Source organism: Polypterus senegalus, chromosome 13, assembly GCF_016835505.1.
Source record: "Polypterus senegalus isolate Bchr_013 chromosome 13, ASM1683550v1, whole genome shotgun sequence".
In the NCBI taxonomy this organism is placed as follows: domain Eukaryota; kingdom Metazoa; phylum Chordata; class Cladistia; order Polypteriformes; family Polypteridae; genus Polypterus; species Polypterus senegalus.
In genome coordinates, this window is record NC_053166.1 from 120,103,683 (window position 1) to 120,247,861 (window position 144,179).

Sequence of the window (144,179 nt, forward strand, 5' to 3'; positions counted from 1 at the left end):
AAAGGATAGTAAAATTCTATCTAAAAACAATTAACCAATTACATTTATATAGCAGTTTCCTAACCTTCTCAAAGTGCTTTAAAAAGACAGTGGGGAACCACTTCAACCACCACCAACATGTACCATCCACCTGGTTGATGTGACAGAAGGCATTGTTGCAACAGTATGCTCACCACACATTAGCTATTAGGTGCTGAATGGAGGAGAGAGAAAGTTAGTCAGTTACAGACAAGAGATGAATAGGGGGCCAGAATGACCAGTCAATGGTGGGCTGTTAATCAAGGACATCGGGAATCTCCCTACTCTTTTTTGAAGATGCCTAGGAATCTTTAATGACCACTGAAAGTCAGGGCCATGGTTTTACGTCACATACAGACAGCGGTAATTTTTATAGCACTGTGTCCCTGACACTGTACTTGGGCATTGGGGTCTATAAACAGACCACAGTGTAAGCACCCTCTGATGACCTCACTAACACTTCTTCCAGCAGTAACCCAAGTTTTTCCTAGATGGTCTCCCATCAAAGGCTCAAACATGCTTAGCTTAAGGTGTTTAGCTCTTTCCTCTGGTTTCTATTTCTTTCATATGTGACAGTCCACAGAAGTAGGTGGAGGGGTAGGTATACTACTGTATAAGATGTGAGGTTTCTCAGCACTGGGTAATGTATTCAATTACACTTCTTTTGAGTGCCACTCAATCACTGTCTCTTACCCTATTAACATTATATTGCTGTTTTTTACCACTATTTACATTCACTATAGACCTTCCACAATGAGCTGGATGGGATTATCTTCTCTCTTCCAGATCATGGCTGTCTACTTCTTGTCCTCACTGACCTGAAAGTCCACCTAGACAATCCTTCCTCTACATACTTTCCTTCTTTTCTTCCCTGTTTCAACATGACACATCTCCACCACATACTCGCAAAGCTGGTAAACGTCTGGATTTCATTCTCTCAAGGAACTGCACACCTATAAAAATAACTCCATTCACTACATACATGTGGTCACTTTTTCATTCAGTTCTCTCCTCTTCCCCTCTCTTTCCACTGTTTTCCTTCCACTGTATCCTTCTTTCATCACCTCTATTCCCACTCCCCCCCTCAGTTCTCTTCTCAAGTCTCCTCTGCTGTCCCTCCTCCTGACCACATCACCTCTCTTGACACCAATGCTACCACTGACTCTCTATGCTCAACTTTATCTTCTTGCCTTGATACTGTTTGTCTTTTATCCACTAGGCCTGCATGTTAAAGACCCTCATGCCCTTGACCTTCGGAAGCTATATGGAGTCTACAGACAAAGCTTAGAATAGCCTAAAAGAAACGGAGGAACTCAAAGTCCTAGGTTGATCTGGATAAGTATGAGTCTCTTCTGTCTTCCTTCTCTGTTGCTACTACCATTATAAAATATGATTAGTAACTCTTCTGTCAATTGTGGCTTATTCTCTGCTTTCACCTCCTCCACCACCTCCTCCCTCAACCTACTTGACCATATATGACTTTGCAACCATTTTTCAAGAAAAAGTAGCTACCACCAACAGTCAATTCTCATCACTGTAGAAGAAGAACTCCCTTTAGATCACTTGGATAAGCTACTCTTGTTGTGTGTGAGGCAATGTGCTCATGGACAGCCTCTCCATGTAAGGACCTGAAATGGGGAATAGCAGGTCGTGAGTGATTTCTCACTTGTAACAGCTGCTATGATAGACTCTATCTCTGTGTAACCAAATAAAGAATATAGCCTTTTAAGCTGTTGAGTTAAGAAATACAGCCCAAACTGAGTATGTTATATTATTTTATTTATGTCTGCTTCCAACCTTTTCAAGAAGGAGAAACATTTCCTGCTTCTTTGCAGAGTTTAATTCAGTTGACAGAGCCAAAATAACTGCAGTTACACTACAGAATTATCTGCTATTGCTTGGTTTGAAAAGCTAGGAGCATTTGCCTTTTTTGTGGATTATTTAAGAATATTTGCAAATGTGCCACAACACTGAGAAGAAGCTTTTTAAGATCAGAAAAAACAATAACACTAATGTCAGTAATGAACTAGTAGGATATATGTGGTATTATCTTAGCCCAATGCACATTTAGAAAATGTAACCTATCCATACAAAATAAAGTTGCAAACAAGATTCAATGTTTTTGTTTATTCTTATTTACAAAAGAAAACATGAAATTTGCCTTCATAGTTGCATCCAATAACAGACACAAACAAAAAGAAAAAAGAAAAGAGAAAAGATGGGATAAAACTTAAGTATAGATTGTAATATACAGTCATGTGAAAAAGTAAGCACACCCCATGGAGAAAGTTGACATATTTGAATAGGCAAACAGTAGATCTTCATTCAAACTGTACCTGCAGATACAGGTGACATGCTTGAATAAAAACACGAGTAATATTTGTCTTTTAAATCATTTCTTCAACAAAAAATCCAACAGAATTTGTGGTCTATTGAGGGAAAAGCAAGAACACCCTTGGCTTCAGAAGCTGGTCTTTCTCCTCTTTAGCAGAAATGACTTCTTGTAGACATTTTGCATAACTGCTCTCTAGTCTTTGGCATCAACTTGGTGAAATTATTAACCATTCCATGCAGAATTCCTTCTTTTGCAAGATGTTTGTGTTTTTCTTGCATGTACTGCCCATTTCAAACACCCCACAACTTTTCAATAGCAGTTAAATCAGGGCTTTGACTAGGCCAGTTCATAACCCTCCATTTTTTTCTTTTTAAGCAATTCCTTGGTGGATTTGTTAGTGTGCTTCAGCTTATTTTAATGTTCAAAAGTAAATTTCAGGCTCAACTTCAACTTTTGGACAGCTGCCTCACATTCTCCTCAGTCTTGATTTGATACAAAGTTCATAGTTTATTTGATAACTACGAGCTGCCCAGGACCCGAGGCAGCAAAGCAACTACAAACTATAACATTTCCATGCTTCACAGTTGGTATGATGTTCTTCTCCTGAAATACTGTATGTGATTAACACTAAACAAGTCTACTGTTACTGTGGCCACCCAACTCTATCTTTGATTCATTTGTCCAGAGCAGATTATTGTAGAAGGTCTGGTCTTTGCCTATATGTTTAATGACAAACTGTAGTATTGCTCTAATGTTCTTTTTTTTTTTTTGGCACACCTCACATGAAGGTCAAATTTGTGCAATCTCTTTCTGAATGTAGATGCATGCACTTTCACACCAGCTATTGCAAGGTTTACCTGCAGATACAGAGATTAAAGTTTAGGATTCTTGGTGACTTCTGTTAGTATCAAATGGTCAGCTCTTGGGCTGAATTTGCTGGGCTGGCAGCCATGAACAAATTAGCAGTTCTTTGAAATGTATGCCAATGTCTGAATTAAGCCCTAATGTTTGAATGTTCAAATATCTTGAAAAAGTCAACAATTTCCATTGGGGGTGCTTATGTATTTATATCATTTGAAAACAAATTATTTTTTAACTACAGTACTTCTAGCAGTTAGATAGTGTGTTTTTTACTTAAAATGGTTACATGATAAATATGAAAAACTCTACACTTCTGGAAATTTTTATATCTGTGATATTTCTTAATGCAAAGATGTATGGCACTGAGGAAAAAGGAACTTCTGGAGAGATCTGTGTGGGTCCTTAAAGCGTTAATCTTTTCCGATTTAGTTAAGTTCTGTGTGTAATGGGTGTCTGTAATCATTGAGTTGATTTCCAGTTTTTTCAACATTGTCTTCTGACAGACACAAACCAAATCATTTACTTCAGCCACTGTAACTTTAGGTACATGTTTGGTAATCTGCAAGAGCTTTAAACTAGGCTATGAAGATAAAAGTAATGGCAGACTGGATTACACAACAAAAAAATGTCAACATAAAGCCCTTGTCTACTTTAAATAGTCTAAGTTTGTGGAATTCAATTTTGAGTATACACCAATCAGTCACAACATTAAAACCACCAGCCCAGTATTGTGTAGATCCTCCTCACGCCACCAAAATAGCTTTGACCCATCGAGGCATGGGCTCCACAAGACCTCTGAAGGTTTCCTGCAGTATCTGGCACCAACATATTAGCAGATCTTTTAATTCCATTAAGTTGCAAGGTGTGGCCTCCATTGATCAAACTTGTTTTTCCAGCACATGCCACAGATGCTCAATTGGATAGAGATCTTGGAATTTGGAAGCTTTTTCTCCTTTTCCACAAACAATTCCTGAAGAATTTTTACATGTAGCAGGGCGCATTATCCTCCTGAAAGAGGCAACTGCCATCAGAACATACTGTTGCCATTAGGAAGTGCATGTTTTCTGAAACTTTAGGTAAGTGGTACTTGTCAAAGTAACATCCACATGAATGCCAGGTCCCAAGGTTTCCCAGCAGAACATTGCCCAGAGCATCACATTACCTCTGCCGACTTGTTTACTTTCCATAGTGCATCCTGCCGCCATCTCTTCCCCAGGTAAACAACACATATACACCCAGTCATCCACATGATTTAAGAGAAAACATGATTCATCAGACCAGGCCACATTCTTTATAGTTCCAGGGTACAGTTAGGATGTTCATTTGCTCATTATTATGTTTTTTTTATTAGCAGTGATGCACTGTGTGTTCTGACAACTTTCTTGTATGGCCAGCATTATGTTTCACAGCAATTTGTGCTACAGTGGCTCTTCTGTGAGATTGGACCAGATGGGCTAGTGAGTGTTTTGGGGGAAAGTATTTCACTCTGCAGATTTTAGAGATATAATGAACATGAAAATTCTACTGTAAGTACAGAACTCAGAGCAGCCTCTGGGCCACGAGGCACACATCTGAAAATTAACTGACTCACTATATTGGCATGAAGCTCATTTTAATGGCATTGACCTTCCAGCTATAAAATGTTTATGCCTTCACTTTCCTGGAAATGACTCACAAACTTATACTGTATATGGGCAAAGCCTATTCAGTTGCTACCTGTACTGTCAGAGCTAGAAATGACCGCAAGGGAAAACATTGAAAACAGAACCGGAAAATAACAGAGTAGAATCATAAAATATCCTAAATCCTAAAAAGATTTTTAACAGACTAAAAAAGGCTTTGCAAAAGATTAGTATTTTATTCAGCAACTTGGACACTGCTAATAGTATATTGCCATTGTTCATAGAATGAGTATGGTGACATCACAAGTTACGTGACTAGCAGTTGTGCTATAAACAATATAAAGGCAGATCTCTCAAAATGGAAACAGACATAACCCAAAGCAAATCACAAAAAGGTGGCGCAATGAAATCACAACATTAAAAATATGAAAGCTATTAGAAACAATATTAATTCAGAACTTAAAATCTGGTGGTACAAAGTTAACATTTTTCAGTTTTGTTCTGCTCCACTGACATAGTCAATCGCTATATAGGGTATACTTTAACCTTTTCAGCCGGTAGATGTCAGGTGACAGACCTTAAGGCTGAAAATCTTATCAAGGTGATCAGGAGTTCAGTGAATTTTGGGAAAGCTGAATGGTAAAACAGGATTCAGAATGTTTTTGCATAGCTACAATGTGCAGCTTTGATTCCTATGAAGAAAAAATTACCTTGAGCTTGTGATATGTTTCAATAGCATTTGCTGTGTGTTCTTTGAAACTGAAAAAATGTTATGGTGCTCTACCAGCAGAAATGACAACAAGTATGTCGGAAGTTTCATGTATGTGCAAGAAGGAAGGAGGAGAGCATATGCATTTTACTAAACTTTTTTTTCAAAAGGGGTTCTCTCAGTTCAGTTCTGATATGCTAAGCAGACTAGTAAGGAGTATTTTATGATGGAAACCAATAAAAAGACCCAGTCAAAAGTTGAAATAAAAATCTATATTGGGAGATCAATGAAAAAACAAAGACAAAAATCGTAGTCAAATCCTAAGCACAAATATATGCCAGAAACACCTACTGAAAAAGTGTGTAGAAATTGTCAAAAGGATGTTCAAAAAAGGGTTTTGCTATCCGCAAATTCATTTGAGAAGGTGCTCTGAAAGATGACATTTTAATCTGTCACACTGTTACTGGGAAGTTGTGATCTCTGGTGACACTAGACACTGCAGGTTGACGTTCTATCAACCTGAGACTCAAAATGGTGCGGTCCATTAATAATAAAAAATTGCATCAAAATAGTCCAAAAATATTACAACTATTAAAGTAAGTTTTATATCAAAAAAACAATTGTGGAACCAGATTCCTCCCACAGAAAAAAGTGTAAGAATGCCTGATTTGTGCAAATTAAAAAGAGGATTTTTCTAAAATGTACATTTTGCAATTAATTTGCAACTAAAGAAAAGACAAAATCTAAATTTGACCCATCCAAGTTAAATTACTGGTAATACTTGCTTATCCCAAATGTGGGTACACATGGTATATTAATTGGCTAACTCACTGCATAGCCCAAACATTGGTACATGTGGCAGATTAATTGGCTAACTCATTGCAATTTAACTTAGGGATCCATCTTGTCAAAAACGTGACAATAAAAATCCCCCGCAACACGATTTAGCTCTCTGCTGTGCCTTTAAATATCACAGTTTGTTTTGCACAGTGCAACGGATGACCCAGTGTGCCAAGTTTGCCAATGGATTTGACTAGGATATTCAACTTTTGTTTTGACAACGGTGGGAATTAAAGTGGCCAGATTTGGATTTAACTCTTTAGATGCACGTTAAATCCCACAGTTCATTGGTGTAGATAAGTGATCGAGTGTGCCAGGTTTACCATTGAATTAAATTAGCAAGCCTGCATTGGACTGGGTAAACTTCACATGCACTAAATATGTGAAATATGAATTTCTTTCGTAACTTGTGTGAATAAGAAGCTGCAGGATAGTAAGTAGATGGCTAACTATTGTCATTTCCTTTTACTATAAATTTACTATAAATGTAACTAACTGTGTGAGGAAAACATCAAACTGTTTAGTGATATGTCCTATTTCCAGAAAATGATATACAGTAGCATGCAATGGTATTTGGTGCTCATCTGAATGTATGAGGCGCACACGCGGTATTAAACGGTGTGACCTTAAAGTACCTGGTTATATGGTAAGTGGTGGGCATGAGATAGTAAGTTGTATGCACCAAATAGTTTCCCATGAAGGAAACAAAAAAAAAATCTCCTCAGGGGCTCCGTACGAGTGTGCAGACAAATACCTGTAAACATAAAGAATGTACCTAAACCTTTACCCTCCCACAAGCTTAATCTTAACCATAGTGTAACAGGGTTTGCGATGGGCATTTCATGACTGACGTTGTGGGCATTACCTGACGTATGTTATAGGTATTGCAGGCTGCAGTTAAACTCATTTCCAACCATCCCACACTCCTTTAATAAATAAAAGCCCACTCGTCTGCTTTTTATATCACCGTGTTACAAGAGCTGGAAGTGACGCCAAAGTGAAGCGTCATGGCATTGGTAAGGTCGTAATTAGGCAGCCCCGAAGCACACGTTTGTAATATTTTAGTCTAAGATTATCTTGTATGTACATGAAAACATTTTGTACGTATGTAAAACTATCTTGTATGTATGTGAAAATATTTCATACATACGTGAAAGAATCTTGTATGTACGTGAAAACATCTCGTACGTACATGAAAGTATCTCGTGCATACAGATATTTTCACGTACGTATGAGATAAGGGTTATCCCATAATTTTTTTCACTGTGCGGTTCAGAGCTTCCGTAATAAACAGAGTTGAAGTAAATATTTAAAAATAAACACAGCCATTAGAGTTCCATAGGGTTGAATGCAATATGGACAATGAGACAGCTAAATGGTTTCAGATAACAGTTGTGTATCTGCTTTTGACATTTTTTCTAGGTGTATGATACCGGTGTTCTGGTAACATGATAAAATGCTCCAAATTCAAATTATTCCATTATTTCTTCATCAATCAAACGTTTACTATTTATTTGTTCTTTGCAAAAAAAAAAATATTTTCTTTTGTGTAGATTATTATTTTATGGCAACCAGCCTTTTTGATAAGCAATAAATTGATACTAGTGACAAATGTCTTTACAATTAATTTGAAATAATAATAATAATAATAATAAAGTGTATCAGCAACAAAAACTTGAAGTTGATCAATAATTGCAATGCATTAAATTCACAGTTTGCAATTACTATGTTCTGTTGGAAACAATAAAGTCCCTAAGAATATATTTGTAAATAAGCAGTAGAGATTTCAGAAGTCTTTCGTGTTGGGCTGAGCAGAGAAAAGTCAAGGGCACCAGCAGGATTCGATACACAGGAGTCATTTTATCTTTTCAACATGCTACAAGGACTAAAATAATCTCAAAGTCAAAACAACATTAATTAAAGAACAAAGACAGAATGCTTTCCCTAAGTGATTTTGTTTTTTCTTTTGATCGCCTGAGAGCTAAGTCTCATGTGAGGGTGCTTCCCTTGTTAGTCAAAGTTTGGATATTTTTCTGTGCTAACCATATTGCCTGACAAGATGCATCATCTGTACACATGAAAAGGTGGTACCCATTTAAAAACATGGAAAATGATAAAAAAAAAAATGTAAACAACATATAAAAAATAATAACATGTCATAACCCAACAAGAATGTCAATAAATTAAAAACTAATGCCTTCCTAACCAAAATGTTACCAGAATATTGATAAAACGCAAGAATAAACTCCCAATAATACCTGCTCTTTGGCACATATGGATTGACATGGACAGAAAAATGGATCACTGTGTGATTTGTATTTGGGCTCAAAGTAGCAAATTTAAAGTCAATAGTCCTAAGTGATATAAGAGTTAATGATCATAGCGGCTACCATGAGACTCTTATATTTTAGGCACATGTGTTATCTCTGGCTTATGTAAATTTGTATTTTATGAGTTACTTTAACATTATGTAGAATATTTTTAATATTATGTTATCACTCTTGTTGTTTGTCTTGGTGCATTTGTTTTGCTAATAATATGTTTAGTTATGTGCCCTGTTCCATTAAGATGGAGTCTCTGGAGGATAGGCCACCATGTTGTTCAGCTGGATGACTGCCTTTCAGTTAGATGGTCAGGCTGTCCAGATCAGCATTGGGTTTTGTAGTGAATCACTGTGAGCACATGTTTTGTGGATTTTTTTTTTTGTTTGTTTTTTTCTGGATTTTTTTTTTTTTTTTTGGATTACTGTTTTTTGGATTGTGGAATTAGCTTTGTATTCTCTGTATTGTCTTTTTAGGCACACTTGTATTTTTTTTTTATATTTTGTTATGCTACATATAATATAAATATTCATTGTTGTGTCAATCAGCACAAGGTTTTACAGAGTTTCTCTCTCTATTAACTAATATTTGGATTTTGAAAATATAAAAGAGTGTTTTGTTGCTAGTCTCATTTTCTTTAATGATATTTTGTGGCTGTATATTACAGCAGAAACACCACCCACTGAACTTCTCCAAAGCAAACAAAATGAGATGCATCATTTATATCTTGTCATGTGAAAGTTATCTCTTCATGGTAAAAATACATGTCTTTCTGCCGTGATGTGGTAGTTGTAAGTGTTAGATGTGCTTTCTGTTCTTTAAACATATGTAACATACATTTTATCACACTTCCAGGCACAGCTGAGTAGAATAGATACAATAGTACTTAAATAATACAATAGTCAACAAATTGTTAATATTCTAGTTCAGGGGGGTGGGCAGTGTCAGTCCTGGAGGGCATCAGTAACTGCATGTTTTTGTTCCAACCCAATTGCTTAAGAAACCAATCCTTGCCAGTCTCAGACCTTATTTAATGTTATGGCTTGTTAGTTTGCAATTGTATGTTCTTATATCGTAGATTTTTTTTCTTTCCAAGGAAATCATCCAAATGGTTTGAAGCTTAAAACGAATAATTTTCTGTTACATTTTACTCTTAAGTGTTTTATTAAACCAAATAGTGCATGATGAATCCACACATGTCTAAATGGAAACAAGTTAGATTGGGAACTGCTGGCTCCTTTGTCATTTGCATCTTATTGCTAACAAGGAGCCATTAAAACAGTGAATACAGCTGTTTAAGACTGAAATAAGCAATGTAGAGCGGGGAACCTTAATAAGTCAGACAACTAAAATGAAGCATCAAAATGTCAGTTGAGCAAGAAGTGCTTTGTTAGCAGCCATTGATGTCTCATTAAGAAACTGAGTTGGGACAAAAACCTGTAGCCACTGTGGCCCTTCAGGACAGACATTTATCTCTACCAATGCTTTCTTCACAAATCTTATAACATGAAAACTTATTATAGGCATTTTATACACTTTTGTATTTAAACTTAGGAGAAACAATGAATTTCATTTAATTGCAATTTAACTAGGATTTTTGGGGAAAAAAATCAGCCAAATGTCTTTTCTAGATTATAATATGACATCTTGTTAATCATTGCTGAGGTACAGGGTAATAAGGTGATGATGCGTTTGAATTAAGATGAGCTGTTAGCCACTTTCATTAGGGACCACAACTGGTCCCCCAAGACATCTAAAGCTAATATCATCACCATCTCCTTTAATTATCTAAGAAAATAGTTCAATCTGTTTACCTTGGGCTTTGTCCTTATGGTACTTTGTCGCTCTTGCTGTTGTATTCTCAAAATAGTCATGGTGGATTATCCCTGAGGAGCAAATGAGACCACAGAGGCAAAAGAACATAGTAATAAAGGGTTTTTTTTTAAGACAATAATGTATATATAAATTATGGTTATTATACAACAGCAAAAGGAGAGTGTAAAGTACAAAATAAACAAAATAACTGACAGTAGGCCTACTATTCCCTGTGTCCAATTACAGAGGATAGTCCTCCGTTATCGTACTCCACCTCCCCTGTTGTTTAATGCACTAATATGTCCTGTACTTCCTATTGAACCACTAGCCTTCTCTTCATTTTACCTGATGCCAACAAATGTCCCCCAACCATAACTTCACCAGGTTCTGAGTCTAAAATGTTTTTATTTTGCCTTCTGGAGTCACATTTAGTTCTACCAATAATTACTTCTGAGTCAAGGACAGGACTACTTTAAGACCAGTGCCTGAAAGCAGCTTTCCTGTTAATGATATGACATCCTGACTTCATTTGTACCAGAACACTTTATATTAGAAAATGAGATCATATATAACAGTTAACTTTGTGTTTCTTTTCTGTGATTACAGTTTACATATAAGATTACTTAGATGTTTAAACATGACTTTTAATGATTTAACTATTTTGGGACCTTTGGATGTTATTTAATTACAGAGGGGTATTGCTAGAATTTACCTTTGATCTGAATGCTCTTTGGTGGAATTGAAATGTTTACCCGCTAGTATATGTAAATGAACCTAAGTGATAACAGGAGATGTCATCTTAAGACTAATCAGACTTGCTATGGAGAGCCTTGCTGCTCACGTAGTGAGCCTCCAGCAGTTTGGTATAAATAAATGATGTTCTTAGATTTCATTTATAGCGATGACTAAAGATTTTTTATTTATTTTATTTAAGTATTTTCCGCAACACCAGGATCACCAGAGGGTGTCCTTGATGTACTCGTCCCACTGCTTTGCTTAAATGGAGACACACAGGATACATCAATCTCCTGTACAGTTTTATATATTATACAGACAAGACACTAACATAGTTCTTTTCAGGTCATGATTCCTTTGGCTTGACTGAGCCCTGAATGGCATTGTCCCTTACCCTGCAGCATCCCCTGAAGCCTGTAACACTGATTTCATTCTGTCAACCCACTTCAACAGTTTAGCCTTCATTATACAATCTGTGTGCGGCACTGTTTTATAGCCACTGCTATATTAAATGTGGTATTAAATGAGTACAGTGAATTGAAGTGTGATGTTTTAGTCAGTATAGCTGTGTTGTCAAATAACCAGAATGTAACATGACTACAAGGGGTGCTGCACTCTTCCTTTATCCATCCATTGTTAAAACGAGTCTTTAAAATTTTTTCTTTGCATAGCATAGCCCCACTTCTCAGTGGAAAAACAATACCCAGCTTTGACTGCAATGGTTCCATTCTTGTTAATAGAAGGAGACTGACATTACATTACTGTATGCGCCCCTTTTACTTGCATTACTGTTCTCTTGCAACTTTATATGTTTTCTGTGTAAAGGTAATTACTTTAAATGTGGAAAGAAAGGTGCTTCTCACTCTTTTGCTCTCCCAGAAAGTTCATGTCTGATCACATTTACAATTTTAAATATTTATTCAATGGTTTTGGGGTGTTGTCTCACAGCTCCATAATCTTAGGTTCAAATCCCATCTAAGTTGCTGTTTGTGTGGGTGTACCACATTATACCATTGCCTATATGTCAACTTTCTTTTTTCTGCCAACCCTAAATTGTGAGTCTGTTACCTAGCAATGGCTTGGCATCTCTATCTCCATTAGAATATGTCATGTGTTCTGTGATGCAAGGGTAGGCTTTGTCTCTCTGTTATCCTAAACAGGAAACTGTAGTTCAAAAATGGATGGATGTAACTTTAAAATTCTTCACACATTAAAGGCAAAGGAGTGTTGCGGTACATGTGATATTTGGACATCTGGGTCAGGTCGCCTTGTAAGTGGAGCTCTCATCATTCTCTATTCAAGTTTGAAGGCCTGCTGTCAAGTCAGCTGAACAAATTTTTCACCTCTTTCTATGCAGTTCAACATTTTGTTCAAGGTAAATTGTTATTTTAACTATTATAATCCTGGTTTGAAAGTTATAATTGCAAATTATCTATGGAAATAAAATGAAATTTTTTATGAACTTATAGTTCCAAGCATCCATATATAAGGTCTGTTTTATGCATATAATAAAGGGTCTGGAAGCTACAAAATGTTGCTTTTCGTTTTTGTTATTTGAAGGCAGCAAGGCCCTCTTTTGTAGCTTGCAATCATTTTAAAGGCAGTGCTAATAAATGATGAGCCTTATTTGTTCAAAATTACAGGCAAACTTTCATTTCCTCAATTTTCCTGTTATTATGATTCTAGGTGTCTATTATGGGATTGGTTCTGCTTTGTTGCTGCAGAATCAATGAAGAGAGAAATGCTGTGGTTCACAATTTGCTAATCTTTACAAATAACACATCATTACCAAATAAATAAAGCATTAATTTCCTTCCTTCACTGAACTATCTTTTTCTGAGCTCATTTTGACTCTGTGATAATAATTATTCAATTTTGATAGCTGTAATCACTAAGCCACGTGGGAGTTGGCAGGAAGGTTAAATGTAGAATGCTAGTAGTGAAGCCGGGTTGATGAATCATTATCTTCTTCTTTTCCATTTTCGCAAACTTGTATTTCTAACTTTCACAAGTTATCTGTCACACTGACATGTCATAAGTGGCACAACCCCATCTTCCAATCATATTTTGCAGGAAATACATTGGTTGTTGTAGCCACTTGGATATTCCAGATGGAAGGCAAGTTCATTTCTCAGTGTTTCAGCGGCTTCAGGTTTCAGTGTAGCCAGTCTATTAATGTCTAAGCTGATCCAGAGAAAACAGGTAGAGCCATCCCTGTAGTGTATATCCACACCCTAAGTAATGCAAGAGGCCAACATATCCATAAAAGCATGTGTGTTAAAAAAGAAAGTAACTAAAACTGCAGTCTATCTCAGTAGGTCTTCAGACTCGTCTTGTAAATCATATGACTAGAATGAAGCACTCCCTTCACCTCCTGCCTAGTTGTATGTCCTAGTCTCTCTTTCAGTTGAGAGTTGAGTCCTTGCCCCATCCTGTTCTATGACTCTAGACTCCGAGGGCCACTGCCAGTGAATGGCGACTAAAGCCCATCTAGGAGTTAACCCAGTTAACCAATAGGCACCTTTCCTGGTTTTCTGCCAAATTATCCTTATGCTTATGTGCACAAAGAGATATTACCTTAAATAAACATATCATACCACCACACAGCGGTGCCCTTTCTTACACATGCCAGCACATACCTTTCTTCCTTTCCTCGAACTAACCTCTTTCCTAGAACTATGTTAGATATCATCCTTTTACATCACCTATGCATGTTCAGATTTGTAAATATGATGGTCATTGAAAATCTGAGCCTTTAACTGGAGCACTGGATACAAGGCATTAACCAGTGGCAAACAGGGCCTGGTTATATTGCAGGGTATATTCAAGCACCAACCCCCAATCAAACCCACTTCTGAGCTGACAGTCAACATAATGTGCACTACTTTGGGATGCAGGAAAAGTGCATCAAGAATATACTGTGCAGACACGGGGAAAACATTTTTTACTTACTTAACTTTATGGGGTAAAAATTGTCTAGAAAAAGGCAATAACAGTTTAATTATGAAAACACTTACAATTTAGGTTTAACAAAAATACATAATTAAAGCAAAAGACAGAGGTATGTTAGAGGAACATATGGAGAAAAGCAGAGCTAAGGAGTGAAAATATAACGGAAAATGTACTTGAAAATGCCTGCCTGTTTGACTAGGACATCCTGACATTATTTGAACCAGCACATTTACATTAGTAAGATTATATATAACATTTGTCACACATGGGCATCAGTGGATATCCTCATGGACTTGATCAAGATATGTGATAACCGGCCAGGGCAAGAGTGAGCACTGTTGCTCACATTCTCTTCTGCTTCTCCCCCTGCAGCACCCAGACACCACCCAGTGAAGACACTTAACCCTGCTCCTTCTGGTGTATGCACTATTAGAAGCTCGACTGCCTGAACGGAGGTGTCATTTTCCACTAAGAACAACCCACTGGACGGCGCTCCAGGGAACAACCCTTATTTTGACAAGCCTAGAGTCTGTTGCTTTGTAATTGTGCCAGAAAGGCTATTTACTTTATTGCCTGAAGGCTTGTCTTTTTGTTTTTTGGATTAATGTATTAAACGGGGCGACATGGTTGGTGTCCTAACTTTTCCTTTTTGCTTGATCTGTCATTTCTGCACTTGGGACCTTATGTATAAACTGTGCGTACACACATAAATGTTGCATACGCCCATTTCCATGCTCTCTTTGAGATGTATAAAAACTAAACTTGGTGTAAAGCCATGCACATTTCTACAGCAGCCCCAGATCTTGCGTACACATGTTTTTGCTCGGTTTTGCAAATGGGCAGCCCCCAGTGTCAAAGCAGTGCTACTGTTTCTGTGGTCTTTCTTTTTTAAATTCACATCCATGATGCGGGCTGTATCAAATACACCAAAATTAATTGCATATTGTTTACAAATTTAATTTACTTGATTGTAATAATTTTGTAACAATATAATAGTTCATGGAATGGCCAAGCTATTCCAACTACCATGACTGCTTTAACGTTGTTAGAAGACATGGCACATGGAAGAACTGGAAGAGATTGGGTATTTACAGATCACACTGAATTCCTGTCCCTTGATGATGACTGGCTCCTAAGTTGATTTAGATTTCCAAGCACTATTCTCTTGGAGCTGTGTGCTGTTGGATTACTAGGATGTATACTTGATATCATTTTTATAATGAAATGCAGTATAAAAGTATGTATATTACATTTTACTGATATATTGTTAACTTCATTTAAATAATGTATACTGTTAATAATTAAACATGCGGGGGCGCTGTGGTGCAGCGGAAGCACTGATGCCTCACAGTAACAGGGTCACGTCCCAGGTGTCCCCTGCCTGAACTTTGTATGTTTTCCAGGTGGGTTTTCCTCCTCCTTCTTTGGTTTCCTTCCAAAAGTATGCAGGTTAGGTGCTAAATTGATGCTACTAGTGTATGTGTGTGCTCTTAATTACCCTATGATAAGCTGACGCCCCATCCAGGGAATGTTCCTGCTTCATGCTCAATGCATACCGGGACTGGAGCAACCCTGGTTGGATGAATCAATGGAATAATTAAACATGTATAACAAATATTTTTCGATGTTTCTTAAAAGTTTTGGAGAATCAGTGTTTTAAGCTTATAGCTAGTTTTACATTTATTACTGACACTTATTGTGTAGCAATTGGTTACGTGGAGAAAGGAAATGGATGAACAGGAATTGGGGGTTGGTACATTTGACAGAGACAGTACTGCTGCAATACATTATTCCATCAAGGGTCAGGAATAATCCCTGAACAATCCCAGCTCATTACTACCATTGTGCCACCCTGCCCCCACATATTTAATACATGCTTTAATACATTTCATCATGAACATGATATCAAGCATACACCTTAGTATTCTAAAATGTTCAGAGACCTGTTATATCATTAATGTAATGTGTGCTGTGTGGTGTAAGAAAAAGCCTGTTTAAAAAGCATGTAGCGATTAACGAACACTTAGAATACAAAGCACTTAACATGCTACTTTAAGTACTCTTGTAAATTAAACATCAGTTTTAAAATGAAGTTTATGATATGTTATACTTTAATTACAAAATAAACTAAGAGATTAAAGTGGAAATTTCAAGATTAAAGTCGACATTTTGACTTTAATCTCGACATACTTTTTTTCAGACAGTATGACTCACCTTTTCATGTCGACTTTGATATGTGACCACTTCTTTGTTATTTTGGGCATTGTGTGACTTTCTGAACTTGAACTTTAGAGTGCCTCCACCATGCTGTATTATTCCATCAATTCCTTTTTGTTGCTTATACCACTGCTTAAGCCAGAAAATAGTTTGTTTTTCCTAGCTTACACTTCACTTTCTTTTTTACATATGCTTTTGCCATTGTCTTTTAACAAAACACAGAAAGGAAGGGGCTATGTATATTGATTTGCATATTCAAATAGGTGTATTTCTGGGAGGAGTCAGGGTGAGGCTGTGGGCATGTCCATTTATGTTAACATTAATACTGATTGAAATTTATAATTTGCATACCCACATTTCTAATTTTCTTCATATGTCATGTTTTAGTATGAATTCTATTCAAGGCATTATACATGAGGTCACAACATTTAACTTTATCTTTTGTCCCCTGGTAACAGTTTACATATAAGAAGTAATTATTTCTTTGAAGCAGATATTTCTACCCAAGACCTATAATGATTAACTATTTTGGGACTTTTAAATTATATTTAATCACAGTGGCATGTTACTAGAATGTACCATTTATCGGTATACTTATTAGTGTAAGTTAAAATATATTTAAATGAGTTATGTAAATGCACCTAAACATTAAGACACTACTCTGTTAGTTTTAGCCAGTCTGCCATGTTACATTGAGTTTATGTAATAAAAGGATGTCTGTCTTGGATTTAATTCATAATGATGGCTGAAGACTTTTCTTTATCTATTATTTTCCACAACACAGCCTAAGTCAATTGCTGATTTCCTGACTTGGGCTCCAGGAAATAGATGGATGGACTTTTGTCACTATATTTTGAAGTAGATAGCCTCATTATGATTCAAAATAATGATCATAATTCACATTCATATGTGTTTCTGGTGCTAGCGCCAGTCCATGCACAAAAGTAGTTTTATTTTTGTCTAACTAAATCAGGAATAACAGCGCCAAAAAACAGGAAAATTTGGGGCACCAACCGGTTGTCCTGTTTAATGTTCAACACTTCAACAAAAATTAAGTCTCTCTCTGGTGTACTTGCCCTCTGAATATCGGGGCTGAAAGCAAATAACATCAATCAATTGGGTAGCCATGAGTTTGGGTCTGTTTTGTGGTAGAAATTTAACATCTCATTAAAGAAAGAAACATCCTCTAACAGGACAAATCAGGCAGGAGAAAAGCTGTTCATTATATCTTTTAATCACTCCTTGGCAAAATGCCTTAGAGGGAGCATTCTTCAAAAGTAGTATATTACAGCATGGTCAGAATGATCAGAGAAACAAAGAATATAGGTTAATTTTATAAACTGCTAAATTTACATGCTGTGTCAATCAATGCATATATTTTACTCTGGTTTGTTCATTAGTTTACAACCAAATGACTTGTATAAAATAAGTCTATTATATTATACTGTATTCTGCTTCTTCTTTATACCCTTGAGTTGAGCCACCACCAACATGCGTGTGCATGTGTGTCATTTTGTCAGTTTTACTATAAAAACAGTTAAACACCCGTTATTTGTGAAGCAGGGATATTGTGATCATTCTGATCCCTGATAAACATTCAGAAGAAACAGTGCTATTCCAGTGTTTTCCTCCATAACAGCCTTTCAGCAAACATGACTAATGTCCTTGCTGAAACAGATCGCTCTTTAATGAAATGCTGCCAAAACGGAATAACAGAAATCACCGGGCAGCTTTCGGTCAATGATAAATCAACGTCTGTTGAGGTGAAAAAATGGGAGGTACTGCGGTTGCTATCAATGCTCCTGGTAACTCTGCTTTTCAGAAGAATCTGTCATGGGAGATGGAGCGAGGCGAGGAGGCGGGTATCTATGTGAAAGGTAAGGAGGGTTGGGAAATGGCTAGTCGGAATGTCGATAAATTAAATAAGATAGACCACAGTCCCCCGAAGGAGGTGACCCGGCCCTCAAAGAACACCAAATCCCAGCAGCCTCCGCAAAACCCGTCAGAGCACGTGCCAGAAGCAGGCTTGCACATTGGCTCCCGGCCGGCAGGTAAGACAAACGAGGAAGTGAGTCTTCTGCCGGCCGAAGTAAATAAAGTTATTGATTTGCAGGAACTCAAAAGATTTTTTCGAGCCCGTAGTAAGTTTCTTACAGATCCTGACGACCATAGAAAAGATCGTCGGAGAATTGGGAGCCCGCAGCCAAAGCGCCGTTGGAGAAGGTGAGGAGTAACATGCGGTGATTTTGGGAAGAGCCTCCCGTATTTCATGATGTGACAGTACAGGTAAGCGAAACCCTCCTAGGTTCGCACGGGAGTGTCAACTGCATCGCTGAGGTCCGGCCTTTTGATCACCTTGGGGGACAAAACGTGCAAAACCATGGTTTTCCGCAAAGGGAGGAGCCCTCCCTGCAGTATGGAAGTGCCCCGAAGACCAGCAGGGAGTCATGGACTTTGTAGTTTTTATCCTCAGCCCTGTCAGGTACAACAGGGGCCGCAAGAGGGAGCTGCAGGGAGGACCGAAGACTTCTTTGTGCCCTATGACCCGGAAGTGCGTCGGAAGAAGAGCGACGTGCTTCTGGGGTGAAGAAAAAGGACTTGTGCCTGACCCAGAAGTGATAGTCAATCACGTGGACTGGGGATTGGAAGTGGCAACGCGTCTGGGAGTTGGAGGATTGTTATTGTATTATTATTATTGATTTATGATTATAGTGGTGGAGAGGGAGGTTTGTGCACTGTGGCAATTTAATAAAGTCATTGTTTGGACTTTTACCTGGTGTCTGGAGTCGTGGACAGGAGTTCAAAGGGGCGATACAGCCCTAATCTGTCACAGTATATATCCAAACCAATGTATCTCAACCAATGTATATATATATCAGAACGAATCTATGCAAACCCATTTATATATATCTCAACCAATTTATCTGAACCAATGTATATAGTATCTGAACGGATGTATTGAAACCAATGTATATATCTGAACCAATTTATATATTTACGAACCAATCTTTTTTCCTTGAACAGCCTCTCATAATATATATATATATATCAATATATACCATATATATATGGTGTGTATATATATATATATATATATATATATATATATATATATATATATATATATGCCAAAGGAAAAACATTCAATTGTCTCAAAATATTCAAACTATTGGCATATACCCTTTGCTGTAATGCAAATAACTTTGCAAACTAAAGTTTCACAGGAGCTCCATCTAGAGGGTAACTTTTGCCCAAAACAACGCCTCTTTCTAGGAAACCTAAAGTTTTATGGAGAGAGAATTGGACGGGGAGTAGTCAGTACCACTTACTGGGCAGTTTCTTTGCACCGTGGAGATAGAAGGTTATGATAATATTAGCAATAGTACCCATTTTCCTCCTAGACTGTTATTACGTACATACCTCGATAGAGCCTGGAAAGAGATCCTCCAAAGTGCATGCGTGACAATATATAAAATGCAAAGTTTACTGACTCACTCACTGACTCACATATTCATCAACAAACAGTTTAGTTAAAAAGCTAACATTTTCCAGGACAGTATACTGTATCTAGGTCAGCACGTATCCACTAAAAAAGAAGATTTAGGTGTATTAATATTCAGGGGTAAACCCACCTCAATAGCAAAAACTAAATACCCCAAATTCCCATAAGTGTTTTGTCTGATTTGATTGAAATTTGGTAAAAAAAAGAACATTATTAGACACTTTTTATTCCTCAATATTTGCCAATTATAATGTTGTAGCCTGGGTGCTATTCTAATGCAAATTGTTCTAAGAGCTGAGAAGTGATTGCCCAAACCTATGGGGCTTGCCATGTATGCAAATGAAGGCCACCAGCTGAACTGCAGCACAAGCAATGGGATGGAAGGAGTGAAGAAGAAGATGATTTTCAGCAAAAGAAAAAGAGAGGAGATCTGGGCTTAAAGGGCTTTTTGATTTTGTATACTAATCATCAACATGCTGTGATCTCAATCCCCCTCACTCCATCATATACTAAAATAAATGCACTGTGATCTCCAAAGGGGACATCTAAACTAAAATGTCATGTAAAAGTTATAACACATTACAAGGTGAAACAAGATGTTGACAAGACAGAGTATCTCCTGTATGGTTTTACTTAAAGCACTGGATGGGATAATATGTAGCATGATTTGTGAAGTTGAAGGAGGATGGTGGTTCAGTGAAGCTCAAGTAATATTGTTAAATTCTTGTCCACAAGTTCGGATAAAATAAAAATTATTAGATCTTTTTTGGCTGTGGCCTTGGATAAACTAGCAATACTGGTTTGACCCAGCTGAATATAAGCCTTCAAGTTGAGTTGATAATCTGTCATAGATGCAGCAGCTTTACAATTTTGTTCCTAAATTTGTACTTGTAGTACAGCTGTTTATTCATACTACATCAATGTCTTCCCTTCAGTGATTTCATAACAAGAAGCAGGCTCACAGAATAATCTGTCATCATTTCTTTCTTCTTCTTTTTTGGGTGAATTGTGTAAAGCAATGGAAAGGTTTTTTTTTTTTTGTTCCTGGGTAGAGTTATTTAAGACATCTCATGATTGATAGTCTTTTTTCAAGTATAATTCAATTCATTTCAAACTTTACTGTCCCACTGGGAATATTGACTTGCCGGCAGAACTATTAAAAAAAGACATCACACATAATTTACCAATCATAATAAAATCATCATAAATAAACCCCACACAATGATGAATATGTGTACATGTGAAACAGTAACACATTGTAATGATTTTAAATAATAGCAAAAGCAACTTAAAAGATTACCCAAAATAAAATCCATAGGGGACATAAGCTAAACCTGCAGAAGCATATTAACACAAATCTTATTCAGAAGGTAATAATAGGGTAAAATGAAAACATTCAACCAGTTATTTTTTTTTAGCTTTTGAATTCTACACCTCAGAGCAGACATTTCAAATATAAGGGAGAGATGATTTGGAATTCCTTGGGTCACAATTTAGTTTTGTTATTTTTGTTGTTACTATGCAAATTCCGAAATGAAATCAATATTACATATATTACAATTAACTCAATAATGTTCTTTTTAAAGTGTCATAATATTAAAAAATTGGGAATGAAGAAACCAGAACGACGGACGTCCTTATTTAAACAGGCAGCCAATTAAGTGGGAGGCCTAGGGATGAGGGACGCAACACTGCCTCACACAGTGACCGAGCTGCAGGCTATGGACGTATATATGTACGTAAGCAGGATTCAGTTATGACCGTTACGTGTAGAATTTTGAAATGAAACCTGCTTAACTTTTGTAAGTAACCTGTAAGGAATGAGCCTGCCAAATTTCAGTCTTCTACCTACACAGGAAGTTGGAGAATTAGTGATGAATGAGCAGTACTGCCACTCCCTATACGCAGAGTACGCAGACTGCGTAGGGCACCAACTCCCAGGGGGGCACCATCCCAGCTGCTCAAAAAAAATAATTTTAATATATTATAATAATAAATTAATATTAATAATATACATATACAAATAAACAAAAATATAAACATATATATTGCATTTTACGGTGAACGCAGACGCGCCCTCATGTATTTACTTTTATTTGAATATAGTTCTATTTTGGCCCCTATAGTAAGTGTTTTTTTTATTATTTTATTTTTACTTCCGTAATATTTGGGGGAGGGGGCACAAAAGTAAATTTCTGCTTAGGGCACCCATTTGGCCAGCAGCGGCCCTGTGAGTGAGTCAGTGAGGGCTTTGCCTTTTATTAGTATAGACTAGCAAAATAAATAGCAAATACCCGCGAAGTAGTGTGTTAAAGAAGTAATGAAAAAGAAAAGGAAACATTTTGAAAATAAAGTAACATGATATTCAATGTAATTGTTTTGTCACTGTTATGAGTGTTGCTGTCATATATATATATATATATATATTGGGAGCTGGAGGGCTGATCGCACCCCAAATAGAGACAGACGCCCCTGGGAAAACCACAAACCCTGAAACACTGACTACACATTGCTCCTTATCCTTGCACTATAACGCGTAATACAAGTCTCTGAGGTACTCCGCCGACTTATAAGCCTTAGCAGCCTGTCAGTTGGGAATTGATTGTTTGCTTTTATCTCTCTCTGCTCCTAGCGGAACTGTTATATCTGACTTGTCATGGAGCACGTTTAAGCTCATGTGTTTGCGGTGTCTGAATAAAAATCCTTCTTTTTTTCTACGACCTTCTGTGTCTCTGTGCAAATCTGTGACCCAAGCGTGACAAGTGGTACCAGAAGTGGTTGCACAGATGGATGCCGCCGAAGACTTATTTCAGAAGTCTAAAACATTTGCACTTAAAGACTGGAAACTAAACATGGATGACCCAATCCGTGCGCAAATTCAAGATTTGATACATAAAGTGCACTGTTGGTTTGAAGGAGACGTGATGGAAACAGTTGTCGTGAATATATTACTGGCCGGCATACCTGAAGTTCTTCGAGATGAATTTCTACATCATGATATTAAATCATTAACGATTATGTCCAGACGATTAGAGGGTTCACAGTCCACTTGGAGAAAGAGCGGTGGATTTCGTGCTGCTTCGCAACCTGTGAACGAACGTCCAGGACATTCTCGTCGCTTCGATCGACAAGCTGCAGGAGCTGAAAATCTAATGGGGTCAGGTAGGACCCCGGGAAATCCAGTCGTAGATGGGACGCCTGTTTCTGGGGAGACAGCGGCAACAGCGGGTCGACGAGACCGTGGAGGCTACTCCACTATGTGGAGTCCACTAATGAACTTGTTGGGGGAGAAGAAGAAGAAATCCAAGACGAAGAACTGGTAGCGGCCGGGGAAAATCTAGAGCCCAACTTAGATATTGAACCCGATCTCTCCAGCGAGACGGAGGAGGTCACCCCCGACAATCTTCCAGAATGGGCTGCTCCTTCTACATCTTCCCAGATTGCAAACGCCTCCGAACACAAACCGAGTGTTAACGAACAATCAGATTTTGTGCGTTTGCAGCATACTGATAGCTCATTAGAATATGCATTTAAACAGGCTCGCCCTGCTAATGACTCTTATTACCAAGAGCGTAATTCCGGGGGTGTGAAAACCCCACACTTTATAGAAAAGGACGGTTGCCTTTTCAGAGTGATCTCAGATCATTTGGAGGGGGAATTTATTGAACAACTGGTGGTACCTGGAGCACATAGGGAAACTGTTTTGCATCTGGCACATTCACACATCTTGGGGGGGCACCTCGGTGCCGACAAAACTAGAGACCGGTTATCAAAACGATTTTATTGGCTTAATATGGGAAAAGATGTTGAACGATTTTGTACTTCATGTCCAGACTGCCAGATCGTCTCTGCTTATAAGCCTCCTCGGGCTCCCCTTTGTCCTATGCCCATATTGGAAGTTCCCTTTCAGCGTGTGGGATTAGATATTGTGGGACCATTACCTAAGACTAAGGATGGGTACCAATATTTGCTGGTGTTGGTTGATTATGCGACACGATATCCAGAAATGATCACGCTGAAAAGGCCAACTCTTCGGCTGTAGCCAAAGCACTATGTGAAACTTTTACTCGTATTGGTATCCCTAGAGAAATCTTAACTGATCAGGGCACACCTTTCACTTCTCGCGTGATGAAACAATTGTGTGACAGCTTTGCTATTAAGAAATTGAGTACTACTGTTTACCATCCTCAAACGAATGGTTTAACCGAGCGATTTAACAAAACATTGAAACAGATGATCAGGCGAGTTGCTCATAATGATCCCACAACATGGAACACTGTCCTACCGTTTGTTTTGTACGCGTGCGAGAATCACCACAGGCGTCCACTGGCTTGAGTCCCTTCGAGTTGTTATTGGCAGGCGCGCGAGGCATCCTGGATGTGGTGCGTGAGGAATGGATAGGAAACGAGAGAGCAGCTAAGGGTCCAAGCTTTGCAGATCGACTAATTTCGTTGCAAGACAGAATTTCTATGCTTTCCTCTATTGCTGTGGAACACCAACAACGAGAACAGGAAACTCAGAAGCGTCTTTACGATAGGCGCAGCAAGCTCCGTGAGTTCAAACCTGGCGATCGTGTTTTGGTACTGGTTCCCTCGGATCCACACAAATTCTTAGCTAAATGGCAGGGCCCGCCATTATTGAGGAGCGTATGAGTCCGTAAATTACAAGGTTAGAATACCGGCGGCGCAAACCATTCCAGATTTTACACATTAACCTCTTGAAGGAATGGCACGACCGACAAGAGGTTAACACTTCCTTGGCTGCTGTTTCTCAGTCCGATGTTACCATTGGTAACGATCTTACTGACACGCAAAAGACAGAACTGTTATCTTTGATAGAACGGAACACTGATGTCTTTTCAGATTTACCAGGCAAGACTAACATTACAAAACATAAAATTACCACTGCACCTGATGTTCGTACAGATGCGGCCGTTCGGATACCGGAGCGCGAAATATTGTCGAAGAGGTAAAAAAGATGCTGACACTGGGTGTAATTCGTGAAAGTAAAAGTGACTGGTGCAGCCCAGTCGTATTAGTCCCAAAGCAAGACGGTTCGGTTCGGTTCTGTATCGATTTCAGACGCTTGAATAAGGTCTCTAAATTCGATGCTTATCCCATGCCCCGTGTCGATGAACTGTTGGAAAAACTGGGTCAGGCGAGCTATATCTCCACGCTAGATCTCACGAAGTCTATTGGCAGGTGCCTTTAGAGGCTAGCAGTTGTGAGAAAACGGCATTTGCGACTCCTGACGGACTCTATGAATTTACAAGACTCCCGTTTGGTCTTCACGGGGCACCTCTAACTTTTCAGCGTATGATGGATCAGATCCTACGTCCTCACTCTGAATATGCTGGGGCATACCTTGACGATGTCGTGATTTTTAGCAATGATTGGAAAACACACTTAGAGCGGCTTCAAGCCGTTCTTGAAAGCTTGAGACAGGCTGGCCTTACTGCTAACCCTAAGAAATGTAAACTAGGCATGTCCGAGACTCATTACTTAGGCTATTCTATGGGCAAGGGTTTACTTAGGCCACAATTAAGGAAAATAGAAGAAATGCTTGTTTACCCGAGACCTGAGACACAGAAACAAGTACGCGCCTTTCTGGGACTTGCTGGTTACTACAGAAAATTAATTCCAAATTTTGCACATAGAGCTGCTCCTCTTACAGAACTTACTAGAGGCAGAAAAACCAGAAAATTGCGAACGTTCTTTCAACGATTTAAAAAAAGCATTGTCTTCTTACCCGGTTCTAAGGAACCCGGATTTCACAAAAGATTTTATCTTGCAAACAGACGCAAGTGCATTTGGTGTGGGCGCAGTCCTGTCACAAATTATGATGGAGAAGAACATCCAATCACATATTTGAGTAGGAAATTACTTCCTAGGGAACGCAATTATTCTACAATTGAGAAAGAATGCTTGGCAATTAAGTGGGCTGTGGAAGCGCTTCGCTATTACTTGTGGGGACGAAACTTCACTTTGGTAACTGATCATGCTCCACTCCAGTGGTTGTACCGACAGAAAGATACAAACTCTCGTCTAATGAGATGGTTTCTGGGTTTACAACCTTACAGTTTCACAGTAAAGCACCGACCAGGTTCTGAACACGTCAACGCAGACGTGTTATCACGACTAAATGAACCTAGTACAGAGAGTCGCTTGATTCACAGGAATGTGAATAAAGCTGAGGGGGAGGGTGTGAGCTGGAGGGCTGATCGCACCCCAAATAGAGACAGACGCCCCTGGGAAAACCACAAACCCTGAAACACTGACTACACATTGCTCCTTATCCTTGCACTATAACGCGTAATACAAGCCTCACGCGGTACTCCGCCGACTTATAAGCCTTGCGCAGCGCCTGTCAGTTTGGGAATTGATTGTTTGCTTTTATCTCTCTCTGCTCCTAGCGGAACTGTTATATCTGACTTGTCATGGAGCACGTTTAAGCTCATGTGTTTGCGGTGTCTGAATAAAAATCCTTCTTTTTTTCTACGACCTTCTGTGTCTCTGTGCAAATCTGTGACCCAAGCGTGACAAGATATATATATACACACACACACATATATCCAGATATATACGAGGGGAAGTCAAAAAGTAAAGGGATTTTTTTAATTTCTCTTTTTCAGAGTTTGGTAACACTGCTCGTATCCAGCGCTGAATGAGTGTAGTCACCAACACTTCTATACAACGTGTAACTCTTATTCCTGCGTTATTCGTTGGAGTGTAGCAGACCATTAAACATGACAGTTTCATTGTCGATCTGCACCAAGGAGGAAATGAGGGCAGTGATTTGCTTTTTGTTTGCGGAAGGTGTTAAACCTGCGGTCCGTTATCATGGCGAGGGAGATGGATTTTTACAGCAAATCTTTACTGTAGATGAAACTTGGGTTCATGATCACGAACTGGAAAGTAAAGCTGCGAGCATGGTTTATAAACTAAAGGAAGCGCTAAGGGGAAGAAGATTTGCAAGTGATGAAGAAGTCATTGATGCGGTGCAAAATTGGTTGCAGATGCAACCGAAAAACTTTTTTTCCGATGGAATCAAAAAACTTGTGAAACGTTGGGAAAAGTGCATTGAAGTCCAGGGAGGTTATGTAGAAAAATAAGGTATGTTTCACATTTCTATCATTAGAATAAATGCCCCTTTTCTCAAATGTCCCTTTACTTTTTGACTTCCTCTAGTATATATATATATATATATATATATATATATATCTTTCTTTGGGTGCGAGCAGCTGTTGCTGGGGGTGCCAGAATCCATTGAGGAAGAAAAATGAAAAACATTATTTGTACAAAATCTTAATTTATCTATCCATTCCTAAATAATTAAATGGGCAGGCTATTTCGTATCAGTGTAATACACTGCTTGTTAAAACGGATGACTCCCGCTGTTACATGCACTTAGTGCTGCGTGGGTATTATGAACTATCGTATCTGTTCAAGTTCTATTTAAATTTTAAATATAAATAATTTTTATTTAGTCAACAGAAATATGTTTGGTAGGAATGTAAGTTAAATTTAGTCATCATTGCATAAATTTTTCTTCAACATAGAAATTTAAAGACTGAATTCAACTTACATTTCTATCAAAAATATTTCTGTCGACTAAATAGAACCTACTTATGTGCAAATAGAACTTGAAATGATATTTTTTCTAATCTGATCGCGCATTTTAGATCGACTTGACGCGCACCACATCGAGCCCGCCTGCTATTGTGCTGTCGCCTGCTGCCTCAATAAGTCACCGTCGCTTCGCTCTTACGTTTTTACCATTCATTTAATCATGGCTAGTCGTGAAAAAATGAGAAAATGGAAGGAGGATTACACTGAGGATGGCTTAACCAAAACAATTATTGCTGCCGAATAAAGTATCCATTACTCATAAAGCTTCAATTGGTGATCTGTTTTTCTGCGTTAACCTCATATTTTTTCATACTTCTTCTCAAACCAAGAGGGTGCGAAATCAGGATCGGGGGCGTGCGAGTGTAAAATGAATCGGGAAGGAATGATATATATGTATGTGTATGTATATATATATATATATATATATATATACACACATATATATATATATATACAGTATATTGAAATAGTTTTACTGTCAAATAATGCAAAGAGTACGTGGCACGTGTTTCGCCCTAATTCTGGGCTCATCAGGCATACACACTCACTGCACCCACTCTCGGGAATCAAACCTCGGAAGCCAGCACTAGAGGTGAAGTGGTTCATTTATTTGACAGTATGTAGATCGGGGTATATATATATACAAGATAACTCCTGTAGCCTTTATTGAATAGGCAAACCAGGGGTGAGCAAGTTCCTTTCTGCTGCAGCCGCGACACACATAAAAAACATCAATAATAACTCATAAACTTGCAATATTATTTAGGAAAATCGCAGCATTTTACTCACCAAAAATTTGGATTATTTGTAAACAAAATCCATCCTCCTCTCTTTCCTCAAAAACAGTTGAATTACTCTGTCGTATGGATTATCCGTGCGCTTCAGTTCCATCAAAAAGTCCCTTTCTATCGCCATCGAAGCTAATGCTGAAAGTCGAACCTGCCCTGTCATATTTCTGGCAAGTTTTAACTCGCTTTAGGGCTGAAAATGTCCGCTCGACAGAAGCAGTGTACACGAGAATGGTCACCGCCAAATATACCAATCTGAACAGCTGCCCCATGCTCTCATTCAGATTTTTCTGATGAAGGAAGTCAAGGAGATCAGTGGGAGATTTTCCTGCAAAATCATCCATGGCATACATTACAGTCAGTTCTGTTTTAGCCGAGACAGATCAAAAACTGCTCCGTGGCTCTTGTGTTAAACTGGAGAAGGCTGCATGCGTGAAATTTTTCTTTTATTCCCAAAACTTCTGGGGCTCGAGGAGCATGACAAACATCAGGTTTTCGTGGTCTTGAAATCTGGTCTGTGTCTGGCAAATAATATTGTCCAGAATCCTGCCATGGAATTGGCCGTAGTGCGCGCGAGGATGCGAGGAGCTCTTGCGTTGTGTTCAGTGGCCTCGTAGAGTTCCTCATATTGGCTTCTATCCAATCAATTGTTCTGAATACGGTGACGTTGCCGTACGCCTGCTAGAGGGCCCTACTGACACCAACTCAAAATCTGATTGGTTGAAGCAACAGGTTAATCGACATTTATTCTGTATTAGAGTGCATGCACAATGGATTGTGAAGGCCTCTCTGCCTGGCAACAAATAAACTCTAAGTTCTCTTAATTATTTTTCTAATGTAAGTATGCATTATTTATTTATCATTTGTATATTATGTGGCGTACGGCTGGGGCCCTTGTCCGGTCAGGACGCCTCTATATTGGAAGGACTGGGGGAGGGAGCATATCCTGAGCATTACCTACCCCGGAGCGCTAGGTAGCAGCTCCCCTGAGTTGCAGCGGTTCCTCTGGCTCTCATAAGGCTCCATGGGAGTTGGAGTTTAATACAGTCCTGTTGGGATCTGTGGGCGCAACCAGAGGGTGCTGCAACTGCTGCTGAGCCCTTATGGGCAGCTTTTCTGCCACACCAATAAGTGCTGCCAGAAGTGGGTCAACAAGCACGTGGTGCACTTCTGGGTGCCTTATAAAAGGAGGCAGCAGCCACTACTCTGGGATCCAGAGTCGGGTGGGAGAAGACAATGCTTTCCAGGAGGAGTGGAGGAAGAGAAAAAGATAAAAGAGAGAAAGAAGAAGAGTTTTGTGCTGTGCTTTTGTAACTGTGCTGTACTTGTGGGAAACGGGGAAGGTGGTTCCCACTAGTGAAAATAAAAATAAAAATCCTGTGAGCTCATACTTGTGCCTCTGCATCTGTCTGTGTCAGGTGTGGGCAGCAGAAGCTCCTTCTACAGGCCACAATTATTTATTTGTTATTATTCTTATCTAAATTCAATTTGTTTTTCTTTGGATGTAACTACTTCTTTGACATGTTGCAACGCATTTAGAGCTACATCCTTTGTATGAAAATGTGCTATAGAAATGAAAGTTGTTGTTATTGTTGATTACTGTGGAAGAATAGTTTTAGGGTAACATAGCGTTCATCCTTAAGAAATAGCATAAAGAGTTAATAAATGTGGGAAACCAAATAAAGGTCAAGTAAACAACAAAATTTCCACTGAAAAATAAGATATGTTTTAGGAAAAATACTGAGATGGTCAAGTAAATAAAGAATGTACCAGAAGAAAGGTTGATATAATATACAAAATGTACCGAAGAATGACTAAGAAATCAGCAGATGTCCTATAAGCAATGAGAATGGACAATTGTTTTAAGCACAGAAATTTCAAGAATTTCAATTTCTTCATGTCTCTGCCGCTCGCATTGTGAAGTGGGGGGCTGAACACACCCCAAGGAGACGCGATCACTCATATGACACCCCCTATTAAACAGTGATACAATGGCAAACACATACAATTTTTTTTTACCTTCTGTTTGCTCGATCAGCTGCTGGTTGCTGCTGCTGCTGTGCCGCGTGATCTGCATTTTGTGCAGCGTACTTCTGTTATATCATGTATGTCCATATATTCAATCTCTTCACTTTTACCTTTTCATTAATATCGCAATGAATTTTGATTCCGTGTTTGGAATTACATCGTGAAAAAGGAACGTATAACTGCCCGTGAGTGAGTATTGTTTCTTTCTTTCTACAAGAAATGTGTCTGACATAACCACACAGGACTTTTCCAAATCTCTTTACATAAGCTCAGGGCTTCCGGCCCCGGGTGTGGTTACATCGCTTGGCACAAAGACTCATCTCGTGGGATGTGAAAGTGTCTCTGAGACAATCACATCTTGTTTCTTTCCAAGATTTTTTTTTATAATTGAGATATGTTAAATTTCTACCACATCACCTCATCAGGGGCCTCGTGTATAAACGATGCATATGCACAGAAATGTTGCGTAACAATGCTTCCACGTTCAAATCGCGATGTATAAAACCTAAACTTGGTGTAAAGCCACGCACATTTCCACAGTACCTCATACTCTGCCGTACGCAAGTTCTCCGCTCAGTTTGGCAGACTGGCGGCACCCAGTGTCAAAGCAGTCCTTCTGTTTCTGTGTGGTTATCCTTTCTTTTCCTGACGTGGCTTTATAAATACACTGAAATTAACTGCATATTGTTTATTAGTTTAATGCATCTGATTGAAATTAACCAGTAACAATATAATGGTACACAGAATGGTCAAACTATTCTAAACACAATAGCTGCTTTAGCGTTGTTACTCTCACTGCACCTTCTTCTTCTTTCAGCTGCTCCCGTTAGGAGTTGCCACAGCGGATCATCTTTCTCCATATTACTCTCACTGCACCACTCGGAGCAGCTGATCGTAAAGAGAATTATCGGTATACAGCATCAAGCATACGCTGCCTCAGCCATGCTTCCTATTTGAACTGCTCTCATACGACAAACGCTTCAAATCTTTCCTGTACAGACCTCGCTGTTCAGAAAGAGTTTCATCCCAAGAGCTCTATCAGTCCATCAACTGCTCCTTGTAGAACTGTCTGTACCTATGATACAATCACCTCACTGTTAACTTGCGATAGTTATAATATTGCACAACCTGAGCCACTTTATAAAGCGTGTATTTACATATGATGACGATATCATTTTTAAGATGAAATGCAGCAAAATATGTTTATTATATTATACAGATAAAACTTTAAATTCATTTAAATAATCTATATTGTTAATAATTAAAGGACACGGTGTTGCTACGCTAGCAAGGATCTAGCGCTCAGCTCACGATCGTTTAAGCCTCGCATTGAATGCTTCACTGGGACTGGTGTGAACTGTAGAATAATTAAACATGTACTACAAAGATATTTTAATGTTCCTTAAAAGTTTTGAAGAATTGGTGTTATAAGCTTACAGATGGCTTAACATCCATTTCAGAGCTGATTGTGTGGTGATCGGTTACTTGGAGAAAGAAAAGGAAGGACAGTAATTGGAGGTTAGTACGTTTGAAAGAGACAGTACTGCAGGGGTGGTCTTAGGCATGTGCAAACTGTGCACCTGCACAGGGCCGCCAAAACCCAGGGGCTGCCACGCCAATATATATTGAATATTAAATAGAAAGAGAAAACGCAGCGGCTTTCTCTGCCCAGGGCCGCTACGAGCCTAGAGCCGCCCCGAGTACTTCCGCAAAAAATTATTTCATCGAAGGTTGCACACAATCACTGCGCCACCGTGTTCACATGTTTAATAATGTGCTTTAACTCCTATCATCATGAAAATGATATCACGTATACATTTCAGTATTTTAGTTATTCAGAGAGCTGTAATATCATGAATGTAATGGATTCTGTGTCCTGTCAGAGGTACAGAAAGCCAGTTTAAGAAGCACGTAGTGATTCACACACATAGAGCACATAGAAGAACACATACAAAACAAAGCATTTAACGTGCTACTTTAATTACGATGTGATTTGAGAAACTGGTTAATTAAACGATTTTAAGATGAAGTTTATGATGTTCTACTTTAATGACAAAATAAACTATGTGATTAAAGTGGAAATTTCCAGACTGAAGTTGACATTTCGTGCTTTTCCTCCACTGTGTGCCTTTTTTTTCTCTGTACCCTAATAAGCGTTCATATGACACTCAGATGGTGGGCTACGACTCGCCGTTTCACTGCGACTTTGATATCTGACAACTTCTTTTTTTTTATTTTGGGCACTGTGCGACTTTGTGAACTTGAGCTTTCGAGTTTCTCCCACACGCTATGTCACTTGATCAACTTCCTTTTCTTGTTTATACCACTGTTTAAGCCAACAAATAGTACGTTTTTCCTTGCCTTCTCTTGGTATTCGCTGAAATTCTTCCATTTTCCCTCTTGCTTTTCCCATTGTCTTTTCACAAAATGTTGAGCTTAAGGGCTATTTATATTGATTTCCATATTCAAAGAAGCGAAATTCTGGGAGGAGACGTGGCGGGAAAGCAGGCGCATGCACAAGCTTTAGTTTTCACGCTGACCGGGATTTTATGTAATGGAAGAACGCGGAAGTCGGCGAACACACAGATTCCTGCATCTGGATTTTTCTGTGCGTAAGCACATTTCGGCTTTTGTGCTTATGTCATGTTATAGTGCGAATTCTACGCACAGTGTTATGCATGAGGCCCCAGGTTATGATAAGTAAAGGGACCGTTACCATATTTACATTACCAACCGATGGGAATATTTTACAATCAGAACTTAATCCAGACTGCTCTCAGAATTAAGGAAATCGCTGAGAAGTGGAAGGGACACTTCAAGGAAATTTTAAACAGAGTGGATACCTCTTACTACTGAGATTTGGTGTTTATTAGCTAAACTTGTCACTTTAATGTTGCATTTAATTCGGACACAGTGCCTAGCATTGTGGTCCCCATTTTTAAAAATGGTAACTAGAAGGTTTATTCAAATTACCTAGGAATCTCTCTCCTCAGTCTTTACTTAGATACTGAAATCAACAAAACATTGGGAGAGCTCTGTGACCTTGCATAGATATTTGAGGGGTCATGGACATTTCCCAAATTGTGGTTTGTTAGGGTGAAGTAAGCTTATGACGGTGTATTCCAAGGTATGACAAGAGTAGGGTGTGTGCATTCCATGTCTGTACCTGCAGAGGCTACAGTTGTGTATGTTAGTTTTAAATGCAATCTGTTTACCGGGGGGGCTGGAACTCTGCTAATGGTTTATTTGTCTATACTTGAGTCCTTGATTTTCACCCAGTTTGGAAGCCTAGGGGTTGCATGTCTAATTTTAGCAGACTTCCTCTATTAAACAGTTCAAGGCTTTATAAAGCATCACATAGTGATTATTGCCGGCGTCGTTTTTCTCCTAATACCATGCTTTAAGAATGGTGCAGTGTTTACGATAACTTCTTCTTTGATCCAGTGACCAGGATTCAAAAACTTCTGCCCAGTTTTCCTTTGTCTAGACTTCACACAGTTCCCAATGTCAATGTTTTAACAATGTTATTTGATGTTACTTTGTTTTATGTTATTGTACATTTGAAAGCTGCACAGTCAAACCCACCCCTCTCTACTTTCTGGCTTGAGTAGTTGCTATGTTATACTGTTACCAGGGCTTCTGCTAATTTAGGTAATTCATTATGGCACTGTATAGAGTTCTAAAATATTTAATTTTTAATGTACCGATACATGTTTTATAATTCCTGTGCTTCTAAGTTGTTATCTTGACAAATAAAACACAGCTACAAGGTTCTTCAAAGTGCTCACTATTTGGGGGAGGAAAGCGCAAGGAACATTTTGAACTGCTTTAAATGCAATAATTTGCCACTTAAGATAGATGATACAAGAGTCTCAACCTTCAGCTTCCCCACACAGCAAAATACCTATACTGAGCACAGTGAATCATTATCATATTGTGCAAATTGCGGGTCATTAGCATAAGCACACTCACAGAGTCACAGACCAAACTACCCATGATATGCCAACATGCACGGAGCCAAAAAACCAACAGAATTATCCGATGATTTATGAGATGAAACTGCAGTGCTGCAGGCCCATCCAGGGGATTGTAGCATTTGCCTTTCACTAAGCTCCATTGCTGGATCCAGAAGCGTAGACACATCCAGTAATTAGCAGTGCTCTCTGACCTGCAACGCTGACTAGAGACTTTTTTTTAGACTTGCTCAAAATTTTAAATGTATTCAGCCTCTTGACTACTCTCATTTCACAATGGCAACATGTCATATCACATTAGAAATCCTTGCTCTTAAATGTTCGACAGATAGCAAAAGGAATATATGCTTGTAGTCAGCTTTCACATATTAATAAGTTCATTTTAATAAAAAAAAAAAAAGATACACAGCGTTTACGATAATTAAATTGGTCTTAGACTGTATAATGTAAAAGGCCACACTAGCTTGTCATGGACTGTGATTAGCGTTCCTAGTGCACTATTTTCCAATTTGCAATTTCAATTTTTTTGTATGTTTTAAAGTGTTTTTGTAGGTCAAAAGGAAACCTTTTGATATTCAAAAGAGACAAATAATTATATGCAAAGACTAAATCTGATACTGGGAAATAAAACAATAAATATGTGCTAATCTAATTGTAATAATTATTCAATGTTATACAGATTTGACAACATTTTCATGTTTTCTGTCAGCATTTTTGAACAATTTATTTGTCAGTCCATTTTCTAGAATGGATCATTTTTAAAGCTTTAATGATATTTAAAAATAGTTGCAGGGTCAATTATGACACAAATATGCATACATAAAGATTCTTCTGTAATAGCTGAACTAACATTATTGTCAAATAATACAAAATGAGTAACAACTAAAGACATGCTGCCAATTTCTAGATACCTCTGCTGACTGCCAATCACACACTCACACACTAAACTGCGTAGCCTATGCCCTTCTTATTTGTTTTGTAAGTAAGTGAAAGCTTGGTGGTGCGGTGGTTAGCATCCTGGCTTGCTGTTCATGTGGTGTCTGCATTCTTTGCTATGCACTCCAGCTTTCCAGCCACATCCTCAAAGACATTTTTTGATACCTTGTGCCTTTTCACCACGTGGCACAACCTTGAACACAGGGTGCGTTGCTGGCTTTAGCACTTATATGTTAGATGGTTGCACGAGGGTTCCCCTATGGCATTTTAGTCATCTATGAGTGTCAGAGCAGTACACAGAATCGGAGGAAGCGGGGCTGGGAACTGAAAGATCAGGAGTTGGACATATGAGATCAGGGGCTAAAGCCACGGAAGCCCCCATTTCACAATGCCCTGGGTGGGCTAGTTCATGACTGGGATGATCAGTGATAGAATGAGACAAAAATGTTAAATGGATAAATTGGTGAGGCTTGTCACACACGTATGCATAGGAGGCAGTCTAAGGGCTTAACCGGGGCAAGATGCAGAGTGTGGGGGTGACTAATCGTACTAATGTCCTTTCTCTCTTTTCCGTAGACCTCAAGAAGGAAAGCTTGCCTAGGACTCCTCCCACTTCTGGCAGCAACTGACACCCTCCTTCTGTGTCCTTTTCCACCTGAAGACCCGCCTCTTCCTGTCCTACAGCTATAAATCTCGAGCATTCCTCTCTTTTAACTAGTCTTGTATTAAGGCTCAGTCTTGAATGATTACTTGGTTTTTGATTTCTTTGTGTTTGAACCCTACAGTATATGGGGTGGGCCCCCCAAATCTTTATCTTGTTTCTGCCTACCTTTACAGGCTTTATTTATAGTTTCCACAACAAAACGACAAAAACAAGGACATATATCTTTACCAAAATAAATTCTTCTTTCTTTTCACAATCAAAATCAAGAAAAAGACAAAGGTCTTTAAATAATTACAAAAAGACAGCCAGCTTCTTACAAGTCCCTCTCCTTTCCTTTATTCTAGGGCTTTCCCTCTATACATATTACTCTGGGGTTCCTTACTCTCAGATTAATGCTTTTTTAAAGACATCCTCGCTCGCTGCTTACCCTGGGTTTACACAGCTGTAGGGATAGCTGTGGCCATTCCCATCTGTCGCCATCTCTCATCCCCTCCAATGAAGATCTATACCATGGCACTATCCGCTCACCATGCTCCGAAAATGAGGCTTTGCATACATACACACGTGCCCATCTGCCACTGATGGACACACTGCTCTTGTTCTCACCATCTGGTAAGTTTTCCAGTTTTTCCCAGTACCTCTATCTCTTGCAGCTCTCTCACAGTTCAACTCTTCAGCTTCCAATGCCTCATGTTCTTTTCTACCTACAGCTGAGTGCCCTTTCATAAGTATTTACAATAGAACAACACCCAAGCTATAAAAAGTTATTTTTAGCTCCATCACCCAGTCCAGGGATGTGACCCATCACAGACATACTGTTCATGTTAGGTTAATTGGTAGGTCCAAAATGGTCCCATGCAAGAGTACCTGTGTGTGTGAGTGGGCGCTTGGATAGATTTGCAAAATGCTGCGGGAACAGGCTCTGGTACACCAACCCCTGCTTTGAGAATGTAATGTTACATATGTATGGAAACCAAAAAGTCAGAGGCACCTATAAAGGGCAAAGAGAAGATAAATCCACTGTAATTTAAGGAAAACTAGTAGAAAACCGAAAAACAAAGCTTTCCTAGGGAAATCTGTTCTTAATCATTAGGTTTTGCTTGGTCTTCATCACAAAGACTGATAGTGATTCAGGTATATCTGTTATGTTTCAGCAAAGGTTTGTACAAGCAAGGAAATGGGTGGAACATGACAAACACAAAGAGAAGACCAGAGACCAAAAGGAAACACAAATCACTAATTTAAACATAATGAAAGCAAAGTCAAGGAAATAGGGAAAATGACAGATTCAAAGGATCAAAGCACATAGATTTTCGTTTCTGAAATATTTTACTGTTATTGTAGGAACAGTTTTCCTCTGCCACTTTATGTCTTAATGGTTGTTTAACGCTCATTTCCTGTCACGTTTTCATCAATGGTATCATGTAGCCTCTGTTATAAAAGATTGCTACAGTTACCATATGGATTCTGAATTTTAAAACCTCTTGAGGAGGCGACATGTGAGAATCTTGTGCTAGTTTGAATCACACTGGCTTTGATTTTCATTTAGTTTTGACATAAAATGTGGATTAGTGATTAGGTTTTTGTGAAAAGACATGATTCTCAGTGTTTCGTACCTTAGAAATTACTTGTTAATCCTTTAGTACTAGGTTGTTGTACCGTGTTACTCATTATGAATGCAGTGAAAAGTCAAGCAAAATGACAACTTTTATTGGCTAACTAAAAAGATTACAATATGCAAGCTTTCGAGGCAACTCAGGCCCCTTCTTCAGATAAGATTAGCCAATAAAAGGTGTCATTTTCTTAATCCTTTGAAAGAAATATTCATACAAATCTGCCACTCTCGTTTTAAAACCAATCCATTTGTACTGCCATTTTGTTTAAAGGGAGCATGACAAAGCAAGCTAAGTCTAAGAGTAAAATATGTAAGAATAGCTAAAATTACATATATTTCTGTATATCCATTTAAAGTGTAAATTACAGGGTAATAGTAATTGTTGATTATAATAACTACACCCTCAAGATGTAGTGTGTTTAATCGGCATTGCTGTATTATAATGACCTCTAAATAATGTGTGCATGTGACTTTAAGGTTCTCAACTGCTGACCTTCTTTGTAGTAAAAGTTACATTTTTTGATAAGGGAATTTTTTATTCACAGATGAATTAGCACTGTTTATATTAAAATGATTAAGGTGCAATACATATTGAAGTATGTATTAGAAAATACATAGCTGTGCATGTAAGCAGAAAAAAGCAGATTTATAAGATATATTTGGACAGAGCACAGTGATATATTAAACATATGCTAACAATATATCTAATAATAAATGCCATGTCTCTCTCCTAATCTATTTTATAGATCTGTCTATCTCATAGTACTTTTCATGTCTATTTAATAGTCTATTTATAGTGCCTTTTAGATCTATCTGTCTCTCTATCTATGTAAAATGGGTTGGTGTGAAATTTCATAAATATCAATGCAATTCAGTTCTCACTTTGGCTGTTTAGTTTAGTTGTATTGACTTTTTTTTTTACTTGCTTTAAATCACAGATACAGCATTCATCTTTCTTTTTGAAGCATTCATATGAGGCACTTATATGTTCAAGTGCATACTAACGTAAAATCAACAATTAAAATAAATTTGTTCTGGTGGTCCCAAAACACATACATCCCAATAAGTTTGAAAGCACTTCCCAAAAATCCCCGGCTAGTAATAAAGGCAAGCACTGAATCTTTATTTAATAAAAGATGTATTCTTCACAATAAATATTATAATCTCTATGAAGCTCAGTGGAGCAAAAAGGCAAAATGGGTTTATCTGAGGAACAAGGCAATTCAAAGCAAACAAATCCCAATACAGTAAGTCAAAGAATCATTAAAAAAACAGAGCAAAAAAGTGAAAAATCTAGAAATCCAATTAATCACAAAAATAAGCTCAGGTACACCTTGGTGTGTTCAAAATGAACCAACAAGAGATGCACAAGACCCTCCCGATTTATAGGGTGGAGGGACGTTTCTGGTGGTGATTGGCAGGTGGCCCCACCTCTTGAGGAATCACCCACAAAACACATGGAACATAACACAGGCATAGTGTACAAAGCACATAATATATCAAAGTAACATTAACCTAGCATAATGACCTAGAATTGAACAAAAAATACATAAAAAAAGAACATGAACCCCAGCCTGGCGAAAGAACCTTGGCTGAAATATAACAATATTTACTTTCTGTTTTTTATTTTCATGTTAATTTGGATTTTTATAACATAGTACCCTTGTTAACTAAACAAAAACAGTTGAACTGCAGTGTGCCTTAATCTTTAGTCTTTTGGAAAGCAAAACTATATGCAACACTTTAAATACCTCTACCAAGTTCCAGAGCAATGTTTCAGGCTTGAGTAGCTGGGATAAATTTTAAATCAGATGTAGTTAGAAACACAGCATTGATTTGGAAGAAAGTAATAAAATGGTAGCATACCTCTTATGAACTGACTGCACAAAGCTTTGACAAGTGCAGCAGTGAAGAAAGATGGGATTTTGCTCAGCTGGAAAATATTAGCAATTAGGAGGAGTGATTGCGGAATATATCACAGGAGGAGGAAAAACATATTTTGATTTTTTTTTTCCAAAATCCTGTGGTGGCTTGGGAATCAGAACAACACACATTTCAAAAGATTTTCTTTAGTGTTTTCTGCACTCATTCATCTGTAGCCTTTTGTTTGCACCAAACTGATTAAAATGGGTGTGGACGCTATACTGTACATAGGAAGTGTAAAATGTGGATTTTTATTTACCTGACTGTATCAAGTCTGTTGTTATCCACAAGAAGTTGTGCCTTCAAGCAAATGGATTCACACATTAAAAAAAGTGTGCTACTCATGTAGGAGTAGCGGTCTCCAATAAGCGAATAATAATAGTAATAATAAAATTCCACAAGCCACTGCAGGGCAGGATACAGTAGTGTACCAGCAGCCATACCACATGCATTTCAGAACAGGTAATCCACCTGAAGCTAAGCATTTTTGGACGTGACCAATGCTTGAATGGGAGACCATCTAGCAAAAGTTTGGGTTGCTGCTGGAAGAGGCATTGGTGAGGCCAGTAGGGGTCGCTTACCTTGGGGTCGGAATGTGGATCCCAATGGCCCAGTGCATTGACAGGAACACCATAAGGTAAATATAGTGCTGTCCTTCGGATGAAAAGTAAAACTGAGGGCCTCACTCTCTGTGGTCATAAAAGATCCTCGGGTATCCTTCATAAGGAGTAGGGTGTATCCAGATGGTCTGGCTAAATTGTCCACCATAGCCTAGTTGGCTATCGTTCTCACCACTTCACCACATAACAGCAAATTGTGATGAGTGTACTTGCGCAAAAATGTCTGCTACGCATTAGTGGTGCTTTGCAGCACTTTGAGTAGTGAGAAAAGCACTATATAAATGTAAATAATAATTATTATTAATAATAATAGTAATAATAATATTGCCCCAGGTTTAAAAATCTTACATATTGAGCTTGGAGATAGAGGGGAAGCTGTTGAGTAATAGTACAACTGATAGAAGTGAGGAAGGCCAAAGAACTAAAAAGACTGCAACTGCTAGTAATAATTTAAATGAAAAGGGAATCAGGAGAAGTTGCAAAGTCAAAATAATACTCCATGGGTCTTAACTGTGAAGATGTGAATTGATATGAAATAAATCAACAAAGCTCAGATTGGTAACCAAGAACTGAAGTCAGAAAGCAGAGCAGGATTTTGTAAGGAAAAGAGGACAAGTAACCAAAGCCTAACTGAGGACATGTTAATCATATTCAAGCAACATGAACATGAAACTTTTTGTACGCTAAAAATACTAACAAGAGTGATCGCCAAAGATTATCTTATGGTGAATCTGAAATCTCTAATGATCAGGAAACATCACTCGTTGATGATAGGTGCTTATAGCGCGACCGCAATCGGCTCATAGTTGTTTCTGTGTCGCTCTGCTGCTGCGCTACAAACCTGCAGTTGCCTCGGCAATGGACAAGCATCCCTCCACAGATGCGACAATCGTGCTTCGGTGTGCACTTGATGGACTGATTGAGTGCATTTATAGTTCTTGGGATAAAACTATTTCTGAACTGTGAGGAAAGGCTCTGAAGTGTTTGTTTTTTGAGAGCAGTTCAATAAACAGCATTGCTGAGGCAGCGTGTGCTTGATGCTGTATACCGATAATTCTCTTTCTGATCAGCTGCTGTACAGCTGTGATTCCCAACTCAGATACAGTAATATAAATACTCAAAGTGGTACATTGGAAAAAGGTGATCTGCTGTGGCAACCCCTAAAGGGAGCAGCTGAAAGAAGAAGAAGACGCAGTGAGAGTAACAACGCTAAAGCAACTATTGTATTTAGAATAGTTGGACCATTCTGTGGTCCATTATATTGTTACAGGTTAATTACGCCAGGGTATGAGCTACCATGGAAATGTGAGTGGCTTTGCTCCAAGTTTAGGTTTTATACATCACGATCTGAGCATGGAAACATTCATACGTAACATTTTTATGCGTATGCACCATTTATACATGAGGCCCCTGGTAATGAAATAGCAGAAATATCTATAAAAAAAATTGCAGAGAAGTGGAAGAAGTTAATTCACTTTCAACATTGTTAAAAACAAGGTGCTATAAAAAATTAAATGTAATCAATTTATTCTTTAGTCTTCGGAAGAAATGGAAACAATGTTCAAAAAATTTAGAAGACCAAGGATCAATCAAAAAAAAATTAAAGTTGCTAGCCAAATCATGACAGAGAGGAGAGTGGTTGTGGTGAAGGTGAGCCGAGGAAGTGGTAGGCAGTGGGTAGTAGACCAGCCACCTGCTGGATAATGTGACAGATAAGGGGCTACCACCAAACCCTAAACACAACCAACACAAATGCAGTCACAGCTTCAAAACAGAGGTTTATATTACAAAAATACCCTTCTAAGGTTTTTAGAATCGACTGAGCAATTACAATTCTGAACAAATTCTTCTTTCCTTCACTTCTCTTTTCATCCACCTCCCTCCAGTGAGTGATGCCATCTTTCTTCCTGACTCATCTTGTTGAGGTTAGACGGCTTCCTTTTATATAGATGGAAGCACTTCTGGGTTCAGAGGAAGTCACAAACAACAAGGATTATTAATACCTTCAGCACCCACTAATGGTACCAATGGGACCGAGCAGGGCCAGTTCATGGCACTGCAACTGCCATTCTGCCCTGCAGATGTTCATATGGTTACCAAGGTCCTGGGATGCTACCATCTAGTAAATTGGGGACAAACCTATTCTGGAAAAGAAGCCTTCCCCCATTGCTCCTTTGTTTTTTCCACCCGTCCAGGTATAGTTCCCATACCCATACTCTGACAGGATGCCAGTCCATTGTTGTCGTTCCATTCTGGTTTCCTTTCATTGTAAGAGTCCCCCTTTTATCCTGCCTGGCACTTACAATAGATAGGCACATTTTTTGTTTATTTAAGCCTTAAGGCATACATTTTGTTGATTCAATCCTTTTATGTGGTGTACCTGTTTCCTGTAATCCCATTATTACTTCATTTGTCAGTAAATGTCCTTTTTATACATTGGTCTCCTAATTCATGACTTGGGTTTGAGTTTGACACTGGAACATCCCCTAAAGTCCACAATATGCCAATATGAAATGTTTTTGCCATGTTTTCATTATTTGTTTGTTCATGTATTTATTTGTTTGTTTCCTCTACCATGATAACATTGTGCATATTGCAGATGTTATTTGAACAATAAAGGGATTATTCTGAAACTGGAGATCAGCCATTGAGAGCTCTGCCAATGAATAAGAAAGCATATTCAGCTGCTGCTTTGGAAAACCTATAAGCAAGTCCTGCATCTGTTTAAACACAGCCTTATTAAACCTTTTGGGACTGAACTGCTTGTATCTGGTTGCCTGCTACTGTAAATATGTTTTCGTAAGTTAGAGAAGCAGTGATGTTTGGGAGAAAAAAAAAACTGCTTTTCAGTTCAGTAGTATTGGGATATTCTGTAAAGTGTGACACCAAACCTGAGTGACTTTCCATGCCCATTACTAATCACGAACCTAAAAAGACATTGTAGCTGCTGGTGAGTAAGGCAGGATGAAGCACAGGTCAAACGCATGCCAAAAGAAATGTCTTAGTCCAAAAGTTCATTTTAAAAGATTTAGTGAAAATTCAAAGTAAACAGTCCACACTGTTAACAATAATAAAGAAAATGGTTGTACATATGCAGAATAAAAAGCAAAAAACAATTGAAAAAATGTATCTTCTGTAAACTTAGCTTTTGTTGTCAAACTTCAGTTTGACAACATGTCTAAATCCTTGGCCTTTTGTACCATCTACACCCTACCAATAATTAAAGTGCACTGATGTCCAGACAGTCCAAGTTTTTAGCCAGTATACTGAACTTTTGAACAGTATATTTTGAAATCACTAGAGATGGAACTGGTAATATCTATCTAGTTGAAAAATCCAGGATTACTTGAAACAGCAACCCAGGGTGTTCTTCCTTGGCTCCATTCCCCACAGCATGGGCTAAATAGCTTTTTTTCTCTTCAGTTCCTCACTGCAGGATTACTGGCAAACCTCAGAGAACTTATTTAATTTCTTCTCCCTGTAAAACTGCTTATTGCTTGCTACACGTTTAATTAAAATAAGATTCTAAGTGTTTGCTGTATATCGTTTTAAATGCTTTTTTAACCCTATGCCCTTTCTGTTGTTTTTTTATTTGAGAAGTGCTCTCGACCGCACCATGATCGTAAAGGATGCTTGTAATGTTACTTTTTTTGTTAGCTGCCATCCTGTCTTTTCTCTCCCTCTTGCAGCACACCATTTCAATTATGAGGTCAACTGGGAAAATTAGGTAAAATGATAGCATGGCATCAGGGCAGGGATACCTCAGTGCAGCAAAAGTAATTTCCATGAGTTAAGAATTAGGATGTGAAAATGTCAAGGTGGGACCGAGAGGTGTAAGACAAGGACAGTGGAGGCTTCCATTTGCTGCCTGTTTGGCACTAAGGTATTACAGGCAAATATTACATATTCTTTTGCTTCAGCACCACACGTGACAAACTTACACAGATGTTCAAAGATATAGTTGTTTCAGAAAGTATTCAGACACCCTCACTTTCTAATCACTTTATTGTGTTGTAGAATTAATTTTTAATGGATAAATGTGACATTTTTGTTCATCAATCTACACTTAATTGTGCATAATGACAAAGAGAAAAAATGTTTTCAGAAAGGTTTGCAAATTTATTACAAATCAAGAACTGAAATCTCACATTCATATAGATATTCATACCGTTAATGAAGTGCTTTTTGAAGCCCATTTGGCAGCAATTACAACTTCAGGTCTTCTCGGGTAAGTCTTTACAAGCTTTGCACGCTGGGATTAGGGAAGTTTATCCCATTCTTCCTAGCAGATCCTCTCAGGCTCTATTAGATTGGATGGGAAGCATCTTTAAACTGCCATCTTCATAGATGTTCTATGGAGTTTAAGTCTGGGCTTTGGCTTGCTGTCTCAAGTACAATCAGTGATTTGCTTTAAAGAAACGACAGTACTGGGTCATTATCATACTAAAAGGTCAAACAATCACCATAGTTTGAAAATGTATGCACTCTGGGGCATGTTTTCTACAAGGTCCTCTCTGTATTTGGCTACATTCCTCCTTATCTCAATTCTGACCATTCTCCCTGTCCCCGCCACTGAGAAGAAACACAATAGCATGATACTGCCATTACCATCATTCACCATGGGGAAGGTATTAGACAGGTATTGAGCATTGCTTGGCTGCTTGGGGTTCTGCCAAAAGAGTTCAGCTGTTTTTCTCATCAGAACAGAGAAACTTTTTCCTTATGCTCTTAGAGTCCTTTAAATGCAGTTTGTCAGATTCCAAGTGGGAGTTACCCACTCTTCCATAAAAACCTAATTGAAAGAGGTCTGCTGAGATGGTCATCCTTCCGTCTGGTTCTCCCATCTCAGCAGGCCACTTCTGAAATTCTTTTAGAGTGACCATAGGGTTCTTGGTCACTTTTTTGACCAAGGCCCTTATTGGTCAGTTACTTTCTTGGCCAGACACCCATCTCTAGGAAGAATCCTGATTGTTCCAAACATCTTGAGCTCTCAATCCCCAGAGCCGTCTTAACAACATTATTGGCCCCTAGGCAAAGCAGTGCACTAAATCCCCCTACCTACACAACCACCCAGCAAGTCACAACATACGTAGATTAGCATGGGCCCCTATCCTCATGGTGCACCCAGGCAAAGACCATCGTGCCCATGCATTAGGACGGCCCTGTCAATCCCGTCACCCAATGCCAGGGTCACACAATTTTTTAATTTTCTAAAGGTGTATTTACACTTTAATTGGTATGAGTTAGTGTCAGTGAGTTTACTTACTCATGCATGTTGTCTTCAATTCTTTTATTGGCATTTTCTCTGGAAGAGTGACTCATATTGAATTAAAAAAAAAGTCGGTACTTGGTTTGTGGCACTTCAATCTTTTCTACCGCACACTCTACCTTTTTAAGAGAAAGGGTGGCTCGAAAAAAGTACAATTTAGCGTAGTCAGTTCGCTTCAGATTTACAGTATTGTTATTTGTACAAAGTACATTGAAACTCTATCATGCTATTTTCATTATACTATCACTCAGTGCGAATCTTGCATTGTGAGCTATCTTATATATAAACTTTTACGTGTGAAAGTGTGTGTGTGTGTGTGTCTGTCTGTCTGTCGGTGTAAGAGCTCCACCTCTGAGAAAACAGAAACTTGCTTAAGCAAATACACAAGCGAGGCGAGCATGTCAGCAAAATGAAACCTCGGAAGGAATAGACACTTGCTTAGCCACTTAATGCACAAGAGAGGCAAGCACATCGGCAAAATGGTATCCCTTTAACTTTTCCTCTCGCCGATAATACACAAGCAAGGTGAGCACGTTGGTAAAATGAAACCTCTTTCGAAAGAGATGCCCAGAGTAGTTCCTTTCAATTACCTGACATCGCTACATTTTAGTTGTTTTTCTGATGATTTCAATAGTTTCTAGGACCCTGGGTCCTTTTTACAGCATGGTCTTACACATCTAGTGTAAAATAACAACAAATTATAAAGGGCAAAATATCAGTGCCATTTAGGAAACAAATTAATCGTATGATGTTAGCGTGCATCTGTCTGCTGTTACAAGGCATAGCAGAACATAACTTTTGAAGAAACATAAATACAGAAAAAAATAATTGGAAGAAGGGGGTGGAGGGTTTGTCATAACTCCACTCACAATAGTGGCTATGAACAGACAAGTAAACAGGAAATGTATTCTCACCTTAAGAAAAGTTGGACTAAATGTGGAGGATAACCCAGATGAAAACATCCTGAATTAGATTTAGGCTGATCTAAGATTTTAATTATATGAAAAAGCTTATTTAATTACACGATATCTTTAATTTAAGATTCCACTGTCCTTGGAAAACTACATTCTATAATGGATCATAGCACTGGCCAAAAATGACAAGGAATACCATAAAAGCGTGATAAATAAAGCCATCAATGTTGACAAGACAGACACTCCATTGTACACCAAATGCCAGTGCAGATCATTAAGAAATAAATAGCAAATACTTAACAATTAATTTAATCAATTGGCACGAATATGAAGAAGCAATTTGAATAGACAGTACAGCAGATTTTAAAAGTTTATACTCTGCTAAAATATTGATTAAGATCTATGGAGTTTCTCTAATTTTGGTAGGATGTGTTTGACTCTGCTTCCAGCATCAGTTGTATTCATCCCAGGGAATTTTGGGAATGCCTGTATCTTGAAATTACAGGGTATGCTCAGGAGCATATGTCAAAAGGAGGATTTTATTACTGGTTCTAACATTAACTGGAAGCCAGAGTAGTCATATAAAAACTGGGGTTATATGGTATGCATTACCTGGCTTATGTTAATTATGCATTTTCTTGTTATTTTTGTCATTTTGGCATTATTATTCTTCATGGTTTTGTTATTATGCAATTTTTGTCAAAGTTGTTTTATTTATAAATTGTGTTTTTAGGTTGTTTGAATTAACTCCTTGTGTTTTGTGGGTGGAACTCCAAGAAGCAGAGCCACCATGATGTTACTGCTGTGGGACCTCTATCAGCCTTTATATTTCGACTGAAGAGATGCTTCTGTTTGAAGGTCACTGGGGTTGATGGAGTTATAAAAATTATTCTGAATATGATTTTGATATTTAGTCTGGTTTTTGGGTCTAGGTTAATTGGATCCTGCGCTTGCTTTGTTTATTTTTGTGTTACTTTCTTGACTGATGAATTTCTATTTATTAGCCTTTAGGTTTTTGTAACCTAGGAGTTTTAACTTGCTTGTGATGATCATTTTTGTAACCTTGTCCAGTATTGCTTGCACCCAAACAGTCCACCTGACAGATTATGATTTATGATTATGATGATCACTTTGTAAGTCATATCAAATAAAAATGCTACGCAAATAAAAGAAAATGTAAATATAAATGCATCTCCTTTTTCCTTCCTATTGTTTCCTTCATTTTTTGATTTTAGTGTATACATTTTTTTATTTATATAAAAATTGCTTCTTGATCTTGTCTTTTAAGCCAGAGGTTTCATGTTTTCCTCTCCTTTTAAGATTATTTTTAGTGTTTTTTGGACATTTCTAAGTGTTTTTGATGTTTAAAAGCCTTTTGCGTTTGGGGTCTGGGTGTTTGAGGTGAGACATGTTTCTGAGCTCTGTGTAGGTTTTCATTTATTTGAATCCTGTTGACCCTTTTAAGTGATTTTGTATTGCTGCATCGGTGGCGATTGTGGGTTGCTATTATACACATAAGGGAAAAAAATGTGTGTGAATAGAAAAGTTTTAAGAGCCACTGCTTTTAATAATCAATTCTGCTTCAGTTAGATGAAATGGTAGCATTTCATTTTCCTGCAAATCAAGAAACAGTTAGTTTCACAATATTTCTATACTGGGAAAGTAGGATTTACAAAGTATGAATTTGTAATGTGACTGTAGGTTAAGTCTATGTCCAAAATATCACCTAATCTATGGGAGGATTAAGACAAGCAAAAAATTGGAGTTAAGAGTGTTTCCCACTTACAGAATTATCACCCACTATGTTCTTCTCCATATTGGCTCTGCAGGCTGATGTTCTGGGTTCCCCTCTTGTCACTCTTAAAAGCAGGCATTTCAAAACATAAGCACTCACAGCCAGTTAAACTGACCAGCACATGCTGTAAACTGTCTCCTAAATCCCAACTAAATTGCCAGTACTGAAGCTCTGATTAATTTATATTTTTCAGCAGTTCATTATGTATTTCTCTTTTTGTAGCAGAACAGCATCTTTCCTAGAGTGGTTTGGCTACTCAAGAACTTGGCATTTAAAAGAACCTTTTTTGAGCTTTTTAGTTGTTTAAAGGTCCGAAAAAAAGGGAAAAAGCTGTCTTTTTAAATGTGCTATTAAAGAAAGTGCACTGCTGCACTACATTCAACTTAAAAAGAAATCACTTTGTAAGCTTTAATTTAAGAAATATATTTGCACACAAAGCCCACCAAATCAAACTACTGTATAGGCATGCAATGGCTGGCCAAATTTTTATTTTCTGTTGTGAGCCTCACTTATGCGTCCAGTAATAAAATCTATGATGGTGACATTCAGCAGGAATTATCCACCTGGCCATCCCTGTTCTCAGATTGATTTCTTCATTGATGGTATTTGGAAGCCAAAGCCTTTGTCAGCATCATCAGGCACAAAACAAATCATGAATGTGAAGCAACAGCACACTCATTGATGCATGTACTCATTCATATCAGGCCAGTTCAAAGACACCAAATAACCTAACAAAATATTCTTTGCATTTTGTGGAAATTTTAGGATTGTGAGGAAACCCACATGGACAGTGGAAGAACATGCTCCTCACATATAATGATCCAGTGAGGAAATGAAGCCAGGCCCCTGAAGGTGTTAGGAAGCAGCATTAAACATTCAGTCATCATGATGCCCAAGGTTTAGTCATGTATTTGGAAATTTTAGGCACATTTTAAACATCTTAAAATCAATAGACCAGGCATGCAATAATCTAAACATATCTGAAATTTCACAGGGGGTATGTCAAATTTTAATTATACAGGATTCCTGTGTTAATCTCTCTGTTTTACTGGCTTTAGCATATTTCATGTTAAACACCATTGTAAAGTGCCCTACATGAGACTCCCATGTTCTGGTCACAAGGTCACACTAGTGACTCAAATAGGGCTGACAGCCTTGGGACATCAAGTCCTCATCATTAATAACTGGAATTGCTGACACCAGGCAAGAATAAATGGAAATATTATGAAATGGCAAAGATCATGGGAGTTACATACACGAGAGAATAAGATGACTGATAGCCATACTAAAGATTTCACCTCAAGAAATCACATTAAGGACTGCTGCTGTTGTTATTGATATTTGTTAGGAGTTCATGAACCCCTTTTGTAATTGCTACATTTTGTCTCGATTAGACCATCCATTTTATTCTATCTCTGAGTAGAGTTTTTGGAGATGAAGACATTAAGCTCTTTCATTCATTCAGTTTATTGGTTTGCTTCTTTCGGTTTCATTTCAAATTAATCGATTGATTGTGTTGCCTAATGTTCTCATTGGTCATTCGTTTTGAAGTATCCTTTGCCTTTTTGTCAATACATTCATATGGAATAGTGCAGCTTGAAATCTTGGTAGCTTCATTATGATGGGTTACTTTTGTAAAAATTCGATTGATTTCATTTTTTCTCATCAATGAGTGTCACCTGTCAATAGAGCTGTTTTTCAACCAAGTTAAAATGTAAACATACTCTTTTATTTAGCACTTTGTAAAAATTTAGCAGTATCACTACAGTAGTAAGCCTTATGATATATGATAAAGTAAAGATCAGCAAAACTGCTACTCTTTGTGTGCAGACCTTAGTCGGAGTTTAGGTGTTAATTTCAATTTGAGGCTTATCACCTTTTGGAGTTTCTTTGTGGCAACAAAATCACAAAACACGTGACCTTGGATGAATGTTGTTTATATGGTCATCTGAAAAAACAAACAAAGCAGTAGCACTTGCAAACTAAACATTTTACAAAATAGAGCATTGATGGCGTCACTACTTGTCACTTTGAGTTTGATTCCAGAATTAACCTTTGTTTGTTTCAACAGTGATACATGGGAAATCATGACACAGACTCATTTAAAAATTGGTCCCACCCAGATTTCCAAATCTAACCTTTGGAACCTCTCAATTTAAAGAGCTTGTTTTTACTATTAGTGGAAACTAATGTGAACTTCTAAGAGGGCCTCAGCAAAAGAATGTTTTTGTCTTTGTTTAGGTCAACTATAAATTCTATATTTAATTCTGCTGGTGTAATCAGCCCGGTAAACCAGATCCCCACCTCCCTTTAGACTAAACAACCTGACCTCTAATATTTGTAATTTCCTGGATGGGCAAGCTCAGTATTTTACCTTCTGATGTATGATTCCTCTTATCATGATCACAACAGTCTCTAGCATAATACCAAAATATTACGAATGAGTCCATGCAAAGTACAAGTACACAAAAAGTAAATAGATCACTGAAATTAATTCTACATAGGGTGGCAGTTCATACCTGGACATATTCATGCACTGTAAGCATAAACTTAGTATGTCACTGTGCTCTGTGAAAAAATATAACTTATAAAACCTGATTTTTACTCACATAGCCAGATTAAGTACAGAAGCTGACACACAGAACTGCCAAGCAAGCGATATGACAAAGATGGATTGGGACAAATGGACAGTGTGCAGTCAGACTGTGAGATGCAGTAACTGTGTGCTATTTCTGTCTATTAAGTCAGCATGTAATTGTATCCTTGATTTAGCATCATTGCCTTGTTTGGAATTGCATGCTCATCTTAAGGGGTCCCTGCACGTGAAGAAAGAGTATAAAGCCTTGGAACATTTTTCGGCACACCTTTGAAGCCAGCGAACAGATGGAAGACGTTGACATCTGTTCCTGAAAATGCTTTCTGTATTTGCAATGACGACACTGACAGACTCCATTCCTCGGGCCCCAACACCTGACTGGGTCTTGTCACTGGCTTTATTCGTCTTTGTACTATCTGCAGTGTAAGCCGACATTAAACAAATGTTATTTTAATTAATTGATTAATTAAATTCATTTATCATCTTTTATGTTATATCTGTATAGATTCAGGTTAAGTAACATGCTGCAATCACAAAAAAAGTATTCCCAGGGAACAAGCGTCCCTGCTGGATATATGCACACACCCACATTCACAGACACTGGGCCAGTTTAGATTCTCCTTACCTACAGTATTGTAAACCCCTTTGGAATATGGAAGGAATAATGTTCAAACTGCACTCAGAGACTGACTGAAATGAAATGAGGACAAGCAGCCAGGAGACTACAGCACCACTATACTTTAGAAAGGATACAAATAATATTTTGGGAAAACATAGATATTAGCTAATCAAATGAGTTTGAAGGACCGTGTGATATTTTCTCAGGTGTCAAATGTCTTATATTCTTATGTTCTTATTCCACTCAATTAATGAATATTTTAAAATAAGAAAAGAAACACTGGAATAAATCAGTGTCATAGAAACATGACATATCAAAGATTTGGGGCCACTAAACATTGGTCATTTTTTTACTGTTCACTTATTTATACCTTTTACGTGTGTAGTAGTTATGTATATATTTTAGATATTGCATGTGCCATAGGTATGATAACTTTGATGTCATTTTGTATTAAAATGTTGACAAAAAGTGCACTCCTGGACCATTTAATTAGAAACCCGCAAAATGAACAGAACTCACCCTTTAACAAAATACACTTGTTTACCAATTTCTGTATAGCATGGTGCAACTTAAAAATTCTACATTACATACACTTATCTCTAAGGTCATTCAAAATACATCAGGAACAATACAGGGACTGTGAATAATGTGATTAAGAGCCTTCATGGCTAAGTCATATATTTTGAGAGTATCATACATTCTGAATATATTGGGAAAAATTCATTGCATATTTGTTTGACAGTTCTAGATTCAGAGTTCCTTGAAATTCCCCAACCGTATTATTCATCTAATGGGATAACATTCTGCCATGAAATGTCTGCTGTAATAACACTGAACTGCTTTATTGTATCTTATTCAATTAGAATAACACTTACCCACTTTCTGTAACACAATATATCCATTATATTTAAAATTAAAAAAAAAATTATCTCTATTTAGAAGACTGAAGTTTTTTTTCTTTTATTAGAATTTGGAAAAAATAATAATACAGGGTAGTACAGTACTACCTCACAGATCTAGGCTTTACATTTTTTTGCATGGACGTTGACTGTATGAACTTTGCACCTTCTTCCTGTGTTTGTTTATCTACTACACTCCCAAAGATGCAATGTTTATGTTAATTATTCATTCTAAATGGGCCCTGTGACAGAGTGAGTGTGAGTGGACTCTGGGATGGGCTGGGTCCCTATACATGTGTGTCTCATGCCTTGCTACCAGCACTGCAGATATAGCCTCCACCCCTTCACCCTCAGTTGATTAAGTAGGTTTCACAATGTTGTGTTACAGTACTCAGTGTAAATGAGTACACCCCAAACGATTTATCAGAAAATCATCTGTCTCTTTTTAGTACTAGTACTTTCTATGGAATTCTATACCATAAACAGTCCAGCAAATCTGGTTTATTGATTGTAAATGAGATTTGTCAATACAAAAAGCAAAACTGGAATTTTTTAAACAAAATGCTTTAAAATCAAAATGAGGACATCCCAATGAAGGCCTTAAAACTTTAAAAAATACTAATAAACAAGAATTCAACAACAGATGAGTATAATCATTCATCACAGAATTGACCACCGGATAACTGATAATTAAGGGTGGTATTTACCAAGTAAAAATCCCATCCCATTAAAGAGAAATTTAAGAGAAATGTCACAAGACCTGAGAAATAAAGTAATTTCTTTACACAAAAATGTCATGGTTACAAATAAATTAGTTAGACATTGGTTATCAGTTCAATACAGTAGGAAAAGTGACTCAGAAATTGAAATTTTCCAGGCCATCCACAGAAGCTAACACCTCAATATGTGCATTTTGATGAAAATTGTCAGGTAAGTTCATTGTAGATAGCTAAAGCAACAGAAGGCTAAACTGGGGTAACTGTTTCCCATTGCAGTATATGACATATGCTGCAGAAGAGTGACATGCAAGGGTATCACCCATGAAGGAAGCCACTGCTATAACCAATGCACAAAAAAACTGTTTACTATTTCCCAGGGCCAGTGAACACTACTGGGACTCTAAACTTTGGAGTGATGAGGCAAAGGTAAATATTTTTGGAAGTAATAGCATTCAAACTGTATGGTGTCAAAAGGGTGAGGAGTACATGAAGTTTTATTGTTTTTTTCTGTCCACCCTGGCCATTGGACCTTACTTTTATTCTGTGTTAAATAATGTTGACTTATTTTATTTTCTTATTGTGTCTTTTATTTTTCTATTCTTTGTTATGTAAAGCACTTTGAGCTACTGTTTGTATGAAAATGTGCTATATAAATAAATGTTGTTGTTGTTGTATATGTATGTTGTGGTAGATAGGGGCACTCTCGCTCCCTTGAACCCCTGTCCACGACTCCAGACACCAGGTGAAAGTCCAATCCTTGACTTAATTAAACTTCCACAGTGTACAAAGCACACTCTCCACCACAATACTCATAAATCAATCACAAATCCCAAACAATAAACAATCCTCCAGCTCCCAGACGCGTTGCCACACTTCCACCCAGCTCAGCTCGCCGTCTGGGAGCTCCCACTGTCCTTTTATATCTCCTGACCTGGAAGTGTTCCTAATCTCCAGTCCATGTGATTCTCAATCACTTCCGGGTCAGGTAAAAGTTCTTTTCTTCAACCCGGAAGCCCGTCGCTCTTCCTATGATGAACTTCCGGGTCATAGGGCACAAAGAAGTCTTTGGTCCTCCCTGCAGCTCCCTCTTGTGGCCCCCCTGGCATCCAGCAGGGCTGTGCATAAAAACTCCATTGTCCATGATGCACTGCTGGTCTTCTGGGGACCTCCATGCTGCAAGGAGGGCTCCACCTGGCGGCTTGGGGGTATTGGCCGGGATAAACGGCCAGCCATCCTCCACAATGTGTATATATATATATGTTGATATGTGTATATATCTATACTAATAAAAGGCAAAGCCCTCACTGACTCGCTCACTGACTCACTCACTCACTCACGCACTGACTCATCACTAATTCTCCAACTTCCCGTGTAGGTAGAAGGCTCAAATTTGGCAGGCATATTCCTTACAGCTTACTTACAAAAGTTAAGCAGGTTTCATTTCGAAATTCTACACGTAACGGTCATAATGGTTGAGAACAGTCGACAACTTCTGCCATGTTGAACTTTCTTATTTATGGCCCCATCTTCACGAAATTTGGTAGGCGGCTTCCCTGCGCTAACCGAAACCGATGTACGTACTTATTTCAATGATATGCCACCACTGTCGGCCGCCATATTGAACTTTCGAACGTCACTAATTTTCCAACTTCCTGTGTAGGTAGAAGGCTGAACCCATCTTCACCAACTTTGGTCGGTGGCTTCCCTGCGCTAACCAAAGCCGATGTAAGTACTTATTTCGGTGGTATGACGCCACTGTCGGCCACCATATTGAATTTTCCAAACGTCACTAATTCTCCAACTTCCCATGTAGGTAGAAGGCTGAAATTTGGCAGTCTCATTCCTTACAGCTTACTTACAAAAGTTAAGCAGGTTTCATTTTGAAATTCTACGCGTCACGGTCATAACGGTCAACAACGTCCGCCATGTTGAACTTTCTGATTCATGGCCCAATCTTCACCAAATTTGGTAGGCGGCTTCCCTGCGCTAACCAAAATCGATATACATACTTATTTTGGTGGTATAACGCCACTGTCGGCCGCCATATTGAATTTTCCAAACGTCACTAATTCTCCAACTTCCCGTGTAGGTAGAAGGCTGAAATTTGGCAGGCTCATTCCTTACAGCTTACTTACAAAAGTTAAGCAGGTTTCATTTCGAAATTCTACGTATAACGGTCATAACGGTCAACGTCGTCCGCCATGTTGAACTTTCTCATTCATGGCCCCATCTTCACGAAATTTGGTAGGCGGCTTCCATGCACTAACCAAAACCAACGTGCGTACTTATTTCGGTGGTATGACGTCACTTTTAGCCACCATATTGAACTTTCCAACGTCAATAATTCTCCAACTTTCCGTGTAGGTAGAAGGCTGAAATTTGGTACTTATTTTGGTGGTATGATGCCACTGTCGGCCGCCATATTGAACTTTTCAACAGTCTTTGTTACTTATGGGCCCATCTTCAAGAAATTTGATACACGGGTTCCCAACACTAACTGAATCGTACTTACGTACATATATACGTCCATAGCCTGCAGCTCGGTCACCGTGTGAGGTGGTGTTGGGTCCCCCATCCAAGCGCCTCCCACATAGTTTGCTGCCTGCCTATATAAGGCCATCCATCGCTCCAGTCTCTACATTCCCTTCCTTGCTTCGCCACAGGATTCACGTCTCCCTGCTGATAACTACAGCCTTTTTATTTAATCCACGGCTTCTCCGCTGTTTTATTGTTCATTTATTACGATTATAGTTATTGTGTAAGTTTTTTAAACTTACTTTACATGCCGAGATGGCACCTACCTTTTCCATTCTCTTTGTTACATATTGTTCGGCCATATCAGGCTCACTCTTGATATCCGGAGGAACATTGTGTCTTATGTATTGAATGACTGGGACAGGTTCAAGGTGTGGACTAATGACGGTACAGGAGATAATTATACTACACAGGAGAACTATAAGAATGAAATGCTTAACTCTTTTAGGGCTAATGTCAACTTTTGTCAACAGCTGGGCTTGAGGTTGGATGTTGACTTTAGTTAACATCCAGGGGTAGAGGGTAATAATCAGCTGTAGACGTCGACAAAACTCGCCATCACGTTACGGTAGACCACCTTTGCTAGGAGGACTGTTAGACTCATTGACTTGACATTGAATCCCTGTGTGTGTGTATGAGGAGCGTAAAGTGAACAACATCTAGAATGGCATTGATGTCGAACAAAAAAGCAAAGTGATTGTGCAAAGCAAAATACTCTTTGGGCATTATTAATTTTTTTTTGCTTTATGCATATTATTGCTATGTCAGACGGACTTATCAAACTCCAATTTTGATGCAAGTGATCTGGAAATCAAAAACGAAAGGCAGGTAGCTGTTTCCTTTCTGGGAAGTGCCTTTCAGAATATAAATGGTTAGACAAACAGGTATGTAGTAAGTATGTAAGCCGTGTTACAGATGATCTTAGAAAGCTAATGTTTAATGTTAATTAGTTTTGGGGAACAATATTCAGACCTTGGAGAAAAATGACAAAATAATTAGCCCTGAAAGAGTTAAGCCCTTTACCTATGCATCTGCATGTGAGTTGATGGCTGCCGCTGAATTGTTCGGTTGTCGCTTTCAAGTGTACCGAAATGGCCAAATATTTTACACCTTTGGACAACCACCAATGCCTCTTAAACATCTTAGATTCACAGGTGACTATTTCAGTAGTGGACACTTTGATGTTTAGGAATGTTTTAAACTCTCAAAAGCTGGATGTGAAGTTATCGATGAAACTGGTTGTATACTTGCAGCACTTGACAGATGCCGAATGTCTCTTCAACACAAGTCCTACAAATACTGTCGTAATTGAAACAAACCATGAAACTCAAACCGATTATGACAGCAGCAATCCAAGCTGTGAGATTTGAAACAAGATTACTGTTCACATGGCCAACTGTAGGTTGCATGCTTAAGAGTAAGCTCAGCGCACAGCTTGGTCATATTACAACCGAAGGGGCGAACTCACAATGTGGTATACAAAGAGATCCTTAACAAATAATTATTGGTATATTTTCCCTCAGTTTAAAAAGATTTAAATTTCTTCTTAATAAAACTTTTAAGGCAGTACTTTGCCGCTGCGAAGCGCGGGTATTTTGCTAGTATGTATATACAGTATATGTAGATGTGTATATGTATATATATATATATATATGTGTATGTGTAGATATGTGTTGTGGAACTTGGCCCGGACACAGACAGATGGACATCGTTTTCTTCACCAAACACACTTTTATTATATCCCACTATTTACAATATTTACGTGCACCCCCAGTGCCTCCAGCACCGATCCCCCAAAGTCCAGGCCTCACAGTCCGATTGCCTTTCTCCTGGCCACCTCCAGTCCTCTCTCCAGCTCCGTCCTTCTTCCACCCGACTTCCGCTACTGAATGAAGGGAGGCCCCCTTATATAGGAACCCGGATGGGCTCCAGCTGCTTCCCGGCATTCCTCCGCAGACATGCCCCAGCCGGGTGTCCCCTGTCTTCTTCCCCCCAGCACTTCCTGGTGTGGCAGAAGTGCTGGGCTCCAGGTTTCTTCAGGCACTGGGGCGCCATCTTGTGGTGGCCACGGGCCCCTACAGGGATGGGCTTCCAAGCCCTCTACCCGTGGCCCCCAATACAACCAGGGCGGTCGCCCCCTCATGGTCTGGAGGAAGTACAAGCCCTCCTCCAGTCGTCCTGGGCGTCCCGGCTGGGCTCCACCCCCAGCCGGATGCCACAGTGTATATGTAGATATGTTTATATGTGTGTGTTTCTTTGTGCGTGTGTGTGTGTGTGTGTGTGTGTGTATGTATATATTGTGGAGGACTGCCAGCTTCGTGCTCCGGCCTTCATCCCCAGGCCGCCAGGAGGAGCTCTCCCGACAGCAGGATCGTGCCCCGAGTTTCAGCAGGGCCTCATGGACTATGTAGTGTTTTTACACAGCCCTGCTGGATACCTTGGGGGCCACTGGGAGTCGCTGTAGGGGGGCTCGTGGGCTCTTGTGTGCCCTATAACCCGGGAGTACGTCCACGGTCACGTGACAGGAAGGCACAACGTGCTCCCGGGTTAAAGAAAAGGACTGTTTACCCTGACCCGGAAGTAATAAAAAACTGTGGACTTAATTGGGCAGGAACACCTCCGGGTCAGGGGCTATAAAAGGACTACGGGCCAGTCCAGACACTGAGCTGAGCTGGGAGGTAGAGGGGCGAAGTGTCTGGGCGAGGAAGAGAGATTATTGTGTTTATTTTGTGAGTGGTATTGGAGTAGTGTGGAGGGTGCTTTGTGCACATTGTTGATAAATCATAAAGGACTATTGGACTTTTATTCAGTGTCCAGCGTGGTACCTGAGGGTCCAAGGGAGCACTAGCGCCCCCTACCGCCACAATATATATATGACAGCAACACTCATAACAGTCACAAAATAATTACATTGACAATCATGTTACGTTATTTTTAAAATGTTTCCTTTTATTTTTCATAACTTCTTTAACACACTACTTCTCTGCTGCAAAGCGCAGGTATTTTGTTAGTTATTCTATAACTAGCAGAATACCCGCGCTTCGCAGCGGAGAAGTAGTGTGTTAAAGAAGGTACGAAAAAGAAAAGGAAAAATTTTAAAAATAACGTAACATGATTGTTAATGTAATTGTTTTGTCATTGATATGAGTGTTGTTCTCATATCTATTTATCTATATATATATATATATATATATATATATATATATATATATATATATGTTGTTCTCATATCTATCTATCTATCTATATATATATTATATATATATATATATATACCAGCGCTTGGCAGCGGAGAAGTAGTGTGTTAAAGAAGTTATGAAAAAGAAAAGGAAACATTTTAAAAATAATGTAACATGATTGTCAAAGTAATTGTTTTGTGTATTTGGCGGCAGCGTCACAAAGTTGTTTTCGTCTAGCTGCATCAGAAAATGTACCACAACGTCTGACACGCCTCCTTTTTACTGTTTTCTCACAGCTTGGATTGCTGCTGTCATATATATACACACACACATACATACATACATACATATATATATATATATATACACATATATATATACACATACATATCTTCATATCTACATATCTATATACATATCTACATATACACACATATATATATACTGCTCAAAAAAATTAAAGGAACACTTTTTAATCAGAGTATAGCATCAAGTCAATGAAACTTCTGGGATATTGATTTGATAAGTTAAGTAGCACAGGGGGTTGTTAATCAGTTTCAGCTGCTTTGCTGTTAATGAAATTAACAACAGGTGCACTAGAGGGGCAACAATGAGATGACCCCCAAAACAGGAATGGTTTAACAGGTGGAGGCCACTGACATTTTTCCCTCCTCATCTTTTCTGACTGTTTTTTTCACTAGTTTTGCATTTCGCTATGGTCAGTGTAACTACTGGTAGCATGAGGCGAAACCTGGACCCTACAGAGGTTGCACAGGAAATCCAACTTCTCCAGGATGGCACATCAATGTGTGTCATTGCCACAAGGTTTGCAGTGTCTCCCAGCACTGTCTCAAGGGCATGGAGGAGATTCCAGGAGACAGGCAGTTAGTCTAGGAGAGCTGGACAGGACCATAGAAGGTCCTTAACCCATCAGCAGGACTGGTATCTGCTCCTTTGGACAAGGACAAACAGGATGAGCATTTCCAGAGCTCTACAGGCCACTGGTGTGAATGTCTGTGACCAAACAATCAGAAACAGACTTCTTGAGGGTGGTCTGAGGGCCCAACGTCCTCTAGTGGGCCCTGTGCTCACAACCCAGCGCAGTGGAGCTCGATCGGTATTTACCATAGAATACCAGAATTGTCAGGTCCACCAATGGCACCCTGTGTTTTTCACAGATGAGAGCAGGTTCACCCTGAGCACATGTGACAGACGTTGAAGGGTCTGCAGAAGCCAAGGAGAATGTTATGCTGTCTGTAACATCATTCGGAATGACCAGTTTGGTGGTGGGTCAGTGATGGTCTTGGGAGGCATATCCATGGAGGGTCGCACAGACTTCTACAAGCTAGACAAGGACACCTTGACTGCCATTAGGTATCAGGATGAAATCCTTGGACCCATTGTCAGACCCTACGCTGGTGCAGTAGGTCCTGGTTTCCTCCTAATGCACGACAATGCCCGGCCTCATGTGGCAAGAGTATGCAGGCAGTACCTGGAGGATGAAGGAATTGAAACAATTGAATGGCCTTCACGATCCCCTGACTTAAACCCAATAGAACATCTGTGGGACATTATGTTTCGGTCCATTAGGCGCCGCCAGGTTGCTCCTCAGATTGTACAACAGCTCAGGGATGCCCTCATACAGATCTGGGAGGAAATGCCACAAGACACCATCCGTCGTCTCATTAGGAGCATGCCCCAACGTTGTCAAGCATGCATACAAGCTCGTGGGGCCATACAAGATACTGAAAAGCATTTTGAGTAGCAGAAATTAAGTTTTGAAAAATGGACTAGCCTGCCACATCTTCATTTCACTCTGATTTTAGGGTGTCTACACAATTGAGCCCTCTGTAGGCAGAAAACTTTTATTTCCATTAAAAGACTTGGCATCCTTTTGTTCCTAAGACATTGCCCTGTCGTTATTTGTATAGATATCCAACTTCATATTGAGATCTGATGTATCTAATGTGTTTCTTTAAAGTGTTCCTTTAATTTTTGTGAGCAGTGTATATACATACCTATCTACATCATATATACACACACATACATACATACACACACACAAATTATATATATGTGTGTATGTATGTATGTATGTATATGTGTGTGTGTGTAGTATATATATATATATATATATATATATATATATATATATATATATATATATATATATATATATAATGTAGATAGTGTGTGTGTATATATATATATATATATACACATACATACATATATATACACATACATATACTTGTGTGTGTAGCTTTTATATATGTGTGTGTATAGCTTTGGTCACTGAGTGCAAGGGAGAAATAATAAAATATAGTCTATAAGTTATTAAACAGTAAAACATTAACGTTTTAAGAAGTACAGGTACATTGAGCACTACTGGAGTGGTTGCGGGTAAACTACATTTTAAAGACTGTGTAACACAACAGGTAAGTAACTAACAGCAGCTAAAATATATATGGATCATCTCTTGGTAGTAGATCCCTTTTGAAAGGCGCTACACGACGGCTGTGGTATAGAAATTACATTTTCTATGTGAGCGTTCAAATTTGTGCCTCTGGTAATGTGCCTTACCGGCATTTAAAGAAAATTAGTTTTGTGTCCTCTGCAGTGTTAAGCGAGAAAGGCTTTTGTTTGGGATAAAAGGAAAAAAGGTGTAAAGAAAGGAAAGTTGCCTTTTTCTTTTATATAGTATAGAGATGTGTTAAGCTGGCGTTATGATCGCCTTTTGGGACAGTCGCGGTGGGTCTTGTGTAGACTGGTGAGGCGTCCCGCCATTAATCGGCTGTGATGGCAGTGTCAGTCCTCCACTGTGTGCGTGTCTTCATAATCCGGGTGAGAACCTCATAATCGTATCGTGCAAAAGAAAGTGTGAATCGCCTTAATATTATTTTGCTGCGTTGTAGAAAAGACGGTCCCGTGTTTGCACTTGTCTGGGCTATAGCGCAGGGGGAGGATGAAAAAAATTAAAAGTGCTCACTTTGACTTAAGGCAGAAGCGCAGTCAGCGTCTCAAAGGCAGGCACAGCTATGCGTAGCGCTGGCTGCTCGACTTTTGCAGGGCAGGAGACCACAGTTTTTGCAGACACGTTCATGATATCAAAAGTCTCAGCGCTCTTTGGAGGTCATTCATATATTATATGATATATATATATATATATATATATATATATATATATATATATATATATATATATATCAAAATACCGCCCTCAGCGAGAAGTAGTGTGTTAAAGAAGTAATGAAAAGAAAAGGAAACATTTTAATAATAACGTAACATGATTGACATTGTCATGAGTGTTGCTGTCATATATATGCCTGCCTAAATAAGTCACCTCGCTTTGCTCTTACTTTATTTACCGTTCATTTAATCATGGCTAGTGGCGGAAAAATTATAAAATGGAAGGAGGATGGCTTTACCAAAACAATTATTGATGGCGAATCGATTATTCATAAAGCTTGAATTGGTGATCTGTTTTTCTGTGTTAACCTCATATTTTTCATACTTCTTCTCAAACTAAGGTGGTGCGAGGGTAAAATGAATCGGGATGCGCTGATCAATGTAATCGGTGTACCAGGAAATCATGCATTGACAAAAGCTCCCTTTGCTTGTAATGCAAAGTGTGATTAAATGCATTATTTTTAACGCGTTATGGAGCACATGCATCGAAGCTTCTCAGCTGTGCTTGTGCTAAGAAAAGGAAAGATTTTAAAAATAACGTAACACGATTGTCAATGTAACCTTTTGTAAGTAGTGCCTGGAGGATTCAGTGTGGAGAAACTCTATAGAGACAGCGTGTGTATTAACTTGTGGATTTTTCTGTGAGTATTTGGTGGCAGTCTGACGAAGTTGCTTCGGAAGACGGCGTTAGCTGCGGAGCTCAGCTCAGAGCCAAATGAGATGAATGGGAGGGAGATGATGGCGTGACTCCCCACCGCCTTAACTGTCAATCCCCACAAACACAGTCTCGGAATTTGCATAAGCACACCCCTTCACCTACAATTTTAACTTAGTTATAAAGTGATCAAAACTCGTTTATATCCTCGTCCTCTCATTAAACTTGTATCCCGCATTACCTGTGGGCATGTGAAGCGCCAGCGTAGCCTGTCTATGAACTTAATTTAAAGTTTAGGTTTACACCTTGCTTTCTTTCCGAGGTAGCAGCACTCATGAATATGGTAGTATATGTCACTCGCTCGCTTCTTATTGTTTTCGCTGCCTTCTCAATTATATAATGCATGTTTTCTTAAGCGCTTTTTGGAGGTCTTCCTGGTTTTCTACGCACTGCGTTGACAGTCAGTTCACGTGATTACGTGAGAGGCGTGATGATGTCACACGAAACTCTGCCCCTCCACGTCATTCCAGCTCAACTCCATTACAGTTAATGGAGAAAAATACCTTCCAGTTATGACCGTTAGGCGTAGAATTTCGAAATGAAACCTGCCCAACTTTTGTAAGTAAGCTGTAAGGAATGAGCCTGCCAAATTTCAGCCTTCTACCTACACGGGAAGTTGGAGAATTAGTGATGAGTCAGTGAGTGAGTGAGTGAGTAAGTGAGTGAATGAGTGAGTGAGTGAGTGAGTGAGTGAGTGAGTGAGTGAGTGAGTGAGTGAGTGAGTGAGTGAGTGAGTGAGTGAGGGCTTTGCCTTTTATTAGTATAGAAAATCAAAATTGGCCTCTGTTGGCCATTTTGATGAATCAATACATAGGAGGTACTTCTTCACATTGGGTTCTTTAAAATTAAATAGTTCTGAAATGTTCAACTATAATGAGCAAGTAACAAAAAGAATAGTTCTTTTGATCTGACTTTCTTGAACTGTTTCATCCATTGATATGTTTGTGTTTTGATTTAAAGTTAATCAAAGATTAATTAAGAGGCAATGACAAAGAAAAATCCAAAATGGAGAAAATGTCAAAAGTGTTGTATGCCCAATATTCACCCATTAAGGACTACAGCATGTGAAACAACATCAAATCAGATTGCTATACAGTACTATAAAATCAAGTTTAACATTAATAATCATTTTCATTCAGTACATTGTAGTCTTAATATCAGTAATTTACAGGTAATAAATTAATCATGTTTTATAATCGCCTAGGCTTTGATTAAAATTTCTATTTTTTCTTGTAAAGATGATCAAGGAACCAACAGATCAAAGCACAGCCTTTTTTATTATATTTTTTGTTGCATTTTACATTGTTTTGTGTTTGATGTTTCCTAAACTGACAAACAAGATGAACTTCACTTTAATGCTTAGCGTGCTAAATTCCACAATACCAGAATGTTTCTGCTTCCATTTATTGATAAGTAAATGAGTGATATTATCAAAGTTACCTCAAGGCTCAAATGTGTTTTAGATGGATTACAAAAAAGATCAGAAAAAGACCACTTTTGTAATGAATAAAGAAGAAACACTTGAATCTGCAATTCTTGTCTGGACAAGATCAGTTCTTAAAGAGAGTCTAAAAGAGACCATGTGATAAAAATATCCTTTACCCCAATGACTCTGTTTTAATTTTGTATTTTTATGTCCTACACATTATGTTCTTTGAAAGGAGCCAGCAGCTTTTCTGAAGCTATTTTTTGTTACCCCCTGTATCTTCAAATCATTCTTCACAGACAAGAGGTGTGATTGCTTTTACATGGGAGGAGTAGATTGAGACGTTATGGAGGGACAGACAGATGGAGAGAGCTGGGGTCACTCTTGTGTTTGGTTTTACACTCAAAGTGGTTTGTCAAATGAAACCACACATGGTTGATGAATAAATGGAAGGAGAAGCAGTGTGTGAGCAGTCTGTGACAAGACAGAAGTGAAATTAAATCAGAAAAGCTGGCAGTAAATATTGTAATTAGAATTCAACTGAAAATCTGCATTTGAAGGCCTTTTTTTGGCACTCAATATATTTATGTATTTCCACCTAAGACTGTTCAATGCCTTGTCCCCATTGCTGCAAGGGAAGACACCACCTCCCCATGACCCTGAACTGGATATGAGGATCAGAAAGATGCATGGATTACCGTAGTAGTAGTAATTATGGTTTGCATTCTGTGGAATTCTTCTTGTGGAAATGTTTCAGTTATTAAGGTAGGACATATAGGACCAGGGAAATGCACAGCGTACTTTGTTAAATGGTGCGACTCAAACCAACTATACCTGAACACCAGCAAAACCAAGGAGCTGGTGGTAGATTTTAGGAGGCCCAGGCCCTTCACGGACCCCGTGATCATCAGAGGTGACTGTGTGCAGAGGGTACAGACCTATAAATACCTGGGAGTACCTTATAAATTGGACTTGACTGCCAATACTGATGCTCTGTGCAAGAGAGGACAGAGCTGACTATACTTCCTTAGAAGGCTGGCGTCCTTCAATATCTGCAATAAGATGCTGTAGATGTTCTATCAGACGGTTGTGGCGAGCACCCTCTTCTACACGGTGGTGTGCTGGGGAGGCAGCATAAAGAAGAGGGACACCTCATGCCTGGAAAAACTGGTGAGGAAGGCAGGCTCTATTGTAGGCACGGGGCTGGACAGTCTGACATTCATGGCAGAGCGACGAGCACTGAGCAGGCTCCTGTCAATCATGGAGAATCCACTGTATCCACTGAACAGTATCATCTCCAGACAGAGGAGCAGCTTCAGCGACAGGCTGCTGTCACTGTCCTGCTCCATTGACAGACTGAGGAGATTGTTCCTCCCCCACACTATGCGACACTTCAGTTCCACCCAGGGGGGTAAACGTTAACATTATTATACAAGATTATTGACTGTTATACCATCCTCACACTCTCCACCTTGCATTTTTTTAACTTGCACTGCATTTTTATTTAGTATGCTGCTGCTGGAGTATGTGAATTTCCCTTTGGGGCTTAATAAAGTATCTATCTATCTATCTATCTATGAATGATATACTTATGAACTGGAGTGATAAATAATTGTGCGGAAGCATGTCAAATATGGGAACAAGTAAAGAATAATGCAGGATAGATAGAAACAGCAACTGTGCCATTTTGTTAAGGGGCATTAGTAAAAGTATATTTAAATACTAGAATTCAAATGAAATCAAAAGATGGTGTTATGCTTCCAGGCAGTTAAATAATATTAAATACATACACATCTTAATGCACAATAAACAGAACTTTAGAAAAAACAGTGATACTATCTATTTTAAAAAAAATTGTGATTTTTTTTGTTATGTCTCATATGTAATGTTAACAATTATGCTTCTGCATCTATTTTTATATACAAAACATAAATAAGATCAAGATGAAAAAAGGCACAGATGGAGTTCAACCCATGAGCCTACTGACCTGCTACCATCTGCGCTTTTCTGAAACCACCATAGACGCTCAGATACTTCTTTCCTATTATTAAATGCAAAATATCATTGTGGATTTTCTTCAATTTTTTCAAGATTAAATGATTTTTTTTCTGTGAGGTTTATTTTTATAGATGGAGATTGATCCATCAATGAAAAACATTTTTCCTTGGGTCAGTAGACACCAAGCCACTCTAGTCATAAGATTAGCATTTGAAGTCACAACAAATCAAAAACCAAATATCATGCATATCTGACCTAGGTGATCCAAAACAGGTTTTGCATTTAGCTAATTTCCACTTTAATTACAAACACATACATTATCTCTGTTTATTTACTTTAATCAAGATACTGAAAAGTGCTGACTGTCATGGCATTAATGGTCAATGAGATGGCCATGGCTGCACAAGTGCTTTATAGGTCATGATGTATAATCTAAGCAGTCTTATACTGTCTCTTAGGTGGTCATCTGTTAGGATGGTCTCCTTTCACATTTCTCCTCCCATTAAAAACTCCAGCGCTCCTCTCCCTCCACACCTTTGCATGTTTTCTAATTGGAGTGCGTTGAGCCTTTCGCATTTGTAGTTTGTATATTTTGCTTTTGTTTTTGGTTTTAGCAGTAATTTCTGATAGTAGAATTTCAGGAATTAATGCAGCATTGTTATTGCATTTGCATACCAATTTTCTATTCAGCAAAGTAATTTGCTATATGCAAATTACTATTTTTGAGCGTTTCCAATTTTGTGTATTGTATTTGCAATATTTATAAGTTGTTTTACATCTGCTGGCAGAATTATTCATTGTGCTTTCACTCTTTCCTACTACTGGATATTTTTATTTGTTAATTATTACTTTGCACATTTTTTGTTTTATTTTCTTTATTGCAATTACTGGATACTGTTTATATTTATAGTGTTTCTTGTGTTAATGTATTACAGGAAAAAAAAACATTAAACAGCAATTCCAAGATGTCATTTTAAGTTGTTTTTTTTAACCGTTTTAATTCCAAACACACAGTTTAAGTTATTTTTTCCTAATTTGTTAAGTTTGATTTTTCACCCTTCACTTTTCCTATTACTGTCTATCAAGGCCACAGCAACTAATAAAAAGTATGGCACATCAGGCACATATGCCACGTTCTGTTTTCCTTGCTTTTAAATCCAACTGCAGTAAAATGTGACAGAGCAGGTTTGACCAGGGAACACAGGTGTCAAACTACATGACTTTTCCTGTTAATTTCATTCATACTCTTTCTCCATGGCTTTAATCTTGTCATTGTTTTTTACTGAGTCTAGGAAAAATAATAATCTAACATTACAGCTTTTTGGTGGCTACCTATTCAGTTAGTGAACATCCACTAATTCACAGCGAAGTGCAGTGTATCCTCAGAACAATGCACAGTATGGCGTAAAGCAGGGGTATCCAACTCCGGTCCTGGTGGGCCACAGTGGCTGCAGATTTTCATTCTAACCATTTTCTTAATTATTGAGCCATTTTTACTGCTGATTAACCTGTTTTGCCTTAGTTTTAATTGATGTGACTCAGACCCCTTAGTTGTTTCTTTTTCCTTAATGAGCAGTCAAACAATAATCAGACACAAAACAAGCTGCCACATGACCAGTTAACCTGAAAATAAAGAAAGGTGAAAGTCTCGGTCATGTTGGTCTGCTCAGGTCACCAAAACATCTTGATGGTGGTCTTAGAAAAAACAGAAAGTCAACAGTCTGCAGCGGCAGAATGAGAGCAGCAGCAAAACATGATAGTCAATAACGGCTTTAATTAACAGCGAGAACTGGCTTCTCATTAAGAAACTGGTTGGAGTGAAATTGCCTGGAGTCTGACGTTCCGATTTAGCTGGTCATCTGTTGGCTCGTTTCACATCTCATTTCCATTTGGCTGCCATCTAATGAAGAAACAAATCAATTCAGGGGACTGATCTTGAAAAACAGGGCTATTGAAATGAAGGGAAGATGAGTTAATTGGCAGTGAAAACTGCTCGCAGATTAGAAAAAGGGTTAGAATGAAAACCTTCAGCCACTGCGGCCCAACAGGACCGAAGTTGGACACCCCTGGCGTAAAGCCCACAGTTTGTTACAGTTCAAGCTTAGTTTACATACAAATGACAAAAAGGACCCTATAAACCTCTCAGTGCCAGCATTTTCACATTGCTTTTCAGCTCTGGGGATTCACCAGGCTAACAATGAGAATCAATTTTTAAAAAAACTCCTAAAAACCTACTTTTGTGTATCTACATTTTAGTTATACTCATAATGGAATGTACATGCATGGAATTAGTATATTCTTCAGGGATTTGCAATCATTACTCCCATTTACTTCCATTTTTCTCTGCTGTCTTTTACAGTTTCTCTCTGGTGATGTTTTGTGCCACCACCACCTGATCGAGGCACCATGCAGCCACCTGAGATGCTTGAATGAAGACAGGTGCCTCAACTGACCATGAGACCTCATCTTTAGAGACTTAGAATGCAATATTATATATTAGTCTAGTCTTCTGCTAATTATGTATATACAGTATGAATGGAAGCAAAGGTCTGTGATATGGTGTGCATATTTGTAGCTGGACATCCACAAAGGGAGAAAATGAATCACATAGGTTAAAAATGTTTTTATTCCTAAGCTTTCAACTCCTATTACGAATCATCATCACAGGAAAATGACGTACATGTGTTCAAGGCAATATATAGCAGATAAGGAAGGCAAGGTAAGTGGATGTATGTGTGTGGGTTTCAGAGGGTGTCTTATTTATTATCTGCATGTTCTTCATTTCAAGCCTGTATATGCTGAGTTTGTGTCCAAATGTCTGTTAATGGCATTTTCATTGGATAACCACATTTCACCAAGTTCTCTGGCACTTTTAGAATTAGCCTTGAATTTTACTTGCACTGAGTCCTGTGAAACCTTATATTAATTTATTGTTTATTGCATATTCATTATTCTTGCCTAATTAAACGTATCTCTTTTCTTGTAATCGTTTCTTTGACAGCTCCTTTGTTTGAAAATGTGCTATAGAAATAAAAGTTGCTTTTGTGCAGGAAATGTGACTAATTCTAGTCCTAGAAAACATGTGAATACGTGAAGAGTCCATTTTGAGAGTGGAAGGTACTGTAAATGGGTCAAGTGTTGTGCTTGCTCTGATTGGTTGACATGTTATACTCATACACATTGGTTTTTCTAAAGGAGCGCTTTGCAAATGTCTGTCTTTGCCAAGTGTCATGTGTATGTACATTTTTATGTATTTATACATTTTTTTATTGCTTTTAATGCTTAGTTAGTGTGTTTTATTGATTTTTTTGTTTTTGTTTGCTTTTTTGTTGCTGTTCTGAAGTATGTTATTTTGGGGATGCACTGTAGCTATAATGAAAAAAGTAGCTTAACAGCAATCACTTAGCAATGTCTGGAAGATCCAGCTATTGATAAATAAACATGGAGTAAATAACAGAAAAGCAAGGCAATATTGCCTGGATGGCTTTAAAATCAAGGATTAGGTCACACATGTCAGGCTGGAGCTTTCTCCAGCGATCTGCTTGTCCTGGAATAAAATGAACCCCGTTAGGAGTGTCTTGGTTTTATAGTTGCTGGATCAGAAGGGACAGAGTCAGTTGCCTTCACTTTCTGGTTTCTTTGGGCTGTGAGTTGGATGGAAAAAGAGACAATGCAGTCAGCAACATCACCCCATCATGTCCCAGAGTGGTAGTGCTCACCTCTGTTGAGCCTGCAAGGTGCATGCATGACACAATATCATTTATATATGTATGTATATGTATGTACAGTGTGAGTATATATGCTGCAAGGGGATGCGGCAGCCCTTCAGAAACCCCCTCTTAAACAGTTTTTCAATTGGAAGCAAACTCACTCTTACAGCTCATCTTTGCGGGATCAGCTGCTGGCTTTGAACATTTTAAAGACTGAGCTGCAGCAATCCTGTGCTCTCTCATTATCTTGTCTCTCTTCCCTCGGATTCCATCTACTCCAGCAGCTACTAACGGGCTGCTGGACCCTCTTGATGAAGAAGACTTTGTGTTCTTTTGAGCAGTTGTCGGGGCCGATGCGTCATATTTGACAGCTGTTCCTTGTGAGGCTGGATCGCCTCTGTAAGAGACATGTGTTTGTACCTAGCAGAACAACAATAACGTTTCTACTCCTTGGAAAACCTGATGAACTCTCCTGTGCAACTTTGTGACCAAAGCTTGACAAGTGGTACCAGGTGGGATGTTGCACAGATGGATCCTCAGTACGCTCCCTACCTCTGGACCCAGAGGATCTGCCACCTCTTCCTGCTACTCACCCCAGACACGTGCTTGTGAAGATGGGCCCTAAGGACGACCCAAAGGGTTTCCTCCTTGGCTTTGAGTACACAGCGATGTTGATGTGCTGGGAAAGACGAAACTGGGCTGGCATCATCACCCCGAGCCCGTTGGCTGCCCCCTACTCACTCATGTGTGACAATATATATAGTAATTTCTCATATTAAAGAGCTAAGGGCTGCTTAGACTTCATATATCAGTCTTTTGACCATAGTAAGGAAGATATTGAAGCTCCTGACCCACTTTGCCACAATTCTGTTGCCTTCTGTTGAGATATGGACCATATCAAGTCCTTGTTTCTTGTCCTATTTATCTCTATATATACCAAACTGGCCCCCTGTCACATCCCTTTGGATTTGACTACTTTAGTCATCAACTTATAGTTTACTTAGTTTTGCATATGAATCAACTAGCATTAGGGCTACAATTTTCTTTTCTTCAGTATCTCCTCATTACATATCAGAGTGGGACTAGAAGTGTTGTACTACTTGAAATTAGGAAAAGTTCATTTACTAAGCAGTGCCCTTTACCAGCAACCCTTAAACGAGCCTCAAGCCCTTGATCCTGCTTGAATGCTTTTCTTTTTCTTACTGCCTTATTCAACTTTCAATGGACAAGATAAGTTGTAATATTATGTGTGATTACATTTTATGAAGTTTCATACAGTATACACAGTATACATATAGTTTATAAAGCACTGTATTAAGAAAGTTAATCAGTTAGTCTGTATTAACTCAAATCAAATACTACAAGAAGAACAAAATTATGTTGTCATCTGTGTCAAAACAAAACCAATATACTGATTGAACCAAATATTAAATAATTAAATGGAGCAACACTTAAATTAAGACAAGTCTGACCCTCATAAAAATAATCACATTGGCTTCCTGTTTTGTAATTCTAACTCCCTGAATCCCACAATGCTTTAACTTTCCCCACATCTTTTATTTTCCTGAATTTCTTCTTCTTATGTAAAGCACAATAATATGTTCTTCCAGCCATTGACTTTAATAATATTATTACTGAAATAATAAGAATTTTAGAATGGACTTCTTATAGTTTTAGGTTTTCTGTTTTTTAATTTTGTTATAAAAAGTTTTGTAAATAAATATAAAATTACAGCAAAACGAAACCATGAACACAATAATACATATAAAAATATCCCCACTCAGTGTCCACCACAACTTAGCACACAGTGTCAAGTAGTAGGAGGTAAAGGGCATCTGTACACACACACACAGAATTATGTGATTATCTGATAACAGGTCAAAGCTCCCATCCAAGTGAGTCGGAGCAGGTTGTATTGTACTTGGGATTTCCAAGTAGAAATATTCAAGTGACCTCTAATTCTAGCAGCAGGAAGTTCAAGAAGCATAAAGACACAGAAAGAGGATTTCCAAAAACAAAAAGGACAGAGAGTCAAGAGATTTTCAACTCAAAGCTAGGGCTAATTTTCCTGCAATTGTGCCCAAATAGAACACGCTCTTCTAGAATGAGGAACAAAAAAGAGCTGAAAGATCCTAAACAAAAGAAAACTAGAGGAGTAAAAGGATCTTACATGAGAGGACAGAAGAAATAAACTGAGACACAGCTCACCAAAAAGATAAGAGTTCAGGACATTCCCAGTACCTATGTAATAAAGTATTAGGGGTTTTAAAAAACACAGAAAGCAAAGGGGATCATTAAAAAGGCCTATAGCAAACAGTTATGGGGTTGAAATACATGTGATTCAAAAATCTGAATTAACAGCTGAGATTTTAAGAAGCATAACTGATGCTATTAAAAAATTGGTCCCAATCAGGAAGAATAGACAGTTATAGATCAGATTGATTGAACAGATAAGAGCTCAGAGACAGGCTGACATCAAAAGGCATAATTAGCAGAGCAAGGCTTCTACTGTTAAATTCTAGCTACTCATAAATGGTCCCTATTACATTTTTCCTTGTGTAAAATGTCAAATTTCACAGCTTTGATTTTTTGAACTTGCTGAGGTTTTTTTCAGCCATTTTATGTGGGGTTTTAAAGGATTAAAATAGTAAATAGTATTGCAAAGAAAAAATATATATTTCCCATGAGGGCCCTAAGTAGTTTTCTGAAAGAGATAGAGAAAGAGAAATAGTTAGAAAGCACATACAAAGCATTTGCTCTCAACATCATTTTGCCAGCAGCTGCAAACATTACCCAGCATTTTGTCATGCGCTTATTTATGGATGTGTGCAGTAAAAGCGAGATGAATGGCACAGTAAATACTCCTTGTCTGAATAAAACAGCAATATAGCTTTCATCAGCTCAATAAAGTCTTTATGCAACTGGGTAAAAAGTATAATAAAAATCACATTGAAATACATACCAGCTAATCGTGGCATTGTGTTACCTTTCTTCTGCTTCTGAATTGTGTAAATTGTGGAGATACATTCTAAATTTGTGGCATCTTCACTTGAGAATTTCCTCCTGTTCTGAAATGACTTGCCCAGCACAGCATGTGTACTTTAGTATAAGCTTTATACTTATATTGATTCTTGGATAACAAGAATCAAAAAAATGTACTTTTAAACTTTAGCTGCTCCTTTGAACTACCTTTTCATAACGTGTAATGACAGAGATGTTTAAATGGTGCCTAACATCAAGCGCTGCAATTCAGTATCTCCTGAACCTCAGCTGATCGATGATGTTCAGTACACATATTTCTAAGACTTGCAGACAATTAGCAAAATCTGCCATTTATAACTGAGCTCCACTTACACCCTTTTTGTCCATGCTTTACACATCAGCTTAGCTTTCACTGTCACACAACAGATATATATATATATATATAAACACCTTTGGAGGCAAATCTGTCTTTTAGTAAAGCACACTGTTAAAAAGTATGACACAACTTTATGATTGTAAATAACTATAAATTGGATCAATTCCTTTTAGGGTTTAGGAAGCAGTGTTATCGGAATAATAGCGTTAAATGTGTGCCAGATAAACAAGCTAGGCAGCTGTCACCAATCTACCAATAAGTGCAGTATTCATGCTCAGCAGGAAAATGTGGACTTGGACTTTCTGGTGGCATTGTGTTCCCATGGAAGAACAAGAAGCTGGACAACCCTAAATCAGAAAAAACTGGGACAGCATGGAAAATGCAAAAAAAAAGGGCAGTTTTACTTTGACTTAGTTCATTAAAGACAGTGTGATCTCAAGATATTTCATGATTTTTCTGGTCAACTTCATTTCATTTGTTAATATTCATTTATTGCTGCACTTTAAGCCTGCAGCACATTTCAAAAAAATTTGGGACGGGACAAATTCGGCCCAATAATGAAGTAAAAAAAATTAAACAATGATGTGATTTCAAACAGATGATGTCAACAGGTGATTGTAATCAGGATTTGGTATAAAAGCAGTATCTACGAAAGGCTGAATCTCTGAGGAGCAAAGAAGCTGCACAGAATCTTCAGATCTTTCAGACTCACAAATGAGTGAGAAAATTATTGAAATATTTAAAAACAATATTCCTCAAAGAAAGATTGGACAAGATTTGCATATTTCTCCCTCTACAGTGTATAATATCATTAAATGATTCAAGGAATCTGCGGGAATTTCAGTGCATAAAGGGCGGCAAGGGTGCAAAGGTAAGCTGAACACCCATGATCTCCAATCCCACAGAGGGCACTGCATCAAGAACTGTCACTCATCAATAGCCGATATAACCACATGGGCAAAGGATTACTTTGGCAAACCTTTGTTAAGCAATACAGTATGGAGTTACATTCATAAATGTCACCTAAAACTTTAGTGTGCAAAAAAAACAAGCCTTATGTTAACCATGTCCATGACTAAATAACAATAAATATATCCATAAAAAGAGATTAAAGTTCCAGGCAAAATTCTGTCCTTTAAAACAAATCTGAGCCATTTCATTGTAAACCCAGCACCTCTTTTGCGTACCCTTTTGGAACCTCCACAACCAAAGGAGTCATCCACGAACAAGCACAGTCAACCTTTAACAGTCTCAGGTCCCTGCCACCATCTTGGGTGTTCAGGAGGGTGCTGTTCCAGTCTCCAACCACTGTTCTTTGGCCTTCAGCTGGGAGACTTTTGAAGAGGTAGGTTGTTCCTGCTCCCAAGTACGTTCAGCAAGTGCGACCTCTGTCCCCCTTGAGTACAGGCCAAACACTCTTTGGGCACATTCTTAACTTCCTTCTTTCTTTCCTCAACTGCACTGGCTCTGCCATGATTCTGTCTTGTCTTTTATTTTCACTTTCATCTTCAATTAACCTCTGATTTTCTTTGTTTCTTTCTTTCTTTTCTCTTCTCTTCTGTCCTTGTCTCAGCACCTTTATCTTGTCCCCATTTCTTGCTCAGGCTTTATACTTTATTTAAACAGAGGTGCTGCTATAACAGACCCTGCAGCTTTAACAAGGAAGTTGGCTGCCACACACATCAATACGTGAATACAATCTACTTTTCAACACTCTTGAACCACTTAGCTATGATAGCATGTGCACCTGAGCCTGAGCGTTCTTTTATTTATTTAAAAATCATGCCCAACCAAGGACTTTATCACACACTGTACTACATGGTTAAGGTTCAATAAACATTTGTTCATGATAAAGTTTTCTAATTCAATCGCATAATGTGAACAAGGTTTAAAAATATTTTTGGGACATTTTTTAGTCTATAGTGTGGTTCTTCAGTGGCTAAATGTTTTATTGTGAAGCATGTGCTTGTGTGCTTAGTCCCAACCACCAATTCATTGTGTTACACCTATCAAAGCCATGTAACTTGACAATTTTCCACTTTAATAATTTAGAAAAATATATAGATTTAGATATATTTTTGCTTGTGATACATCTGTAACACAAATTAAACAAAACCAAACCAGGGCAGGACCTCACTGATCAACCTCAGAAACAGGCCTCACCCCAGGCAGCCAGACCCCAAAATCCAAAGACACACTTTAAGGCCTTGCATGGGTTGAAACTTGGGGTTCAGACTTTTAAAAGTTTAAAACTCTCAAAAATTCAAAAATGAATGTAAAAGAAGGGGATAACTATAAAACCCCTGCCTTTAAAAGGCAAAGACAAACTAAAGTTCCTTAATTTGAAGAATTTATTAACTAATAAAATAAGTACAGAACAAGGACAAAACAAATCAAAAAGACATACATGAGTCCAAAAGGGTTTGCTTAAAGAGGCAAAACAAGGCTAACAATCAGAAAATGTACATAGTGACAAAAGCACATGAAAACAAATTATTTAAAATCAACAAAAATGAGAATAAAAGGGACAACTTACATAATGCAGGAACAAACCCTGGCTGAAATATAACATTTGCTCTCTTTAAATATGTGTATTAATAAATGAATAAATAATTACGTACAGTGCTTATACGCTGATATTAATGCATTTTCTGTAACATACTTGATGCCTTCTTTTTCATTACTTCTCGGATCACTGTAACCATCTAAAAGCTACATGTATCCTAATAAAATATAAATAAAAAAAAATCCTTATTCTGATAAAGTGTCTATTCACCATAAAAACGACATCCATATGGTCTGACTACAGCTCTCCTCTGATATGTTCCTAAAAGACACATGAGAAACAGCAGTGCAAAATAACTGCTTAGGAACCAAGAATAATGCAGCTGAAGTGAAATTTATTTCTCTGAAGATGATCAAGCATGATAAAGTTCATTTTGTTCCTTTGCTGCAAGGATTTTCATTTTTCTCACATCAGGCCTTCTGCAGCTAAAATGCTGAGCCATCAAATGTCAGAGGTAACCCAGGTGACAAAAGATTGAGATGGGGATATGAAACATCCTGCTATGAAAAACTTGCAAAGAAGACAAGAAGATGAAGTTTTCTGAGAAAAATTGCTGCTGCCTTTAGAGTTATCAGGCACTTAATGAGCTCCATTCCTTAATGTGTCTGTGCTCTAGCTGGGAGTCTCATTCCAATGACTGCTGTTCAGAATTCAACTCCATTAAATGTGCTTTGAAAAAACACAGAAGGGCAGTTGTGCTGTCTTTTGTTTTTAAATAACTGACTACACAACATTCAAACGATATTTTATCAATTAAATATTTAATGGAAAATTGGCTTTGGTGCATATATAGTGAGGCACATGAACATAGTGATTTCTTATTGAGTTCTCAACTGTTGAGCAAATTCTAAATATAGCAAAAGTGAAACTGTTCAAATATCAAGCAGCTTTGGGAAGCCAGCCACTACAAAATAAGGAAAGCTCTTTGGGAATGGGGAAAACTCATGAGGCCACTCTGCTTGTTTCTTTATAACATTCAGCATATGGGTTTAAACAAATGTTTGAGGAAATATTTCTTTAGAACACTCTAGACAAGAAAAGACCATTCTGCTCAACAAAGCTCACTAGTCCCATCCACTTATTTCTTCCAAAAAAACATCAAGTCAAGATGTGAAAGTCCCTGAAGTCTTACTGTCTACCACACTACTTGGTAGCTTATTCCAAGCGTCTATCGTTCTTTGTGTAAAGAAAAACTTCCTAATGTTTGTGCGAAATTTACCCTTAACAAGTTTCCAACTGTGTCCCCATGTTCTTGATGAACTCATTTTAAAATACAAGTCTCGATGCACTGTACTGATTCCCTTCATAATTTTAAACATTTCAATCATGTCACCTCTTAATCTTCTTTTTCTTAAACTGTATAGGCTCAGCTCTTTTAATCTTTCCTCATAATTCAATCCCTGTAGTCCTGGAATCAGCCTAGTCGCTCTTCCCTGGACCTTTTCTAGCACTGCTATGTCATTTTTATAGCCTGGAGACCAAAACTGCACACAGTACTCAAGATGAGGCCTCACCAGTGCATTACAAAGGTTGAGCAGAACCTCCTTGGACTTGTACTCTGCACATCGTGCTATATAAACTAACATTCTGTTAGCCTTCTTAATGGCTTCTGAACACTGTCTGGAAGCCAAGGGCTTAGAGTCCACTATAACTCCTAAATCCTTCTCATAAGGTGTATTCTTGATTTTCCGACTGCCCATTGTGTATTCAAACCTAACATTTTTACTTCCTATGTGTAATACTTTACATTTATTGACATTAAGTTTCATCTGCCACAAATTTGTCCAAGCCTGTATGCTATCCAAGTCCTGTAATGATATAACGGATTCCAAATTATCTGCTAATCCACCTATCTTGGTATCATCTGCAAACTTAACCAGCTTGTTACTTATATTCCTATCTAAATCATTTATATATATTAAAAATAGCAGCTGCCCCAGCACTGACCCATGTGGAACACCACTCTTAACATTGGCCAATTCTGAAAAGGTTCCTTACACCACCCCCCCCCTGCTTCTTGCTGTAGTATATGTCAAACCAACTTGTTCTGCTTGAGCTTGAGTCTTGGGCAGCATGCTGCAGGGTGTGACTTAATCCTTTTCAGGGTCATAAGTTGCCACACACACAAACTCACACATTGAATCAGGAGAACAACTTACCTGAGAAAAACCCTGCAGTGGCAGAGATTATAATGAATTTCCACACAGACTGCAACTGAATGTGGAATTAAAACACATGACTCCAAATCTGTGAGGCAGAATTGCCAACCGCTGTTGCTCCTTGTAGTGTCACAAGTAATGGATGTACCCACCTTTAACCAGCAATTTGAATGGATACCAGCCAATTTCAGACTTCCACATTGGACTGATACTACTGCACATTGATTTGACTCATGATGTACTGAAAAGGCCCTGACTTTTCTGACTTTTCTTTGGAATACAAGGAACTATAAACTCTTTAAAACAGAGTTTTTAAAGTAATCAGCAGAAGTTGGGACACCTGTGCAAATTGCTTGTGTCAACTTGCAAGGCTTAATTTACTTTAACTTCTGCAGACCATTTTTAGGTTGTAACCTGTTAGTTCCCTTAAGAACAACAATATTTTGATATTTCATTTTTTTCATTTTTTGCTAACTTAAACTTAAATGTAAACCTCTGACAGTTTACTGCTTACCTTTTCACAATTTTAGGTCATTCATTGAATTTCAACTGATTAAATGTGAAGAAAAACTGTAGAAGCTGAGGTGTTCTAAAACTTTTTTCTGGTAAGTGTATGTGTATAGAATAAGTCAACGCTATAAGGTGGAAGGAGTTGCGGAAGACAGCACACTGTTTTTTTCATAAGGGAGAAGGAAGGGGCCTTGAAAAAGAAGATTAGCTCCATCCTATGTGCACCTTATAAGTTGGGTTGCTGCTAATTCAATGGGTAATACAAATAACCTAGAATATGAAACAAAACCTGACCATATACAAAAGGAGAGAGTGAAAAAGAAAAAGGAAGAAAATTAGACATAAAGAGGACCACTACCACCAATTCTCTTCACTTGATCTACTGCCTTTCAACAGGAGCACTGAATGAAGTGTTTCTCCTTTTCAATTCCCATTCCCATAAAATGTTCCCATTTATGATGTGCACGTGGGCTGAGCAGATTGGTATTCTTAAGTCAGGAGAGGCCAAAATGGTTTTTAGGGTTTTCTGTGCACATCTGGCTGAGGTTTCCATTTGTGATGAGTTCAATTCCTACCTCCGAAAGACCTTCTCCCATGTGCATAATGAGGTCAGGAACTTTGAGTCTGAATGAACGCTGTTCAAAACCTCAGTTGTGGAAGTGGCTGCTATAAGCTGTGGTTTTAAGGCAGCTGGGATATCTCAGTAGTTTTAGAAGGAAAACTTTAAGCATGGGAGAAGTTTGGAGTGGTCATAGAGAGAGACTATTGGATGTCCTTCAGGCTGGTCCAGCAAACTGTTCTATGCTTCCGTTTGGGAAAGATGTGACCTTGCCTAGACTGTGCTAAACAAAGATAAAGAGGTGCTGACCTCTTCTGGGGAAATATTTTATTAATGGAAAGAAAACTCTGAGATACTCCTTAATCTGTCTTTATGGTGGGTCCAATGATTCAATAGTTGTAGCCTGCTGGAGTGAATGAAATCCGAGCAGAGATGTTGAAAGTGCTAGACATTGTTGAGATAGTGTGGTTAATGTGCCTATTTAAAGTTGCTTGGAAGGCAGGTGAGGCAAGAATCTGTCCAATGGTTGAGCCAAAGATACAGGAGGAATAATGTGGATTCTGTCCTGGCTATTGAGCAGTCACCCAGTTGTTCTCCCTGACGCAGTTGCTGCAAGGTGTATGGGAGAATGACCACACAGTTTACATGTGTCTTGTAGATTTTGAAAAAGCATATGACCATGTCCCTTGGTATGTGTTGTGGGAGTTGCTGCAGGAATATAGTATAACAGGACTGTTCTTGCACATTGATTGTTTATATTGAAATACAATTTAAAAATCATATTATGAGGTTACATTTGCCATTTTTGCCACACACCAACATTTTTACTGAGATCAGTACTCATTTTATCACTATACAGTAGAAGCAACACATCCTACCCTAATGCGACAAAATGTCATTTTTGGCAAAGAATACTAGGAAATAAATAAGTCCAAGTAAATATAATTACATTAGATTCTGTAAACAATCACACGCGACACGGATAAGCACTAATTCAATTTTAATAGTCCCTCTTCACATTTGTACCAGCATCCCATTACATAAAGAGCAATCAGTCAGAAAACATATCCAAAAAAAATCCATTGGTTTGTTTTTGCGTAATTATAGAAATGATATTTCTTTTCAGTGCTCTAGGGTGAACTTGTAATTATATTCTGCACTGTGTTCTTGGGACTCTTTATTGCATTGACATGAAATGTTCATGATGTAACGAGTACTCTTAGGCAAATTATAGAGCCATGCTTGCTTTAACCTCCCATTCAACATAGTGGCATATCATCTTAAAATTTTCCCACTAACGTGCTTGTTTCAAAACGAGTAAATTAATTTTCCAAAAAGAAAGAAATAAAAAGCACTCTAATGGTTATTCTTCATTTAAATGTATTCATTCATTTGTGGAGAGGTTCTAATCAGAAGTTTGCTGATTTATGCTGAAATGTGCTCATTGTGTTGAAGCAGAGGGCTTTTCCATCCATTTAGTTTTCAAATCAATTAAAGCAAAAAAATATGAAGAAAAAATCTGCAACTTAATTCAGTTGAATAAATGAAAAGTAAAAAAATGAACTTTTTATTATTTTCTTTCCTGAATGAGATACCCTCAGGAGTGGGTATTCATGCTCTTCTGTTTGTAAGCAACCCAAGTGGTGTATTTTTAAAAAACTGAATTCAACACATAGCTGGTACAAATTTTACTCTTTTTTTCATTAATGTAAAAGTTCATTGTCTTCCTTATATGTCTATAGATAGATGCATGGCATCATCCATCCATTCATGGAACATAGAAATATGTAAAGTAAAAGTGTGAAGAAATGCTGTGCATTCAAAACTACATTGCAACCTGATGCTGTTGCTTATCAAGAACATTAGTGTTTAATTCTGACTATTGTTATTGAAACATTACAAAGCAGCAATTAATAAAAACAAAAAGTTTTTCAAGAAAATATTTTCAAAGCAGTAAAGAGAAGATAATCAGACTCCAATATTAGAATAGATAAAAAAAAAAGCAAAATACCACAACGCTTTAAGGTGAAGCCTGAAGGAGTCGCCATTGGGAAGAAACTACCTGGTGGGCTTCATTTGCCCCACTTTACATAATAAAGCACTGCAACAAAGGTAACCCTAATCATAAACAGGTCTAAGCACTGGCTACTGGAATAGAAAAGACACATAAAGAAAAAGGTATGCAAAGCTATGGGAGAATTTCCAGTTAATGTCACACTTTTGAGGTTACTGAACTTCGATTTCTGCTTTAACATGCTGGGGCTGTGCTATTCTTAAATGAAAAATGTTATTTTTAAATGCTATATTAAATAATTTGGATAGGAATATAAATAATCAAGATAGCTAAATTGGCAGATAATCTAGAATCCACTAAATTATTACAGAGGGACTTGGACAGCATACAGGCTTGGGCAGATTTCTGGCAGATAAAATTTAAAGTATTGCACATGGGAAGTAAAAATGCGAGGTCTGAATACACAATGGGGGGGGTCTGAAAATCGAAAGTACACCTTATGAGTAGGATTTAGGAGTCACAGTGTATTTGTCACTATCAACTTCTAGACAGTGTTCAGTAACCATTAAGAAGGCTCACAGAATATCAGGTTATATTCCACCCTGATATGTGGAGTATAAGGCAAAGGAGGTTATGCTCAAGCTTTTTAGTGAACTAGCGAAGCTGTACCTGGACTACTGTGTGCAGTTTTGGCTACAAAAATTATATAGCAACATTTGTAAATATCCACAGGTGAGTGAGTAGACACATGGAGTAAGTTACCAAGTGCAGTGGTTGACAGTAGAACATTAGGATTCTTCATAACTTGACTTGATGGATTTTGGAGAAATTACGAGGGTAGGATTAGTGAACTTTGTTGGGCTGAATGGCCTGTTTTCGTCCAAATTTTTTTTTAACATTTTATTAATTTTATTAGAATCAAACAACAATTTATACAAGCAATTCAAGTTTAACAAAACTAGGTTTGAAATGAATCAAACCCCACCCAAGACAAAGACAGCCAGGCCAGCAGAGCAAACTTTAACAATAGTAAAAATATATGTAAATAAATAGATTAATAAAAATAAACAGAATAAAAAAAGAGGGTTAGAGAATCCACTTCCTCAATTTAAATGCTTATTGTAAAATGTTATTTATTAGATCCTGCCAAGTCTTGAAAAAAATTTGTACAGATCGTCTAAGTGAGAATTTAATTTTTTTCCAATTTCAGATAATACTGTATATAACATCAGTTACATAAAATAGAGTTAGGATTCTTCCAGTTGAGCAAGATAAGTCCAAATCCAAATCGTATTATATAATATTATCTACTGTTGAATTCTGCTCTGTACTTGTAATATTTCTATTGCAGTTTTATATTGTATTGAGGATTACTTGTGTTTTGTTCTGTGTATTTTATTATATTGATTCCCTTTTTTTGACACCCACCACATGCACAACCTACCTGAAAAGGGGTCTCTCTCTGAACTGCCCTTCTCAAGGTTTCTTCCATTTTTCTTTCTCTACAAGGGTTTTTTGGGAGATTTCTTGTCTTCTTAGAGAGTCAAAGCTGGGGGGTTGTCAAAAGGCAGGGCCTGTTAAAGCCCATTGCAGCACTTCTTGTATGATATTGGGCTATACAAATATAAATTGTATTGTATTGTATTGTCTATGTGCCAATAGTGTAGTAAAGGCAATTATAGTTTGTTTGTCCTTCTCCACTTTAAGCCCATCTGGAAGTACACCAAACAAGGCTGCCTGAAAGGCATTTTGGTCCAGAATGATGTTCATTTGGTGCAGGTCCAAAACATGTGACCCAGTGAGGCTGGAACTTGATTGCAAACATTCACAGGTTGGATCTTGCCCTGGAAACATTTTGGGCAATTTTAAATGAGACAGATGCGTTTAATATGCAATTTTAAGTTAGATAATTATATGACTTGAGCATATGGAGCTTGAGTGAATTCGGTGCATTTCTACCATGCACTCCCTTTCTGAGATGTTGAGTGAGAGATCTTTTTCCCACTGTACTCTTGGATCTTTGAAAGGAAGGGAAACATTTTTGTAATGTTCGTTGCGCCCAAAGAGCTGCAACATAACAAGGAACAAAGTAACAAAGAACATGTTCAGCTTGCAAGTTTTTCCTTTTCAAAGTGGACTTTCTCTTGTGAGGTGATATTTACAGTTTGTACATGGTACCGTACAGTTTCACTGAAAACCAAGCATTATGGTAACAGCTTTATCACAAGCTTAATAAATATTTATGACAGTGATGTACCCTGCCCTTCCTGCTTAGCAATTATATTCTACACACATCATATAGTGATGGCAACATGGGCCTTTTAGTTGTATCACTATATTTAGTTGGCAAAATAGCATTTAAAAATCTCTAATTTTACATTTTTGTATTCTACTGGCAGGGAGATAAACATGCGTCTTTGTAGTAAGTTGCTCTCAGCATATTTCTTTCACTCTCTCAAAGAGCGCAACCTCATTCTACCTCGTGCCATCTGGCCTGGCACAACATACATTCTTATTTACGTTGCCCTGGGCATGCTTGTGGTCACTGTACTACCAACAGATGCAAGAATATATTAGGTCCCATTGCACTTTCACTGCTTCCCACTGACCTATAGACCTGTAAACAATTGACCATGGTAAACAGGGATAAAGAGGCACAATAGCATTATATTTACAAAGCTGTAACAACAATTCAAGGGAATTTAATTTTTTTCCTAAACATTTTTGAAAACGGTAACTGTTTCATAAAGATGGAAAATGAAACAGTTTGGGGGCCATCCCGGTCACCCATTTTTGATCCTACATCTCCTGTTTATTAGAATGTGAGCCAAGGAAACACCTCCAAAATTGACTTAACAATAAAGCCTTCTTGTGTCTCTATGTAGTTCCTTTAATCCCATTTTCTCAGACAATACAGAGCCTGTCCTGCTTTTCTGTTTGGGCATCACACTGCCTATGTTGTTGTTATGACCATCGTTTTAGAGCCTACAAATGGGAGGATGTATAGGACAGAGGGTAGTACATTACAGTGATGGGCCTCTCAGGGAACCTCCCACAAAACACATGGAAAGTAATTTAGACATACATACATAGACAAAATCCAAACACAAAGAATAATCTATACTAATAAAAGTCAAAGCCCTCACTGACTGACTGACTTACTCACTCATCACTAATTCTCCAACTTCCTTACAGCTCATTCCTTACAGCTTACTTACAAAAGTTAAGCAGGTTTCATTTCGAAATTCTACGCCTAACAGTCATAATTGAATCCTACTTACATACATATATACATCCATAGCCTGCAGCTTGGTCGCCGAGTGAGGCAGTGTTGCGTCCCCCATCACCACGCCTCCCATGTAGTTGGCTGTCTGCCCAGATAAGGCCGTCCGTCGCTCCGGTCTCTTCATTCCCTTCTTTGCTAACTGCAGCCTTTTTATTTAATCCACGTCTTCTCTGCTGTTTTATTGTTTATTATGATGCGAAGTTATCAATGAAGCCGGTTTTATGCTTACGCTTGACAGATGCCGAATGTCACTTCAACACAAGTCCTGCAAATACTAACATAATTGAAACAAAACCATGAAACTCAAACTGATTATAACAGCAGCAATCCAAGCTGTGAGAAAACACTAAAAAGGAGGCGTGTCAGACGTCGTGGTATATTTTCTGATGCAGCTAGACGGAAACAACTACATGACGCTGCTGCCAAATACTTGCAGAAAAATCCACAAGTTAATAGACACGCTGTCGCTAAATACTCGCAGGCAAATCCACAAGTTCATAGAAACACTGCCGCTAAACACTCGCAGGCAAATGCACAAGTTCATAGAGACGCTGTCGCTAAATACTCACAAGCAATTCCAGAACTTAATACCAGGAATGCCTGTTAAACATCTTAGATTCATGAGTAGCGATTTGGGTAGTGAACACTTCGATAAATGAATCCTGTTATCTTTACAACGGTTGACAAACACGGAATGTAACTTGAACACAACATGTCCTCCAAATACGAACCTGATTGAAAGAAATAATGATAATCAAATCCTTGATGACAGCAACACTCATAACAGTCACAAAACAATTACATTGACAATAGTGTTACGTTATTTTTAAAATGTTTCCTTTTCTTTTTCATAAATTATTTAACACAATACTTCTCCCTTGCGAAGCACAGCTTTTTGCTAGTACATTCAATAAACAGAAATATTAACACAAAATAATAAATGTTGAACAAAGATGGCACAAGTTGAACCTCATCCAGGGGAGAATCCTGTCTTAGAATTAACAATTATAAGCTTCTAGCTCAACAGATCACAGTACACAACATTCAAAAAATAAAGCCTAAATCATAATATGGAGCCTCATACTTTCCTACTTGTAAGCATCAAACTCAAAAGGCCAGAATGAGATATTGCTTCCTAAATCTAGGCTTCTCTGAGGCCTTATCTCCAAAGTAGGCCTGTACAGTATAAATGTGTGTTTACTGTATGTATATGTATGAGTTATTTATTATATGTCATACCTTTCATTAGGTCTATTATCATATGTTTTCTTTTCAAATACAACTCTTTTCTTTATTCTTTGTGGATGGAGCTCTATTTGGTGGGGCCACCCTGATGTTACCATTTCTGAGCCCTCCTTCTGCTTATTTAAGTCAGCGGAGAAGGCTCAGGAGCAGGAGGTCATTTTGTTTATTGTGGATCAACAGTATTACTATTTTTGTTGGATTTCCTAACTTTCCTGCTTCTTGTTAAGAATTCTGCATTCCAAGTAGTCTATTTGGGCTTCTTGTCTCTTTTCACTCTATTGAGCTTTTCCTGTATTTTTTATTTTTAATAAATAAATCTTTGATTTAAAAAAATCCTTGTTGCCTTTGTTGTTCACATTCCAGGGGTTGATTGTTACCCTCACTGATGTGGGGATTTTAATATATTTGTGGATATTTTGTATTGTTTTTCCAGCTCCATGTTTTTGGGGCCTGCTCTGGCTGCAGTTGGCAGGGAGTATTTGGGTTTTGGGTGAGTTTCGATGAACCTGTTCTGGGCAGGTTTGACAAGGTCCTGGCCTGCTTCTTGGCTTACTTTTGGGGGTCTCACACCCATTTTGCCTCTTTGAAGACTCAGTGTGTAGGAATATGTGATTTTATTATTGTAATAGATGTTTTATTTCTTGTTAAAGAATTACAGACTCAAATGTTATGATGTTAAAACTGTAAGTGCCCTTTTTTCAGTAGTTGACTTTCTGATTTCTGGAACAATTCAGCTAACCCCAGAAAGAGGTAGTGTTATGACAGAGGGAAATAAGTTTTACAGGGAGGAGATTGCTCTGAAGTCAGAAGAGCAGATGATCAACTTTTACAGCCAAGTCTAGCAAGATGAAGAGGTGAGAAATTTAAAAGTGGTAAAAGTGGTAATTTTTTCTGAACTTTCCACAAAACCCTTGAACCATTGGTTATTGTCTTGTTTGCACACTTTATTTATTCATCTTGGCCCTGACAAGCTTTAAAAAACCAGCCTTGAGCAGGAAGAGGTTTTTGAAGAACTAGGAAGGAGGAGAAGAAGGAAGACGCATGCCGTGCGAACAGCAATATGACATTAACAGACTCAAAGCCACAAGCATCGGGGTGTTTCAGCCGGCATCATCTACAAAAGTTCCTGAAATATTCCAGGTTGTATTAATTGATTTTCCACACCCATTTACATTTATTTGCTTTTTGACCCATTACAAATATTTAAGAATGTTAAAATCTATAATGACTGAATAAAAGTTATAGCCTTCTCAGATTGCTTACCTTGTTGCTCTGTCTTGTTGTCTGGGGTATAGAGAAAGTAGGAGACATCCTCTAATAGAAGAATTGAAGTGCAGTAGCAGTCAGTCCTGGGTGAACTAAGCCTATAGTCCCAGTTGAAAGTGTCTACAGCCTTTGTCTCCTTCCTTGAAAGATGAGTACAAGGGTAAGAGGACAACAGTTAGGGTGGAGGACATGTACTGTACATGTAGATCTACATAACAAAGAATGTAGTGTTTTAGGACTGGTTCACTCCAAAACTCTTCCGTGATAAAAACACATGTCATAAAATTCCTAATACAAAAGTCATAAAAAGGTGAAACCTCAGCCTCAAGACAGTCTTTGACAACCTCTATAAAACATTCAAAGCGTAGAGAGGAAATTGTGAAAATCCCTAGTTCAACAAATAATCAAAAAAGCTCATTTAAAATTTTGAAAGTTCATTACAAAAAACAATAAAAATATTGAATAAAAGCTGAAGCAACCAAAGGTGGGCCTGAAAAAGGAAACCTAGAAGCAAACAAAGCAATCCATAATTCATAAATCATAAACCAAAAAAGTAGAGCAAGGTAAACTCTAAAACCAGTAAAATCCTTATAGTAATAGTTCTCTACAATTCAATACCAATTCAATACCATCTGTCTGGACCTAAATAGGTAGGGGATAGTCTTCTGAAGCTCTAGTTTAATGGGGCAGGGCACATAATTAAATTCTCTAAAGTCAATGTCACATTACACAGCTTTTAGTCATGGGGCATATCAGACATACCAACTGCATTGCTGACCTCATCACTGGATCATGTTAATTTAAACGACGGAAAATCGCGGAGCATGTCTAATTTATGCACAGTCGCACTTGCCACTTTTTGTAACAGCCAATAGCACGCTGCCTGATGGAACCAGCACTTTATAAAGGGTTAACAGATATGGTGGATTCAATTGCAGTCTCAACCCTTTCTTCTTTTGTAATATTAGGGGGCTTCGCTCACCAGCCAATCTCATTCCCCCTGTCCTATTCTACGTGCCAGCCACTTCGCGTCTCTGCCACTAGCGTTGTGAAGAGGTGGGCTGAACGCACCCCAAATAGACTCTGTCGCTCCTCCAAAACCCCCTCTTAAACGGTGATACAATGGAAAACAAATACATTTTATATCTAATAGCCTGTACAGCAACTGTCCTTTTGTCTCACTGACTTGTCTCTCTTCTCCCCCAGACATCCTTTGCTCTTGTTGGGGGTCCCGCTTCCTAGGCGCACCCCTATGAAAAGGAAAATTTTCTATTCTTTTCATTGAGGCAAGGAACTGTCCCCTCCGAATACGCATGGAGCTCGATTCACTCCTGAAAGACACTTATGCTTGTTAGAAGTGTCTGAATAATGTTTCTGTCTCTAAAATCTCCTGTGTATCTGTGCAACTCTGTGACCCAAGCGTGACAGCGTATGTGGATTTCACTTTCACCAAATGGCAGATCTTTATATTCTCGCAGATACGCCTCTTCATTGGGAAGAAACAGAACTTTTCTTGTTTGAAAATGGTTGTAAGTAGGACATGACTTGCAAAAGTCACCATCTTGTGGGACTTGCTTCCAAAGGTTGTAAATATGATGTGACTTGAATGTCTCGCGGGACGCGAAACTGTCTCTCTTTAAAACATCACGTCTTTTCGCAGGATAAAAAGTCTCATCTCGTCCCAAGATTTTTTTTTGATAACAGAGAGATGTAAAACATCAGATATAAGAGCTTCTCGTCTTTTTGAGTGTTCCTTATTACTTGTCAATGCAATATATGCATTGTGACACCAGATAAGCATTCATTGGTTGTCACCTCTCATGCACACTAAAGATGAGTTGTGGACTAGCTGAAGTGAGCTGATGAGTATGTTATATGATTGGTTTCAGGAGAGTGTGCCGCTGACTGCCTCAAATTATGTAAATAATGGCTACAACTGAAAATCGCTGGAAAAGTTGTGTAATGTGACATGGCTTTAAAACATAATACATTAAAAATATACAAAACATAAGATATAAAGGGACCAATAACATAATGAATGGCATAATATACACAATAATAATAATTACAGATAATGCAAGTACACTTAAGCCATGGTTGAGGCTCTCATTAAAACGTGACACCAGTGGTGTCACTGGAATTGAAAACAGCCATCCAACTGGATTATCAGATAAGCACCCCTCTTTTAGATCATTCCACTTCAGATTCAGAAGTTATAATTGTAACGCTGACCTCAGAGTGAGCTTTGTGTCTTCACGGCGTAACCTTTGGGTGCTGGCAAGCATTAATGTTGGCTTGATAGATGTTTTCATTTTGATTTCTTATTTCTGAAAATTATTTGGTTTAATGAAGTGGCTGCTTACCAGATGTCACTCACTTGTTAATTACCAACCTAGTTACCCAAAAGAAAAATCAATGTATTTTATTATTTTTCCAGCCTGCTGTAACTGACACAAAAGAAACTGTGCATGTCTTTCAGTTTGCTGAGTTAAACACTTTTATTTCAGTATTTCCCTAAATCTGTCTCCTGACATTGTCACAATCTGCCATGACCACCAGGCAAATGAAAAAAAGAAAAATTTCATTTACACAGAATGTGCCTCTGTCGGATTCTACCATAGGCTGAGAGCATTTCTTGCTGTTTTGTACTATATATCATTTATTTTATTTTTGTTTTGTTTGGCTGGCAATTTCACATTAGTTCTTGATCCATGGTGACCACAACATATTATCACAGATAGATTGACTCAATGAGTTGGTGTATGATGACAATGTGGGCTATATCTACCCCCATCAAAGCAGATCTGGAACAATAATAATAATTGTACCAACACTAGCCTGATACCTGCACCTCCTGGGCGAACAAAAGTACAGGTGTGGTCACTGAATAAATCAACCAAAAATCTAACTTAATAAACCCACCACACGGGAACAACTTTACATACCTGTGCCAAGTCCCAAAAATGTCTCTAAGAGGCACTTCCCTAAAAAAGTACAGATGTGATCACAATAAAGTTCCAAAAGGTAACGAAATATACAGTATGGTCTTCCTTTCTACAAATGGAAAATCTATGCAAAAGAAAGTTTTAAGTATGTGGATTTGTATACTGGACAAATACATAAACATACACAAACACACATTCATCTTTCTATATTAGAGATATACTGTTAGAATTTAAAGACAAGAATTTTGACAAATGAGTGGAAAATATTCATATTAAATCAAATGTCATTTTATTAAGCTAATAGCTAAGTTGTCCCACTATTTCCTTCAAAAACATTTTAAATTTTATTAAGGTTTTTGGGTGGCTACTGACTATTGACCTCTCAGTTTGCTTTGCTTTGAGTTCAGTTAAAATGTGGAAATCTTCAAACTCAGCTAAAAGCTTTCTAGTCAATTGTTAAGGAGAAACTGAACCAATTTTGAGAGGATTTTAATTTTGCAATGGTCTTTGAATGCATTCTATGCATGTTTGTTGTTTCATTAGAAATGTAATGTTTAAAACCTCAGCTCCCTTTTCTGTAATGATTTTGGTATTCGGTGGGCATTGTGAATATTCATAAGGTGGGTATGTAACATTGCCTGAACAAACTTATTAAGAAAGCCAGCTCCATCACAGGGCTAACGCTGAACACAATGGAAGCTGTTGTGGAAAAAGAGGAGAGTGGCAAAACTTTATGCCGTCATGAGTAATCCCCTCTATCCCTGTCTAGCTCACAGTGTGCAAAGAAGTGCTTTCTGCCCACTGTTATCAGACAATTCAGTGATTCCTCCTGACGTCCCAAGCTACATGCTTATACTTTAAGTTCATTTTGCAATTTCTACACAATATACATTGTGAACGTAACCAGCCTCAACACAAGAAAAAGGTTTTGGGAAGCCACCCATATATTGTCCCTGGCTGCAATAGGGTTTTTGCGGAATAGTATTAATGTGCACTGGTTAAGTTCCAAAACTGAACTGAATTATTGTGGTTAACATGGTGGCTTTAAAGGCCAGGACTGGAAGTGATATGCTGCAACCAGAAATTAAGTGCTTATGGGCACTGGAACCAGAAGTGACATGCTTATGGGCGATGGAACTGGAAGTGACGTCTTCAAGGTTGAATCAGGCAGGTTTTCTCAGTTTTGGTCTGCAGAGACAACAGAAGAAGGTTTAGCGCACCCCTCCACCCCCTGGCCTGGCGTGGAATTACCCTTACTTGGTCCATACAGCTTCCTCCTACTCACACATGTGTGACAACATTCATTCTTGATGTACTAACTTATTGATTGATTGTATTATTTGTTCTGTGACCCTGCATCTTTGTTTATGTTTCTGCTGCTGTATACATCTAAATTACCTCTTGGGATTAATAAAGTTTATCTAATCTAATGTAATATAAAAAGGTCTTTGGACCACTGATGTAAATACAAAGTAGTCTAAGATTGGGAGGTCTTCCTGCTTACAGGTCTTACGTTAACATGGTACTAATATGGGCTGCTACATTTTTGTCACAGTGACTTGCCTATACATTAAACCATTTTCTGAACCTGCATTTCGAATGTCTTTGACGAGGTTGTAGAGCTCCAACAGTACAGGTCACAAAGCAGAAGCTGCTACACTACAATGGCACCGTCTCACAAGTCCATATTCACTCACTCAAGGTTACTCTAGTGTTGACAGTTAACCTAACATGCCTAGGTTACCCTAAGAAAACCCAGACCTGAAACTGAACTTGAAAAGTGCAACACCACAGACAGCAAATATGCTAAGAATTAAACCCAGGTTCCAGAAGCTCTGCAGCAGCAAAACTATTTATCTATAATTTAGTCAAATATCGGTAAAAACAGTTTACACCACAAAAGTCAAGCTGCTCCCCATTCCTGCACTTTCTGTCTCGTTTTGTAATTTTACTTTCTAAGATTCTCAAACTCTGTAATTGCCTGCGGAACAAGCTCACTCACATGAACTCTGACAAGCAAGCCGGTGCTGAGCTAATTTCTGTGTTAAACAGGAAAGCGTATTAAGGAGCTCTGCAGGTCTCCAGATCACAGAGTTTTTTTGACTTCATTTCCTCTGCTAGCCCAGGCAGTGTAAACCTTATTATAGAAACAGCCAGACTGAAAACCTCATCAGCCTCTCTAATGCATTTTTAAAATGCACTTGTACAAAGAAGAAAGTTTCTGAGAAGCCCTATTTACCCCTCCCTCCACCCCCATCATTAAACTCAAGGTGAAGCAGGGCCAAATCGTGATAATGTGAACTGTTCTGCATCCCACTCTTAAAGACCTTCTTTAGAGAGCCTTCATTTACTTTCCAGCTCCTAACTCGCTCATAGTCATTAAAAAGATATTTTTTTTTTGTATTTGGATGAAATGTTTTTTGACCCTTTGTTTCCCTCATTAAATTATTAAATGCTCAGATCACTACATCCAGTGATGTGGGAGAGCTGTGTTCAGCATTACAGCTGAATCTGTAGACCCCTAATTATGAGCAGGACTGAAATTAGAACAGCTGCTCCTTTATGAGGTGGGCTATGAAGGTAATAATAATAATAATAATAATAATAATAACAATAATAATAATAATAAAACATTTTATTTATAACGCCTTTCCCATTCTCAAGGCATTTATTTAAACAGCAGGATATATGCAACATTGGGTACAAATATTTCTGCATAGCACACTAAACAGATGAATACAGAAGATACAAAGCATTAAATAGAAGAAGAGACAATAAACCAGAGTAAAATACTAAATTTAATACCAAAAGAAAAGCCTGAACAAATGACATCATTTGTGATATAAAGTCTTTAACTTTGACTACGGCTTCACTCCAGTTCAAGTAAAATGTCATGTGCCCTTCTAAAAGTGTGCATAATACTGCGTACGGTTCTCATAGAGAAGCAAGTGCTTCACTCAAAGCTGAATGCTGGTGCTGCAGAGCACAGCATGTTCTCCAGGAGCACACCTTATACTTGCCAGGGCATTCTTTATTGTCACTTGGAAGTGTCTTCTGCCAGCCCTGCCGGGTTTTGCTTTGTCATGTGAGGTTAAGAAAGAAACTGAGGAATGGAGTCCTCAAGAGCAGAGTAAGTGGGGGAATAGTTTGGTTATAAAAATGGAATTAAGAAAGCTGGCCTCATCAATCTTTAAAATGTACTGCTTTCAGCTTCTTTTCAAAGATACTGTGCCTCTTTGCTTCCTTTGTTGGTTCCTAATGATTTCTTAATTGTTGAACTGCTCCCAGGCTATAGATTTAGAATGGTTGAGCCACCATGTTCTTGAAAGTAATGAATGCTAGTCTTGTACCTACCGAATGATTTGAAAGTAAACCTTAGATGGAAATGTGATTCTTGTGGCTTTTTGTATTTCTAATGAGTGTGATTTTTTTGTCTTTTACTATTGTTTGTGTTCTTTGTTTATTCACATCAGAGTCACTTTTATACGTTATCTGATTATAGCACAACCATGACTGTTCATTTTTCTAACAGACTTATCACTTTAGTGTAAGTGGCAGAAAAAAAATGTACTTTACTTTTTCAAGTTGATACAAACACAAAACAGCATTCTGCACGTTTCAGAACTGGACAAGCACTGATACGTGACATGAAGTCAATCAGTTTTTAGGTGTGTTCATATTTCATATAATAAGCTAAAGCACCTACTGTCTTCACCATGACTGCCTGTTTGCATGTTTAATTTTAATTTGTTACACTTGTTCTGCAAGGAAGTCGCAAATGTAACATTTTGAGAAAATGTTTTAATTTTCAAAAACTCACACATAGAAAGCTTTGGCAAATGTTCAATATTGTGTCCTAAAACATAAAATCATGCTACGTAACTATAATTACTGATCAATTCCCTCTTTCAAGTTACCTTCACCGAGGTCATCTTGATGAGAGTAGTTTCCTCTTTTTATACATCTATAGCTCAGGGGTCGCCAACTCTGGTCCTGGAGGACCACCGTGGCTGCAGGTTTTCATTCTAACCCTTTTCTTAATGAGTTACCTGTTTTTGCTGCCAATTAAATTCTTTTGAATTCATTTTATTTGACTTGCTCTTCAAGACTCAGACCCCTTAATTGTTTCTTTTTCCTTAATTAGCAGCCAAACAATAATGAGATACAAAATGAGCCAAAACAACTGGTGTCCATCATACGATATTAGAAAATAAAGGAAGATGAAGGTCTCAGGAATGTTGAACTGCTCAGGTCCCCAAACCATTTTAACAAGAAAAAAATCAATTTCAGAAACGCATGCCATTACACAATGAGAGCAGCAACAAGCCACAGAATTAAAGAACGGGTTTAATTAATGACAGGAATCAGCTCCAAAATAAGTAACCGGTTGGAGTTTGAGGCCCTGACTTAGTGGGTCTTCTCTTGGCTCACTCACTTCACATTTTATTTCTCTTTGAATGCCATTTAAGGCAGCATTTTTCAGCATTTAAATATTTGCGACCCGAGTTTTCATAACAGTTTTAATCGCGCCCCCCTAACATTTTTTTGAAAGGAGCCCACTAATACCAATTTGATCTTTTTTAATTAATGATATATCATAGATGCATATTTTATTATACCTACTTAACTTTTATCGACATTTATCTAACTCTATATTTATTTTTCTAGTACCAGAATTTAGTTTAAGTTAATTTGTTTTGGTTTCAATAGATGTATTTTTCATATTTTTGATTCTTGTTTTCTTTTTTTCACATCTTCGCACGCCCTTTTTTGTTACTTCATGCCCCCCCCTAGGGGGGCCCGCCCCACAGTTTGAGAACCACTGAATTAAGGAAAGGAATAAAGCATTTCAGAGGAACAAATCTTAAAAGAGAAGTCAATTAAAATGAATTCACAAGAAGTTAATTGGCGGCACAAACAGGGCATTCATTAAAAAAAGGGTCAGAATGAAAACCTTCAGCCATGGTGGCCTTCTAGGATGGGAGTTGGTGATCCCGTATAGCTGCTTCTCATAGCAAGCAAATCCTCAAAACAAGTTATTGAAATGAGTCGTACAAGCGGGCTTGCATGTGTGGGCAGACTTTAACATTGGATTCTTCTTTGAAAAATGTTATTCTTAGAAAGCATGAGTTTTAATTAGCCATAGACCCTTGTCGATCAACATCTAACAGTAGGACAGTGAATACAACTTCAGTTGAAGTTTGATGTCTATTATTACTGGCTTGGTTTTTTGCTATGTCCAAAACTAATCAACTACACTTGGTTTTTAACTAAGTAATATTGTAAAATTGCATTCTATTATCGCTGCTATTTTATAGACACTTTTGCAAACATGTTTATTTAACTAAAATGTGAGATTTCTATCTTAAATGAAATAAATATACAAACATTTTAAATGCTCCAAGTTGAAAAACAGATAACTGTGTTCTTAAATACACCTCAAATTTGTTTATAGTATAGAAACAGCAAGTAGAACATTAGAACATTAGAACAATCTAGATGAGAACAGGCCATTCAGCCCAACAAAGCTCGGCAGTCCTATCCACTCATTTTTCCAAAAAACATCAAGTCGAGTTTTGAAAGTCCCTAAAGTCTTATTGTATAGTGCTATTCATCACTGAAGCCTGTATAAGCTGTTATACAAAGCTACATAATATAAGAAGGAAGCTCATTAATGGAATGAGAAGATCTTAATCACAAAGCCATGACTCTTGGCATTGTTGTCATGCACCCCTCAAGTCCAATATAATGCACCACTTATAGTGTTAGCATTATTACCCAGGAGCATCATTAAAGAACCCTTCAAGATCAATTTTTCAAGTGAAATGCTTTTCAGTCACTGCTTATTTGACATTTCAGAACGGGCACTGCCTAAAAGCACAAGACTATGCCCATGGAGGTACCATCATTGAAACAGATTATATATAAATAAAGATATGTGAGGAGAGCTGAAAGAAAGCACATGACAAATCTTCCAGGGCTGATCTTTCTTAGTGATGCTATAGTGGATTCCAACCCCTTCACACTTTATTTTGTTGTAGAATTATTTTTAATAGGATAAATCTTCCATTTTTACACATCAGTCTTCACTTAATAGCCCATAATGACAATAATAATGCTTTAGAATGATTTACAAATTGATTAAAAATCAAAAATGAAAATCTCTTTCATATAATTATTCAGACCCTTAATTCAGATTCAGACCCTATTTAGACCCCCTAAGAGCTCGTTTATACTTCATGCTCAGAATGCGTACGTACCCGCATCATGGCTGCCACGTCTTCCCAGCATTCATTTGAGCAGGTCCTCAGAAATTAACACGACACGTGCGCGGGTTGCAGTACCAGCAAAGAGTCGGGGGCGCAGTGTACTAAAAGTTGGAATGTGACGTCAGAGTCTCTGTTTACTATCTACATGTGACAGAAAGCTTCTATGTGGATCCTACGGGGTCGATGTGCATGCTTCAATGATTGACAAATGATTTGATGTGGTGAAGCAAAATGCCGAAATACAAATGCATTCGTGGTGTTTTTATATTCTAGCATTGCATATTCCCGATCATAATGACACAATACATTTTAAAGTCTCACATACCATCTTTTGTGAAATATTTTCTTTTTGCAACTTCACAACAGCAACATAATGTACAGCGCTGTATTTTCTGCCACTGAGAAAAAAAATTAAGTACATGGTGAAAACCTGTATTTCGTGATTAAAGTGGAAATTTCGGGTTTAATCTCGAAAGGTCCACTTTAACCTCGTAGTTTACTTTATCATTAAAGCAGACCGTTGTAAACATCATCTCAGTTTTTAATCGCTACGAGCTTCTTGGACCTGACATCAGCGGCAAGCAGCAATAGATCACAACACAGAACACATTAAATGTATATTTCAAATCTCTACAAATTTAGAATCTTTAGATTTATACTTGATATCACTTTCATGATGAAATGCATTAAAATATGTATGTTACATTTTACAGATAAATCGTTAAATAATACTGTTAATAATTACACACATGGGGGTGACATGGTGGTGGAGCGGTAGCACTGCTGTCTCGCAGGGAGTCACGTTGCTGGTATTCCCTGCCTGGAGTTTACATGTTTTTCTGCTGGGTTTCCACACTGTGCTCTGGTTTCCTTCCAAAGATATGCAGATTTGGTGATTTGGTGGCACTTAAATGACTCCAGTGTATGTGTGTGCTTGTATTCACCTTGCGATGAGCTGAGGCCCCATCCAGGGATTGTTTGTGCCTCGTGCCCAATACTTGCTGGAATGGACACATCCCTGGATTGATGGATTTAATCATTAAACATCCTTTTTAGAGATATTGCGGTAAGGTGTCATCGGAATTTAATGGGTGTTCCAGGCAATTCACAACACAGAGAAGCCGAACCTATTCTCACTGTGATGATATCTCCCACTGCCAGCTGCTGGATTCCTCCAGATGTACGTAAAGTACATGCACAAGTATAAACAGTAAAACGCTTGTGTAGCAGGAGTGTCCACTGCAGCATGCGTCACATCGCGTGAAGTATAAACCCGGCCTTATTGATTAGATCAAAAAGATTTGGACAAATCCTCCAAGAGAGAATTTGATTTTGTCCAATTTCAAATAGTAAATAACATCAGTTAGCCACTGACATAATAGAGGTGGGTTAGGATTCTTCCAGTTGAGGAAGACAAGTCTATGTGCCAATAGTGAAGGAAAGGCAATTACATGTTGTTTGCCCTTCTCCACTTTAAGTCCATCTGGGATTACATCAAACACAACTGTTAATGGATTAGGAGGGATTGTGACACCCAGGCTGTTCAGAATGATGTGAACTGGGTACACGCCCAAAACGTGTGGCCCAGTGAAGTCATACTTTTGATACTGTGCACAGTAAGAATTACACTGTGCTAGAAGTATATGGAATTCTTTATTTATCCCAAATACTTGACCCCCCCACCACCAGTCCTCCTCAAGGCCATGCCATGTGGCCAGCTTCTGTGTCTTGATGTTTTTGTCACAGAACAGGTTTGCCAAGAACCCTGTGACGTGAAAAAGCACAGAAGCCAGAGGGGGTTCAGCAAGCACTTCTCTCCATAGGCAACAGTTCCTGTTAAGTGGAGTTGGTCAGAAGACAGCATAATTCACGCAAAGTCAAAGCTTTAAGAGTAGAAAACTTTGAATGGGCCAACATTTCAGAATATTGAGTCTGAGATGGAGCTCACTTTCAGTAAAATAGTATTTACTTATTTGTATTTTTAATTTCACATACTATTTCTCTAGGTTGTAAAATACTTTACAGATGACAGATGTGACCAGGTAATTTTAAGTTACACTTTATCAATGAAAGACAAGATTATTTTGGGAAACCAGGAAAAAAATCAATCAGAGTTAAAAAAAATATATATTTTTCAATATTTTTGCGTACTTTTTCTTCCTAGTTTAATCGACAAACAAGCAGGGGGTGGGGGTTAGGAAGATGGCACAATAGTCAATGATTTTTTTTTCAGAGTAGAAGTGCTCAACAGGAAAGAATCAATTTTCTGTCATCCTGCTCCTGCTAATCGGCATGATGGGCTTTTGAAAAGGGAGAGTCTTTTTATTCCTTTTCAATTTCTTGCAATTTTTACCTTAAGACAAATGTAGAGTCTGCATGAGACCGTGCGTGTGTGTGCATGTCTGGAATCTCTGTGTGATAAGCATATGAATGGTAGCGAAGTATTAGTTTTCTCCCAGGCTTACTGTGTATTCCTCAGTTATTAGTGGTTATAAAAACCATTTCGCCCCTTGGACTGTTCCACTTTGACTTTTATTGATATGACATTTTATAGCAAGTACAGCAGGGAACAGAGCTGCTGCCTCACAGCTCCAGTAAACTTGGTTCAAATTTTAGCCTTCCTATCATTTATGTCTTTTTGTTTTTTCCCCAGGTGTTCCGGAAGCCCCCATTCCACCAAACATGCATGATAGATTAATCAGAAATTCAATATGACAAAATGTGCCATGTGGCAGACTGGCAGTCGTTCAGACTTGGTTCCCACATTGTAAATAATGCAGCTGTGATAGCCTCTGACTCTCAAGACTCTGAACTAGGTAGGAGTGTTACAAGATGAATGGTGTGTTGGCTGGGGTTTGCAGCAGATGTCATAACCCTCTTGAACCCAGGGTCATCGATATTTATGAGCGAGGATGAGCAAGGACAAGGGAGTAGACACACATGAGACTTACTTATTCACAAGCAGAAACAATTTGTTTTAGTCACAGAATTTAAAGTGATTCCACATGGTGCAAAACAGTGCCAATGAAAATCAATAAATACTGTACATAAATAATGCAAAAAATACAATATCCCAGGGGTGTTTAACACTCTTCCACCAATAAATACCATTAAAAGGGGTCTTCCAATAAACATGTTAAAACCACCCCCACCCTCGCAACAATGTTCCAACCACAACTCTCATTCCTGATCCTTGTCAGGATCACTGGGTGTCCCCAGGAAATAGTCCTCCCCATCCTACAATCCAATCCAAACTTTTCTTGTACCCACAAACAAGATCTGTCACTGTATCTGGGCCTTGTAGTCCATGGACCTGTCACCTCCATCAATAACCACAGCTCCCCAGGGCGCCCTACCCTACCTCGTTGATTGCTGTCATGTCGAGACCCCATCCTTCAACCAGCTCCTGCCCCTGGGTTCTCTCTCTCTCCCTCTCCCCAGCTCCATCATTCAGTTTGTTGAACGCAGCTCCAAGAAAAGTATTCAGCAGTCTGCTGTCTATTCCATTCATCCTCCTTGGTTCACCTCTCTGGTTCTCAGCAATTGCTTATTTTTTCCTTCTTGCTAATTCACTTTCTATTTCTGTTCGTCCCTCCTGCGCACACTTTGCTCCCTTTCATGTCTCCACTCGCATTCAGCTGAGGCCCTGTGACGATGTGGGTTCTGGCTCCACACTCCCTTTGCTGTTGGAAGCACATGAACCCAACCGTCGATAATGTTACCGAGTGAGCTAGTCAGTGGAGGCAATTAAACACTTGAGCAAGGGGTGGTGCAAAAAGTGCAACAGTGCTTTTATTAAAATCAACAAAACAAAACAGTGTTCATAAATAGTGCAGTACTCCAAGTTCTTCAATAAATAAATAAATAATCCATTAAATGAAAACGAGGAGGTTAAAATCAATAGAAAAACAATCCTTTAAAACCAGAGGTTAAAATGATCAAGAAGCAGTCTTAAAAACCATCAAACAAATCCGGTGCTCTTCTGTTAGCGTCTCACCTGCTAATCCCGTTTGGGCCAAGCAGCAGGCAAGACGCTCTCTGCAGCTGCCCTCCTACAACACACGCATGAGACTGGAGACCTCCCGAACCCTGGCTTCGGTATGGCACTCATCCCAGTCTCGGAGAACTTGGCTTCCAACCAACGGCCAGGTCGCCCGTTGGGGATTCCAGCCCCAAGTCTCCCGACTTCCGCTGCCTTTCCATGGCCTCTCTGCGGCCAGTCGCCTTCCCTGGTCACTCCCGCTACCTGATCGCTCAGCGGGAGCGACATCAACACAAACGCCTGGGTGTCGGCCTAACACCCAGCTTCCACGCAGCTGTCCACGAGCGCTCGATCGCGCGCTCACCACACTCACACACCGTCTGCTTCCTCTCCTGCTCCCGGTAACCTCCGTCTTCTCCTTTCCTTTCCCTTCTCTCTCCACTTTTTTTTTCCCTTAAAACTGACTCGCGCTTCTTTTTAAAATGACGAGGGCCACAGCAGCTGCAGCATTAGCCACGGGACAATCATGAATGTGGGCAGTTCCTCACCTGTGCACTAGGCGAGAAACGCCCACACCCTACGGATCGTCCCGCAGCCCACTATGGCCCAACGTCCCCTCGCTAAACCGCGAGCACATCGATTATTTATTAAAAATGGCCTGTGCTCAGTGAGCTGTGGACCCTTAACACCACAGGCCCACTGTAGGACAAAGTGGGAACTGCCCATTAGCTAGGCTTTAGTGGCACATAAGGCCTATTAAAAAAGCAGATTTACCAAGGATGCAGGTATCCAGCTGCACAAAACACCCACTTAAATTCCAAAATAAGTGACTGAAATCCAGCTTGTACCAGGATCTGCCTGTACTTCATCTGATAGCAAAGGTGTAAATCAAAGTCGCACTGGCATCTCTCCAGAGGTCTCTTTGCAGACTTCTTGAGCCAGAAGTCACAAAATGGGCTGAATCAAGAACAAAGAGTCGTAAACCAATGAATAACAACTCTGATGAACAGAAGAACTCACCTGTGAAGACACACAGATTTTGGAACTGGTATTGACGTTAATACAATCAGGAGAAGTTATCCATTTCCTTAAAACCAGTTACACTCATCCCATCAGGGAATATTCTCTGGACACTCGCTGAACTGCCGGGGCTTCTCTTGAATTCCCTCAGAAAATATGAAAAATTATTTTCAAAAACCTATTCTCTGAAACTAAAAAAATAATAGATAAGCTGTTCCCTGTCTTGGGGGAGCTGAAACTGACAATTCTCCTCCCTTTATGGACATGAAAGCTGATATCCAGTTTACCAAACTAAACAGTTAACCTTTCTGAAAGGCGGTGAAGCAGCCATGAGTTCAAGAAGGAAACTTTACCATCTAAACACTTGTGCCAGTAAGAGTAATGCTCTTTCCTATGAAGTTGCAGAGAATCCATAAAATGGAAAACTAAGGAAAGCACTATTCGGCACAAACAAAGGATCATGTGGCAAAGAGAATCCTCTACTTTTTATCTGTGCCAAAGACACAAAACAGCAAGTAAACAGCCAGCCTCTCTATGTTGTATGTGTATCTTTCTAATCTGTCCCCTTCCTGTCTTATATGTCAACATATCTATGCTGTGATCATATTTCTCAGATTCTCATGTTTATCATTAAATTGCATTATTCTGTGTTTTAAAACGAGTGGTCTTCAGTTACCTTGATAGAAGTCTATAGGCCGGAGGCCCACCTCCTACAACAGAGAAAACTAAGGTAAAGAAAGTAGGAGCCTTGTGGAATTATTTGATGTTTCTGGTATTTACGAAGGCAAATTAATTAACCAACTTCAAGTTCATCTTTCCATTTCCTACATTTATTGGCATGCCCTTGGGTGGGTGTCTTATTGATTACTAATTATCAGTTCCTAAACTACTAATTGCCACACAAGTATTGTCCAGCAACTGCTGATCGATACTTCAGATGACACATGTAAGTATTGCATCAATTTGAGCTGACACATGGGATGTGCCGCCACGAAAAGATTAAATAATTAAAAACCATTCTACATTGCTTATCGCCTCACAACAGATGGAAGGATGAATTGATGCATGGAACTCAGTGACTAACCACCTTAGCCTTTTCAGCATTTTCTATAAAACCTTCACATTTGTCAATAAATGAATAAGTTTAATTATTACATTTTTACTGCTTTGGCATATCTTAAATGACTAATTCTACCTGTTGCCATTAGATGTACCAGAATTATTTGACTGGAGTCGCCATGCATACAATAAACATAACTTCAAGTTAAAAAGAAGTATTTCCACGCACCCTCAAGGTGGATTACCACACTGACATTATGAAGATAAAGTAACAAAGGGGCTTTCAAAATAAATATGGGATAAGGTTAGTGAAACATACAGTGTCTATGAAAAGTATTCACTCCATGGAGGTTTTCACATTGTATTGGATTTAATTTAGCTTTTTGACATTGATCAACAGATGATGAAAATGATTCTTTAATGTCAAAGTTAAAATGAGTGTCTGCAAAGTAAACAAAGTGATATACAAAACTTGTCTCCAATAATCAAGCTTTGGTTAAAGAATAAATATTTTTCTTCTTGTGTTGTTTGTAGAAGTCTCAATGATTGCCAAAGAGTAGAAATATTTTGTAGGATATTTCATTTATTCAAACAAAGTTCTGATGCCTAATCTTTAACATCCAGCCACTGTAAAGTGTCACATTATATAGCTTACAGCTCACGTGCCTAGCAGCACAACAACATAGCAACAGAATGTTTGTGATTATTTCATCTTGAATAAAAATGGGAACCAAATGAAAAAAAAAATAACATAAAATAAAAAGTTATTTTTTAAGCTCTGACAAATGGAAGTCATATTTGATAGCAAAGTGTCTTTTCTTTGTTTATAATAATTGAATTTCCTTTTTGCCCTATGACTTTATTTTGAATTTATGCTCTCTGTGTAATTCCATTCCAGCATGCACTTTGCACTCTGCCATCTACTGTCAATTTCCCACTAGGATTCAGAGATTTCATTTAAGGTCATCTCTATTAGTTAATGTTGTTTTATCTGCCTTTCATGATGTTCTCAATGAACTCTTACTAGCTAGGATTTCTGTAACAATTCTCTACTATAACAATTTTAACTGTATTTTTATTCTGTATGTAAAATACAGTATAATATACAGTAAAATACAGTTGGAGCAACCACCCTGTATACTTGGCAGTCAAGGCTAAATGTGAGCAATAACAATAAGAGATCTTTACAGATGCAAGTCCAGAACAGAACTGCAGCACAAAGTGAAAACATGGCTGTTAAATAGTCAGGTGACAGGAAGAGGTGGGCATGGAAATAGAAATGACATCTTTAGGAGGCAGGGCTGACAGGACTGGAAGCAGAAGCAATGTCTCTAAGAGGCAGGCTCTTCTGTTGGTCTGCAGAGAAACAATGGAGAAAGATTTAGAGTACAACGCCAACCCCTGGTCCAGTAGAGAAACAATTATTCAAGTCCTTAAACTATATCCCATGTGCACTTGTGTGACAGTACTTATCGCTTTAATAGAGAGCTGCTAAACAGAACATCACATTCAAAATAATCTATCATTCATTTTTCAAAATGTATTTTTTCCATTGCAGGATTTCTGGGAGCAGAAAACATTCCTAGTAGCTTTAGGTCCAAGGAAGAAACCAACTCTGGAACAGGACACAAATCAAGCAAAAGCAATCAATTGAACAAAAATGTCTTTGGGATGTGTGAGCTGAGTTTGATCTACCACATAAGCAAACTAGGCGGTTAACAAACTGTGCCTGCACCAAAGTAACAGAGAGGACCCCCCCTCCCCATATCCAACCACTCGATTAAATGATTAAGAATATGTCCACCATCTCACATGATTATACAATAAACTGTCCTCATGCCAATATCCCTTATGTAAACCCCCTCATCCCAATCTTAAATATGATATTCATATACAACTCGCAAGAAATGAAAAGTGGATTACCACACCCCACTGCTCTGCGATCTGCAATTATGTGTATGCCAGCATTTCTCAACCTTTAAGTATTTGCAACCCAAGTTTTCTAACAGTTTTAATACGCCCCCCCATAATGTTTTTCTGAAACCCTAATAAAATGTATTTCCCATATTTTTTGCTACCGATACACCACTACAAATTTTATTATACCTACTTCACTTTTATCGACATTTATCTAATTCAATATTTGTTTTTCTAGTATCAGAGCGTAGTTTAAGTTAATTTGTTTTGGTTTCAATAGATGTATTTTTCATATTTTCGATTCTTTTTTTCACATCTTTGTGCCACCTATTTTTGTTACTTATCACAGGTTGAGAACCACCGGTGTATACCAATTGCTTTCAAGACTCCATGGTCTGGGCACATTTTAATTTAATTTTGAAGGGGCATTTCTGTGGTATGTATATGACAACAAAAGGAATTTGAAGATAATCGATTTTATCACATTCTTTGGCCCAGTTATTACTTGGTTCACTTGTCTGTGCAGAGTGAATGTCATGAGTTGAGTGCTTATGTACATATGGAAGGAAAACTGCACAGAACCACATATGTGTTGTCACATACGTGCACATAGGAGGCAGCTAAAGGGCTCAAAAGAAGTTAATTCCCAATTAGACCAGGGGGTGGCAGAGTGCATTAATCCTTTCTCTTGTCTCTCCACAGGCCAAAGGTGGGAAATTCCAACTGGCTCCCAGAAAAATTCACTTCCAGTTCCACCTCCCAAGAAGTCGTAGCCCAATGACCTCATTTCCAGTTCCACTCTCAAGATCCCTCCTCTTCCTGCCGTCCAACTATATATTTGCCATGTTTGCTGACCTGTGCAGTTCTGTTTTGGACTCTTGTCTGTAAAGACCATTTTCTCAACCTTTTTTGCATTTTGCAGCCAATTCTCAAGTATTCGGAAGGATGCCCCAAACCTCTTTGTGTGTCAGGGCTTGATTATTTACCACAGTGTGTTTGCACTGTTTTTGGCACATTACTATTTTATTGAAATGCTTTGAAACTGGGAGTTCTCAGGATATTAAAATAAAATTAAAAAACAAGTGTTTACAGTTTCCATCAATCTTATTATGGTAACTCCAATGACTTCAAGTCAGGGTTGACAGCAGAAAAATTTAGTAAGAGACTTTAGGTTTTTGTGGGGTTGTCATTACAATACAAATAAAATCTACATTTAGGCTCATAACATCCTTACTGTCACAATTGCTTGTGCTAATCAATTTGTGATTCTCAACTAATATGTTCACGAGTGCTCACACAGGTATGGCATGTAGCAATTAGTCAGAATGTGAACACCTCAGCTAAAGATATACAGAAAGCTTTGCTACAAGTTTGTGAGATTCAGTTTTCCAAACATGACTACTTATAGCCTAAAAGGAAAAGAAAGTTTTTCTGATGATTTATTATCATTTACGAGCAAACTGAATGTGGTATACGTCCTGAGTTTGAATCCCCTGTCCTGAGATTCACATTCTCCCCAAGATGGCATGGTATTTTGTTCAATATCCAAAAATGATATACAGATTAGATGAATTCCAAATTAGTATGAATGGTTATAAAACTGCAATATAGCTGGTCTGTTGCTCAATCATTTTAGATAAATAATGAACTTGCATTTTCGGATTGGATATAGGTATTGTGGAAGAGCAGTACCAGAAGCAGATGTGGGAGCTGGCGATCCCATATTCACGTGTGTGATTGACCTTTTCCCCCTTTAGAGCTAGAGCCTTTGCTGCACCTGCATCCAACAGGATTTTAAAAGAGACAGAGAAAGAGAGAAGAATGAGAATGAAGAGGAACAGAGGTTAAAGGAAAAGAGAGAAAGGCAGGAATGTGAGGGAACCAGTGCAATATGAGAGGGAAAGCAGGAAGAGGGAAAAGTAAGCCCCGGGTGAGGAGCATATGGACAGATGCTCAAGAGGGTGGTAAAGCTCCTGATGAGCACTCTAAGGTTCAGGAGCAAGCAAATGCTCCAGAAGGCTTCCATGGAATCCTGACAGGCTGTAGTGTGGAGGGAGAGAGGAGAAAAGCTTGGCACAGCACCTTGAAAGCACATATGGACTGGTAGCAGTTACCCAACAACTGGATTTAAGGGTTGTCTGCACCTGTTGGTGGATGTCGCCTTGTGCTGAGGAATCTGGAAAGGATAAACCAAGGGGACGTTGGTTATAGAGAGAAGGACCAAGGCTCATGGCTTTTAAAGAAGGATATTTTTGCTCTTGATTTTAACTTCATTTTTGGATTTATTTATTGAACTTTAACCTCCACAACCACCTTGATTTTAATCATTATTAATTGGACTGTACAGCACTGTTTGTTTTTTGTAAATAAAAGACACTAAGCACTTGCACCACTTTTTTTGCTGACTGTGTTTCTCCTAATGTTTGTCATGTTATCTGCAATTCCAGGTTCAGGTAGCTCCCAGAAGCAGCCAAAGATTGTGGAACCGACCTAGACCCTCACAAAAATTACAGCTTATTTCTGTAAATCCATGCGAATCTTACCAAAAACACTTAAATGACTCACAAAATAATGAAGGGAACTACATAATTTTTTTGGGTCCAGCCAACTCTTTTTAGCCATTTTTATTTTAAAGCACTTTTGCTACTTTCATACATAAAAATGTACTATATAAATAAATGTTGTTGATAATGTTACATGCCCAGGAAAAGACTGTCATACGCCAGCTAAAAGTTGGGGCTCCAGCCAAATCACCTCATTTAATAATAACAAACAGCTGAGCAGAAGCAAAACTAAAACAAAAAATGGCTTTAGTTGGCAAGTTAGCCTTTGTAGATTGTTGTAGCTCAAGATCTGGATTTCACCAACCTCCTTACTCTCGCCGGTCAACATCTGACATCAGATACTCTCTGGTGGTCTTGTTTTTATGTTGCTGGTGCCAGAAGGGGTGGAGTCTTCTTGGATGAGTGGGGTTGGACGCATGCTTCTTCTTTGATGCTACTGGGGAGAGAGACAATACCTTTAGCATCAGTGCCCCCTCTCATCCTGGGGTGGAACTGCTTACCTTGCCAGAACCAGGACAGTGGTCCCCAGATGCACATGTGTGGCAATACCTAAGGACATTCTTGGATTGAAAGTGAACGTGACTAGTATTTTTAAGGGTTTTACTTTCTCATATTTACTAATACCTTGTAAACCCCCATTGTTTTTTTCACAATATAGCATTTTTTTTTTATTTCTAAAAGAAACTCATTTAAAGACAGTTTCTCTTTGCAAATTAAAGTATACTATGATTGGTAAAAATAGCATCAACTTGAAAAACGCTAGACCTACCCTTCAATACTTTGACTTTAAGTGTTTTATCAAAGAATGCCTACTAAATTAGATGGCCTGATCTTAGGTACGATGTTCAGTAATGAACTGGTGCTCCATATAATGTTCCTGCAGCTGAGACAGGCTGTCTTTTCATGACCTGTATGGACATAGCTGGGTCCTAAAAGCGAATGAGTGAATACTTTTCAATTACAATTAAATGATAGTAAGCTTACTAAAAGACAGAGAGAGTCCTCTAAGAGTGTAACTCTATATACTTCACCGACAAACTTACCAAAGCACTTTCCACCATAAATCAAGTCTCATATCCTTCAAATACTTTTTATCTCCAACACCCCTGAAATGACCCTTCATAATGCTGCTGGGTGACTTAATTGGCTAAAGTGCAGTTGACCATTCTACAGTTTTTGAATTCTGCTTGCATATTATTAATTTTCACTTTTGGTACAAAAATACAAGTATTAGAAAGAAAAGACAATTTGCTACACACGGACTCACTCTTGATCTTCAAGAAACACATTTACTAATTCTCATATAACACTACACAGGTCATTTAGAATTCCAAATTGGAGAAACAGTATCGGCAAGTCACTTTGTTTGGCTTCTAGCACAATCGCCATCACCCTTCTGCAGTCATCGCTCAAGACGGCTCAGGATAAGTAGGAGTTAATTTATCAAGTACATTTGAGAAAGGGATGAATTATGAAGGATTGCTATAAATGCTTGGGCAGGAGGTTTGAAAGACATGCCCTCATCATTTTTCTTACCATTTTCCTCTCCAGTTTCCCCAAGGGATGCAGAAATGATGCCGATTACTAAGATTAAAAGAACATAACGAGATATGAAACAAAGCTGTCCACCTGAGCTGCCTTCAGTGCCTGCCAACGCTAGCTGCATTTGGTCATCCATGCTGGCCCATGTTAATGGAAGGGATGGCTGCAATTAACCCACCTTACCGTTTCCCACCCACACGATTAATAATAAGCATTGCGGCTTTCAAAAGTGTTCATTTCAAAATGGCCTTCAGAGTTCAGGTGACTTAAATGGTGGTTTTAATTTGGCAGAAAAACATCAATTTGAAAGGGAAATGTTAGAATATATATTTTAATATTAACTAGCAATCCAAAGAAGATTTCACCGGGTGGGCAAAAAGAAATTATGTACAGCCTGAACTTCATTCTAGAATGTTTTCTAACGCATACACTTCACACAGATATCTAGCTAGCATTTTGTAACATCCAATATTAGTATTGGCTAATTTTCCAGTTGCAAAGTTATGTTCAGTTTCCTAAGAGCCAGTTTAAATGGCCTAGTATGCCTCCCAGTCTTATCTGTCACAACACTGGGGTTGTACCCGAAGCCCACCTTTCAGCATTGCATATCCATGCAGCTTTTCAGGTTGATTCCCACTGTACTAAATGGGTTACCCAGCCATCAGTGATTTTCCAGCTAACACCGCTTTTGAGCCTGTCTACTACACTCGGTCCCAATATCCCATTCTCAGCAAAGTTCACTTTGATTTATTTAGAACCATCATGAGAATTAAATCTTTGGGTTGCTCCCTGCCTCTTACCTTAGACCAGTTTGCCATTATAACTAACAGAAACCCATCCCTTCAGATAAAAAAACCTGTGTAATTGAGCCAAATAAGTCTGCTAACAACAAGGTCACAATCCCAGAAATGGACAATAAAGTATATGTGCATGAAAATCTGAAGTCTAAAGTGTATAAAAATAAAGGGCAGTGTTAGGGTGTTAGTGTATATCCACTGTGTCTATTAGAGTGTGGTGTTGGCAGCATCAGGGAAAAACCACAACTAGCGGAGAACACACTACTTCATGAAAGGGCCTTCACAGCCAGGTACCCATACTCAGCCAATTTCAAGTCATACACTTTCCTAAATGGCCATTACCTGCAGGCCACTTAGGCATTACATTTCTGAGCTTGTTCTGCCAGCTTTAAACATAAGGCAGAAAGCAAATGTGGACAGTATGGCAGTTCACCTAATGTACTCACACACAAATGTCCACAATGGGCAAATCTAGAGTGACAGATGTCACACCCGTGCGTATGGGAGGCAGCTAAAGGGCTCAAAACAGGATAATTCCATGCCAGACCAGGCGTTGGCAAGTGCACTGATCCTTTCTCTTGTTCTTCTGCAGATTGACCATGGGAAATCTGCCTGGGCCCGGTGACGTCACTTCTGATTCCAGGCTCGATTACATCATTTCCAGTTCCTACTCATGATGATGAAATGTCCCATGTCTGGCTTTAAAACCGCCATGTTCGGTTTTGAACTAATGTCTGTAAAGACCACTGCTTAAACGTTTAAACTTTTCAAGTATACTAGGTGTTTGCCCAAAACCTTTTTGCAGTGTCATTGGGATTCATTTCACACAGGTTAACCTGAAGTGTAAACCTTTGGAAATCACAGTATTTCTTCATATGTTCTTGACCATTTTTTTTAATTATGGGTTTGCTTAGAGGTGGCCACAGCTGGAGTTTAAGAAAGGACCTGCTACCTACTGTATGGATGCAATAGGTCACTAAAACAAATCTCTAATAAAGGGCCCTTTTTTGCCTAAAATTCTTTAAGGCCACAGCTAATGTAAATATATTAGTCATCAAACAATGCAACAACTAAATCCATCTTACCCTTAGCTATTCTATCTGCTATGTCTCATATCCTTAAAACAAACAGAGAATCATTCTGTACAACTTCTATTATGGATTAGTTTACTGTTTCAAATTCAGCTTCGAAGAGGTCACTTCAACTTGTATATTTTTATATATAGGATATTCCTGTTAAACATGTTAGATACACACTCCTGTCAGCATAGAGATCCACCGCAGTACAAGCTACTGAGACAGCAACAAAGCTTTCTACACCTGTGCATACAGCAATGTGGTGATCTGAGCAAACGTCATCACTTGTCACACACACATTTAACAAAAATGATTAAGTAAATTAAAAGCTAAAAATATTCCAACTATGACAAAAGTCAACCCAATCCCAGAACACACCTGAATGTTACGCCATGTCTACATTTATTAACTTGTTTAATGCATCCATCTGTTTTCCTATGCCACCTGTCTAGAACAGGGTTGTGGGGTAACTGGAGTCTATCCCAGCAATCACTGGGTGCAAGGCAGGAACAACACCTGGACAGAGAGCAAGTCCATTGCAGAGCAAACATACAAAAACCCATGAAGACACACTGGCCAGCTTAGCAACACCAGTTCACCTAACCTGCATGAGGAGAACATGCAAACTCCACACAAAGAGCCCCTGTGATGTGAAGGCAGCAGCCTTACCACTTTGCCACCCTTAACTCAATTAAAAAGAAAATATGTATTGTCAAAATTACAATAAGTAGACAAATTAAAAAAAGTTATGTCATTTAAATACCTTCAATGATAGTTTTGTATTTTGTCATGATAATCTGACTTGGGATTATAATGTAAATATTTAGCACTACCATTGTGCAAAGTCAATTATTTTTTATTGTTTGTCTTGCCCCCAAGCCAAAACGTCATCCTCCTCAGCACCTATATAAATAATTAAACACAAAGACAATGTGAAAGGTTTGGGGGATCCCCCCATATACTGTAGATGTCTGACAAGTGAAATATGTGTTTACAGACTGGAGTCCAAAACAGAACTGAGTATAGCAAAGAGAAGGTGGCATATATGGTTGGCAGAAGGAATTGACATCATGAGTATATGGCATTCTGGAATCGGAAGTGACATCAGGAGGAGGTGGTATCTGGTGGACTGGAACTGGAAGTGATGTTGTCTGGGGACTGAAAGTGATGGTTAGGCTGAGGGTTCTTCTGTTGTTCTAGAGAGAGAGAGAGAGAGAGAGAGAGAGAGAGAGAGAGAGGAGAAAGTTAGAGGATAGCACCAACCCCTGATCCGGCGGGCAAATTCACTTATTTGAATCTGTAAACTGTCTCCTAATTTCATGTGTGCGACTGTATATAAAGTATATATTGTGGCGGGTGGCCGGGTCCCATGCCTGGCCAGGACGCCCCTTCTACATATTACAGGGGGCGGCTGGATCCCATGCTCGGCTGGTAAGCTTCCTCTACATATGTTCCGGGAGAGCAGCCATGGACATCTCACTTCCTCCCTCGGGACACTTGGTGGCAGCCTCCCTGGCTGACGATGGTGCCTCAGTTTCCCGCTGGGTTTCAGGGGAGATGGAGTTCTCCACAACCTTGTGGGGATCTGGGTTGGCTGCCAGGGGGTGCTGCATGTATCCCAGAGCCCACATGGACATCAATATAGCCCTGCCCGGAAGTGCAATCAGGCACAGGTGATCAAGCACATGGAGCACTTCCAGGTGGGCTATAAAAAGGGCCAGCCACCACCACTCAAGGAACCAGAATCGGGTGGAAGAGGACAAGGTTGCCTGGGAGGAGTGGTGGGGTAGGAGGAAGGATTACTGTATTGGTTTGCCTATTTAAGTGCTTTTGGGACTGTGTTGGACCTGTGGGACACAGGAAAGACATGCTGAATGGTTGAAGAGTAAATAAAAGCCTGTGTTGTTGTTACACATGCCTTTGCGTAGTCTGTGCCGGGCGCTATATTGCGCCTTTCACAATCAATATTATATATACAAATGATGAATCACAATTAAATTAGTATTAAATTTAAATTTTATTAAATCAAATGACTTTGAAAACACATCAGATCTCAATGGGGAAAAAAAAAAAAATCATGCTGGATATTTCTACTGATATGGACTGGGTAATGTTTTAGGAACAAACGGATGCAACATCGTTTGATGGAAATGAAAGTTGTCAACCTACAGAAGGCTGAAGACACCCCGAAAATCAAAGTGAAAAAATGCAAAAGGCTAGTCCATTTTGCTGAAATTTCATTGCAGCAACTCCAAATCGTACTCAGTAGTTTGTATGGCCCCCACATGCACCTAATGAGACGATGGATGGTGTCCTGTGAGATCTCCTACCAGATCTAGACCAGGGCATCAACGAGCTCCTGGACAGTCTGAGGTGCAACCTGGCGGCGTCCGATGGATCGAAACATAATGTCCCAGAGGTGTTCGATTTGATTTAAGTCAGGAGAGCATAGGGGCCAGTCAATGGTATCAGTTTCTTCATCCTCCAGGAACTAAATGCATATTCTTGCCACATGAGGCGGGGCATTGTTGTGGGCCAAGAGGAACCCAGGACTCACCGCACCAACACAAGGTCTGTCAATGGGTCCAAGGATTTCATCCCAGTACCTAATGGCTGTCAAGGTGCTGTTGTCTAGCCTGTATAGGTCTGTGCATGCATCCATAGATATGCTTCCCCAGACCTTTACTGACCCACCACCAAACCAGTCATGCTGAATGATGTTAAAAGCAGCAGAACGTTCTTCACAACTTTTTCAGACCCTTTCACATCTGCCACATGTGCTCAGGGTGAACCTGCTCTCAACTGTGAAAAGCACAGGGTGCCAGTGGTGGACCTACCAATTCTGGTATTCTATGGCAAATACCAATCGAGCTCCACAGTGCCAGGCAGCGAGCACAGGGCCCAGTAGAGGACATCAAGCTTTCAGGCCACCCTCATGAAGTCTGTTTCTGATTGTTTGGTCAGAGACATTCACACCAGTGGCCTGCTGGAGGTCATTTTGTAGGGCTCTGGCAGTGCTCATCTTCTTCCTCCTTGCCCAAAGGAGCAGATACCAGTCCTGCTGATGGGTTAAAGACCTTTTACGGCCCTTTCCAGCTCTCCTAGAGTAACTGCCGCTCTCCTGGAATCTCCTCCATGCCCTTGAGACTGTGCTGGGAGACACAGCAGACCTTCTGGGAATGGCAAGTATTGATGTGCTATCCTGGAGAGGTGCGACTGCCTGTGCAACGTCTGTAAGGTCCAGGTATCGACTCACACTACCAGTAGTGGCACTGACCATAGCTAAATGCAAAACTAGTGAAAAAACAGTCAGAAAAGATGGAGGGAAAAATTTCAGTGGCCTCCAGCTGTTAAACCATTCCGGTTTTGGGGGCGTCTCAGTGTTGCCCCTCTAGTGCACCTGTTAATTTCATGAACACCAAAGCAGCTGAAACTGATTAACAACCCCCCCTGCTACTTAACTGACCAGATCAAAACCCCAGAAGTTTTATTGACTTGATGCTATACTGTAACTAAAAAGTGATCCTTTATTTTTTTAGTCTAAGTTCTTAGTCTTAATCTAGAACTTAGATGTTATATGCATATCTGTAGAAAAAAACTGGAGATGGCCCATTATATTGCAAACAGCAGGAAGGACACACACCGTGGCTGACAGACAATGAAAAGGCAATGCAGGCAGCAATGTTGAGAATGAAACACATTGCACTGGCTACTCAGACATGCATCAACTGTCATATGAAGGTATGGCGGACATGAAGAGCTGCCTGCGCATATTGACATCTGTGATAGTATGAAGGAAAAGAAAAGTATGAACCACTTTTCTCTGAGGACCAGAGTTTTGTGTGTTTCCTAGTCACATCATAAAAAAATAAGAACCAGCCATGGACAATACGTTCCGGAACCCCCCGCGATAGATGAAAATCCGTGAAGTAGAAACCATATGTTTGTATGGTTATTTGTATATATTTTAAGCCCTTATAAACTCTCCCACACTGTTAACATTATTAGAGCCCTCTAGACATGAAATAACACCCTTTAGTCAAAAGTTTAAACTGTGCTCCATGACAAGACAGAGATGACAGTTCTTTCTCACAATTAAAAGAATGCAAATAGATCTCTTCAGGAGCAGAGAATTTCAGAGAGAGAGAGAGAGAGAGAGAGAGAGAGAGAGAGAGAGAGCGCTCGCAAAGAAAAACAAACAATCAAAAAATCAATACGTGTGCTTTTAAGTTTGCTGCAGCATTTTTTAGAGGAGCGTCAGTATCTTCTAAGCAAACAGCCTCTGTGCAAACAACCCCTCTGCTCACATCTCCTCCGTCAGAGAACGTCAGAGAGAGAGAGAGAGAGAGAGAGAGAGAGAGAGAGAGAGAGAGAGAGAGAGAGAGAGAGAGAGAGAGAGAGAGAGAGAGAGCGATTAAAGCAAATCATCAAAAAATCAATAAGTGTGCTTTTGGAAGAACCGCGATAAAGCAACATTTCTTAGAAGTGCGGCCGTATCTACTGTGCAAACAGCACCTCTGCTCACAGCCCCTCCGTCAGGCGCAGAGAATGTCAGAAAGGGTGAGATAGAGGCAGAGACAAGCAAACAATCAATCTTATAGCATTGAGGAGTTTTAGTTAATATGTACTACATGCTCTGATTGGGTAGCTTCTAAGCCATCCGCCAATAGCGTCCCTTGTATGAAATCAACAGGGCAAACAAACTGAGGAAGCGTGTAGCATAAATTAAAAGACCCATTGTCCGCAGAAATCCGCAAACCAGCGAAAAATCTGTGATATATATTTAGATATGCTTACATTTAAAATCCGCGATAGAGTGAAGCTGCGAAAGTCGAAGCGCGATATAGCGAGGGATTACTGTAATGTAATATAATATCTAAGTGAAAAACAACGATTTGGAAAAATTCATATGAACACAAGGTGAACATGCAGATTGCACACAAAACATGAATTCATGTACCAGCACAGAGCCATTATGTTGTAGCGGTCAGAAGCCGCTAAGATTCACACCGTCGTGAGTGACGGTAATTTATTTATTTTACTCGAGGATGACCAGGTACAACCCCAGCCTTGGCACGACACACACACACTACAGAGACAACAAAGAAAAACACGCTGGGAATTTAAACGATAAAAAAGTATAATGAAATTAAATTAACTAAAGGAAAACAATAATACCACCCCTGATCCCATCGGCGATATTACATTTAACAGATAAACACGACAAACACGCAGTAAAGTCCGTGGATGAAATGAGCAGCGGTGTAGTTAAGTCCAGCGATTTGCATGAAGAGAGGGAAATGGAAAAACACAGTCCTACCGGTAATTGTTGAAATATGATGACAGATGAATGGTTCAGGAGCGCTCCTTCCGGGTAAGCCAATGAATCCAGACACCGTCCTCAGTAAACAGTAGACAGGTAGACAAATGATTCCAGACCCCAACAAACAATACAATCCAGGACACGAAGATGTATGGCAGAAAAACGGCAGGCAATTCAACAGATAAATACAAGCACCAAACAAACAAAACAAACTTTTTTTCTCCCTTCGACCCCTGCCCTCCTTTTAAACCCCTCTGGCCACCTTTGACCCCCAACAGCCCCTGAAAGGACTGCTGGGAGATGCAGTTCTAACTATTAGTAGCATTGCTACAATGTTATTGAAATTATAATGATATGACATTCTCCAAGCCACTTCATCCAGTGCAGCTGCACTGGAGAGTAACAACTATTAAAATACTCAAAAGTGCTATATAAAAAATACAGACTGAGTTACTGATTTATTTACTAAGTGCAATATTAAAGTGATCACCTTGAAGGGTTCAGTTAAATAAAACAATGATTGAATTATTGATTCATTCACTGAGTGCTACATTAAAATGCACACTTTACAAGATCATAACTGAACTAAAGATTGATTAATAATGGAGAACACTTTTTGATTTTACAACACTAAATAAAGTTAGGGCTGATTGTTGTTGACAGCTCCATATTAGATACTGTGTTATGTGTTATGTAAACATGACCTTTTTTCTTAAACTTTTCATGATATTCTCACTTGGTCGCTCCTTTGAATCATACATTCTGATGTACCATATGATGGAGCACACGGAGTCACATAGACAGTCCTTTGAAATTCCAGTTTCTCTCTGTTCTACAAACAAATGTGCACAGTAATGTACAAAACTCAATTACCTAGCGCTACAGGACAAATGCTGGCTTAAACAAGCTCAGCAGACACCTGCAGGATGACAAGATAGCAGCGAAGGACAGGGCAAAGCGAAGGCATCGCTCACTCTCTTTTCATTGCAATCTCTGCTGAGCAGGGACACTGTTATTAATATCACTCAAAGTCACCTTGGCCTTTTGTACAAGCCATACTGAAAATACGCAGCAGCTTGCTGCTGTGAGAGCGATGGGACGTGGAGGACACTGGAAGCGTTGGGCTAACCCTGAAGGTTAACTGGAGAGTGGGAGCCATTGGCATATACAGGTTTCCTTTACTCTAAGCGACTGCCTTGCGCATTTTGTAATAACTCACAATTCGGATGTCAACATCTTTCTAAGTCAAACAGAGCTCTCTACAGCTATAAAATGATCACTAGATTTTATTCTGGGTGACCTTTTTAATAACCTGACCCTAATGAGAACATCCCACACTCCACTAACTACCTATGAAGAAATGGAATAGCAATTTGCAGTCTAAATAACTCACAACACCATCAACTCCCCAGTCTAAGGACACAGCCACACAATAAACTTTTACAATCTGAAAATTTTTAAATTGTCAATAAAATTCCCCAGAGCTACAAAATAATGTGCAGTGAAGCAGGATGACATCAGGGACACTTTGTGTAAAAAAAAAAAATTGTCCTAATCGTATTTACAAAAAACTGCAAAGAATATTTTAAAAAGCCAATAATTACAGCTTGTGTAAATTATAGGCTGTGTGGGCTAATAATTTATATAAAAAGGAAAAAAGCAGTTTAGCTGAAAATAGGCAGTGAGCTATTAAAGTCCGTCTCTAGATGCCACTTACTGAGATCTCAGCCTCGAGGCCCTCAGACTCCATCTGCAAAACAGCAAACAAAAAGGCTTTAATAGTTCTGTGCTGCAAGAAATAAGAAAATCTAACCAACCAATAATGATTTAACCAGAGTCTGTCCTGACAGAATGGGTCACAAGGCTGGAAAGATGCTAGTCCACTACATGGCACACTCAGTGTGCACATATACTTCCAACCATGGTTGGACACACCCAGAAATTTTCATGCTTCTGATAGAAATCACAGCCTCTTTTGTCAAAATGATTTAAAAATACAGCCATGACCTGTCACTTAAAATAACCTTCATTCTGCCAAAGAACAACAGATGGATATGTTTCTTGAAAACAGGCCCCACTGCATCAGTTCAATGCTAAACCTGCTGCAACTTTCGTGTGGACATTTCTTACCAGATAGCAGACATGGTCTTCTTTTTAATAGAGTGGCTAGGCACTAATATTCCTAAATCCTACTATAAGTGCATGAACAGGGTTACCATGTTTTCTGAGTCAAAAAAGAGGACATAAAGAACAGAGTTTTCCCCATGTCAAAACTGGCCGGTGGGAGTGGTGTTGTCCCACTTGAAGTTTCTTTCTGTGTAAGTGCAATGCGGGAGGGTAATCCTTGCAGTTTTGTCTTTGTTTTTTACTGAAGGGGGAATGTTGGGTGTTTGCAATTACCACCATAATGTGCAAGGTGGACCGTTATAGAGCCACTCACCTATGGCATCACCATTGTGGATTTATCTGACGTTTGTTGGGAATAATACAGTAGGTAATACTTTTACAAAAGGTGGTATATTGAAAAAAGGACACCTCCTCCCACTATTCAGTGTGGCGCTGAGGTGTCACCCATTGCGTAGCTGCACTCGGATCTCAGTCTGGGGTGTTTGCCATGTGGTGGGTGCAGCAACGCGCTGCTATCAGCAAATGCTCTCTATCTCAGTCATCGGGAAAGATATCAGTCAGTCAGTCAGTCATTGTCCAACCCGCTATATCCTAAGACAGAGTCACAGGGGTCTGCTGGAGCCAATCCCAGCCAACACAGGGTGCAAGGCAGGAACATATCCCAGGCAGGGCGCCAGACCACCGCAGGGCACACGCACACACCCACACACCAAGCACACACTAGGGACAATTTAAAATCGCAAGTGCACCTAACCTGCATGTCTTTGGACTGTGGAAGGAAACCGGAGTACCCGGTGGAAACCCACACAGACACGGGGAGAACATGCAAACTCTACACAGGGAGGACCCGGGAAGCAAACCCAGGTCTCCTTACTACTGTGCCACCGTGCCGCATTCGGGAAAGATGTAATTATTATAAAATAAGCCTTTATAGGCACCTAATAAGAGGATATTTCCAGGGAAAACTGAATGTTTGATAACCCTATACAAAAAGGAGAGCGTCCTGATTTTCATTTTAAAAGTGCCTATTTTCCAATAAGTGTTGGCTTGATTCTGAGGTCAATAATATGTGTGATTGCTAGGAGGCACCCATGAGTCCCAAACACCAGATGCAACTCAGCAAGACATGAATTCAGTTGAAGTAAAATAATACTTATTACAGTTCAAGGCAGTCCAGTACCATATATACATCTAATAAATTAATAAATAAGCAAATAAGCACTCTGACATCCTGATGAACAAGGATGTTCCCTTTTGATCCTGAACCTAGGAGTACTTCAGGTGTCATGATGGTGCTTGCTGGAAGCTCTTTCAGATCATAGGGAAGCTCCCCACAATACAGAGGTGTATTCTTCATAGCAGTCCCCTGCGGTGCCTAATGACCCAGACAGAGCTGCTTTTCCATACTACAAATACTATGCGACTTTGTGGGAGTCCAAGAGGGGATCCCATCAGAGAAATACTGTCACTTGCCATGTTATGGGATGAATTGTTCCCGAAATTTGTTCGTCCCCTGTCCATGCATTATTTGGTCATCCCAACTGTGACACAATTCAAGGACCATTCTGGTTGGCTTGCATCTCCAGCAATACCCTCTACATATTATGACCTCCTGACTGGGAAGGAAATCTTCTCTGACCCTAGGCAGGATCCCAGTCCATCCAATCCAACGCTTACAATAGCAAATTAGTAACTGCAGAATGTTATGAAAGGCTGGCACAGTGGCTATCACACAATTCTCATCCCCAGCACATCCTGTGTGTAGTTTACACATTTTCTCAGGGTATTTTTGGCATCAGTATGCATATCCCAAAGAGTAAACTAGCATTGGAATGAATGAATGAAAACGTTACACCATAATATCATTTGACGTTTTTCTGGGTTTGAAAGATGTGACTTAGGAAGGATTGAATTCCTTTCTTGTTACTTACAAGACACATCTTGGTACAGTATATTGTGAAGATACAAGGGCTCTTCTGGATTTTACCTATTCTGCCTATCTCTTGGATTACTGCTATCAGCTTGTCAAATTAATTTTTGGTTTTCTGTATGCTTTTCATTCTTTATTTTAATGTGAAAGTGCTCTTTTTTTAAAAACAGTATGTCTAATCTGAAAATCAATATGTTAAGGATTGTCATTCTCACTGTTTATTATGGTTCTCTTCCCTAAAGAGTGGTAAGTTACATTGGTTAGTCTAAACCAGATCCATATGAGTGAGTGTGGATATTTATGTCCTGCATTGAGCTGGCGTCCTCTTGATTCCTGACAGGCATCTTATGTTGCTGCAATAGGCTCCATCCACAAATAAACCTCAATTCCTTAATTCCCACAGCTTAACCTATCAACATAAAGTACAAAGTAAGAATTGATGGACACAACCATTTCTATCTCACAGATGAACTTAGCACGCTTCACCTTGGGTTAAGGCAAGGAACAGAAGTACCCAGAGGAAGCCAAAAGCAGATAAAAGAATACCATGAAAACTCCAAAGAAATTGAGACAGGGCTGATCTTTGAGGCAGCAGTGCTAAGTACAATGCCACCATTCCATCTGTAATGATGCTAAAGTGTTCTTTTCATATTTTTTTTATAACATGCGTTAAAACTATTTTGAGATTTTAAAATTCACCCCAGTTTCCCATGTAGCATTATTTTAAACTGTGCTAAAATGAGATGTTAACATGAATGATTACCCATTGTGCAAAATTTAAACATCCGGAATTGGGAAAGAAAGACTTGAACCCATAACATTTGATAAGAATGACAGCAAGCTCAATCAAGCAAGCTTTGGGCTAGGGGGGGCTCATCCCACATTCTCCAAAATAAGTAGGCTGCACTTGGCCTATGCCACGCTAATTGTTTAGAGTGCTGATCCCCTGCTGGGCCTCTGGTTGTATGTTCTTTGGGAGCTAGCCTTTTCTGAAAATGACCATGCTGTTCTGTTTCAGGCTTTTCTGATTTTTATGTCAGCTGCCAAGTCATACTCATCATACTGCATCAGTGGTCCTCAGCCTTAGTCTCACACTCTGCAGGTTTGAACTTCAAACATTTCCCTAATCAGATGTCAAATGCTGTCTAGAAGTGTGCTCCGTAGTAGAATTAAATATTCCAGAGTCTAGTTTTATAAGTCCTAAAGCAGATGTACCCAAAATGAACTGTTAACTCTTCTGAAGAATTTAGTGATTGGATGGCACTCTATTCATTTTTCTTGTCTTCCTTTTTAAACAGTTTGCTGTGTTATTTATTTTGAAATGTCTTACTCATTAAAGTACTTGCCTGATAATGACCTTAAAGGTCAAACCAACATAGCATTTGTGACTCCTCTTAGTCATTTTCTTTTTTGCCAGTTCTTATTAGCTTTCACTATGTGAATACAATCAAGAGAAGTAACTCAAAAGGAAAAAAAAGAGCATAAAAAAGGAATATGAGCAAGGAGTGCATAATGACTAAATGCAAACCTTTCAATATTTCATTCAAAATAAATTACACACATTCTCTGCTGTATTTCTGAATATAGAATGAAAGTGGAAAAAGGGAAGCTAATTAAAGGAGAAGTTTGGTTAAAGGCAAAAATGGGTCCCTGATTAGGAAATCCTTCATATTGAAAACCTGCACTGCTGGGGTCCTCTGGGCTGATTGTTGGGAGCTACAGCTCAGGCTAAACTTGACAAGTGAAAACTGATTGACCTAAACAGGCAAAATTAAATATGCACGGAAAATTCAACATATATGAACACAATACTGCTTACGTAAAAAGCAGGAAGCTGGCTATTGTGAGAAATTATTTTTTTTTAGAAAATTTTGACATGCTTATTTTTTAAGCCTTATGTGTCAAACGGTTATCACCTGTCAAATTCTAATGTTGTAGCTGTTGTAAAAGTTTGGCCACTGTAGTAGCTGTAGGATATAATGGCATTCGCCACATTTGTCATCGGATCGGTCTGCTTCTGCACCTTAAGCTTAACATACATAGAGATGTCCTAGCCACACAAGTCTATATGAGAGATTCCTCTGCTACCAGTGAATCTTTAGTACTCCATAAAGAGACTCACTGCCTTCGTTGTTAACAACATGTGGGTGTCCAGATATAACCCAGAAGAAAGAATGCAAATTACTGGTCAAAAGAAAGAAAAAATGCAGATGTACTTTGGTAAATTGCTTTGAAGTTAAATTGCCTTTGTAAATTATACTTTTTCCTTCATAGTTCATCACAGTTCATTTCAGCATTTTGTTGTATTTCTTTAATACGGTGTCTGCAGTTTTAAAAAAAGATGATTTTATACTCCAGGAAAATACATTTTTGTTTATTATTTGAAAAATTTGGAAAGCTGAGCTCCATCATTGGTAAGTTGAATGCCACTCCATCAGGCAGAGTGGGCTAAACTGCCCACATTACACTTCTTCCTTGTCCACTCATTCCATTCTGTTGTTGCATATGTGACATTATTCTTGACTGGTCCTCTGGATGTTCAGACCTGTATGAACAGCAAAACACTTCACAGTCATCAGTAACGAAGCAAAATCGTCGGGGCAAAAGACACACCCAAAGGTCTTAACCTGAAATGAAGGCTCTAGGAGTCAGAGGATAGGCAAACAGAGTAATTAGATTTATTGCAATAAAACAATAATACGGACTCAACCCAATTAGGCCAAATCGAGCTGAGCCCCGATCAGTCCAAAAATCACAGTTTATATAATAATTTCTTATCATCCTGAACACGCTCAAAACAGCTCATTTGCTGTTCCTTCTGACTCCTTTCTGCAGCTGGCTATCTGGCTTCCCAAGTTTTCATGGGAACAATTATTATCTCCTAACTCCCTTCTTCAGCTGGCCATCAGTATTTTTACTGTCTATTGTTCATCTTTATTTTTCTGCTTCGCTTATTTTTTGGTGCAGGTGCTCCCTCTCTTCCGTTCTTGAGCTGTCTCTATCTTATCATTTCCCCTACCTTGGTCTTCGAGCTAGTTTATATTGGTGGCCAGAGCTAAGCTTTAATTAAAAAGAAATATGGCGTGTGCCTTTATTTAACCATTTGGTTGGCAGGCCTGACCTGCATTAATATTTGCACTAAGGTTAATGCTTATACAATTTTCTATATTTATTTATGCTAATACATTGTCACACACGTGTGCATGGGGGGCAGCTGAAGGGCTTAGAAAATACTGATTATACATCTGCCCAGGGGGGAGGGGGTACGCTGACGCTCTTTCTGAGTTCTCTGCAGGTCTTACCCGGGAAATCCCACCAGGAGCCGCCATTTCCAGGAAGGACACATCACTTCCGGTTCCGCCCCAAGGATGAGTTCACTTCCGGTTCCGGCCCAAGGATGATGTCACTTCCAGTTCTGGCCCAGAGGACGACATCACTTCCACCCTCTGTACTATAAAGCCCACTGCCTTTGCTCTGGCAGGCAGTTCTGTTTTGGACTCTGTTGTGTAAACTGTTATACAATGCCTCAAATGCTTTTGCAGCCAGAATACCGCATTAAAATGGGTGGCTGCCCCAAAACCTTTCCACGCCTCAAGTCTCTACTTATTACAGTGGCGTAGCCGGCAGGATGGTGTCCCTGACGAACCCGGGACAGGACCTTATAAAGAACCAGGTGGGTGAGTACCGGGGCCGAGTTTCGGGCAGGGAGTGCGCCGGAGGGTCAGGAAGGGCGCGGTGCAGGCTCTGCTCCACGAGAATAACCCGGGGCTAATCACCCATCTCGTGGAGAACGTAGAGGGGACCCACAGGCGTGGGCTGGCCTCTGGGGAACACACACGAGTGGCTCAGTATGCTCTCCTGGGCAGGAAAGCCGAGCCGCCCATCGGGACCAAGGTCCCTGTTAACGATGGGTTGTCCCCAGGCCAGCAGGTGAAAAAAATACTCAACTGGGAGTTTAACCCAAGTAAAGGGCTGTCAGAGCAGGCTATGGCTCTCTGGCAACAGGTGGGTGCAGTGGCTACGCCATTTGATTTAAACCCCTTACAGATAGTGCAGCAAGTGGCCTGTTTTTGCTGCTACAAAATCTACCCCAGGATTTGCCCAGCCGCCTGGGGCTTATTTCCATTCCATGGATGAGTTACTACAACTCCTAAAAACCCCGAGGCCGGCTGTGAAACCTGGGAGGGCAGAACAGCCGCTTTGTGGACTACCCGGGAGCTATGTCCTACTGAAGCAGTCCCTTCTGCGCAATCCAGAGCCTGTTCCGAAGTCGCCGGGCCGTTTGGCTGCGACCTGTCGGGAACAAGGCGGACCGTAGGGGACAATGGCGGGTTGTTTGTGTGCCCTTAGCAATCCTCTGGCGGATAAACATACGGGGAGCTTCTTATTAATGGACATAAAGTAACAGCCCTGTTGATTCCGCAGTAACGTGTCTGTCGTTGCTCGCCGCTTTATTCTACCGCAACAATGGATTAAAAAAAGACCAGTCTAAAATGTATACACGGAGATATCCGCACGTACAATACCGCCCGGTGTTACGTATGTCTCGGAGGAACCCTTCGACAGCTTACTGTAGCGGTACATCCGGATCCTCCGTTTTCCGTAATCCTCGGGCGGGACTGGTCTGATAGTAACAGCGTAGTTTAGAAAGCATTCCCGAAAAACTTATGGCCTCGTTATAGATGACAAAGATTCATCTCAAGCTGCTTCCACACCGTGTAATCAGCCGACAGGGAGTGGGGCGGTAGGCCAAGAGAGTGACGAAGCACTCCCGGACCGTCGCGGGCTACTACGTCATCCACTAGCGCCCGGCAGCGAGGAGGAATCTCCGCCCCTTGAGGTCAGACCGACCCTCTCTGAGTTGCACTTTCAGTTTAGAGCAACGCCCGCTTCTTTCAAGAGAGAACAGTGGAATGACGACTCTCTGAAACACATAAAGAATGCAGTGGTTCTCGTTAACGGCAACGCGATTTGCCCATGCCACAGGGACCTCACTTTGTCATGATAATGATTGTTGTATCGGGTCGCTGAACATGAGGGGAAGGTCCGAAGTTGTTGCTAGTCCCGCGGACCTACCGGCAGGTTTGCGAAGTTAGCACACTCCCACCTTCTTGGAGGCCATCTCGCTCCGATAAAACATTAGAGCGAATTAAGCTCCGTTTTTTTTGGCCGGGGATTAATGAGGAGGTTCGCCGCTTTTGCATTTCCTGTCTGGAGTGTCAACTGCGGCAAATTCCTAGGAGGACCGTGCTCCTCTGGTTCCCCTTCCCCTTATTGACGCTCCTTTGACAGGATTGGGGTGATATAGTAGGACCCTAGAACCCTCAGCCCGAGGATATAAATATATACTCGTCCTCGTGGATTATGCAACCCGATTCCCTGAAGCCGCTCCATTGCTTGGCTACCACTAAAAATATTGCACGGAACTAGTAGGAGTCTTTTCGCGGTGGGCATTCCTAGAGAAGTCCTGACGGACCAAGGAACGCTTTTACCTCGGAAACGCTCAAGGAGACTGCCAAGTTACTGAAAATAAAGCATTTAAAGACCTCGTGTATCATCCTCAAACCGATGGGCTAGTGGAGAGATTTAATCAAACTCTCAAGCAAATGCTACGTAAGGTAGTCAGCAAGGATGGGAGGAATTGGGACCAACTCCTCCCCCTTGTCCTCTTTGCCTACTGGGAAGTTCCTCAAGCCTCTACGGGGTTCTCTCCATTTGAATTACTGTACGGAAGACAGCCCCGGGGTTTATTAGATATTTTAAAAGAGGGCTGGGAAGGGGAGGCACAGCCCTCCACTAATATTTTGGAATATATCGCCCAATTGCGCGATAGATTTGATGCAATAAGACCGATTCTAAAAAGTCATATAGAGGAGGCACAATCAGCACAGGCCCGCCTTTATGACCGTGGTACCACTCTCCGGGAGTTCCAACCGGGGGATCGCGTCATGGTGTTGGTACCCACTTCTCACTCTAAACTGCTCGCTCATTGGCTAGGCCCCTACGAAATTAAGGAGAGGAAGGGATTGGTCGACTATTTGGTGAAACAGCCCAACGCCGACCAGCTGAGCGAATATATCATGTAAACCTGCTGAAACCGTGGAAGGAGAGGGATCCCGATCCCTCCTCCGGACAGCCCTGCTCTCTCTTCGCTGAAGTAAGTTCCCTTAATTTTGGCGAGCAGCTATCTCCCAGACAGAAACAGGAGCTCGAAGCAGCTATCCGCTCCGTCCCAGAGGTGGTAAGTGAACAGCCAGGTCGGACCTCTCTGATTGCGCATGACATATTGACTGACCCGGGGGTGATCGTCCGTGAGCGACCCTACAGACTCCCGGAGGCAAAGAAAGTAGAAGTGGAACTGGAAATCAAGCGAATGCTGGCACTAGGAGTAATCGAGGAAAGTAGTAGTCCCTGGTCCAGTCCCATCGTCTTGATTGCTAAGCCTGACGGCAGTTGGAGGTTTTGCAATGACTTCCGTCGGCTCAACCAAGTTTCCCGATTTGATGCTTATCCCATGCCTCGCGTGGATGACCTCCTCGAGACTGGGACCAGCCAAATTCTTGACTACACTTGACATGACAAAGGGGTACTGGCAGGTTCCTTTAACGGAGTCCGCGAAGGAAAAAACCGCGTTTAGCACTCCTAGCGGACACTGGCAGTATCGTGTCCTTCCATTCGGGTTACACGGGGCGCCTGCGACTTTTCAGCGTCTGGTGGACAAAGTGCTCCGGCCCCATAACTCGTTCTGTGCTGCCTATCTGGATGACGTTGTCATCTATTCCAGCACCTGGAAGGAACACATACAGCAGGTCACAGCAGTATTACGGACATTAGGGAGGCCGGGCTCCGAATCAACCCCAAGAAATGTTTCTTGGGTTGAGAGAAGCCAAATATTTGGGCTACCTAGTGGGCGGGGTACTGTGAGGCCACAGTGTTCCAAGTTGCAAGCCATAATGGCCTGGCCCGTCCGCAAACCAAGCGGCAAGTCCAATCCTTTCTCGGTTTGGCGGGTACTACCGCCGGTTTGTGCCTCGCTTCTCCGAGAGCGCGCCTTGACCGATTTGACAAAGAAAAGAGCTCCTAATACGGTGGTATGGTCTGATAAAGCGGGGGCTGCATTCAGTGACTTAAAAAGGGCTCTGACTTCAGCACCTATCTTAATCTCCCTAACTTCTCTCTTCCTTTTGTCCTCCAGACGGACGCTTCGGACACAGGCTTGGGAGCCGTGTTGAGCCAAAGCGTCAACGGTGTTGAACACCCCGTTATGTACCTGAGCCGGAAACTGTTGGACAGGGAGACCAGGTACGCGGCGGTGGAGAAAGAGGCTCTGGCGATCAAATGGGCGGTGACTCAGCTGCGGTACTACCTCTTGGGTCGCGTGTTCACTCTGGTGACGGATCATGCACCTCTGAAGTGGATGGCCCTTCACAGGAGTCAATCCACGGTCACGAGGTGGTTTCTTGACCTGCAGCAGTACAAGTATACGCTCGTTCATCGTCAGGGGTCTCTTCATGCCAACGCCGATGCCCTCTCCCGGGCCCACGACCTCTCGGTGCAGGTGCCCGACCCGGCGGGTCTGGGCTGAGGGGAGTCTTGTCACACACGTGTGCATGGGGGGCAGCTGAAGGGCTTAGAAAATACTGTTTATACATCTGCCCAGGGGGCGGGCGCTGACGCTCTTTCTGAGTTCTCTGCAGGTCTTACCGGAAATCCCACCAGGAGCCGCCATTTCCAGGAAGGACACATCACTTCCGGTTCCGGCACCAAGAATGAGGTCACTTCCGGTTCCGGGCCCCAAGGATGATGTCACTTCCAGTTCCGGCCCAGAGGACGACATCACTTCCGCCCTCTGTACTATAAAGCCCACAGCCTTTGCTCTGGCAGGCAGTTCTGTTTTGGACTCTGTTGTGTAAACTGTTATACAATGCCTCAAATACTTTTGCAGCCAGGATACCGCATTAAACGGGTGGCTGCCCCAAACCTTTCCACGCCTCAAGTCTCTACTTATTACAACATGAATATACTAATTTTATTTTCCATATCAGCAGGTAAAGCATATAGTATTCATTAATGTCCAAAATCCATGAATCAGGAACAAAACCGGACATAAGATCAAGGAATTCAAGAAGTCAATTGGGCAGCTAAGTATGGCCAAAAATCCAAAAACCAATAAAAAATTCCAGAAAGTTCTAAACATAACAAATGTAAATCTGGAGGTGAACATTTTACATGGACAAGGGCATCATGCTAATGAGAATGTTTGTCCAAATCCTTTTTATTTTCTATACCTCCTTCATCCAACCATCCATCCATCCATCTTCAAAACCAGCTGGAGCCAATCCCACAGCATGTCATACCAAATGAATAAATGTTACTTGGCAACCACAAAATAAGGGTGGAGCTAAGCAAAACTGAGAGGAACAAACTGAACCGAGGAAAAAAGCCCTCACTCCAAACTGACATATACTGTATTCATGCATTTGCTTTTAGTTCTCTTTACATTTTGCATTTAACAACATGGTTTTAGTGTAATAGGAATTTAGTACCATGCACAATTCAACTTTAACATTATTTTTTTTTTTTTTTGCTCATTAAAATAGTTCTGCCATTTTGTTTTTACATTGACACAGTTTTGTAAGTTTTTGTTTTTGGTTGCCACCTTGAATGCTAGCATGCCTCAAAAGAAGTGCGTAATACGTGATGTCATTATTGACCTTTTTTAAAGTCTATTTTATGCACTTCCTGATTGTCCAAGATTGAGAATAATTCTCAAAATTATGTAGCTGCATTGATGTTGAATTTAAGCTTAATGAACTTTGGGCAACGTACTATATTTTGACATTGTCTTCTGTTTAAAGTTTATAGTTTGGTGCTCAGTATTTTCCAGAAACTCAAAGAACAGTTTAAGAACAGTTTAGAGACATCCTATAAGTTTTGCTTAGCTTTTAAGGTCATGATGCACAATTTAGTCTTATTGATAACTTTTTAATCTCCTTGTCCATGAAGCTGCTAAATCCTTGTGTCAGTACAATTATTAATGCATGAAAGAATCACAGCATCCCACTTCTACATGAACCTTTAAAGTGAAATTAACAAATATTGCTTTTTGGATTTTTTTGTAAAAAAGAAAACAAAAAACAAATTTTTTATGTTTTTCAGTGAAAGTAAAATTTTCTGTTTGAATACATTTGTGATGATTTTTTAGCTCCATGATAGTGGCAAGCTATCACAGTTTTATGCTGTGATAGATAGGGGGCGCTATCGCTCCCTTGAACCCCTGTCCATGATTCCAGACACCAGGTAAAAGTCCAAATGATGACTTTATTAAATTGCCACAGTGCACAAAGCACCCTCTCCTCCACTATACTCATAAATCACAATACTCAATCACAAATAAACAATTCTCCAACTACCAGACGCATTGACACCCGTCTACCCAGCTCAGCTCGCCGTCTGGGAGCTCTCATAGTCCTTTTATATTCCGCTGACCCAGAAGTGTTCCCAATCCCCAGTCCATGTGATCCTGTATCACTTCCGGTCAGGTACAAGTCCTTCTTCTTCACCCCGGAAGCACGTCGCTCTTCCTCTGACGCACTTCCGGGTTATAGGGCACAAAGGAATCTTCGGTCCTCCCTGCAGCTCCCTTTAGTGGCCCCTGTGGTATCCAGCAGGGCTGAGGATAAAAACTTGCAAAGTCCATGACTCCCTTCTGGTCTTCGGGGCACCTCCATACTGCAGGGAGGGCTCCATCTGGCGGCCTGGGGGTATTGGCCGGGATGGCAAGCCGGCCAAAGATTACAATGCCTAATTTTTTAATGCAGTTATATACACTAACTGTAACTAAGGTCTCTGAGAAAATAAATGATGTCTTCAAAACTGATATTGTAATAAGTTTTTTTTTCTTTCTGAGTGTTGCTGAAGTACTAGGATGTTGTTCCATGTTAGCCACTGTACATGTAATAAGAAGTCAAGCAAAATGACACCTTTTTTTTTGGCTAACTGAACAGATTACAATATGCAAGCTTTCAAGGCAATTCGGGCCCCTTCTTCAGGCAAGATGTCATCAATTACTTGAAAGCTTGCATATTGAAATCTTTTTAGTTAGCCAATAAAAGGTGTCATTTTGCTTGACTTCTCATTGAGTGTTTTTGAAAAATAATGAAATCTTTTTGGATCTTAACTGAACTTTTGCTAGAGTAGAAAATGAAATATAAAGGAAAGTGATAAAGCACATATGTTTATCACTGGCATGCATTGCCACATACTTCATTATAATTCAAGCAGAAATATCATCTATCAATAGAAATATTGTTGTGTTTTGTCATTGCCTAACTTCATCTTTGTCCATCTTTCTTCAGCATTGGACTGCTGAATTACCCTGTCTCCACTTCTTATTTGTCCATTTAGCTTCTTCTCCTATTGTTTGTGAGATGTTATTCTTGAGTATATCTGAAGGTTTGTTCCATTGACAGTGAATAGTATTTTTACAACTATAGCACAGAGGCATTTCAGGGGCAAGGATTTGTTCAACTGAAAGACATTCATATACACTGTTATTCTTAACTCTAGGTGATTTCTCTCTGGAGATGCACACAGACTTGTGCTTAGTGTTGGAATAATGTGTTGATGCAAGCAATCTGTCATTGTAGAGCAATTCATCACAAAACATCATTCACTTCACTTCTCAGAAGAGAGCACAAAATATCAAGACTCCAGGGAGAGCAACACACTTGTGCCTTGCAAGCAAGAGAATTCCTACCTCTCATAAAACATAAACACCGTCTTTAAAGGTACAGTAAGACATGTAGTCTGCATCTGTAATAGAGAGGGGTGACTGGGATATCAATAAATGAGCACCTGTGACCAGATTCTGCTGACCACACATGCTGATACTTATGAGGTGTGATTAAAAAATATGGTGACTATTTTAAAAAAGAAATGTTTATTGCAGTAAAAGATTTACAACTACTAGTCACCCTCAAAATATTCTCCTCCACTTCGAATGCACTTATCCCAACGCTCCTGCCACTTTGCTAAGCAGGTCCTGAAGTTTTCTTTAAAGAGTGTCTTTAGTTGGGCTGTCGTGGCTGCCTGGATGTTGTCCTTTGCCTTCATGGTCATTTTCATTTTAAAGAGCAGCTAGAAGTTGCACGGTGCCAGATCTGGAGAATAAGGTGGATGCAGACACAGCGGAATTTTTTTATTCAACAGAAATTGTTGTACTAGAAGGGATGTGTGACAAGGAGTGTTGTCATGATGAAGAATGAAACCGTTTCAACATTTTCCTCGGTTATTGATGTTGAAGGACATCCTGATCTTTTCTCGTCAAATCCATTATGAAATCGATCAAACCACTTGTAAACAGTCTTAATTGTCAGTTCACTGTCACCATAAACTGATTTTAATATCTGATAGGTTTCCTGAGCTTTTTGCAATTTGAAACAAAATTTCATGTTAATGCGTTGCTCGATATCCATTATTAACGACAAACTTGAGAAACACACATGAACTCAACAGTGGCTCACAAACAATTGACACTATCAAACAAGTTGAAACTTGTCACAAATTAGGCTGTAGGATGGACATGTCAGAATCTGCATTGAATTGTTTTGCGTTGCTCTTGGATGGTGCTCAGCATCAACATTCACCGTACTTTTCGATCACACCTCACATTTGTCAAAAAGTGGATGGTTTTTCATACAGTGTGGTCGCATTAAATGAGGTAGAATGCGTTAGAGTTAAAGGGTGAACACGATTTTTGTGGAAAGCATTATACAGTGAAACTAAATAGCAACCTCCCAGGCAACTGACATGTTCTTTTAGCCCAGTAGCGGGACTAATCGGCTCAAGACAACAGAGTGGGCATGAACCCAAGAAGTGAATTGCATATGGAGGACATGCAGAAGCATTTCTGCGTGTATACACCCAAATAAATATGAATACAAGAACTACAAGCCTTTGAATTACAGCCCCAATTCCAAAAAAGTTGGGATGCTGTGTAAAATGAAAATACTTGTAAAATCAGAATGCGATGATTTGCAAATCTCATAAGCCTATATTTTATATATGCTCCCATCCAGACAGCATCTTTTTCAGAGAAGGCCTTGCATATTTCAGCAAGACAATGCTAAACTGCATTCTGCATCTATTTAAAACAGCATGGCTTCACAGTAGAAGAACCAAGTTACTGAACTTGCCTGCCTGCAGTCTAGTCCTTTCACTAATTGAAAAATTTGGTGCATCATGAATTGAAAAATATGACCAAGAAGACCAGGAACATTCCTGTGCCAAAAGTCCAGCAACTGGTCTCTGGATACAGACTGTTTTTAAAAGAAGAGGGTATGCTACGTAGTGGTACAATACAATACAATACAGTTTATTTTTGTATAGCCCAAAATCACACAGGAAGTGCCGCAATGGGCTTTAACAGGCCCTGCCTTTTGACAGCCCCCCAGCCTTGACTCTCTAAGAAGACAAGGAAAAACTCCCAATAAAAACCTTGTAGGGAAAAATGGAAGAAACCTCGGGAAAGGCAGTTCAAAGAGAGACCCCTTTCCAGGTAGGCTGGGCGTGCAGTGGGTGTCAAAAGTAGGGGGTCAATACAATACAATACACAGAACAGAACAATTCCTTAATACAGCATAATAATAAAAATTTTAGAAGTACGGTTTAACAGTAGATGATATGACATAATTAGGTTTGGATATTTTTAGAGTCCTGGAGACCTCATCCATCTAGCTGCCTCCCCATTTGCCATGCCACGGCTGAAACGTTGCTCCGATGAAAGGACCCCTCTTTCCCATGATTCCTGTGATCCTCCATCAGGGATGACTTTACCATAGGCAGGCAAACAACTTGGCAGGTGGGCTGTGGCACCAATTGCCACATTTGGGTACCGAGAAAAGAAACAGAATAGGTGAGGGTTAGTATTCAAATATAATTATCATGTTACTTATGTTATAGTGCTAATGACTAACAACAGAGATGCAGTGTGTACAGTTAATCAGCAGCTCTAGTCAGGATATGCTAAACTGAAGTAGTGAGTCTTCAGCCGGGATTTAAAGGCTGAGACTGAAGGGCATCTCTTATGGAAGCAGGAAGACCATTCCACAGTTTAGGGGCCCTGTAACTAAAAGCTCGACCTCCCACTGTTATTTTATTAATCCTTGGAATCCTAAGCAGACCGGCATCTTGAGATCTTAATGTGCTCAGGTTTGTAAGTCATGATAAGTTCAGATAAGTAAGCCGGACCTTGGCCATTTAATGCTTTATATGTTAAAAGGAGGATTTTGAAATCTGCCCTAAACTTAACTGGGAGCCAGTGTAAAGATTTAAGAACTGGAGTTATGTGTTCATATTTTCTTGTTCTTGTAATAATTCTTGCAGCCGCATTTTGGATTAACTGGAGGCCGTATAAAGAACAGTTTGAACAGCCAGTGAACACCGCATTGCAGTAGTCAATCCTACTAGAGATAAATGCATGAATTAATTTCTCACAATCCTGTTTATTTAGAAAGCGCCTTAATTTCCTAACATTTTTAAGATGGAAAAAACATGTTTTGGACGACTTTGTAATATGTGCTTTAAATGACATGCTAGAGTCAAAGATAACACCTAGATTGCGGGCTGATTCAGTAAAATTAATTGGGATTCCAACTGAGTTAAATGACGACAAAATATTGCTGTGATCAGCGTCATTCCCTCCAACAATTAACATCTCTGTTTTATCTGTATTTAAAGACATGTAGTTCTCATTCATCCATTCCTTTAATTCACTAACACAACTAATTAAAGACAACATCGGAGAAACTTCATTTGATTTAAATGAAAGGTATAACTGGATGTCATCTGCATACGAGTGAAAATTAACATTATGTTTCCTAATGAGAGATCCCAGTGGAAGTATGTAAAGTGAAAACAGTAAAGGTCCCAGTACTGAGCCCTGCGGGACACCATACTAAACTTCTGTGTATAATGATGGAGTACTGTCTGCACATTTCTGTACATACTGGAATCGATTTGATAAATAAGAACTGAACCAAGCGAGCACAGGGCCTGTAAGCCCAACATCGTTTTCTAGCCTGTGCAGTAAAATAGAATGGTCAATGGTGTCAAATGCTGCACTTAAGTCCAACAACATAATTACAGTGGAGTTTCCTTCATCAGAGGATATCAGAATGTCATTTACAACCCGTGTTAGTGCCGTTTCTGTACTATGACCAGTGCGAAAGCCAGACTGGAATTTCTCAAATAAATCGTAATGCGTAAGGTGTGACTGAAGCTGACTGGCTGACTACTTTTCTAGTATTTTAGAGAGAAATGGTAAATTTGAAATAGGCCTATAGTTATTTAGTATGTGTGGGTCTAGGTCTGACTTTTTAAGTAAAGGTTTAATGACTGACACTTTTAGTGCATCAGGTACAGTGCCATGCAGTAATGAACTATTGATAACGGTTAGAATACACTTGGCCCTGTCCCAACTTTTTTGAGATGTGTTGCTGCAATCAAATTCAAAATGAACTACTATTTTTCATGAAATATTCAAATATCTCACTTCAACATCTGGGTTCTGTTGTGAATAGGACATAGAAATATGGGTTTATGAGATTTGTAAATCATTCAGTTCTGTTTTTATTTACATTTTACTCAGCAGTCCAACTTTTTTGTTATTGGGGTTATAGAATAGCAGGCAATAAACTACAACAAAGTAGAAAATACAAGTATTCCAAGTAAACTCTAAACAAATGACATAATTTGTGACAAAGATGAATGCCTGGACAGAGAGGGTATACTGAAAGGAAGAGTTAGAATGTCAGGGTAAATTAATATACCTTGTCAATCTCAGAGGGAAAATTTGTCTTATTGCATGACCTTTTGGGGTGTCAGAACACAGGGTCAGTCATTGCACAGCACCCATGGAGCAATTTTACAGGTTAAGGCCCTTTCTCAAATGACCAACGGAGTAGGATCCTTTCTTGCAGTAATGGGATTTGAACCAGCAACCTACCATATACGAGCACAGATCCACAGCTACAGAGCCACCATTCTGCCCTTTTTTGGATTTGATACACTTTGTTAATCCCCATGGGGAAATTATAATCCCTGAATTAAATGCTTTCCTAGACAAATGAGTTTAAAATCGTTTTTAAACAAATCATTTGATCCAGCTGATCTAATTAATTTAAATTCAAAATATCTTTATTGTGCAAACAAGAAATGGATAAACATATTGCACATATCATTAAGTATCTTTGAAAATGTGTCCTGTATATACAGTAAAAAAAATGAAAAAGATTAACAATAAAAAATAAATATGCAAAGAGCTATTCTTTCCAATTCCTTTGGTTCCAGCTGAACAAAAGCAAGCAAGCCAAACTAGAGTTTAATATTGCTTTTTGAAACCTCATTAAAAGGACAAACTAAAGAAAATGTAGATCTCCATCAACTGAATCCTGCCTCAGCAGGGCTTATCAGACCAAGCCTTACAATATAGGTTAGGGTTTATAGAGATATGTGTCCCCCTATGGGGACGATGCATGGGTACACCCCTATGGATGTAAATATTTACTTTCTGTCCGTGCCTCACCACTTATTACTAAGAATAATAAAAGCCTTTAGAAATACCTCAGAAAATCCCAAAAATTTACATAAAAATTTTTCTAAAATGGTTTCATAATTATTTTCCATAAAACTGTACAAAATTTGCATAAAATAATAAATACTTACATTTGTATAATTTAGACAGTTAAAATAAATTTTTCATAAAACCTTTATATAAAATGTAAATAGCAATAAGATTGGAATAAAATAAAGTATGTAAAAGCCATAAATAAATTTAAAAGGGTTATACTACAATATCTGTGAAATTTTTTTAAAAAAGATATTCTAATAAACAAACATCATTATTTGTATTACACAAAATGTCTGCCATTCCACTTCTTTCAGACTTGAAAGACATGCAGAATTTCAACATAGATGATGGATCAAAAGATATTAAAAGATATCAGAAATGTTTATCTTTGCCTACTTATAACTTTACATGGAACACTGGAGCAAATGTCAATGGCCTTTGAGAAACATTGTCCCCTGTGGATAAACACTGTCACTAAATCTGGTGGAGTGAGGGATGATGGTCCAGTATCATTTACCAGCATAGAGGAAGGAGAAAAGTGACTGAGTGGGATAGTTGAAACCTTCAGTAGTGCCATGTGCCTTCTAATACAGTGTGTGTTACATACAGAATGTTCTAGACAGAAAGGATTTCATTATCGATTACATTCTGTGCCACCTTCTGCAGTGCTTTGTGGTCCTGAGCTGAGCAGGTATCACAACAGAATGTTATTTAGTGTAGGCAGTGAGTGTAACAACACTGGGCACCTATAGAAGTTGAGGGGTATACATGGAGATTTCCAGGTTTTCCTCAGGCATCTGCAGAAGTAAAGATTCAGTAACCAAAAGTTTTGTGTCAACTTCAGTTCATCAGTGACTTTGGGCCAACTCAAGTGTGTCAAACACGGGAAACTAAGTGCTCTCAGGTTTTCAATCAACAATTAACTGCAGTCATAATGAAGGACTAAAACCTAATGATTGCCAGTTCAATTCTCACCGCTGATTCACTTTGAGATCTCAAGTAAGTCTGTTAACCTGCAGAAATAAAATGTGATTTCTAAGTCACATTTTATTAGATAAGATAAAAGCCTCAGCTGAACAAAAAAAATGAAAGTCAGCCCATTAACTGGCATAGCCACAGAAAAGGAAATCTGCGTTTTTTAAAAGCAATAGTAATTTTAAGCCACTTTACATAAAACTGTCAGCTAAATAAAAAAAGATATTATAATTCATTTTCACTCATCCTTGATGCTCAGCCCTCCTTTTTATATGATATGGTGATTTCTTTGAGCGGACAGGGATGCAAACTGAAATTGACTTGTCAGCGTCTTCGCTATGAAAGGTGTAATAAACTGTGATTTGACTAATACACGATGATTAAAGGTTTGGCTACAGCTGCCATGTTCCAGAATACTAGCTGGCACTATATATAATCGGGGGATCCAGGGTTACCTTATTAAACTTGACCCTTAGATTATACCGAGATCCTATAGTTTTGTTTCTGCTTAATGCTCCTACACTTAACCTTGGATGCCATTTTCTGTCAGATAAGGCATTGTTTCATGACAATAAATATCAATTTTTGTTGCCGCAATAAAGAACTAGGTAGGTCCTACAGACCACTGGGGTGCGTACAGTCGCTCTAACCCAACAGAGACTGGGAGAGACACGAATTGCCACACAACACGTTTTATTTACAGCTGTGGAGCACTTTTCTCTGCTCCCCACAGCATAGTACATAAAGCACACCTCTCTTCTTTCTCTTCCTGTGTTTTTCCTTCCCATCCACTCCTCCAGACAAGCTTTGTCCACCTCCACCCAACTCTGGCTACCCAAATGGAGTGACTTGGCTCATTTTATTCAGCTCCTGGGAGTGGTCAAGGTGGCTCATCAGTATCACCTGGAATCACTCCCAGGTGTGGTGGAAGTCCATTGTAAGGCTCTGTAGATACCCCTGGTGGCCCCCATGGAACCCAACATGGCTGTACCAAACTCCAACTCCCAGCATGCCCTTCAGGCATTCATGGTACCACAGCCACCCAGGAGGGCTGCCCTCTACTGTGCCAGGGGAGGTAGTGCCTTCCAGATGGCAGATGCTCTCTCACCTAGTCCTCCCATCCAGTTGGTGTCCTAGCTATGTAATGGCCGAGGCCACCAGTCACAGTCTGTAGCTGCTAAGCTGCTCTTTCATCATTTCTTTACACTGTCTTCTACAGTACAGATAGCATTCTGAGATGAACAACACTGAGAGATTCATCACCAACCACTCTGTTCTTACTTATGAGGAATTTCTAACTTTCACGTGAGTGCAGGTTTGGTTTTACTCTTGGTATATCGATTTTTGTCTTTTGTGGATTCTTTACTTTCTTTTCTATTTCAGCCTCATTTTGGGACTTTGAAGCCAACACCAGAAGCCACAGGTCTGACAGTTTCTGAAAAATGCAGATTCTATTTAGATATTTCAACGATTCAGTATTCTCTGAATGTCACAGATAAACAAGATTAGCTGAGTATACAATATGCTCAGTGAGTTTCCTAACCGTGACTCCATAAAGGAAATGCAGCATTCAGCTTGTTTTACAGCTGTGACTTAAAGGCAAAGCTTTTGACAAATTGTTCATCATATTATATGTGCATTAAATGAGACGTCCTGAATGACCCCACCAATGGTAATAATGAGGTCATTATTTAGTTTTTAGAAAAAGTAGCTTATTAAAGCATATCATCATTTTCCTAATTATCTCATTTACCCTTCAAATTCTGCACTCTTTATTCTGTTGTAGATTAAAGTGGATAATTTTGCCATGTTTGCCCATCAATTTACACTCAATAAGACATAATTACAAAACATGCTTTCAGAAAGGTTTATATATTTATTAAAAATTAAAAACTGTGCTCCTACACAGAGCTTGAGAAATGGTTTTACAACCTTTGCAATGACCTAAAACTTTTATTTGCAGAGAGTTCATGGGATTTTATGGCTTGCTCATAGGAATTAAAAATCAAAAATGAGATCCCTGTAGTATCATTTTGGTTTCTCCTAGACAACGAGATCTGTTTCTCAGATTCTTCTCCTGAGACAAAATACCCCAGTAGTCTCACATGTGTCTCCTCTTGAGTTTCAGCAGAGATCTTAGCAGAGTCACACAATGAGCTCAGATCTACCAAGTAGTGTCTTGACTTTTTTTTTTACAGTTTGAAAGTATTTACATTGTGTGCTCAGTTATATACAGTGAATGTATAAACAGTTTTTTTTGGTAATAAAACACTTTACTAGGATTACAAAACTGTAGTCCTTACTTCTGATTAATACTATTAGTTACTCTAATTCATAGCTGTACTCCAACTAGATCATACTCAGTTGGGAAAAAAAGGTACTGACACTCTGTGACTTTGAACAAGTCACTTCACCTGCTTGTGCCCCAATTGTTGAAACAAAAGAAATATACCTGATTGTATCTCAAATGTTGTAAGTCACTTTGGATAAAGTAAAATAAACAATATGAAGTCCTGAAAGAGATTAAAGCAAGACTAGAACGAAACCAAAATTCTCAAGTTTGACTTCTTTGACTCCTTTCTGTCTAAAGCTATTTCTCCTAAGGAAATTTAGGAGAAACATCTGTGACAAAATCGACTATTAAATGAAACATTAATTAAAATCTTTTTTAAGTCTCATGAGTGCTCAAAGATCAGCCTTTCAGCAGTAAAAATTTCCTATGGGTGGTCCTGGTCCTGACATGCAGAGTGAATTGTGAAGCCTTATAAATACAAGTGTCAGTGTTTCTAAATGATGTGCAACCAATTCAGTTTTCACCTGGTGAACTCCAATCAAGTTCTATACATATCTCAAGGAGAATTAAAGTAAACAGGATGCACCTAATCTCAGTTTGGAAGGCCACAAGGGTCTTAATACTTAGAAATGAGAGTTTTGAATATGTCAGTAAATTTGTAAATCTTCCTGAAAACAGGTTTTAATTTTGTCATTATGGGTTATTGAATGTAGACTAATGGGTAAAGAGGCCAAATGCATCCATCTAAAATTAAATCTACAACACAATATAGTATGCAGAAAATGTAGGGGCCTAGATGATATACAGTATATATATATATATAGCACACACACCTTTATTTTTGCCTCGTGGGAAATGCCTTCTCCTGTTTCCCACCAGTACAGCACAATTCTAAAGCTCCAACAGACAGTGCCCAGCACTTCTCTTTTTCTTTTCTTTCTGTCTCTTGTCTTCTCCTCTGGCCACGTCCACTTCTCCTGGCCAGCTTCATCTTTCACCTCCCGACTCTGGCTCCATTATAAGACACCCATGTGCTTGATGATCTTCTTTTAGCAGCACTTTCAGTTGTGGCAGAAGTGCTACAATCATGAGCTCAGCAATCCTCTAGGCACCCCCTGATGGGCTCCAGCAGGGTTGGGCTTCCATGCTCCAAACCCATGGCTCTGCTGCAAGTCAGGGGGACTGTGCTCATAGTGTTCTGGGGGAGTTAATGCCTTGGATATGCTCTCTCCCCCGGTCCTTCCAATCTAGAGGGATCCTGGCTGGGCAAGGGCCCTGGCTGTCTGCCACTATATACAGTATATATATATATATATACACAGTAGACCCCCATGAAGACGCAGTTCAGGGTTTGCGGCCTCATTTGTTAGAGGATTTTTCCTTAGAACCTAACTAATAATTGTTAGCAGAAACCACAAACATTCTATGCAATTTTTTATGGCTTTTTTCGTGGAAATACTATACTGTAGAGAGAACAGGAAGCAACCGTAGAGGAAAGCATGGCTTGTGATGGTGAAAGTAGCCAATCCGAGAGCGTTGTACTCTACTAGAATTTGGAACTGTAACTCCCAGCAGTTCCTGCGGTAGCTCTGGCGTCTTCTGCTGAGGGTGCAGGGGCTGTTGGGGTCAAAGGATGTCAGCGCGGCTTTTAAAAAGGGAGCCGGTGACAAAAAGCAAAAAAAACTTTTTGTAATTTGTGTTTCAAGTTCCTGTCTTTCTGCCTGCCTTCTGTTGGGTTACCTGTACTTATTCGTTTTGTCCTGGATGGTTTCGTGTATGGGGTCTGGATTGTCTGTCATCTGTTTGTGTGCATGAGAACTGTATGTGGATTCATTGCTATCCTGTGAAGAAAGAAACGCTCCTGAACCCATCTACCCATCTTCACCATTTCAGGAACTACCGGTAGAACTATCTTTACATTCCCATTCAACATGCAGATCTCTGGGCTATCTTCATCTTTACATTTCATTTCATCCGTTGCCGTTTTTTCATGGACTTTACTGTGTGTGTTTTGTTGAATTTAATGTACAGTATAATCGCTGTAAGCGGTGGTATCGTTGTTTTCATTTGTTTTCAGTGCATTCTTTATTTGCTCTTTGATTACCAGTTTGCTTTGCTTTTGTCTCTTTTTGTGAGTTCATGCAGGTTGGGTCAAGGCTGGGTGCATCCCTGGAATCTCCACCATAAAAATAAATAAATCACTGTCTTCCTAACAGTGTGAATCTTAGCAGCACCGGACCACTAAAACGTTATTTATTTCTCCTCGCTGCTGATTGACTGCTGCCCTGTGACGCATCTCTAGCTGAGTGTTTTTGTGTTTTCCGTTTTGTTCTTCTTAATCTTTAAACCACCGCAACCAGCTATAGTCATTTCCCAGTGCAATTTACCGGCATGCCAAAGCTGATCAGTCAGTGCCGTACATTCATTGAGCAGCCAGCTCATGACCACTGCCAGCCCCTGCAGCACTGCAGCCTCACTGTCTCTGGGATTGAGCAGCTGCACTAGACTAGCCTGCAAGCATCACCGTTTACCTCTGTGTGTTCTAGCGTGCAGCCAGTTCAAGCACAGTTGGCTCGGTGATTTACTGAATTTCATCAATAGCGTCAGTTGCACCTTGTACATATCGTTCCAGTAGTTTTTAAAATAGTTTTTACAGTTCATTGGCAGTGTGTAAAATGATCTGTGTTGCAGTAATTGTGATACTCTTCGCATGAAAAAAAATGTGTTCCATTAAAATTTCACTTTTTCTTTGTGAATTGTTTACTTAAACGTTTACTTAAAAAGTGCAGTAAAAAAGTATTTGGCGTCCAGGGATGCATTAACCCCTGATTATGTGGCAGCTTAAGGGTTAAAGCCCCAAGATGCCATCGAAATGCCCTGCACCTTCAAAGGCTTTTGGCAATGAAAATGCACTTGCATGAATTACAGTACATATAGCAGTAACATCGGTATTTTGCATTCTAGAACTGCGGGTGACATATCAGTACAGTACTGAACAGTATACTGGTTTACCTTTACATTCTTTTTTTAGGTAATTTATTAAGCTAAAGTTGAAATGAAATTAAAGTGTTTAGGGGGCATATTTAGGGTTTAAACTATAAAAACAGGCATTTTTTTAACCACATCCATAATTCGTGATTTGGTCACGGGGGTCTGCTGGAACCAATCCCAGCCAACACAGTGTGCAAGGCAGGAAACAAACCCCGGGCAGGGCGCCAGCCCACCACAGGGCAATATATATATATATATATACTCCTCCTTGAACCGTCACCTTATCGTGGTGGAGGGGTTTGCGTGTCCCAATGATCCTAGGAGCTATGTTGTCCGGGGCTTTATGCCTGGTAGACCACCCAAGGCAAACTGGTCCTAGGTGAGGGATGAGACAAAGAGCGGTTCAATAAACCTCCAATGAAAATAAAACTTGGACGACGTTTTCCCTTGCCGGACGCTGGTCACCGGGCCCCCTCTGGAGCCAGGCCTGGAGGTGGGGCTCGATGGCGGCGCCTGGTGGCGGGCCTGCACCCATGGGGCTCGGCCGGGCACAGCCCGAAGAGGTAACGTGGGTCCTCCTCCCCATGGGCTCACCACCTATGGGAGGGGCCAAGGAGGTTGGGTGCAGTGTGAGTTGGGTGGTGGCCGAGGGCGGGGACCTTGGCGGTCTGATCCTCGGCTACAGAAACTGGCTCTTGGGATGTGGAATGTCACCTCTCTGAAGGGAAGGAGCCTGAGCTAGTGCGCGAGGTCGAGAGGTTCCGGCTAGATATAGTCGGACTCACCTCGACGCACAGCTTGGACTCTGGAACCAATCTCCTTGAGAGGGGCTGGACTCTCTACCACTCTGGAGTTGCCCCGTGAGAGGGCCGAGCAGGTGTGGGCATACTTATTGCCCCGACTGGAGCCTGTGCATTGGGGTTTACCCGGTGGGCGAGAGGGTGGCCTCCCTCCGCCGGGTGGGGAAGGGTCCTGACTGTTGTTTGTGCGTATCGCCAACAGCAGTTTGGAGTATCCACCCTTTTTGGAGTCTCTGGAGGGGTTGCTAGAGGGCATACCTTCTGGGGATTCCCTCGTTTTGCTGGGAGACTTCAATGCTCACGTGGGCAATGACAGTGAGACCTGGAAGGGCGTGATTGGGAGGAATGGCCCCGATCTGAACCCAGCGGTGTTTTGTTATTGGACTTCTGTGCTCGTCACGGATTGTCCATAACGAACACCATGTTCAAGCATAAGGGTGTTCATATGTGCACTTGGCACCAGGACACCCTAGGCCTCAGGTCGATGATCGACTTTGTGGTGGTGTCGTGGACTTGCGGCCATATGTCTTGGACACTCGGGTGAAGAGAGGGGCGGAGCTGTCAACTGATCACCACCTGGTGGTGAGTTGGCTTCATGGTGGGGAAGATGCGGTCAGACCTGGTAGGCCCAAGCGTGTTGTGAGGGTCTGCTGGGAGCGGCTGGCAGAGTCCCCTGTCAGAAGTAGCTTCAACTCCCACCTCCGGCAGAACTTCAACCACGTCCCGAGGGAGGTGGGGACATTGAGTCGAATGGGCCATGTTCCGTGCCTCTATTGTTGAGGCGGCTGACGGAGCTGTGGCCGCAAGGTGGTCGGTGCCTGTCGTGGCGGCAATCCCCGAACCCGTTGGTGGACACCGGCGGTGAGGGATGCCGTCAAGCTGAAGAAGGAGTCCTATAGGACTTTTTTGTCCTGTGGGTCTCTGGAGGCAGCTGATAGGTACCGGCAGGCCAAGCGGAGCGCGGCTTCGGTTGTTGCTGAGGCAAAAACTCGGGCATGGGAGGAGTTTGGAGGCCATGGAGAACGACTTTGGACGGCCGAGGAGATTCTGGTCCACCGTCCGGCGTCTCAGGAGGGAAGCAGTGCAGTGTCAACACCGTATATGGTGGGGATGGTGCGCTGCTGACCTCGACTGGGCGTTATGGGTCGGTGGGAGGAGTACTTCAAGACCTCCTCAATCCCACTAACATGCCTTCCAATGAGGAAGCAGAGCCTGGGGACTCTGAGGTGGGCTCTCCCATCTCTGGGACTGAAGTCACCGAGGTGGTCAAAAACTCCTTGGTGGCAGGGCCCCGGGGTGGATGAGATCGCCGAGTTCCTTAAGGCTCTGGATGTTGTAGGACTGTCTTGGTTGACACGTCTCTGCAACATCGCATGGACATCGGGACAGTGCCTCTGGATTGGCAGACGGGGTGGTGGTCCCCTCTTTAAAAGGGGACCGGAGGGTGTGTTCCAACTATAGAGGGATCACACTCCTCAGCCTCCCTGGAAAAGTCTATTCGGGGTTCTGGAGAGGAGGGTCCGTCGGATAGTGAACCTCGGATTCAGGAGGAACAGTGTGGTTTTAGTCCTGGTCGCGAACAGTGGACCAGCTCTTCTTAGCAGAGTCCTGGAGGGTGCATGGGAGTTTGCCCGACCGGTCTACATGTGTTTTGTGGACTTGGAAAGGCATTCGACCGTGTCCCTCGGGAATCCTGTGGGGGTGCTCGGGAGTATGGGGTACGGACCCCTGATAAGAGCTGTTCGGTCTCTGTACAACGGTGTCAGAGCTTGGTCCGCATTGCGGCAGTAAGTCGAGCCCGTTTCCAGTGAGAGTTGGACTCCGCCAGGGCTGCCCTTTGTCACCGATTCTGTTCATAACTTTTATGGACAGAATTTCTAAGCGCAGCCAGGGTGTTGAAGGGGTCGGTTTGGTGGACTCAGGATTGGGTCACTGCTTTTGCAGATGATGTTGTCCTGTTTGCTTCATCAGGCCGTGATCTTCAGCTCTCTCTGGATCGGTTCGCAGCTGAGTGTGAAGCGGCTGGGGTGAGAATCAGCACCTCCAAATCCGAGCATGGTCCTCAGCGGAAAAGGGTGGAGTGCCCTCTCAGGGTTGGGGAGAGATCCTGCCCCAAGTGGAGGAGTTCAAGTATCTCGGGGTCTTGTTCACGAGTGAGGGAAGAATGGAGCGTGAGATCGACAGGCGGATCGGTGCGGCGTCCGCAGTGATGCGGGCTCTGCATCGGTCTGTCGTGGTGAAAAGGAGCTGAGCCGTAAGGCAAAGCTCTCAATTTACCAGTCGATCTACGCTCCTACCCTCACCTATGG

The 144,179-nt window shown here is 39.5% G+C and overlaps 1 long non-coding RNA gene across 1 annotated transcript; it reads right to left on the bottom strand.

Annotated features, from left to right (window-relative positions):
- Positions 1 to 10,520: 10,520 nt before the first annotated feature.
- On the bottom strand, positions 10,521 to 95,885 carry LOC120542663. The gene is made up of 3 exons (XR_005636221.1): positions 95,835 to 95,885; positions 86,627 to 86,769; positions 10,521 to 10,592 (listed from the first exon to the last, which is right to left on the bottom strand). It is a non-coding gene; the product is annotated as an uncharacterized LOC120542663 (long non-coding RNA).
- Positions 95,886 to 144,179: the final 48,294 nt, after the last annotated feature.